This window comes from Bidens hawaiensis, unplaced genomic scaffold (genome assembly GCF_021521415.1).
Source record: "Bidens hawaiensis isolate Kalapana, Puna unplaced genomic scaffold, B.hawaiensis_p1.1 tig00030202_1, whole genome shotgun sequence".
NCBI classification, from domain to species: Eukaryota; Viridiplantae; Streptophyta; class Magnoliopsida; order Asterales; family Asteraceae; genus Bidens; species Bidens hawaiensis.
In genome coordinates, this window is record NW_027495021.1 from 56,169 (window position 1) to 200,347 (window position 144,179).

Here is a 144,179-nt window from a genome sequence, read left to right on the forward strand (position 1 = left end):
ATAATTGCCTACATAAAAATCCTAAGTGTCGCGATGTAGTTGCTTCCCACCCCCTCTCGGGCCACAAGATTGCTTCATTTTTGAATGGTGGCTTCTTATGCGTTTGACCCAAATTCGTGGGTATGGGTCTTACCAAACCCGGATAATCCTTAAACAGGTTATAACATCTCATTTACTTATAAAACCCTTTGTCATCAAACAATAATTTTCATGGGTCGTGGGTCTCACCAAACCCAGATAATTATTAAAAGGGTTATAACACCTCAATTATTTATGAAACCCCTTAATCATCAAACAATAATTTTCATAGGTCATGGGTCTCAGCAAACTCGGATGACCCTCAAACGGGTTATAAGATCTCATATATTTGTGAAACCCTTTTAACATCAAACCTTAATTTATAATTTCTCTCATCTGCATATTCCCTGTCGCTGGTCTATCCTCTACCGGTTTACTTATCATTACCGTCCACCATCATCAACCTCCCCTCTCATGCGTCAACCACCAGCGTAATCTACATTAACCGCCCCTTTTTCATACGACAAATATTTATGTTCATGTTTGTTCGTTTTTAAAAAAAATCAACATATCCGTGTTCGTTTATGTTTGTTCGTTAAAAATCTAAGAAATTTACACATCTCAATTGAAAAAGCCCGAACATTAAATAAATATAATTAACGTAACAAACTACTATATACGTATTAAATTAAATATTAAAGTGCCCAAATCGTCCCTGAGGTTTATTTAGTTATGCGACTTTCGTCCAAAATTTTGTTTTTGTGCAACTGTACCATTGAGGTTTGTTAATTGTTGCCAATATCATCCAAATTGCCAACTCCGTTAGAATTTCAATGTTAAGTGAAGGGCAAAACCGTCTTCAGTTATTTTCTTTATTTTGTTTATATTATTTTAATAGTTTCCATCATAATCAACATCATGTATACCATCATCATCATATAGCCATCATCAATTCATTATCCTCTCTTCCCTACACCCACCACCATCACCACCACAACCTGATCAACATTTGAGTCCTTAACATCCCTCAGTTACTCGCTACTACCAACTTACTTCCGGCAAGCGGCCACCACCCACCATTATTCATCTTCATCAACCTACAGTCTCCAACACCCACCGCAACCTTAGTCGGCCCACCCTTTTTCCCCAACTACTATTGCTTCCATTCTTCGTCTTACCCTAATTTCAGAACCCCTAAATTTAAAATATAACAATCGATTCAAGTTACCGGCAATGACAATCGATCGGAGATCTTGTCAATCGTTTATCCAAAGATGCTATAAATACAAATCAATCATGAAATCTTGCTAATCATTTTTTTGGCGATGGTGTATGAGTGTGTGGCGGGGATGGTGGTGGTGCACTAATCGTAAAATCGGAGATAAACACGGGTCGCCCAGATATGGTGATGGTGATGGGCCTGATGCATAGCAAAGGCGATGGTTGGATTAGACGGTGACCTCAGATCTGGTAGTGGTGGTAAGGTACAATGATGGTGGTGTCCGATATCTTTCGTGAATGGGGTATTCTTCGGTGATGGTTTTTGATGGTTCCGGAGAATGGTCGTGGCGGTGGTCTTCGATGGAGGCCTGAGAACGGTCGGGGAGAATGGCTGGGATGGTGGCAAGAGAGAGTGGGAACTGGAAAGGGCTTCGTTTGTTTTTTACTAATTTATTTGTTATTAGCTTTATTGGTTTTTTAAAGACTTAAATATTTTCATAACAATGATTTATTAAAAAAAATAAGGATATTTGGCCTTTTAAAAATAAGTAAACGGAAAGTTTGGATGGAGTTAGTGCTTTGGACGATATTGTCAACAACTGAAAAACCTCGATAGTCCAATTTCGAAAATAAAACTTTTTGGATGAAAGTCGCATTATTAATCAAACTTCAGGGACGATTTTGGCACTTTAGTCTAAATTAAAACAAAGCTACGTTATAAAATAAACAAATCATTACAAAATACAAAAATAGCAAAACGATTAGAAACCAAAATCTAAATAAAACCCCCATAACACTGGGGCTAAAACCTAGTACACACACACAAATAGAGTAATTATGTAATTACTCTACAATGTTGTGACATTTGAGCCAAAACAAGGTACACCTCAGTACATATTTACCGATTAAGCAAAAAAAACCCCTTTTGCGTAACAAACGAACGATTAACCGAACGGGTCGGGTTATGACCCAGATATCTCGGGGGGCTATCTATAACTGATAAACGATCTATACAAGCTAAAATATTAGTAATATGGCCTTATTTCTATAGCAAACAAGTTAAACGAAAACATGCTCGTTTAACTACCCGCTATAGATTTAAACGCGAAAGATAGTTACAAACCAAGCATTGTATCATCCGTTAAGCCGAAAAAGACTTAACAAACACTTATTTGAAATGTTTTAAGCGATCCGTGAAAATATTTTTGATTTTTACAAACATATAGTATGTTTTTATAATTTTACACAAAACTAGCCGAAAAACACTCGTTTTCGCGCTGTTTAACGCACCCGATAAGTTTTTTCACGCCAAAAACCGAACCCGAGCTAAATTTGGACCGGGCTTTTCATTTTTGGGCCTTTAGAATCAGAAAATTGGGCCAAAATGGGCCCATAAGCCTTCCGATCGGACCAGCCACACCCCACTCCTATTTTTTTATATAACTTATTCCACAAGGTTGTTTATTCATTCTAATTTATAAGAATTTGAGGTCCAAGCAGCTCTAAACCTGATTTTCCAGAATCCTTCAAACCCTAAGGTAAGGAGCTTAAATAAGTAACTTTTGTACTTGTTTAACCTTGATTAATACCATAAAAACATGTCTTGATTACTAAAAATCATTACTAACCATGTAAAAATCCCAAAAATGGTCCATAAACATGTTTTGATCATACACATGGTAAGGAACCTTTTTTATAGTTTTTTTTTGCCATAAACATGGATTAAAGGGTTGAAACGGCGTTTTTACGGTTCAAAAGTTCGTTTTTGTGCACTAGCCGAAACCCTAAGTTAAAGGGTTGTTCTATTGATGAAACCTGCTTGGTTTATGATATAGGACTTGTATCTAGCCTACATAGGAGCACAAGAGCCTGAAAAGTTGATTAGAAAGGCGGAAACGAACCAAAACCGCTAAGGTAATGCCGAAACACTTGCTTACGGGCTATTTAGGTTAAAGTTGTGATGTATATATTATTAGGCCTTGAAATTTTGCAGGAACATCAGGGACCAGGTTATTGAGTTAATTTTCAAATTTGATAATTGTTCGACCATCGGAGAATATTTGGCGAATTTATTACCGAATTGGGACGTTTATTTGGGAAAAATAGCTAAAATACTTCAAAAATTATGAAATTTTTCTTGGAACTCATATTTGATGTATTTTGATCACATATGAATTTTGGGATCATTTGAAGAAGTCTAAAGATGTTTTGTGTATATGCGTTCGTGTGAATTTTTTATAGCCAAATTTGGGTCGAAAAGAATATCGCACGAGCTTTTTACATTCTAGAATTGATACAGGTTGTTTTGGGACATTATTTGAGCATTCAGGAATTTTGGTGAAATTTTTGGAAATTTTTTGGAATAAACGGACGATTTTCAGGCGAAATATAGCCGATAAAATGAATTTTTATAAATTAATAAATGAGTAAAAAAATTCCAGAAATATTTTTATAAAAATCTACAGATTTTAATTGATAAGTGGCTAAATTTTCATAATTTAATGATTAACGTTTAATTAATTATGCTAATTTAAAGATTAAACAAATTTATTTTTATAAAAACCGGCAAGTTTGCGACTAACGAACCTGCGGGAATATCAAAACACCAAGAGGGATCAAAAATCATATTTTTGTACTAATTATGTAAAAACGAACTTTTCTATGAGAAACCTGGACAATCCAGTTGGATTGTGCGCGTTTCTTCTTAAACCAAACTGAATAAACGGAAAGGGGCCCCGTGGCTAATCTGGGACCCCAGCATGTGATCCTTCTTTATAACTTAATCATCTTATTAACCAATAAATTTACCCAAGCTTATTTTCCCATAACTGTTTTCTGAACGCGTAAATGAACAACTTGGCCCAGCCGGGAAAACTGGAATCTGAGCCAAGTTCAGTTTTAAGTATTAGACATTGAACAACATAACAACCTAAGCCTATTGCCACTTTCTAGGCGTTCCAGCTACACCCAGATTAGTTATACAGCCCAGTTTAGTATAATGATTATAATAATATTAAAATATTAATATTATTATAATATTGATTATGGGAACTACTGATAACGGACCGAACAAACCACGAGCTGATACAGTACTGATTATCTACTAAACCGTGAGTTTCATGACCCCACTCTTTAAACAGTTTTACGAACTTTTGGGGTGAAAAGCATGTTTGATTACATATACATACCTGAAACATGTATTGATGTGAATTATCTAAATGCTAACACACGAAAGTCCCCACAATCACAGTGATTAACTTCGAGCCGGTAGCTTATGAATAGTACTATTGGTTTGACAAACCCAAATGGAGCCGGCATGTATTGCTGAGACTTTACCCCGTTTGCACATGACCATAATTATACAACACGCTATGTAGTGTTAGACATAGCTACTTGGGGCATATTGTGGGCGGAAAGGAGCCACAGTGGTTGATTGAGCGTGGGAAATGGATGCACGCAGCACATACAGTCAAGGCTTCACTGCAGCTTAGCATAATTACATCATATGCATACATACATACTTATTTCATGATTACAAGTGTTAACTTGTGAATACTCATAACTGTTTTCTTGAAACTCGTGAAACTCACAAACTCTAGTAGTTGACCCGTTTTAAACTGCTTTTCAGGTGTACCTAAATCGGAATGATTTGGTGATCTGTTACTTGCCCAAGGTGTGTGGTTGATGCTTTGTGAATAGAGGCAAAAGAATTAGTAGTAAGATCGTATAGTTAACGAACTAGTTTTGTTTGTATCGCCTAGACTGTAAAACAATGATAGAACAATGAAATGTAATATATTGTAAATTAGTTTGTAATGTTTCTTTATAAACAATGTGTTGATACCAGAGGTGTCTGTTACATTCCCGTTTTACGCTTCCGCATTGTGCTAGTCGGGGTGTGACAAATGTAATTACATAATTACTCAACCATCATTTTCTATCTTCACATGTAAAGCCCAGATCCTGGCGCCCAACATTGGGTGTTGGATTTACTTATAAACATAGTTCTAAATATCATAGTAAAATACAAATTTCACAAAAATACAAAACATTAACCAGTTTTTACAAATCATTCTATTCTTGTCCTTAAACATCACAGATTGTCGTAACATAAAACATAACCATAAAAACATAATATCCTTCTTTCGTCAGATGCCAGCCACTTTAGTCCACTGTCATGTGTCCTTCCTTAAGCCAGCTGCCTCATTCTAGTAACCTGTGTGCATACTAAAAGTCAGCTACACATTAAGCATACACTTTCTTATCCGAAGACACCATTCTTACATGCAACCTATACTTACCTTTTTTACTTCTTTTATTCTCATACTTTTATCATTTCAGATTTATACTTATATTCTTACATTCTTGCACAGATATTGTAAGGGTCTGCCACCCTCATTCTTGCGCATATGTTATAAAGTCTGCCACCCTAATTCTTGCTAGATATTATAAGGGTCTGCCACCCTAATTCTTGCACAGATATAAGGGTTTGTCACCCTAATTTTGCACAGATATTATAAAGGTCTGCCACCCTCATTCTTGCACAAATATTGTGAGGGTTTGCCACCCCCCCTAATTCTTATATTCGTATATGTATAAGCATAAATAAAAACATACGACAATTTCTCACAATAGATAGTTATACTCAATCATCTTACACTTCTTTTCTTATAAGTATGCACACAGCCCCAAAAACGTTCAAAGAGAAAGGGGCTAGAAACTCACCTGGATCCTGTTTCTTTCAGAATTAACTGTAACACATCTCCTTAGTTGCGCATGGCTAACTGTGTCGTAATTTATAAGTATCACTTAACTACTTCTAACCAAATAATACTTCTAGATTAGTGAAGCCCTTAACTAACGGGGGTCTGGGGGCAGCACCCTAGCAGCGGGGTCGCAGGGGCGGCAGCCTACAGCAAGGTCTAAGGAACAGAGCCTTTGGATGGGGTAAGCTGCTAGGTCAGCTTGGGAAAATTTTATTTTCGTTAATAAGTCTTTATTAAATCACCAGAAAATTAACTTTTTAAACTAATCGAATCGAGTTCTAAATGAATCGAATCCCAAGCGAACGAATCGAATCCCAAACGAATTGAATCAAATTCCAAAACAAATCGAATCCTTAAAAGAATCGAATCAAATTCCGAAACGAATCGAATCCCTAAACGAATCGAATCAAATCCTAAACGAATTGAATCGAATTTCATTAAACAAATCGAACCGAGTTTCACTGAACCAATCGAATCGAGTTTCTAGAAAACCAATCGAATCGAGTTCTTATATGTACGATTTAAACTGATTTTCATGCCCTAGCGTTATAATCATTTTCTTTCATCCCTCCAAAGTCCGTTTTACCAGTATAACGTGTTGTGGGCTGTAACAATTTCATCCATCAGTTCTTACACAGTCAGAACCTCACCCGTTTGTCCCAAATTGCACCTAACAAGCCGTTTATGGTAAAGTTCATGTTTTTCTTACACTCTATGATCCAATTTACTAGCCTACTCAATTTCGTGACAAACCGACCTCAAACGCTTAGCCTTTTAAATAAAAAGAAATGTACCTTTTATGTTTCGGTTTTTGCTTCATATTTGATTCAGCATGTGAATCGAGACGTGTTTCTTGTTTGTCTACAGAAATCGGTTGCACATCACCTTCGTTTTTGCCTGGATCTGGATCCGGAAGATAGGAGAGTATTTGTGTGTGTTTTGAGTGTGTGGAGGAAAGATAGAAATAAGGTTTTAGGGATTTTAGGAAGGTTTAAGGGTGCTTATATACCCCCAAGCCCGTGGACCTTAAAGCCCATCACCATCTCTTAGTCCATTTTTTATTTTCCAAGACCACACTCAACTTATTATTAGTCAATATAATTAAATAATAACACACAATTAAATAAATAACAGGATTTTTTTATTTATTCATAAAAGTAGTATGTTACATCATATATCTTTTTAACAGCTAGAAAACTATATTCTTTTAATTTATTGTGTGATTTAATAAAAACTTTTATTTTCGTTCACCAACTGATTATATCTATGTCACGTAACATTTCGGATTTTTCATATTCATAATCGTATTCGTTTACCCGACTCGGGACTATAATTAGGATATTTTGTATTAATAAAAACTTGTATTTATTGGTATTTAACGTAGTTTATAATTTAATAACTTTCAATCTGCCAAATAGTCCTTAACAACTCTCAAAATCACTTAAAATGGCTAAAAATACATTTTTGGAACTTCATGGACTAAAACTGTCGTGACGTCCCACACCCTTCATGTAACGAGAAGGGAGAATCTCCCTCTGCTTAACATAGCGCGAAGAAGAGCTGGACAAATTTTGTTTGTTTTTTATTTTCATTTAATGCTAAATCTTTTTTTTCTTAGTTCCAATCTCGTGCTTTAAGCTCCAAGAAAACCTCTTTAAACATGGTGCATGTCCACATTCGTTTTCCACTTTTGCATAATTGAAGTTTTGTGTTTTATGAACCGATTTTGTCTTAATTATGTTATTCGGTTTCCTTAATCGAGTAATTACTAAAACAACTAACACAACCACTGTATTTTTCATCTAAAAGCATTATCTAACCCTAAAACCCTTGTATCAGCTGTTCATAACATCAAACCCATGAAATTTCTACCATCATTCATCATCTTCTTCAAGAATTAATTAAATTCGTATTGCCACGTTGACTTTCAAGTTCAAGAACTCTTTGACAGCGAATTTCTTGTAGTTCTATTCATCTCCGGGGTAATTTGTCTTCTTCAATATTGTAGATTTTTTTATCTGTAGAACAAAAGCCCTCAATTAATTTTTCCAATTGAGGGAGTCTCGGTAGTCAGTTTGATCCCGGCCTGTTTAAAGGCATAGTAGTCAAATTCTTTGACTATTTGATTACTCAACCTTCTGTTCAAAACTAACGTTCAGACCAGAAGACTTCCAGATTTATTTTGAGTTTTTGAGTGTACTGACCAAAACCCGAATCCTGACTTGCTGTTCGGATTCTGATCAGTACCAGCTCACTTATTTACTGAAAACCTCATAACCGGAGTTCTATACATCCGTTCGGATTGATTCCAGCGGCTATGTTCTCGGTTTCGACTTTATTTTATTTTGTATATATCTCAGGTCTGTTTGGTTCATATAACTCATCGCATTAACTTTACTCGTTTATTCTTTCTCTCGGTTTATTCGCTTATACGTCAAGGTGAGAAGTCAGTCCCCACATTTTCCTAATTTTAAACGTTTTGGGTACATATGTGTATCTACTAATATTTTCATATTATATTGTATATGCACTAGCAAACAGTGAATATTGTGTGTTTACCAATTGAATGACTAATTATTACTTGTTTAGCTATTTTATTTTATCAAATTCGGAGACGTCTATCATAATCACCTTAGAGTATGATCATACGACTGTCATAGTTGTCACACCCCAACCTAAGGTGGAAATGCCGGGGCGTGAGCAAGATTGTTCACAGCTCGAACATACAATCATGAATAAAATGTGACAATATCTATTAAGTTAATTATTTCCAGTACAGTGCACAAATATTCACAAATAAATAATTTAATACATGTAATCCAATAAAGATTTAAATAATAACTGTCTTCATTAAAACCCTAGGTCTTTCTAAGTTTCCATACTTCAAACTTCAATTCAATGGCAAAACCTGCATATACGTGCGTAGAAATTAGGGTTTGTCAACAACACATGTTGAGTATTATCACTAGTTTTTGCATGATATAATATTAATATAATAGATAAAAGAAATAAGCAAACATAATAAATGCGGTAAATAAATCAAACCATGAGAAAATAAGTTGTCAATAAACCATTGCCAAGCGAATCGGGCGCCGGAAAATCAACCATGAGCAAATAATAAGTCCGTTGCCAAGCGAATCGGGCGTGGATCAATAATATGAGCACCCTATACAAGGGAATACGTTGGACCTCTCCGAAATACGAATGCGCACATAAGCAAGTAAGCACGTAGCAAGTATATTTGATCAATCACACACAATTACACGTTTGCTATTTTTAATATATATATATATATATTACGAAATACGAATAATACGTATATGTCCCGAAAACATTTAGAAAACTAGTAAAATAGGGGAATGATAAAAGTCACCTTAGATTAAAGGCAAGTGAATACAAATATGAATATACGAGTTAATGATTAAGTGAGTCGTCCACTACGCATCGAACGAAACAAACCAACTGACCCTGAAACTTTGAGATATCAAATATGAGTAAAAATGAACTCTTTGCAGCTGGAATCGATCCAAATGGACGTCTAGAACTCCGATTATGTTAAACTAAAGATTTAAGCGAGCTGGTACTGACCACAATCCGAACAGCGAGTCGGAAGTCAGGTTTTGGTTAGTAGCCTTAAAATTTCATTACGAGAATAAAAGTCTTCAAGGCCGAACGTTGGTTCCGACCAGAATTATGAGAAAACGAATAGCCAAACTTGTTGACTGTTTTGCCCTTTAACGGGTTTTAAACAATTTAACCAGTCAACACCCTTCAACCACCGAAATTGATTGAAGGTTATTTACTAGGGAATATGTATGAACGATTTTATAGTTTACAGCTTACCTGGAAAGTGAAAGGATCGATCAAGAAAATGAGTCAAAGGTCGGTGCATAAGCAAAATCAAACTTCAAGACTTGTATCTTCAATCAAAACGACAAAACGAGTAAGACGATGAAGGTAAGAGATAGGTGACGGCTGGGGGACGATGAATTAGGGTTTAAAGAAAGTTTATGACAGATAATATAAGGTTTGTTTATATACTATATACAAAAACGAACCAATTTGGTTAGTTTGCTCGTTTAAGTAACATAATAAGTATTTAATGACGAGATCAATGAAAAGATCAGTAAAATTCGTTCTTGGACAAAAAGTAATGAACATGACATGTATCTAGGCTAGGGAGATTTCTTGAGGCTTAATTCACTCGATTTAGTCCTAAAATAAACGATTTAGATGCTACAAACGAACTAGGAAACAATATCGAGCAAAGGATCGGATCAGGTGTCTCACCGTGCTGCGCGGCACCACCAAGGTGGTCTCATCACGTGGCGCTCTGGGGATAGGAAGGAGGATTTTTGGATTTTGGCAAAATTGGTCCTTGTAGTTTGTAGTTTGGAAAGTGGTTAAATACTGAATCTTTTATAGTTAAAACAAGAAATGAACATTCTACGAAGTATAAAGGGTATGAAATGAACATGAGAAACTTCAATACTTACAAATATGTGATTTTGATTAGTAACAAAGATCTAAAAAAGTTCCCGGATTGAGTTAAACGTAAACGAATACGGGTTCGAAAAATCCTAGATGTTACAATAGTAGCCATAGCCCGTGTTCGTGAGGCATGGACAACTGACACCCTTTATTTGCTCATGGTTTGATTGATTTATACTCACAATATCAATTTTGCTCTTTTATTTATATATCATTATTATATCAAAACTAGTGACTTTTCTCACTCAATCCTGTGTTGACAAATTATATTATTTTGTACGCATTTGCTTGTTATCATTTGTTTGAAACTAAGGTGAAGAAACACTTAGAGAGACCTTGGTTAACTTAATAAAGACATTTGTGTTTAAATGGTTGTTTAATTTGGATTGTTTGGTAATTTGTTTAAACTTTGTGTACTTGATTGAAATTTTGGAATTAATAAATAATTAGATATTGTCATATTTAAAATGTATGATGGTACATTGTGAGCTGTGAACCAAATGTTCGCACCCCAGCATTTCCGCCATAAGTTGGGGTATGACACGTCAACTTTTAGAGTATAATATTTTGTTTGTAATTCTCCTACAACATCTGATTTGCTGATGAATTAATTTTCTGTCTTTTGTTTTTCAATCTATTAATTCATTTTTATATATAGTATATTAATATTTTATTTATTAATATTTATTTCTTTAGTTAACACTTACATCATTTTAGTATGTCATATTAAAATTTATACAAGTAATAAGAATTTAACCATTAAAATAAACTTATTTGAAAATTTGTACAAATAATAGTACTTTTAAAATATGTAAACAATTTTAAAGATCTATTTTTAACGATAAATATATTTTTATGAATTTAAAAATATGTAAACTTTACTAAAAATATGTAAACATATTAAAAAACATGTCAACTTGTTTAAAAATTTGTTACTTATTTACGTTACATATTTTTATTACATGTAACGTGTTTAAAAGTATGTAAACTTATTTAAAAATACGAAAAAAGAAACAATATGTAAAATCTGTAAATAATATGTGAAAAAACATATGTAAATATGTAATAACAATTGTAAATCTCTAAAAAAATATAATTTGTTAATATGTAAAAAATATATATATAAATACAGAAAAAAAATATGTAAAATCTTTCAACAATATGTTAATACGTAAATATGTAAAATCAATATAATATGTAAATCTTTAAAACAGTAGGTAAAAAAAATATGTAATTACATAAAACTAAAAAATATATATGAAAATATATATGTAAATTTTCATTTGCACTATAAAAGAAATATGGCTAATAAATATAATATTACAATTTAATTTAAATATAAGAACAGATAGAGTGAAAGTTTATTTGTACAACTCAAAATGTATTTGAAAATTTATTTTTAAAAGAGAAAATTACTGTTTGCGTCCCTATGGTTTTAGGGCGGAGGCACAATGAGTCTCCAAAAAAATTTTTGAACTGGTTGAGTCCCTGTGGTTTCAGAAACGAACAATTTGAGTCCCTGTCGCTGTGGAATTTACTAGTTTACCCTTTTTATAATCCGTATGAGTCCTTGTGGTTATGTGATTGTTCAGTTTTAGTCCCTCTTTAAAAATTTCCTTCAAATTAAAGAATTAACCACCAAACTATAACCGATCAAGCCATAATCAACCAACCAAACCATAATCAACCAAAAATAAATTAACCGAACTTTTTTTTAACATAAAAAGATCCGAACTTTTTTTTAACAAAAATAAACAAACCGAACTAATTTTTTTAACATAAATAAACGAACCAAACTTTTTTAACAAAAAAATACAAACCAAACTGTTTTTAACAAACATAAACGAATCGAACTACTATTTAACAAAAATAAACAAACCAGGCTACTTTTTTAACAAAAATAAACGAACAGTAACACCCCGACCTTCGATGTAATATGCCGGGGCGGAATATGTCGGGGCGGTATGTACAGATTGCTCACAAGCTCATGACACTATTAATGTGAAAAATATAATTTCTTCATTTCATTAAATCACAAGTACAAAATTAGGCACCAATCAAATAACAATACAATAACTTTGATCTTCATTATGATATGTTTCTAATAACCTTATGGTCCAACTATCTAGTCTTCAAATCTCAAATTAAATTTCAACCTGCAGCACGCTTAAAATAATATATTTTGTCAACAAAAATGTTGGTGAGAATTTATAAAGTTTTGCATAAGTATGGTATGTTTCTAATCAAATAACAATACAATAACTTTGATCTTCATTATGATATGTTTCTAATAACCTTATGGTCCAACTATCTAGTCTTCAAATCTCAAATTAAATTTCAACCTGCAGCACGCTTAAAATAATATATTTTGTCAACAAAAATGTTGGTGAGAATTTATAAAGTTTTGCATAAGTATATAGTATGAAAAGTGAAAATTCACAAGTCAAGATGTATCGTCTCAATCATAAAGTAAAAGAAAAGTAAATACATGATATTCCCATTCGCTTGACATAAGTCAAATCTACTAAGGAACGCCCGTTCGCCGAGCTGCTTGGAGTATAGAATATGATAATGATACCGTCATTTATTAACAAAAGTTGAAAAATGGACAGAGCAGGTACGTCCCGTCGGACCCTCCACTTTGCGTTTGCGTTTGTGTATTGAGTCTCTTCGACCAACAAAACAATAAACAAATAGCACATAATCACATAATTTACAAGCAATATGATACGAAGCAAATACATACAAGACACGCATGTGAATTTTAGTTTGCAACATGAAACATGAAATAACAAATAAAAGTTTGAAACGTGCTACACCCCCAAAACGTGTAAAAGTAAAAGGGGGTTATGAAAACTCACTTGGTGATGATGTCGAGATTGAGAAAAATAATAGAATGTTTAAGTGAGTCACACGAAGTGGAGAACCCGATGAATTATCCTATCGTGTAACAATGCTTAAATTAATAATGATATAATTGAAACAAGAAATAAACGATAAACGAAATTTAGAGTTCGCGTTTAAACTTGAGGTTTTATGCAATTAAAATAAACAATAAACTAGCTTAGGTTCAATAATAATAATAACTAGTAAGAGTGCCCGCGCATTGCGGCTGGGACACAACTGTAATTCGGTTAGCAGCGACTCGTTCTAGTACCGACATTTGATATAGCAAAATTTGTATTCGCTATAGTTTATGATTAAAAAAATAAGAATTTCATACAAGAAAATTAGCAAAAAAAAATGTAAACAACAATACGTATTTAATTATTTTTGTTTAAGCATTTTAGACCATGTATTCCAATTAGAAAATGTATCTTATATAAAAATAAACGTTTGTAAGCCTATAAATATTGTCATGTAGTTAGAGCACAAATGAGATGTATCATTTAATATTTGATGGTTGAAGGGAATATTTGTTTTTCATTCGAACATGGCATTTCATAGCACGTTTACAAGAACATTCACCATTGTTTTTATAATTATGGTTTTAAATGTTGTTAGTGATGTAACCATGTAATTTTGTTTTCAAAATATCATGTGAGAGGTTGTAGAGATTATCAGGTGATCACAACGTTGGTTTTTGTTTTGCTGTTCGGTGGGCTAATTGAACTACTCTCTTAGGAGTATTGCAAGACACAAGTTACATTGCAAACATGTTATTTTGCAGCCCGCTAGATAAGACTAATGAAAAAACAACTTTAGAGGCCAAGTATCGATTTGTTTCTTTCATACAATTCAATAAATAGGAAAAAAAAAGAAAAAGAAAAAGAAAGAGACTTGCCAAAAGTTGTAAAATGACATAAATGTCCATGGATCTATGAATACTCGTCTGAGAAAGCTTTAAAAATAGGGGCTTTTAGTCATTTTACAACTTTCCAAATTGATAATTAGAGAGAACTTTTGAAATATTTGCAGTACCATTTGCCACGCGGTTGACGTACACATTCTGTGTTGACCAACATAATTAAGTAAACATTATATAAAACTGACCTTGATGGAATGACCTCAGGCAAGCGATACAAAACAAGAGATCTCCCCTGTCCTTACAAACTCTGAACACATCATTTGGTGATGATATAATTGAAGTCAAACAAAGTAATTGAACTTAAAAGTAAAAAGTGAGCGGATAATATATATAGTCACATATTTTAAACTTGAAAAAACAGGACAGATTAGAATATTGATTGATTACATGATTCAAAAACAAATAAACGAATTGATTTAAACAAACCAAATATTGATTGATTAATTTATTTAAAAATATTGCAAATCAATTATATGTTTAAATTCATGGAAATCCCAATTATCTAAGTTAATATGATCCTCAGATTATGTTTGTTTATTGAGCTAAAAGCAGATCCTATGAAACTGGTTTGAAAATGAACAAAACCATCAGTTTGTAACCAGTTTGAGATCTCCTCCGTTGAAACTAACCAAACAGGATTCGATGTATCTAGTGTGTAATTTATTGTTAATCTCACATGGAATTCGAGATTGTTACCTAATTTGATGAATTGGAGATGATGAACCAAGTGCTACTGTTTAATCGGTGGCTTCATTGTTTCACGGGGAGGTATTTCACGTAGAGTTCCTGTTGGAAAGGTGTTTTAGAGCAGTAACAAATTGCCCTGAGCCTGCAAGAATGATAAAGAAAATCTACTTAAAAGCCTTCCTCCTTTTGTATAGGTAAAGAAAAATTGTTATGACGAAATATAATAAAGGAAGCAAATGATCTAGTTGAGCAGGTTATTAACGCTTCAAAATTATTGGGTGAATATACAACTTGAATTTAGTAAATAACAAAACCATGTAACTCATATCTAAAATAGTTCTTTATTTTAAATTTAAACTAAATACTAACTAATTTATTTTGAAATATTACAAAGCAACTATTTGTTTAAATTCACAAAGATCCTAATTAAGAAAATTAATTTTATACTCAATTTAAAATTGTCTATTGGGCTAAAAGCAATTAGGTTCTTTATAGTAAGGTGCACATCAAAACTGGTTTGGGATCCAAATAAACCAAAACCGAGCCCATCCAAAAACTGGTTTTCAAAAGCCCACAAAACCGTCAGTTTGTAACCGGCTGAAGAACTCGTTTGAAACAAAATCTAACTGGATTTAATGTATCAAGTGCATAAATTGTTGGTAATCTCACATGGAACAAAATCATACTAACAGAATGTTTAATTTTGTTACCTGATTGGTTGAATCAGAGAAGATGAGGTGAGTGGTTCTATTTGATAATTATGTCGCCTGGGGCGTTACGTGTAGAGCAGTAATGAATTGCGCTGAACCTGCAAGAATGGGAAAACTGAACAACATTGTAATCTCTCGAGAGGTTCTATTTTATTTGAGTCCAACCATACATAACATAAACAACAAATAAACATTCAATTGTTTCAAATATTCAATTTTCAAAAAAATTACCAAAATCCAAAACACAAACTTCATATTTCTTGGCCATCAATCACAAGCATGGAGTTCAAACAGAATATCACACAACGCAATCTATATGCAAAGTTGATCCGGGAAATTACGATTATTAAAGTTTGAATCTTTTTTATCCAAGAATTGATTTTCAATAAAAATCAAATCTTTGATCCGGGTTAACTTGTAACTGGATCACGGTTCTAGAACTTTGCAAAAGAGGCTTTGATACATTGTTGGGATTTTGATACGAGAACTTCGATACAATCAAAATCCCACCAATGATCCAATTGCAAAAATTCAAAAAACCCGAAACACAACCATAGGATGATTAGATGCTATACCTTTGGTTATGACGAATATCACAACTAACAAGTACACACGCCGTGGCAGCATCAATCGAACCAAACAACTTCTTCATATGCTTCTCGTATTGCAACCTGCAAGCATGTGAAAATAGTTGAGAACTCTGTTTAACTATTTAAGCACAATAGACAAACTGACAAAGCATGAATATTAATACAAACAAAAGTATTTCTCAACTGCTTTAATAAAGGTGGCAATCATTTTTTGCCAATAAGAAGTTTTGGCAAAGTAAAACTAATTGCTTTAATAAAGTTTTAACCGATAAGAGTTATTACCACAGAATAGTAACTGTAGTCAAGAATGCCCTTCAGTAGTCTCGATGTGCATACAGTAAAACTAAAAAATACACACCCATAGAAACCTGTACTAATATGAAACACAACAACGCAACAAATTGGTTGCAATATCCGTACACGAAAGCAAGGTAAATGTGGATCCCTGAAACCAAAATAGGAAAACAGTCAATAATAAATAAAGTAAAAGCACCTAAGTGGAGACAGAGGCTGCACCTCAACCTCAGGGTAAGTCTCTTTAAACCTCAACCTCAAACCATTATCCGCTAACCAAACTCCGTTAAACTGATTACCAAGTGACATCCATCTAATCACATCTGTTAATAATATATTTACCTATTAGTCCTTGCATGTAAATTAGTATTTAGCTACAGGTCCTTGCATGCATTTTAGGCACCTATCATGTAATTTGTATTTATTAAGAGCCCCATCTCCATCCTTATAAATAGAGTGGCTCTCTTCTTGTATTATCATCAAGTTATCAATCAAATACCAGTTCTTTTACATGGTATCAGAGCTACAGCTCTTGATCTAAACCCTAGCCGCCATCTGATCCGAACCCAAATCTGTCCAGCCGTCACCAGATCTGAAACGAGCTCCGGTCTTGTTGTACCTTCTGATTTGTTAATGAAATCTTTTTTTCAGGCATCACCTACCCTCACCACCACCACCATTGTAACCAGGGTGCCCCGATTTGCATTCCCTAAAAACCCACCGCCGCTGTCTCCCACGCGCCGCCGCGTGAGAGCGCGTGAAGCCATTCTCGGTCACCGAATTTTTTCCAAGTCACTCATTTTTTACTTCCGGGCCTCCCTGTGCTGTTAGTTTTCCGATTCGGCACTGTTATTTTTCTGTGTCAGCTCGTGTGCTTGTTCTCGCTCGGTATACTAACTTTCAGATTCAATGGGAGATAACAAACACACGTATACATTTACCAAAGAAGAGTATGATATGATTCAACGGTTTCTTGGCTCGCAATTTTTTCATGCTCAAACCAACTCGGCTCATTCGGGTAAATTTTCAAGCCTCAACTCTTCGTGGGTAATCGATTCTGGAGCCACACATCACATGACTAGGAATCGAGGTATTTTATCTAGCTTGCATCATGTTTCTCATGCACCGGTTTGACTTGCCGATGAATCTTCAAGCCCCGTTCATGGCATAGGATCCATCAGTAACTCGAAAAACCTAAACATGTCTTCTATCCTTTTCGTTCCTAAATTTCCTACAAGCCTTTGTTCCGTTAGTCAGATTACCAAACAAAACAATTGTTCTGTAACCTTTTACCCAACTCACTGTGTCTTTCGGGAACTAGGAACAAACCGGATAATTGGTATCGGTTTTGAATCAGGAGGCCTCTACCATATGTCACCACTATCACACCCTACATCAAACTTATGTGATTCCGCTGTTAGGGAGACTCACTATCGGTTAGGCCATCCCTCGGTAACAGTTCTAAGGCAAATGAGACCAGATATTTCTATTCCTAATGATTTTCATTATCAGTCATGTGAGCTTGGTAAACATAAACGGCGTTCTTATCCTCCAAAAGTGTCAAAACGCACCGATTTTATATTTGAACTCGTGCATTCTGACGTATGGGGTCCTTTTCGTGTTAAATCCTCATTGGGTTGTCAGTATTTCATCACTTTCATTTATGATTATTCTCATGCTACTTGGGTTTATCTTTTAAAAACTCGTAGTGAAATTAATTCAATTTTTCATGAGTTTCATTCTTACGTCAAAACTCAATTCAACTCATCCATTAAAACCCTACGCACTGATAATGCACCTAAATATTTCTCCAATGAACTTTCTACCTATTTGAAAACACATGGCATTGTTCACGAGTCTTCTTGCTCATATACATCTCAACAAAATGGCGTTGCCGAACGCAAAAATCGCCATTTGTTGGATATCACGCGCACACTCATGTTTCAGTCTCATGTTCCTGATAGATTTTGGGGTGACGCTGTTCTTACGGCTTGTTATCTCATAAATCGTATGCCCTCATCTGTCCTTGGTCAAACTCCGTTTTCCGTTTGGTTGTGTAGCATATGTGCATGATCATCGTCCAGGCATTAGTAAACTTGCTCCTCGAGCCATTCGTTGTGTCTTCCTTGGTTATTCACATGTACAGAAAAGGTATCGGTGTTATATCCCTTCTCTTCAATGATACTTTACTAGTGCTGACGTCACCTTTCATGAGTCATGTCCTTACTTTCTCGAGTCCTCCACTTCAGTTCATGATTTTTTCCTGATCCTGATATACCCGAGTCACACATTATCCCCACATTTCCTCTATCTGTAGTTCCCTCTACCCATCCGGTTTCCGGAACCACAGCTCCGGTCCCCACTCCCATGAGTCCACCGATAGAACCTTCACCCTTACTTTTCACATATAGTCGTCAACGTCACAATCACTCGTCGCAACCTCCTGATTCCCATCCAGATCCTGATATATCCTCGGTTCCACCACCCGCTTCTGAGTCCAACACCCCATCCCCTACTCCCGAACCCACTTCATCGCCTGATCTTTATGATCCTCCTGGTGCCCCCTTTCTCGATATACCTATCACCTTTCACAAAGAGCCACGTCGTTGCACCCCGTTACCCGATTCAGGATTACGTTGCATACTCTCACTTTTCCTCTGAGTCCCGTGCCTATACCACCACTCTTGATTCCTACCCGATTCCTAGGAATGTGACGGGAGCCCTAACTCACCCAGGATGGAGATAGGCTATGGAAGACGAGATCGGGGCTCTCAGAGCCAATCATACATGGGATCTTGCAACACTTCCTCATGGAAAACGTGCTGTTGGTTGCCGTTGGGTGTTCACGGTTAAATTACACCCGGATGGTTCGTTACATCGTCTAAAAGCCCGATTGGTTGCTAAGGGTTATTCTCAAGCCTATGGCAATGACTATGAAGAAACCTTCTCCCCAGTTGCCAAAATGTCGTCTGTGCGCATCTGTATTGCCCTCGCCGCCATTAATCATTGGCCGCTCCATCAGCTTGATGTCAAGAACGCCTTTCTCAATGGTCTTCTTGAGGAGGAGGTGTATATGGAGCAACCACCTGGGTTCATTGTCGAGGAGGAGGCCTCGAAAGTTTGCAGGTTACACCGTTCCTTATATGGTCTTAAACAGTCTCCTAGGGCATGGTTTGGCTGTTTTTCTAATGCTATGGGAGAGTTTGGGATGGCCCGTGGCGCATATGATCACTCTGTATTCTTTAGGCACCAGAACGGCCGAAGAATTATCGTTGTGGTTTATGTGGATGACGTTATCATTACAGGAGATGATGAGGTCGGGATTACCGAACTTAAACAATTCTTTCAGTCCCATTTTCAGATTGGCGACTTAGGTCGACTTCGATACTTCCTCGACATAGAAGTATCTCGTTCTCCGCAAGGAATACTTCTCTCACAACGGAAGTATGTTCTTGATATGTTGACTGAGTGTGGATTACTAGGTTGCAAGCCTGCTGAAACCCCAATGCTTCTAACTAGGAAGCTCCTTCCAAAGGACAATTGGTTGGGACACTTAATTACTTAACTGTCACTCGACCGGATATTTCCTTTACTGTCAGTGTTCTGAGCCAATTCATGGCTGAACCGTACACTAGTCGATGGGGTGCTGCTCTTCGTGTCTTAAGATATCTCAAGGCTACACCAGGCCTTGGCATCCTATATTCTGATCAGGGTCATTGTCGAGTAGGAGCTTTCACGGAAGAAGGACATGGTCGGATATCAGGTTTCTCAGACGCAGATTGGGCAGGTTGTCCGATTTCACGACGATCTACTACCGGGTATTGTGTATTTGTCGGAGGCAATCATGTGTCATGGAAAAGTAAGAAACAACACACCGTATCCAGATCCAGCGCCGAGTCAGAATACAGAGCCATGGCTGATGTCACATCTGAGATGACATGGGTTCGTCGTCTTCTCAAAGAACTCAGGGTCATCTCTAATGACTTGATGCGATTATACTGTGACAACCAATCGACTATACATATAGCAAAGAATCAAGTCTTTCATGAAAGAACAAAGCATATTGAGGTTGATTGTCATCTCATCAGAGATCGGATAACTGGCACAAAAAAGGATCCTCCATCCATTCAGCCTATTCATGTTAAGACAGAATTCCAGCTTGCAGATATCCTTACCAAACCGCTCCGGAAAGCCCTGATTGAGTTCATTTGTGTGACACCCGGTAAATTCCCAATCCCTTAAACCAAGTAATCAACCTAAATATTAGGTAATTTTGTTATGTGCGCCCTGCGCGAGCACGCCATGTTAAGAATCAGCGCGTGCATTTGTTATGTGCGCCCTGCGCGAGCGCGCCATGTTAGAATCAGCGCGTGCATTTGTTATGTGCGCCCTGCGCGAGCGCGCCATGTTAAGAATCAGCGCGTGCATTTGTTATGTGCGCCCTGCGCGAGCACGCCATGTTAAGAACCAGCGTGGGCATATGTTATATGCGCCATACGCGAATGTTTTAGCTTTATGTTTTCATGTACCTTAACGTTATGTTGTCTAATGGGTTGACCATCCCGCATGATGCTAAGGCGGGTGCATCCTAAATCGTTTATGCGCGTGCGGAAGGGAACTAACCTCCCCGCATGGCGGGAACATTGAGAGCTAGTTTGTCTGAAGCTCCAAGATGGAATTGACTTCAACATAACTGATCACTATGTTGAAATACCAAGGCCACCTGGAGAATCTACAAATGAAACTCAATGTCCCTAACTGCGAGAAGGTTACGCACCTACCCGCAGCAAAGAAATATCCTTCACGCAGAAAGCTATGCGCACAAAGTAATACGCGCAGAACACTTAGTCTATTCTCCAGACGTAAGGGGATTACTCCCGCCCAAAAGGAAACAGTAGCGTGTTTCAGAGATTTTCCACTTTTTACTGTACACTGACAAAAGTATCTGAAAAAGCACACTGTAACACGAAAAGTCAACTGTCAGCCACCCTATTCTCACCAACCCCAGACCTGCATGTCCTGACCAAATCAAAATCAAAATCTTTTATCCACTACTCCACTCTTAAATAAATAATAATAATTTCCATACTTTATCATCATTACACCTAGATATGAAAAGATTACAATCCCCTAAAGCAAGGGATTGTGTTCCCTTGAGTTTGCCTATAAATATGTAACCTAAATTATCACCCAAAACACACTTCAAACTTCTCTCTTAAGAACTGCAAACTTGCACTAAACATCTCCCAAGCATCCGTTATTTTCAATTCCGTTCCAGTTACTAGACCTTCAATTCAAAGGCCAACACCAAGAAAACCCGAATCTCGATTAATCCCTTAACAAGAACCTCAGGTGAGTCTCACAGCCCCTATTCTCGCTGTTTTCACTGTTTTTAAACTGTTTTCGGGGCGAGGGACACGTACTTAAATAATGTTTTATCATGGTATACTTACAAGCTATGCAAGCGATTATGTGTTTAAATTATATTTCATGATGAGCAATGCGAACGGTTATCTAAGGTTTTCGATGTATGTGCGCTAGAACTCGAGTAAGTGATCACTTTACCATTGGAACTCTAAGTGTAGGGACTGCTGGTTTGATCCGCCCACTCGTAGGGGTCGCACCACTTACACAGACGAGTGCCTAGTATGGTCATGGGGCAGTACTATGGGTTTGAGCCCGCTCGTAGAGGTCGCTCCTCTTACGCAGACGAGCGCCTTGTTTTCCGGCACAACGTCTGCGCGTAACCCGCGGGACGGTATTATTCGCTCGTAGTGGCAGCGCCACTTACACAGACGAGCACGATTTTTCAGAAGTGTCCGCGCGTAACCCGCGGGACAGTATTACTTGTTTCGCTCGTAGCGGCAGCGCCACTTACACAGACGAGCACAGTTCCTAGAAATGTTCGCGCGTAACTCGCGGAACGATTTTATCAAAATATGTTGATAGAACTATGTTTTACCAAGCATGTGTTTTAATGATGCTATCAGAATTATGTTTCAGAATGATTTTTATCAAGATTATGATGCAATACGATTTATCAAGTTACTAAAACTTGTGAACTCACTCAGTTTATACTGATTCAAATGTTTTACGTGTCTTTCAGGAGATAACTAAGTAGCGCATGGAGTCACACTTAGAGCACCTCACGCTGAACATCTAAAACTAGCTTTTTGGAAGATTTTAGTTCTATCCCTTCGATGCGCGTGGTTATTCCCGCCGCGCAAGGGGATATGGCGTGGAAATCTTCAACAGTTTTTTTACTTGGATGTTTTTATGTAATTTTTAAACAATGTAATGTATTTGTATTAAACATTTTCATGCGCAATGAAAATCTTACTTTGAATGTTTGCAATGGCCCGTGCTTAATTATCAATCCCCACTCGCGCGCGCCCGGCTGTTTCCGCCGCTCAGGGCCGGGTGTGACAGATTGGTATCAGAGCACTGGTTATAGCGAACTAGGAAAAGAAGTTTTAACCTAGACTATAACCGTTGGGGAATCGCATGAAATATTTTTCAAAGAAAATATTTTCAAAAGAAACTATACACACACTTAGGAACACGGGTCACACAGTGTCTAGTAAATAAAGATAAAGAACATTATGTGCTCAGAGTACATGCGCTAAGTTTAATATATTTTCACTCTTTTAAAGCGAGAATGCCTCCAACCAGAGCCAAGGGGATTACCATGACACCCGAGGAACTCGCGGAAATAATCGCGCAGGCGATTGCGACACATGAGGCCAGCAAGGCCGAATCAAGTCAGGGTCGTCAGAACGAGACCCCAGAACCCGATTCAGGAGCCTTGGACAAAGGGTGCTCCTATAAGACATTTATGGCCTGTAGGCCTTGGCCATTCAAGGGTACCGAAGGGGCCATTGGGCTCTACAACTGGATTGACAAGATGGAGACAGTTCTCTCCATTAGCAGATGTAGTGAGAACCAGAAGGTTCTTTACGCGACATGCATGTTCCAAGAAGCAGCTTCGTCTTGGTGGAAACTTCAAGTGAAGACTTTGGGGCGAGAAGTTGCTCTTCACAAGACCTGGGAAGAACTGAAGGAAATGATGATGAAAAAGTTCTGCTCTCGCGCAGAAATCCAGAGTCTGCAGCAGGAATTCTGGAACCACACAATGGTAGGAACGGATATCGACGCCTACAACAACCGGTTCAACGAGCTTTGCCAGTTGGTGCCAGACCTGGCAAACACGGAGGAAAAGAAGATCGAGAGGTATATCTTTGGGTTACCTCCTGTTGTTAGGGTTCCGCTCAACGCCGCAGCGCCTCCAACCTTTGATGAGGCGGTAGCGCGGGCCATCACCCTTACAAGGGATACGGTCCGTGCGGGTATGTTGACTACGCGCGGAAACGAGCAGCGAACCTCTGACTCCAAGAGGAAATGGAACTCTCACCACCGAGGGTCCGACTCCAAGCAGCCACCGTTCAAGAAGCAGGAAAGCGCAAGGGTTTACGCGATCCAAGCCGCGGAGCCATCAAGGAAAGGATACAGCGGGCCTTACCCATGGTGCAACAAATGCAAGTTTCACCACGAGGGTGAATGCGCGAGCGTCACGTGCGCCAAATGTAACAGGCCAGGGCACAAGACGGTGAATTGCCGTGCTAAAGAAGCTGGAGCCAGTGACAACTGCTACGCATGCGGGAAGCCAGGGCATTTTAGTCGGGATTGCCCGCAAAGGGGAAACCAAGCTCGCGGGAGAGCTTTTGTGATCGGCGCGGGTGAAGCTAAAGAAGAGCCGAATGTGGTAACCGGTACGTTTTTGCTTAACGGCCATTTTGCATCTGTCTTATTTGATACTGGCGCTGACCTAAGTTTTATATCTGCTGAGTTTAAAAACTCCCTAGGCCTAGCAACCAGTAGGCTAGACACGCCTTATACTATAGAACTAGCCAATGGTAGGCAGTTATGCGCGAACGAAAGAACTGAACAATGTGTAATAGTCATGGGAGGTCACGGGTTCCACATTAACTTGTTGCCAATAGACTTGGGAAGTTTTGACATTGTGATAGGTATGGATTGGTTAGTCGAGAACCACGCGGAAGTTATTTGCCATGAGAAGCAGGTTCGGGTCCCACTGTTGAACGGAGAAACCTTGGTGATTCAAGGGGAAAGAAGGGGGGTTGCGACGAAACTAATTTCGTGCCTAAAGGCGCGTAAGTGCCTAAGGAAAGGGTGCTACGCCTTCCTGGCGCATGTCGTAGAGAAGAAAGGAGATGAGCGAAGAATTGAAGACTTACCAGTAGTGCGCGAATTTCCAGAAGTTTTTCCTGAAGATTTGCCCGGATTGCCGCAGCCGCGACAAGTAGAATTTCGTATTGATTTAGTCCCAGGAGCTGCGCCAGTAGCTCGAGCGCCTTATCGATTAGCTCCATCTGAGATGCAAGAGCTATCCAATCAGTTACAGGAACTATTGGATAAGGGTTTCATACGCCCAAGCTTTTCACCTTGGGGAGCTCCAGTACTGTTTGTTAAGAAGAAGGATGGTTCGTTCAGAATGTGTATTGACTACAGGGAGCTGAATAAGCTGACAGTCAAAAATCGGTACCCCTTACCGAGGATTGACGACTTATTTGACCAGTTGCAAGGATCCAGTTATTATTCGAAGATAGATCTACGGTCCGGATACCACCAACTTAGGGTCCATGAGGAAGATGTGCCGAAAACAGCCTTCCGAACTAGATACGGCCATTATGAGTTTTTAGTGATGCCTTTCGGGCTAACTAATGCGCCGGCTGTATTCATGGATCTGATGAACCGCGTGTGCAAACCATACTTGGACAAGTTTGTGATTGTGTTTATAGATGATATTCTGATTTACTCTCGGACCAAGGCCGAGCATGAGCAACACCTGAGATTGATTTTGGAATTGTTGAGGAAAGAAAAGTTGTATGCGAAGTTTTCCAAATGTGAGTTTTGGCTTAGAGAAGTTCATTTTCTCGGTCACGTTGTAAACGAGAAAGGAATACACGTTGATCCTTCCAAAGTCAAGGCCATCGAAAACTGGGAAGCGCCAAAAACCCCAACTGAGGTGAGGCAATTCCTAGGACTAGCTGGCTACTATCGACGCTTCATTGAGAACTTCTCCAAGATAGCTCTACCACTGATCGCGCTAACTCAGAAAGACAAGAAGTTTGTTTGGGGCGAAAATCAGGAAACAGCATTTCAAATGTTGAAACAGAAGTTATGTAGTGCGCCAATTTTGTCTCTGCCCGAGGGGACGGATGACATCGTCGTTTACTGCGACGCTTCACATCAGGGACTTGGATGTGTCCTTATGCAGCGAGACAAAGTCATAGCGTATGCCTCGCGCCAACTCAAGACCAATGAATAGAACTACACAACGCATGATCTGGAACTTGGAGCGGTTGTCTTCGCGCTAAAGATTTGACGCCATTACCTCTATGGTACAAAGTGTATAATTTTTACGGATCACAAGAGCCTTCAACATATATTTGATCAAAAGGATTTAAACATGAGGCAACGAAGATGGGTGGAGTTGTTGAATGATTATGATTGTGAAATTAAGTACCACCCTGGAAAGGCGAATGTGGTGGCAGACGCGCTAAGTAGGAAGGAGCGAATAAAAACGCTGCGAGTCAAGGCTCTAAGGTTGACCATTCACGCAGATCTCTCTACCCGCATCCGAGATGCTCAGCAAGAAGCCTTGAAACCAGAGTTTGCTAAAAACGAATCCCTTGGGGGTATGATTAAGAATTTGGAACTTAAGAACGGCAATCTATATTTCGCTAACCGCATATGGGTCCATCTCAAGGGAGGATTGCGTGAGCGAGTATTAAACGAGGCTCACAAGACGCGGTATTCCGTACATCCTGGCGCAGACAAGATGTACCAAGATGTTAAAGCGCTGTATTGGTGGCCCAATCTTAAAGGCGCCATCGCGACGTATGTCAGTAAGTGCCTGACGTGTTCAAAAGTAAAGGCTGAATATCAGAAGCCGTCGGGGTTACTTCAGCAGCCAGAAATTCCCATGTGGAAGTGGGAACAAATCTCTATGGACTTCATCACCAAACTGCCAAGGACACCTGGGGGTTATGACACGATCTGGGTTATTGTAGATCGGCTAACTAAGTCAGCGCACTTCCTGCCGATCAAGGAAACCGATAAGATGGAAAAGTTAGCCAGATTGTATATTCGAGAAGTAGTTTCAAAACATGGAGTCCCAGTGTCCATCATTTCTGATAGAGATAGTCGGTTCACATCAAGGTTTTGGAGATCGTTACAAGGAGCTCTAGGTACTCGCCTTGATATGAGTACAGCTTATCATCCTCAAACGGATGGGCAAAGCGAGCGAACAATCCAGACATTGGAAGATATGCTGCGCGCTGTGCGCAATCGATTTCGGTGGTAGCTGGGATACTCATCTCCCATTGGTTGAATTTTCTTACAACAACAGTTATCACACAAGTATCAAGGCTGCGCCGTTCGAAGCTTTGTATGGGCGCAAATGTAGATCCCCACTGTGCTGGGCTGAAGTGGGTGACAAGCAAATGACTGGGCCAGAATTGATCCAAGAAACAACAGACAAGATTTTTCAGATACGGGATCGCCTTAAGACAGCGCGCGACAGACAGAAGAGCTACGCAGATGTGCGAAGGAAACCGTTGGAGTTTCAAGTAGGGGATAGAGTACTTTTGAAAGTCTCTCCATGGAAAGGAGTCCCCCGTTTCGGCAAGCGAGGAAAGTTGAATCCACGCTACATTGGACCATTTGAGATCCTGGAAAGGATCGGTCCGGTTGCTTATAAACTCCGTTTACCCGCCAAACTCAGTGGAGTTCATGATACGTTTCATGTGTCCAACCTCAAAAAGTGCTTATCTGACGAAACGTTGATTTTGCCGTTGGAAGAGATTCACATCGACAAACAGCTGCACTTCGTAGAAGAACCTATAGCAGTAACCGATTGGAAAGAACAAAAGTTGCGCAGAAGCAGAATCAAGTTAGTAAAGGTTCAATGGAACTCGAGGCGTGGGCCTGAATTCACTTGGGAAAGAGAAGACCAGATGCGCATGAAATACCCACACCTCTTTCAGAGCATGGCTTCTGCCAGCAACGTCTCCTAAATTTCGGGACGAAATTCGCTTAACAGGGGGAGAATGTGACACCCGGTAAATTCCCAATCCCTTAAACCAAGTAATCAACCTAAATATTAGGTAATTTTGTTATGTGCGCCCTGCGCGAGCACGCCATGTTAAGAATCAGCGCGTGCATTTGTTATGTGCGCCCTGCGCGAGCGCGCCATGTTAGAATCAGCGAGTTCATTTGTTATGTGCGCCCTGCGCGAGCGCGCCATGTTAAGAATCAGCGCGTGCATTTGTTATGTGCGCCCTGCGCGAGCACGCCATGTTAAGAACCAGCGTGGGCATATGTTATATGCGCCATACGCGAATGTTTTGGCTTTATGTTTTCATGTACCTTAACGTTATGTTGTCTAATGGGTTGACCATCCCGCATGATGCTAAGGCGGGTGCATCCTAAATCGTTTATGCGCGTGCGGAAGGGAACTAACCTCCCCGCATGGCGGGAACATTGAGAGCTAGTTTGTCTGAAGCTCCAAGATGGAATTGACTTCAACATAACTGATCACTATGTTGAAATACCAAGGCCACCTGGAGAATCTACAAATGAAACTCAATGTCCCTAACTGCGAGAAGGTTACGCACCTACCCGCAGCAAAGAAATATCCTTCACGCAGAAAGCTATGCGCACAAAGTAATACGCGCAGAACACTTAGTCTATTCTCCAGACGTAAGGGGATTACTCCCGCCCAAAAGGAAACAGTAGCGTGTTTCAGAGATTTTCCACTTTTTACTGTACACTGACAAAAGTATCTGAAAAAGCACACTGTAACACGAAAAGTCAACTGTCAGCCACCCTATTCTCACCAACCCCAGACCTGCATGTCCTGACCAAATCAAAATCAAAATCTTTTATCCACTACTCCACTCTTAAATAAATAATAATAATTTCCATACTTTATCATCATTACACCTAGATATGAAAAGATTACAATCCCCTAAAGCAAGGGATTGTGTTCCCTTGAGTTTGCCTATAAATATGTAACCTAAATTATCACCCAAAACACACTTCAAACTTCTCTCTTAAGAACTGCAAACTTGCACTAAACATCTCCCAAGCATCCGTTATTTTCAATTCCGTTCCAGTTACTAGACCTTCAATTCAAAGGCCAACACCAAGAAAACCCGAATCTCGATTAATCCCTTAACAAGAACCTCAGGTGAGTCTCACAGCCCCTATTCTCGCTGTTTTCACTGTTTTTAAACTGTTTTCGGGGCGAGGGACACGTACTTAAATAATGTTTTATCATGGTATACTTACAAGCTATGCAAGCGATTATGTGTTTAAATTATATTTCATGATGAGCAATGCGAACGGTTATCTAAGGTTTTCGATGTATGTGCGCTAGAACTCGAGTAAGTGATCACTTTACCATTGGAACTCTAAGTGTAGGGACTGCTGGTTTGATCCGCCCACTCGTAGGGGTCGCACCACTTACACAGACGAGTGCCTAGTATGGTCATGGGGCAGTACTATGGGTTTGAGCCCGCTCGTAGAGGTCGCTCCTCTTACGCAGACGAGCGCCTTGTTTTCCGGCACAACGTCTGCGCGTAACCCGCGGGACGGTATTATTCGCTCGTAGTGGCAGCGCCACTTACACAGACGAGCACGATTTTTCAGAAGTGTCCGCGCGTAACCCGCGGGACAGTATTACTTGTTTCGCTCGTAGCGGCAGCGCCACTTACACAGACGAGCACAGTTCCTAGAAATGTTCGCGCGTAACTCGCGGAACGATTTTATCAAAATATGTTGATAGAACTATGTTTTACCAAGCATGTGTTTTAATGATGCTATCAGAATTATGTTTCAGAATGATTTTTATCAAGATTATGATGCAATACGATTTATCAAGTTACTAAAACTTGTGAACTCACTCAGTTTATACTGATTCAAATGTTTTACGTGTCTTTCAGGAGATAACTAAGTAGCGCATGGAGTCACACTTAGAGCACCTCACGCTGAACATCTAAAACTAGCTTTTTGGAAGATTTTAGTTCTATCCCTTCGATGCGCGTGGTTATTCCCGCCGCGCAAGGGGATATGGCGTGGAAATCTTCAACAGTTTTTATACTTGGATGTTTTTATGTAATTTTTAAACAATGTAATGTATTTGTATTAAACATTTTCATGCGCAATGAAAATCTTACTTTGAATGTTTGCAATGGCCCGTGCTTAATTATCAATCCCCACTCGCGCGCGCCCGGCTGTTTCCGCCGCTCAGGGCCGGGTGTGACAGATTGGTATCAGAGCACTGGTTATAGCGAACTAGGAAAAGAAGTTTTAACCTAGACTATAACCGTTGGGGAATCGCATGAAATATTTTTCAAAGAAAATATTTTCAAAAGAAACTATACACACACTTAGGAACACGGGTCACACAGTGTCTAGTAAATAAAGATAAAGAACATTATGTGCTCAGAGTACATGCGCTAAGTTTAATATATTTTCACTCTTTTAAAGCGAGAATGCCTCCAACCAGAGCCAAGGGGATTACCATGACACCCGAGGAACTCGCGGAAATAATCGCGCAGGCGATTGCGACACATGAGGCCAGCAAGGCCGAATCAAGTCAGGGTCGTCAGAACGAGACCCCAGAACCCGATTCAGGAGCCTTGGACAAAGGGTGCTCCTATAAGACATTTATGGCCTGTAGGCCTTGGCCATTCAAGGGTACCGAAGGGGCCATTGGGCTCTACAACTGGATTGACAAGATGGAGACAGTTCTCTCCATTAGCAGATGTAGTGAGAACCAGAAGGTTCTTTACGCGACATGCATGTTCCAAGAAGCAGCTTCGTCTTGGTGGAAACTTCAAGTGAAGACTTTGGGGCGAGAAGTTGCTCTTCACAAGACCTGGGAAGAACTGAAGGAAATGATGATGAAAAAGTTCTGCTCTCGCGCAGAAATCCAGAGTCTGCAGCAGGAATTCTGGAACCACACAATGGTAGGAACGGATATCGACGCCTACAACAACCGGTTCAACGAGCTTTGCCAGTTGGTGCCAGACCTGGCAAACACGGAGGAAAAGAAGATCGAGAGGTATATCTTTGGGTTACCTCCTGTTGTTAGGGTTCCGCTCAACGCCGCAGCGCCTCCAACCTTTGATGAGGCGGTAGCGCGGGCCATCACCCTTACAAGGGATACGGTCCGTGCGGGTATGTTGACTACGCGCGGAAACGAGCAGCGAACCTCTGACTCCAAGAGGAAATGGAACTCTCACCACCGAGGGTCCGACTCCAAGCAGCCACCGTTCAAGAAGCAGGAAAGCGCAAGGGTTTACGCGATCCAAGCCGCGGAGCCATCAAGGAAAGGATACAGCGGGCCTTACCCATGGTGCAACAAATGCAAGTTTCACCACGAGGGTGAATGCGCGAGCGTCACGTGCGCCAAATGTAACAGGCCAGGGCACAAGACGGTGAATTGCCGTGCTAAAGAAGCTGGAGCCAGTGACAACTGCTACGCATGCGGGAAGCCAGGGCATTTTAGTCGGGATTGCCCGCAAAGGGGAAACCAAGCTCGCGGGAGAGCTTTTGTGATCGGCGCGGGTGAAGCTAAAGAAGAGCCGAATGTGGTAACCGGTACGTTTTTGCTTAACGGCCATTTTGCATCTGTCTTATTTGATACTGGCGCTGACCTAAGTTTTATATCTGCTGAGTTTAAAAACTCCCTAGGCCTAGCAACCAGTAGGCTAGACACGCCTTATACTATAGAACTAGCCAATGGTAGGCAGTTATGCGCGAACGAAAGAACTGAACAATGTGTAATAGTCATGGGAGGTCACGGGTTCCACATTAACTTGTTGCCAATAGACTTGGGAAGTTTTGACATTGTGATAGGTATGGATTGGTTAGTCGAGAACCACGCGGAAGTTATTTGCCATGAGAAGCAGGTTCGGGTCCCACTGTTGAACGGAGAAACCTTGGTGATTCAAGGGGAAAGAAGGGGGGTTGCGACGAAACTAATTTCGTGCCTAAAGGCGCGTAAGTGCCTAAGGAAAGGGTGCTACGCCTTCCTGGCGCATGTCGTAGAGAAGAAAGGAGATGAGCGAAGAATTGAAGACTTACCAGTAGTGCGCGAATTTCCAGAAGTTTTTCCTGAAGATTTGCCCGGATTGCCGCAGCCGCGACAAGTAGAATTTCGTATTGATTTAGTCCCAGGAGCTGCGCCAGTAGCTCGAGCGCCTTATCGATTAGCTCCATCTGAGATGCAAGAGCTATCCAATCAGTTACAGGAACTATTGGATAAGGGTTTCATACGCCCAAGCTTTTCACCTTGGGGAGCTCCAGTACTGTTTGTTAAGAAGAAGGATGGTTCGTTCAGAATGTGTATTGACTACAGGGAGCTGAATAAGCTGACAGTCAAAAATCGGTACCCCTTACCGAGGATTGACGACTTATTTGACCAGTTGCAAGGATCCAGTTATTATTCGAAGATAGATCTACGGTCCGGATACCACCAACTTAGGGTCCATGAGGAAGATGTGCCGAAAACAGCCTTCCGAACTAGATACGGCCATTATGAGTTTTTAGTGATGCCTTTCGGGCTAACTAATGCGCCGGCTGTATTCATGGATCTGATGAACCGCGTGTGCAAACCATACTTGGACAAGTTTGTGATTGTGTTTATAGATGATATTCTGATTTACTCTCGGACCAAGGCCGAGCATGAGCAACACCTGAGATTGATTTTGGAATTGTTGAGGAAAGAAAAGTTGTATGCGAAGTTTTCCAAATGTGAGTTTTGGCTTAGAGAAGTTCATTTTCTCGGTCACGTTGTAAACGAGAAAGGAATACACGTTGATCCTTCCAAAGTCAAGGCCATCGAAAACTGGGAAGCGCCAAAAACCCCAACTGAGGTGAGGCAATTCCTAGGACTAGCTGGCTACTATCGACGCTTCATTGAGAACTTCTCCAAGATAGCTCTACCACTGACCGCGCTAACTCAGAAAGACAAGAAGTTTGTTTGGGGCGAAAATCAGGAAACAGCATTTCAAATGTTGAAACAGAAGTTATGTAGTGCGCCAATTTTGTCTCTGCCCGAGGGGACGGATGACATCGTCGTTTACTGCGACGCTTCACATCAGGGACTTGGATGTGTCCTTATGCAGCGAGACAAAGTCATAGCGTATGCCTCGCGCCAACTCAAGACCAATGAATAGAACTACACAACGCATGATCTGGAACTTGGAGCGGTTGTCTTCGCGCTAAAGATTTGGCGCCATTACCTCTATGGTACAAAGTGTATAATTTTTACGGATCACAAGAGCCTTCAACATATATTTGATCAAAAGGATTTAAACATGAGGCAACGAAGATGGGTGGAGTTGTTGAATGATTATGATTGTGAAATTAAGTACCACCCTGGAAAGGCGAATGTGGTGGCAGACGCGCTAAGTAGGAAGGAGCGAATAAAAACGCTGCGAGTCAAGGCTCTAAGGTTGACCATTCACGCAGATCTCTCTACCCGCATCCGAGATGCTCAGCAAGAAGCCTTGAAACCAGAGTTTGCTAAAAACGAATCCCTTGGGGGTATGATTAAGAATTTGGAACTTAAGAACGGCAATCTATATTTCGCTAACCGCATATGGGTCCATCTCAAGGGAGGATTGCGTGAGCGAGTATTAAACGAGGCTCACAAGACGCGGTATTCCGTACATCCTGGCGCAGACAAGATGTACCAAGATGTTAAAGCGCTGTATTGGTGGCCCAATCTTAAAGGCGCCATCGCGACGTATGTCAGTAAGTGCCTGACGTGTTCAAAAGTAAAGGCTGAATATCAGAAGCCGTCGGGGTTACTTCAGCAGCCAGAAATTCCCATGTGGAAGTGGGAACAAATCTCTATGGACTTCATCACCAAACTGCCAAGGACACCTGGGGGTTATGACACGATCTGGGTTATTGTAGATCGGCTAACTAAGTCAGCGCACTTCCTGCCGATCAAGGAAACCGATAAGATGGAAAAGTTAGCCAGATTGTATATTCGAGAAGTAGTTTCAAAACATGGAGTCCCAGTGTCCATCATTTCTGATAGAGATAGTCGGTTCACATCAAGGTTTTGGAGATCGTTACAAGGAGCTCTAGGTACTCGCCTTGATATGAGTACAGCTTATCATCCTCAAACGGATGGGCAAAGCGAGCGAACAATCCAGACATTGGAAGATATGCTGCGCGCGTGCGCAATCGATTTCGGTGGTAGCTGGGATACTCATCTCCCATTGGTTGAATTTTCTTACAACAACAGTTATCACACAAGTATCAAGGCTGCGCCGTTCGAAGCTTTGTATGGGCGCAAATGTAGATCCCCACTGTGCTGGGCTGAAGTGGGTGACAAGCAAATGACTGGGCCAGAATTGATCCAAGAAACAACAGACAAGATTTTTCAGATACGGGATCGCCTTAAGACAGCGCGCGACAGACAGAAGAGCTACGCAGATGTGCGAAGGAAACCGTTGGAGTTTCAAGTAGGGGATAGAGTACTTTTGAAAGTCTCTCCATGGAAAGGAGTCCCCCGTTTCGGCAAGCGAGGAAAGTTGAATCCACGCTACATTGGACCATTTGAGATCCTGGAAAGGATCGGTCCGGTTGCTTATAAACTCCGTTTACCCGCCAAACTCAGTGGAGTTCATGATACGTTTCATGTGTCCAACCTCAAAAAGTGCTTATCTGACGAAACGTTGATTTTGCCGTTGGAAGAGATTCACATCGACAAACAGCTGCACTTCGTAGAAGAACCTATAGCAGTAACCGATTGGAAAGAACAAAAGTTGCGCAGAAGCAGAATCAAGTTAGTAAAGGTTCAATGGAACTCGAGGCGTGGGCCTGAATTCACTTGGGAAAGAGAAGACCAGATGCGCATGAAATACCCACACCTCTTTCAGAGCATGGCTTCTGCCAGCAACGTCTCCTAAATTTCGGGACGAAATTCGCTTAACAGGGGGAGAATGTGACACCCGGTAAATTCCCAATCCCTTAAACCAAGTAATCAACCTAAATATTAGGTAATTTTGTTATGTGCGCCCTGCGCGAGCACGCCATGTTAAGAATCAGCGCGTGCATTTGTTATGTGCGCCCTGCGCGAGCGCGCCATGTTAGAATCAGCGAGTTCATTTGTTATGTGCGCCCTGCGCGAGCGCGCCATGTTAAGAATCAGCGCGTGCATTTGTTATGTGCGCCCTGCGCGAGCACGCCATGTTAAGAACCAGCGTGGGCATATGTTATATGCGCCATACGCGAATGTTTTGGCTTTATGTTTTCATGTACCTTAACGTTATGTTGTCTAATGGGTTGACCATCCCGCATGATGCTAAGGCGGGTGCATCCTAAATCGTTTATGCGCGTGCGGAAGGGAACTAACCTCCCCGCATGGCGGGAACATTGAGAGCTAGTTTGTCTGAAGCTCCAAGATGGAATTGACTTCAACATAACTGATCACTATGTTGAAATACCAAGGCCACCTGGAGAATCTACAAATGAAACTCAATGTCCCTAACTGCGAGAAGGTTACGCACCTACCCGCAGCAAAGAAATATCCTTCACGCAGAAAGCTATGCGCACAAAGTAATACGCGCAGAACACTTAGTCTATTCTCCAGACGTAAGGGGATTACTCCCGCCCAAAAGGAAACAGTAGCGTGTTTCAGAGATTTTCCACTTTTTACTGTACACTGACAAAAGTATCTGAAAAAGCACACTGTAACACGAAAAGTCAACTGTCAGCCACCCTATTCTCACCAACCCCAGACCTGCATGTCCTGACCAAATCAAAATCAAAATCTTTTATCCACTACTCCACTCTTAAATAAATAATAATAATTTCCATACTTTATCATCATTACACCTAGATATGAAAAGATTACAATCCCCTAAAGCAAGGGATTGTGTTCCCTTGAGTTTGCCTATAAATATGTAACCTAAATTATCACCCAAAACACACTTCAAACTTCTCTCTTAAGAACTGCAAACTTGCACTAAACATCTCCCAAGCATCCGTTATTTTCAATTCCGTTCCAGTTACTAGACCTTCAATTCAAAGGCCAACACCAAGAAAACCCGAATCTCGATTAATCCCTTAACAAGAACCTCAGGTGAGTCTCACAGCCCCTATTCTCGCTGTTTTCACTGTTTTTAAACTGTTTTCGGGGCGAGGGACACGTACTTAAATAATGTTTTATCATGGTATACTTACAAGCTATGCAAGCGATTATGTGTTTAAATTATATTTCATGATGAGCAATGCGAACGGTTATCTAAGGTTTTCGATGTATGTGCGCTAGAACTCGAGTAAGTGATCACTTTACCATTGGAACTCTAAGGGTAGGGACTGCTGGTTTGATCCGCCCACTCGTAGGGGTCGCACCACTTACACAGACGAGTGCCTAGTATGGTCATGGGGCAAGTACTATGGGTTTGAGCCCGCTCGTAGAGGTCGCTCCTCTTACGCAGACGAGCGCCTTGTTTTCCGGCACAACGTCTGCGCGTAACCCGCGGGACGGTATTATTCGCTCGTAGTGGCAGCGCCACTTACACAGACGAGCACGATTTTTCAGAAGTGTCCGCGCGTAACCCGCGGGACAGTATTACTTGTTTCGCTCGTAGTGGCAGCGCCACTTACACAGACGAGCACAGTTCCCAGAAATGTTCGCGCGTAACCCGCGGAACGATTTTATCAAAATATGTTGATAGAACTATGTTTTACCAAGCATGTGTTTTAATGATGCTATCAGAATTATGTTTCAGAATGATTTTTATCACGATTATGATGCAATACGATTTATCAAGTTACTAAAACTTGTGAACTCACTCAGTTTATACTGATTCAAATGTTTTACGTGTCTTTCAGGAGATAACTAAGTAGCGCATGGAGTCACACTTAGAGCACCTCACGCTGAACATCTAAAACTAGCTTTTTGGAAGATTTTAGTTCTATCCCTTCGATGCGCGTGGTTATTCCCGCCGCGCAAGGGGATATGGCGTGGAAATCTTCAACAGTTTTTATACTTGGATGTTTTTATGTAATTTTTAAACAATGTAATGTATTTGTATTAAACATTTTCATGCGCAATGAAAATCTTACTTTGAATGTTTGCAATGGCCCGTGCTTAATTATCAATCCCCACTCGCGCGCGCCCGGCTGTTTCCGCCGCTCAGGGCCGGGTGTGACAATTTGTAACAAGTTGGGCATGATAAACTTCTATGCTCCAACTTGAGGAGGAGTGTTAATAATATATTTAACTATTAGTCCTTGCATGTAAATTAGTATTTAGCTGCAGGTCCTTGCATGTATTTTAGGCACCTATCATGTAATTTGTATTTATTAAGAGCCCCCTCTCCATCCTTATAAATAAAGTGGCTCTCTTCTTGTATTATCATCAAGTTATCAATCAAATACCAGTTCTTTTACAACAATCATTAACAATCAATCAAAAAACCAGTTGTACAAACAAAAACCATTTTTATAAACATTAAGCAATCAACATTATCAATCTTACCCTACATACGTGTTGTGCATTCAAGCGAATAATTCAAGTTTTCTTGTCTCGAATTTTTTCTCTCCAACAGAGAGTACATCTGAATCATACATAAAGATAAAACAATATCAAGCAAAATAATTTAAGAATAACAAATTAAATTATTGAACAATCATTATAGATGTTAAAAGGGTAGAAAATAATCATTATGATCAAAACACATACTCATTTATCTGTAGTGGTAAAAATCATCTGCTTAAAAGAATGTATGCATACCTATTTACTGGTTAGTAGTTTAAAGTAAATGAAATCCAATTTCATGAACTCAACAATAACAAATAAGCAATAACCCTAATATAATAATTTATTGAAATTCAATTTCATGAAATTAACAACAAATAAGAAATTAACCCAAATAAGGAGTAATCATACCTGGGAACAGAAGCCGATGCCAACGAATTAAATGCAAAGGCAACCGAATTGAAAGGAATAGGCCCGGAATTGAAGGTTCGCTTCGTGAATTCATACAGGACTTTAAGCAAACACGTGGCGTGCAAACATACTGATGATACGCAAGGAAAACATATAATACGAATTGAATAGGTGGATTCCATCCATGAAATCCACTAAATGCAGATAAACTAAAAACAATAAAAAACCAAAATCTTACCTAGTAAGCGGTTAGGTTGATACATGGTGTCTTGCAATTGTGGAGGTGGGATGAAGCAGATTCAATTTAAGGCCCCGTCCCCGGTAACCCTACTTTGGTGTTGGATTTACTCATAAACACAATTCTAAAATCAGAGTTAATTAAAAAATTTTCGAGAAATACTTAATATTAAACATTCTTACATAACGTAAGTACTTGTCTTAACAAAATACATTAAGTCTTAAACAATAACATAAACGACACGTGAATCTTCTGTCTTCGATGCCAGTCTTCATCCATTTGCCACGTATCCCATCTCAAGCAACCTGCCTCATCCTACTCACCTGTGTGCATACTAAAAGTCAGCTACGCTGAGTGAGTTCTAGTTTAACAAGTTACAGGATTATTCTTACACGTTTGTACCCATAGGTACCGTTCTTACCATTATCCTGTTCTTGTTTCCGTTCGTCTTACATTCACATTACGTTATTCTTTCATTTACAATTAATTATACTTACACATTCTTTTATTTACAAACAAACATTTTTTGCATTATCCTTACATTAGTTTTATACTTTCTTACAAACATACAGTTATTCTTACACTCTTGCACATATATTATAAGGGTCTGCCACCCGACCTCTTGCACAGATATTATAAGGGTCTGCCTCCCGACCTCTTGCACCGATATCATAGAGTCGGCCACTCTATTCTTGTCCAGGTATTATAGGGGCCTGTCACCCCGACTCTTACATTAGACTCTTACTATTCTTGCCCAGGTATTATAAGAGCCTGTCATCCCGACTCTTACACCACATTCTTACTTGACTCTTTCAATCACGTTAAGTTAACAACTAGGCACATACAAGTTCTTACAACTTTCTTTCATTCTAGCAACAATCATTCACATTAATCATACACGTATATATATTACTAGTCTTACAAGTATGCACACAGCCCCAAAAACATTTTAAAGAGAAATGGGGCTAGAACTCACCTGAAGTCGGTTTCTCTCGCTTTTAACGGTATGCCCTTCCTTAGCTGTGCACGACAACTGTACAACACATTACGCGTGTCAATTATCCATTACTACTACTTCTTACATCTAAGTTAATGAAACCCTCAACTAACAGGGATCCGGGGGCAGCGCCCCTGGTAGCGGGGTCTAGGGACGGCAGCCCCTAGCAAGGTCCAAGGGGTAGAGCCCCTGGCCGGGGTCAGCTCGGAAAAATTTTATTTTCATTAACAGTCCTTTAACAAAAATGCATCAGAAAATGAATTTCATGAAATTTCTCATGGCCATTTCGCATGGAATTTCACATGGAATTTCGCTTGAAATTTCCATGGAATTTCGCTTCGCATGGGAAGGTTTTTCTTCGCATGGGAAGTTTCGCTTCGCATGGGAAGGTTTCGCTTCGCATGGCCATTTCGCTTCGCATGCTTATTTCGCTTCACATGGCGTGCGATGCGAAATTCTTGGATTTCGCATGGCATGCGATGCGAAGCCCTTTTCATGCGAAAAAACCCATTTTTTACTTCGTTTTTACTATTTTAAGGCCATTTTTCTCTGAGACTCTTCCTTAGGACTCGATTTTACTCTTTTTATGGGTTTTGGGTCGTACCAACTTTGTATACCCATGTTTTTCATGGTCCGAATAACACCTTTTTGTTCTAAAGCACACCCGTGAGGTTAAAACTCATTAAGATTATGTTTTTCTTATATTTCACAACCCGATCTATCATTATATCGACTTGCATGTCGATTCTAACCATAAAACTTAACCCTTTGGCCGAAGCTTACCTTTTGCTCCGGGTTGGGTTCAGATCTGGACGTGTTTCTTGGCGTTTGATGACGTTTACACACGAGGTTCTTCCTTCTTTTGGCTCGGGATTGGATTCTGGTGATAGAGAGAAAGTGTGTGTGTGTTCTTGAGTGTGTGTGATAGTGGAAAGAAATGGAATGAAGAAGAGGTTGGGGTGTATATATAGGGGTCCAAGGGCCCCACCACCCACTCCCTTTTCCAACCAAACCTTATCCAAATATAAATACGCACACAATTAAACTAATGACACACAGCTAATAATAAACTTCTCTTTTATTTATTTATCTCAAAATACGGATGTTACATTCAATTAACTATGTACAGGAATTATACAACTGATGATGATTATAAAGACAGAGCATTGCAATTGAATTAAGGGTTACAAATATGTGTAATTGCAATTGAATGTGGAGGTTTCATTAGAGGATTGCAACGGATCTGGAGATTGAATTAGGTGTTTAAAGGATGTGTTATTGCAATTGAAAGTGGGTTTTAATTGGATTATTAGGGGTTAGAGTAGATGCAGTAGAACGGACGCAGGAGATACAAATGAAAGGGGTCGGAGAGACACTGGAAGGACGCCGGATAATAGGCGTATTCCATTTTAACGGCGTCTCACTATTAATGTTAACGGCATCTTAAAATTAACAAATGACAATTTTGTCCATCTTAAATCTTTTATAATAATAATTTTAATAATAATAATAATAAAAATGAGACTTTGGAAAATAAAGGAGTTTGGATAACAATAATAATAATAATAATAATAATAATAATAATAATAATAATAATAATAATAATAATAATAAAGGAGTTTGGAATAAAGAAGGTTTTATTTATTATAATTACAATATTTGTAAGCTATTTAAATATAATATTTGTTTTATTTAAACGAGTTGTAAGACAAGTTTGGGTGTTGGAGAAAAACATTAATTATAACTTTAATATACGTATAAACGCACTCAATTTTTAATTTGGCTCGAAAACGGTTGATAGAAAATCCATATGTGTTAAAAGAATGAATAATGAGTTTAACACGGGTGAGTACAGGACTTGAACCTGAGTGTTCGGTCCCCGCTCATACATGTTAATTGTAAGTTTTAGTTATGATATTAATTAATAAAGACATTGAGTTTTGTATTGAAAATCCCCAATTTTAAACTTATGATAAAAATACAATCAGAAAAATCCTAATCTTGATTTAACAAATAGGGAGCCTCTAACAAGATAGTAGAACACACACTGAAGGTGTGGTTAAGGCATGAGGCATGAGGCTTGAACAAAATGAATAGATGAAATTTATATATATATATTAGACATGCTTATAAAAACGTGTATCAACTTCTAAAATCTTATTAATACTCATAATTGCAATCAATGAGAATTAATGTGAAATTGCAAAACAATAAAAATTGTGCTATAAAGAATGAAACGTAAAATGAATTGGTCGTAGATTCCAATTGGAGGGTTGACCATATTAAAATTTGTACCAATTTCCATATCACTACAAAATTTATTTAAATCAACATTTTTCTTCAAACAATAAAGAGTTATTAAAATATTTAACAGATTTGTCATTCTCTATTAAATAACTTTTCTCACTATTAAACTTCCTATAAATTTGCAAACACTATTTTGATTACTGACAGTTACTAAAACAAATAAAAGAAGTTTAAACATTGGTGAACTCATTTTTAATTGAATTATATTATTATAGCTTCCTTTAAAAACTAATAATAAAGATTCATTATTTGTGTTAAATAACGAGGATTTGAAAATTTAAAATGAGTTGGATATTCGGGTTTGAAAATTAACGAATGTTACACGAACCGAACTAACTTTTTTAACAAAAATAAACGAACCAAACTACTTTTTTACTAAACTAAACGAACATAACTACTTCTAAAATAAGTAACAGAATCGAACTCTACCTTAGTGCAAGCTACGACGTTATTTTTGTTAAAAACAAGTTCGGTTAGCTTATTTTTGTTTAAAATAAATTTGGTTCATTTATTTTTGTTAAAAAAAATTAGTTTGGTTTGTTTTTTTTTTTGGTTGTTAAAAATAAGTCTGGTTCGCTTATTTATTTTTTTAAAAAAGTAGTTCGATACGCTTGTTTTTGTTAAAGCGAATTGTTCAGTTCATTTAGTTTAGTAAAAAAAAAGTTGTTCGGGTTTATTTATTATTAAAGAAAAAGTATTTTGGTATTTTATTTTTGTTAAAAAAATTAGTTCGGTTAGTTTATTTTTGTCAAAAAGTAGTTCGGTTAATTTTTTTTTTGTCAAAAAAGTAGTTCGGCTAGTTTATTTTTGTTAAAAAATAAGTTTGTTTTATTTCTTTTTTGGTTAAAATGTAGTTGGATTCGTTTAATTTTGTTAAACGAAATAAACTAAACTGCTTGTAAAAAAAGTGGTTCAGTTCGTTTAGTAAAAAAAAAATAGTTTGATTTTTCTATTTTTGTTAAAGATAAGTTTGGTTTGTTTATTTTTGTTAAAAAGTAAGTTCGGTTCGTTTATTTTTGTTGGAAATGTAGTTTGATTCGTTTATTTTTGTTAAAAAATACGTTCGGTTCGTTTATTTTTGTTTAAAAAAGTAGTTCAATTTTGTTAGGAAAGTAGTTTGATTCGTTTATTTTTGTTAAAAAATACGTTCGGTTTGTTTATTTTTGTTAAAAACGTAGTTCGATTCGTTCATTTTTGTTAAACGAAATGAACTACTTGTTAAAAAAAGTGATTCGGTTTGTTTAGTTTGATAAAAAAAATAGTTTTCATTTTTTTTGTTAGAAAGTAGTTCGGTTCGTTAATTTTGGTGAAAAAGTGGTTCAATTTATTTATTTTTGTTAAATAAAACTAGTCTGGTTCATTTATTTTTGTTAAAAGTGGACGGGGACTCGACGTAACCAATTATGAAAGTTCAAGGACTAAAAGTGACAATGTATATATATATAAGCAAAATGTCAAATCTACCCCTAAAACTAACACAATTAAGTAAAGACAGAGACTCAAATGGTTTATCTTTTAAACTACAGGGACTCAGCTAATTCAAAAAAATTTCAAAGACTCATAGTGCCTCCGTTCTAAAACCACAGGAATGTACCGTACGTAATTTTCTCTTTTTAAAATAAATGGTTTAATATGAAAAGGTAACTTTCATGTTTTAACATCAATTCGGCTGACATACTTTTCCTTGTTTAAATAAGTTTACTATATTATTTGTTTTAAACTTTATTTTTTTCACTTCTTCTTCATTAAAATTATATCCACCATTATAGCTTTAAACTTTCAGATTATTGAATACTCATCCAAGGCTCAAAGCTTCTCTCTTTGTCTCAGAATGGAGATGTCCTGGAGTCGAGGTTGCTTGTAACTGCCGCTAAATTACATTTTACGAAGAAGCCCTAACAAGAATATTATATTGAAAACAAAATAACAAATTATGGTGTAATGGAACAATGAAATGTTACTTAATGTTACCAAACATGTAAACCTCCTATCACCATTTTTTTTCTACTTCTTTAGCCTTCTTTGGACAAATCTGTCTAAAAACTTTGAAGAAGAAAGTGAAGTTTTATAAAAGATGAAATTATTTTGAACCAAACTCTCATGAAGAAATAAGTTTGAGTTGACACTTGTTTCTATTTTTATAGGGGAAAAAAAAGCATAAAACACTTTATCAAAATACTATTTTATGTACTTAAAGTAACTATAATTATATTTTATTCAACTGGACTCTGGTTGATAATCTGATATGTTAATCAAACCCAATCAACGATTAAGGTAGGGTTTTCAATGTTACCTTATAGAGTATTCACAACCTATCTCTTAAAATTATGTGAAGAGAGTTTGTAAATTATAGGGTGGGGTTGTGAGAGCATTCTCATCCCATTCCCTATCTCTAAACCAAAAATTACACTAAAACTCACTACATTTTCTCTCTCCATTTCAATTAAATAATATTTTTTATACATTTTATCATTACATTTTCTCTTTCCGTTACTCACAACCACTTTCAAAATATATTAAAAAATTATAGGGGATGAACAGTAGCTTTTCAAATATATAGAAAAATCACTACTTTTTCTAAAATATAAAAACTCTTCACTCACAACACCTTGAATCACTCTTTAAATTATAAAAACACGTCTCACATAAAATAAGGGGTTAGATGAGAATGCTCTGGTGAGTGTAAATTATAGGGTGGAGAGAAAAAATGTAGCGATTTTTTGTAAATTTTGGGAAAATGTAGTGATTTTTTGGTAAATTACAAGATGGAGAGAGAAAACTATAATAATAAATGTATAAAAAGTATTATTTAATTGATTAAGTGAGAGAAATATAGTATTTTTTAGTGTATTTATATAGATGGCAGGGGCGGATGCAAGTTAAGAGCAGGGGTAGCACCCGCTACCCCTCAACTTTTCCGATGAAGTGAAACCTCGTTTTGAGGTTTTATGTGTTATGTTACCCCTAAGATTATATTAGGCAACCGCTGAGCAGTGGCTCCCTATTTTTGGGCTTAGAATCATACCTTTAGAGATTATTCCGGCGAGATTTTAACCTTTCCGGTGTGTTCTAATATTAAAAATACAGAGGAGAAGAATGAAGAAAATAATGCTAGTTATTTGATATGTTATATATTGGGTTGTGGGCTTTTCAAAAAACAACCCTAGCCTAACTTTAAAAACTAAACCCTAATTTTTTGTTATATTTTATATTTTTATTTACTCAAGAACGTATTGTTTGACTCTCTGCCCTAACTCTAGTAATATAGTTCACAATACATACACATGCCCATCCAACATCTACATTCATTGTACCCACTCCATAGTTTCGTAAAGTTAATTACCATTTTCTATCCTAAAGTAATTTTCTTTTTATAGTTTTGTTTGTTCTTTTCTAATGTTATAATTTTATTGAACCATTACGAATTAGGTTGTGAAATACAAATGCTTCTACATTGTATTTTATATGTTTAGTTATTTGATCAGCATATATTATTCGATATATAAGTTTTGTCATTGTTTTATATTATATTTATAGACAGATTTATAGGAATATATTTTTCGCTCCCGTAGTTTAAATATTTAAGTTCCGTCATTGTCCATGATATTAAAAGAAACAGAGCACAACCCATATTTATAAGAAAATTCTGTAGCCCAAAATTACAAATGCGAAACCAGGCGCCCATACTCATGAAGCGGGTAAAAAAATTATTATTGAGCGGTTAAGAAAAACTATGCTACCCCTGGAAAAATATTCTAGATCCGCCACTGATAGATGGGGATAGGGGATCGGTTGAGAATGCTCTTAGCTTAAAAGGTTTTTAATTTATCCCTACCATATATATATATATATATATATATATATATATATATATAAGGTAAGGTCAAAATGAAAACCCACTTGAGTTATGAAAACCCGCGAAAACCCTATGTAACATCGTGTTTATTTTTTTTTTTTTTGTTACATGTAATATATGTTGTAACATTTAATACAAAACATCGAAACATCAAAAAAAAATGTTTTGCTATTTTTCAACATTTTTTTACTAATTTTTATATATGTTTTCAGGAGAGAGAAAAAGTTATATTTATATTTAAATTTTTTATTCATTTTAATTGTGGACCACAAGATTTAAACATTAATTAAAAACATGTGGTTGAGAATGAGTTTCTAGAGTTTTCACAACTCAAGTGAGGTTTTATTTTATACTTAGCCTATATATATATATATATATATATATAATATATATATATATATATATATATATATATATTTATAGGATCAGGATCATGTGAGAACCTTTTGAGAATTGAGAACTATGAGAACCATTTTCTACAACAAAAAAACCCAAAAATAAAAAAAATCATAAAACAAAAAAAACACAAAAATAAATAAAAGTAAAAAAACCAAAGTTCGTATTTATCATCCCGGATTCTAAAAAAAATGTAAAAAAAAAATTTCTCGGTTTAGCTAAATTATACATATATGTACACACATGTTTTTTCCTATACACATATGTATAATTTAAGGTAAATGATAATGTACATATGTGTACATTACGTAATTAGAGATTAAATGAAAGTATACATATATGTATAGGTATAATAAGAATTAAAAAGAAAAAAAATCGGTTTTTATTATACATATATGTATAATATGTACACACATGTTTTTTTTATATACATATGTATAATTTAAGGTAAATGATAATGTACATATATGTACATTATGTAACTAGAGATTAAATGAAAGTATACATATGTGTATAGGTATAATACGAATTAAAAAGAAAAAAAATTCGGTTTTTTTCTATGAAACCGGAATGAAATATAAGAATTTTGGTTTTTTTACTTTTTTAAAATTTTGTTTTATAATTTTTTAAATATTTTTAGAGGTTTTTTTAGTGGTCCAAAATAGTTCTCAAAGTTCTCAATTTGCCAATGGTTCTCTTAGTATATATATACACACACACACACTAGGCGGGTGTCCACGCCATGCAGCGGGAAACGTAGACCTTGGTAATCATGTAATAAGTTTATGGGTGTTCATTGTTCGGTTTGAAACCGTAAAATCGTGATTTCACAGTTAATTTTTTTCTTTAACTTTTGGCCAGTTGTTTTCAATTTCCAAAGGTTATGTTTAGGTTTACGACGACAAAAAGCGTTACTACCGGTTTGGCCCACGGTTTAATTTAAAACCATCCAAACAAGACCGCAAACACCCCTACGCACGTAAAATGTTATTTTTTTAACTGAAAAAAAAAATTATAACAATATCATACTCAAATTAAAGATAAAAATATGCTCGTTTTTATGGAGTAATTTTTTTAAAAAATATTAAAGTATGAAAAAGTTATTAACATTTAAAAATCATGAAGGTAATTGGGTTAAAAGTGAAAATTAAAATAAGATATAGGTAAAAGATTAAGGGTCATTATTGTAAATATTCTTTAAATTTATAAATGTTAATTATAGTTGAAGGGTCAATATTATAACTATATTAAACAAAATTGAATAACACGTGAGTTTTAATATGACAATGATTTTTTTGCCCTCGTTCATGTTTGTACCATATGCAATATTGCTTGTAAATCCGTTAAAGTGAAGCGCCTTAATTTGCCCTCCTCTCCTCTATTATATATATATATATAGAGAGAGAGAGAGAGAATCAGGGACAAACTAAAAGATGGCCACCATTGAGAAATGGAGAGGCTTCATTCTGGTCTTCTGTGTGGTTGTATTTCATCAGGTAAAAGGAATGCAAACTATTACATTAAGGAAAGTGAGAGTTTATATATTTTAACCGGATGTCTGAATTACTTCATGATTTTCTAACACGATCAGGAAGTTTTCCAATCATATATCAAACCGATTACATACAATCAGGTTTGCGCAAGTCGGGTCTTGTTTAATCGGGTTTCGGTAATCAGGTATGCATGGTAAAAACAGCACCCCTAATGTAGATTAACGTGTAAAATCAGTTATTTTGATACAATAACTTTGTTTACTTTATTGTTATCACAATTATCGTCAACCTTTGGATTTTTTTTCATATATATAAAGATTATATATTTAGTACATTTATGGTGTCTAAAATCTCGGAGACGAGTCTGATGATGAAAAGCGTATATGGTTTAACAAAATATTAGAAAAGAAGTATTGATGTAGCTGCCATGAAGCATTTGATTTTGTTAAATGTTTTCAAATTTAAAAAAAACGGATTTTTAAAAGTGAAGCTCGTATAAGGTCGTGTTTACATAATAACACTACTCATATACACTAATAAACACATATTCCAGAAAGTAAGAACTAATTTACTAAAATATATAGATATAAAAGTTTGAAACTATAAGCCAGGCCCCGGTCATAGTACTTGTGGGCCCAGTGGTAAAAAAAATACAAATATAAAGGAATAAACATTAGCCGGAACAATTTCAAGGCCCCAAAATCAATTAAAAAACCATATATGTATATCAATATTTGCAAGTGAAATTAATAATGTTGACATAGTAAAAAAGGATTTAAAGTATATCTCATCTATAATATTATTGTATCAAATAAACGAGCTGAGATTAAGCTTTAGAAAAAGAACTTGAAACCAGCCAAGCTCAAGCTCTTGTAAGTCTAAACAAGCCGAGTTCAAGCTCGGGCTGGACTTCACTTGTTTACAATCCTACTTGAAACTAAATTTTATCTTCCGAAAAACGTTGGCTGCTAACTGTTAGTTTGGTGATCAGGTGGACTGTCTTAGTTGGATCTCACTCAAAAAGTGATGTCTCTACCAGATAAATTTTATTTAAAAAAAATCAAAACCGAAGTACCGAACCCAAACCAAAAACAGGAAAAACTGAAATGGAACACAATTTTCAAAACTCAAAAACCGACATTTTGCAATAAAACAAAGTCATACCAGGTGGTGAAGACCTTAAAGGACTGGGGATAGCGAAGGCGAGAAGCGCCAAAGGGGAGAGTAACGAATTTGGTTTCTAAGTAGGCTGATGCATAGCATGTTAAAGATCCACAATTTAAATATATTTAGATATATAACATATAACCAAACACAGTATATTAATCAATCAGGTTATTTCGGTTTGGTTTCGTCAGGGTGTGCTTGGTTTAATAACTTATTTAAACCAAGCTACAGTATATCCCTTAACGTATTTGTCCTAGGATTCGTTTCGTTTCGGTTATTTGAGTTTAGTTATTTTGGTTTCTGATTCAATCCAATACTTATGATAATCTACAACAGAAACAGAAGTTACAAAGTTAAGCTACAGCTCCAGCTTCAGACTCACATTCACACTCCTAATTCTTACCTAAGTAACATCAATTCTCATTTCACAGTCAACTTTTACAGTATCTTGTAGAATCAATCTTCCTTTATATAATAAATAGATAAATAAATAAACGAACATAGCGATACTTAGCCGTTGATCAATATCTTCAAGTTTATTAGCTCAAAATTAGCATCTACTCTTTGTATTTTGGTTCAATATCAATCAAAGAACTTAACTTATGTTACTTGAGACCGCATTTTTAGATGCATACTCAACTCAAACTCTATGCGACAACGACTGATAATCATGATCATGTTGATGGAAGATGTTTTCATCAGATAATCCAAATAAATATACTTTCCAATATCATACGTATATCTTCGATTTTGAAATGCGAATCATCAGCAGAAGAAAACTGATGAACTTGATTATCAACTTCAATCCAACTGCAGCCCGGTATCTTATGAGCCTTCTTCTCCTTCAATGTTTTTGCCACACCCCAATTTAAGGCGGAAATGCCGAGACGTGATCCGATTGCTCACAGCTCGAAGATACTATCATAAATAAAATGTGACAATATCTAATTAATTATTTTAATTCAAATGTACACACAATAATCAAATACAACAAAACAATTCAAATAAATAAATACAATCAATTAAATTTAAGTTTGCCTTCAATATAACCTATGATCTTGACTAAATATCCATACTTCAATCTAAGCAACCTGCATATGCGTAGAAAATGAAGTTTTGTCAACAACACATGTTGAGTGAGATGATCACCAATTTTGAATTATTAAATAATAGCATATATATATATAGTTGATAAATGATAAATGATAAATGGGCAAACCAACTATGTGATAATAATCAATCGAATCATAACAATCTTGCATATAACCAAATTGTGTGTGCCAATGAAATCGTTGCCAAGCGAATCGGGCATTGATTACAATGACTAAGGTTGTCGTTTTACCTTTGCCAAGCGAATCGGGCTCCGGTTACTAAGACGAGCGTATGATCATACTAATGACGTATGATCATATATATATATATATATACATATATATATATATATTATGAAAAGTTTTATAAAGACGTTTTTAACAACGAGAAAACATTAATAGTGGTATCGGTTTTAATAAAATAATGATGGTTTAATAAATAAATATATACTTATAATACATACATATATATATATGTATATATACATATATATACACGAAAACCTGGATCGAAACTATTTGATACGAACGTTAACTTATGATGTCAATATAAATAAAATATTGTTCATTTAATAATTAATATTAATTATAATATATTATAATTCATTTAAAACCCATTAAAACAAGTGAAAAAACCAAAAATAACCAATAACCCGCGTCCTACTGCTGAAACTTGAACACACACACACCAGCCGTCTGCGCTGGTATGTCAGTTGGATATAACTCGTAACCACTTAAATATATACAGAACCAGAAATACCTAAACTTTTGATTAAGAACCCTAGATATGAAATTGATCAATACGTTAATCGATTATACAATTAAGGTTAGGGTTATTCTGCAGAACATCACGACGAACCCAACCATATGCTTTATTACCTCAATTGATGACGAAACCAAGGGTAATGGCGAATCCGTTGCCGACGGTATGCACAGAACCAGACAGAAAGGTAGCGGCCAGAATTAATGAAATTAAACTTAGGGGTTTTGATCTTCGAGTTATATAGATGGTGCATACGCGTTTAATTGAATTATTATTAGGTTTAGATAGCAAATCCCGTGAAAAGATTATGACAGATTCGTTTAATTTGGGATTAGATCAGTTTATGATATTTTCACCCAATTATATTAGGGATTAGGACGGTTTAGGTCATAGAAACGATATAAGATCAATTTGGGTTATAGAACGAAGATTAAGGTTCAAGCAACTAAACGGGTTCACGGTTTGGGTTAAACGGGTCTTTATCCATGGGTTACGGGTTTGGGTTAATTAGGTTATAACATATTATAGTGAATTTGCAATTTAGTCCTTATAGATTGAAAAATAGAAACATTATAAGATTAAAGTTTTAGTTTGGGCTAAAAGTGTATATTCTCTAAAGTTATATATATATATATATATATATATATATATATATATATATTAAATAAATATAATAGATAAACATAAATTGTATAATATTTTATCGATAAACGTGATACTTTTTAGTGATATCCCGAACCTAAGACGGGTCGGGTTATGGATATAAGTTGTACTTGAAAAACCCGAGTTGTTACAGTTTTCCTCACTGCTCTTGCCTTATCCCATTCACCTATTGCTCCATAAATATTAGCCAACATTGTCCCGTACCTACCGTTGTTTGGATCAATTTCAATCAGTATCTTGACTGCAATTTCAGCCAAATCCATTCGCCCATAATCTTGCAACCATTCAATAAAGAGCCCCATACAGCTTCATCGGGTGGGAATTTCATTGTTTTAATCACTTCAATTGCTTCTTCAAACTTACCAGCTCGACCAAGATCAATAAAACACCCGATATGATGAATATCAAGCTCGATTCCATAGTTGTTAGCCATAGATGTAAAAAAGAAACGACCCTTTTCAACTAATCCACCATGGGCACACGCGTTTAATAATCCTACAAATGTAACATTATCGGGTGTTACATCATGCTGAATCATTTCCTCGAATATTGCTATTGCGGTCTCGCTTTGACCATGGAGGGCGGAAGAGTTAATAATTGAGTTCCATGAAGTTAAGTTTCTCTTAGGCGTTTCATCAAACACCTTTCGGGCTTCTTTCAAGCTCCCACATTTTCCATAAATGTCAACTAAACCGTTAGCCATACGAAAATTCGGACCAAGCGCGCTTCTAAGAATGTGCCCGTGGGTCGATTTCCCCAGCTGCAACATCCCCGTGTGACCAAACGCCGAAAGCGAGCACAAAACCGTAACAATACGCCAGAAAAAATTAACAATAGGAAACTCGCGCGATGTTAGATGCTATTCTGGTTAAATTGTAAAATTCGCCATAAAATGGATGTCGCTGCAGCCACTTATGACAAAACTCAATCTAGCAGGGTCAGGTCCAAGAAATCAACTCAATAACTCGGATACCGAGTATGGTGACTGCATTTAGTGAATTCAAATATGTAAATAAGTAAATTAAGTTAGCAGATATTAATGAAATGTATTCAAATAAGCAGTCCATAGTGTCGACTTGAGCTGCTCTAAGGAAGATTTTGCAACTTAATATTAGTTTTAATTATAGAAACTTAACAACATTCAACCATAACCATTAATCACAACAGTCACTACAAACACACCCAAGAAAATTTTTTTGTTGGATTACTCGGTTCATGGTAAAAAAAAATTGAATAGGTTTTTGCTCCATTTTTTGGGGCTTAAGCTTAATGACTACCTGCAACAAATCTTTATTTTATCGGTTTACATTTGAAGCATTGTATTTTAAATTAGCCATTATATAAATGCATTTTACTTGTTTTTATGTTTAGCAAGTTTTGAGAAAAAGAGTTGGAACTAATTTTTGTTTCGATATGCTTTCATATTTTATTATAATTATTATAGTAGAAGTATGTTATAAAAGTAGTGAGTGACTCCCCGTCATGTGGCGGGCGCATTAACTAAATTCAAAATAATAAACGAAATGAACTATATCAAGAGTTTCTTACATAAATACAAAAGCACAGTTGAAGCACAGGTGAAGATTGTTCCGTGGCTTCAAGTGGGAGATTGTTGAGTGTGAAGCCACTCTTGTGGTTTGTCAAAAGTAGCAGCAGAAAATGTGTGTGAAGCCTGCAACCATGTTTTGCAGCCTGTCAAAATAAGTGGCAGAAGTCAGCTATGAGTTGAACCATTTCTTCTGCTGCATTAATTTCTTTGTTTGACAAAATCTTGTTTTATCTCTATATAAGAGATTCATCTGTATTGAAATCAATGTATCACAGAAGAAAGAAATAAAACATTTCTAGTTACCCACCGTGGAAGTGGGTCAGAGTTGGACCGAACCACGTTAAATCTTTGTGTTCTTGATTGTGAGCAGAGAGTGTGTGTGAGTTGTGTTCGTGTGACCCGTCTGATCCTAACAACTGGTATCAGAGCGCAGGCTCTTTGAATCACACGAACCAGGTAGGAGGAGAAGGTGAAGAAGAAGGACATGTACCTGAGGGATTCGGAACCAGGGTTCTGAACCAGCAATCGCTGCCGCCAGCACCGCCGTCGCCGTCGCGACTTGGGGTTTCGACGAACCCGTCGCCCGCACCCTCGCCGGAAATTGTGCACGCCACCATCGCCGCTCTTTTTCTTGGGAGATCGCCAGAAAAAGGAGTCTTTTTTTTTTGTTGTCTGCTTCTTCTTTGTTGTCTGCTCAAGAAGAAAGAAAAAGTTTTTTTTCTTGGAATATGTGAAGAAGAAAGGGTTTAAAAAGAAAAAAATATTAATTCCTATAATTACTACAAGGCCCCTCAAGTTTGAACAAGGTCTCATTATCCATCATAAATTGTTCCATGCCAATTAAAGCTTGAAACAAAAGTTATTGTTTTGTTTCTGATTATTGCTTTTGCTCGTATAAATTACCACTTAGCATTACGAACCCATTTGGTTAGTAGTAATTTGGTAATTTTTTTTAATGGAAGAGGACGGTAAAATTAAGATTGATAAGTTTGATGGAAGCGATTATGGATTTTGGAGAATACAAATTGAAGATTTTTTGTATCAGAAAAGTTTGCATTTGCCTATGTTGGGTGAACAATCAGATAAAATGTATGATAAAGAATGGAAGTTGTTGGATAGACAAGCTTTGGGTGTGGTTAGGCTTTCTTTGGCAAAGAGTGTTGCATATAACATTGTCAATGAAACAACCACATATGGTGTATTGAAAGCTTTGTCCAACACGTATGAAAAACCATCCGCTTCAAACAAAGTCTTCCTCATCCGACAATTGGTTAACACCAAGATGAAGGAAGGCATGTCGGTTACCGCTCACATAAATGAGTTCAATTCGATTATCTCTCGTTTAGCCTCTGTTGGAATAAAGTTTGAAGATGAAGTACAAGCGCTACTCCTTTTATCTTCATTGCACAGTTGGTCAGGCATAGTCACAACTGTTAGTAGTGCATCCGGCACTACCAAACTCACTTTCGAGAGTATTCGTGACTCGATAGTGAATGAAGATATTAGACGGAGAAGCAATGATGAGACTTCTAATTCTAGTTCTTTATTGCATACAGAAAGTAGAGGAAGAAGAAATGAAAGAGGACATAGGCGAGGCAGGTCTAAGTCCAGAAAAAGGGGACAGTCAAAGAATAGAAAAGACATTGAATGTTGGAACTGCAAAGAAAAATGTCACTTTAGAAGCCAATGTACAAACCCAGCTGCAAAGAAAGAAGTAAATAGTGTATCCTCGGAAGAATTAGGTGATGCTCTCATCTGTTTTGTTGAAGATTCAGTTGAATCTTGGATTATGGATTCGGGTGCTTCTTTCCATGCTATCTCATGCCCAGATATAGTCAAGAATCTACGAACGGGTAAATTTGGTAAAGTTCGTTTAGTAGATGATCAAATGCTTGATATTATAGGTATTGGAGATGTAGACTTGAAGACCTCAATAGGAACTATATGGACATTGAAAAATGTCAGGGTTATTCCTAACTTGAGGAGAAAGTTGAGTTCAGTTGGAAAATTGGATGATGAAGGGTGGTGGACAATGAAAAGTGATCAAAGGCAATTTAGTTATTGCCAAAGGAAAGAAGAAAGGCACTCTATACATGACAAAAGTTTCTATTGAAGGTGTTCATGCAATGACCACCGGTCCGAGTCCATCAAATTTATGGCATAACCGACTCGGACATATGAGCGAGAAGGGATTGAAGATGTTGGCTCAGAAAGGAAAGTTTCCAAACTTTAAGAAAGTGGAAACTGAATTTTGTGAATCTTGTGTTCTTGGAAAACAAAAGAGGGTTACTTTTGTGAAGACAGGGAGGACACCAAAAGTCCAGAAATTGGAGCTTGTTCATTCAGATGTATATGGACCAACATTAGTTTCATCTCTAGGAGGCTCAAGATACTATGTAACCTTCATCGACGATTCAACGCGCAAGGTATGGGTCTATTTTCTTAAACATAAATCTGATGTATTTGATGCTTTTAAGATATGGAAATCTGTTGTTGAAAATGAAACTAATTTGAAGGTAAGGTGCCTGAAGTCGGATAATGGTGGCGAATACACAAGCAGGATGTTTGTAGATTATTGTGCCAGGGAAAGGATAAAGATGATCAAGACAGTTCCAGGAACTCCTCAACAGAATGGTGTAGCTGAGAGAATGAATATAACTTTAAATGAGTGGGCTAGAAGCATGAGGTTGAATGCCGGGATGCCTAAAACATTTTGGGCGGATGCGGTTAACACTACAGCCTACTTGATTAACCGTTCCCCATCTGTTCCCTTAGATTTCAAACTGCCAGAAGAAATGTGGCAAGGAAAGAAAGTAAGTCTTAAACATCTTAAAGTCTTTGGTTGTAGTGCTTATGGCTTGTTGGAAAGAAGTGACAAAGATAAGCTGGACTCAAAGGCAAAGAAGTGTACATTCATTGGGTATGGCCAAAATAAATGGGTTACAGACTTTGGGATAATGAAGGCAAAAAATTAATCAGAAGCAAGAATGTCGTCTTTAATGAAAACGAATTGTACAAAGACAGAAACACCAAGATACAAGAAGTTCAGAAAGAAAGTGTTGAGTTTGAAAGTGGTGAAAAAAGAAAAGAAGCTTCAGTCGACATTCCAGAAAATGGGAATGAGTCAAGCGACAGTGTGAGCTTAGGGAATGATTCTAGTAATGATTCTGAGGAAGAAGAAGTTGCTCCTCAAACTCCAGAAACACCTCAAAATCAACCAAGGAGGTCGTCTAGAGTCACTAGACCACCAGAAAGGTACTCACCATCAGTCAACTACATACTCTTGACAGATAATGGTGAACCCCAGTGTTACTCTGAAGCTATGGGGTTGAAAGATTCATTGCCGTGGGAGCTAGCAATGAAAGATGAAATGAAGTCGCTTGAGAAGAACAAGACCTAGCACTTGACAAAACTTCCATTTGGGAAGAAGGCTCTTCACAACAAATGGGTTTTCAGGGTCAAAGAAGAACATGATGGTACTAAACGGTACAAAGCAAGATTAGTAGTCAAGGGTTTTCAACAGAAAGAGGGAATAGATTTCAATGAAATATTCTCTCCAGTAGTGAAGATGTCTACCATCCGGCTCATTCTCAGTATTGTAGCCGTAGAAGGTTTGCATCTAGAGCAGCTAGATGTCAAGACAGCTTTTCTACATGGTGACCTAGAAGAAGACATCTACATGACACAACCAGAGGGTTTTTAGGTTAAAGGTAAAGGAAACCTGGTGTGTAAACTGAAGAAGAGTTTGTATGGTCTGAAACAAGCGCCAAGACAATGGTACTTGAAGTTTGATAACTTCATGGGATGAGTTGGTTACAAGAGATGTGACAATGATCCTTGTTGTTACATTAAGAAGTTCAAGGGTTCTTATATCATTCTACTACTCTATGTAGATGATATGTTAATTGCAGGTTCAGACATGCCAGAAATCAAGAAATTAAAGAAGCAAATGTCTGAAGAATTTGAGATGAAAGATTTGGGAGCTGCAAACCAAATACTCGAGAAGAGTATTCTCAGAAACAAAGATGGTTCTTTGACACTCTCTCAGGAAAAGTACATTGAGAAAGTGTTAGAGAAATTCAGCCTTAAAGATGCCAAGATCAGAAGCGCACCTTTGGGAAGTCACTTTAAGATTTCTAAAGATCAATCACCCAAATCAGATGAAAACAAGAAAGAAATGGCTAAAGTTCCGTATGCATCTGCAGTTGGTAGCCTCATGTATGCAATGGTATGCACGAGACCAGATATTGCTCATGCAATGGGAGTTGTTAGTCGGTTTATGTCCAATTCGGGAAGAGAACATTGGGAAGCAGTTAAATGGTTGTTGAGATACTTGAAGGGAACTTCAAAGATGGTTGCAGATGTAGATCTTGGTGGGTGTAAAGAGTAATTCAAAAGCACCACAGGGTATGTCTTTACAGTGGGAGACACTGCAGTAAGTTGGATGTCCAAACTACAGAAAAGTGTTGCCCTTTCAACCACAGAAGCAAAGTATATGGCAGTTGCTGAAGCAAGCAAAGAACTTATATGGTTGAAGAATTTTCTCAACTAACTTGGCAAAGAACAAGATGATTGTGTGCTATTCTGTGACAATCAAAGTGCAATTCATCTTGAAAAGAATCCTGTCTTCCATTCGAAGACGAAACACATATAGCTGAGATATCACTTCATCAGAGAGAAAGTTAGTAAAGGCACTCTAAAGTTGAAGAAGATCAAAGGAAGTGAAAATCCATCTGATATGTAACTAAGGTTGTCACCTTAGAGAAGTTGAAGTTTTTCAAAGCTTCAACTGGCCTTCAGGATAATTGAAGAGAAGGACGGGTAACTAGGAATGCGCTAAGATCAAGAGTTTCTTACAAAAATACAGATGCACAGTTGAAGCACATGTGAAGATTGTTCTGTGGCTTCAAGTGGGAGATTGTTGAGTGTGAAGCCACTCTTGTGGTTTGTCAAAAGTAGCAGCAGAAAATGTGTGTGAAGCCTGCAACCATGTTTTGCAGCCTGGCAAGATAAGTGGCGGAAGTCAGCTATGAGTTGAACCATTTCTTCTGCTGCATTAATTTCTTTGTTTGACAAAATCTTGTTTAATCTCTATATAAGAGATTCATCTGTATTGAAATCAATGTATCACAGAAGAAAGAAATAAAACATTTCTAGTTACCCACCGTGGACGTAGGTCAGAGTTGGACCGAACCACGTTAAATCTTTGTGTTCTTGATTGTGAGAAGAGAGTGTGTGTGAGTTGTGTTCGTGTGACCCGTCTGATCCTAACACAAGGCCTGCCTCACGTTCCATCAGATTCATTTGGGAAAAAGGAGAATCTCATGTTACTATAATACTCTACTCTTGAGCTATATGAATGAAAATGTATTGAATTTAAATTATTTGCTAAACACAAGTGAAATAACAAGGATCCTAGTGTCATAAAAATTCAGAGTTCAACAAAGAAAGAACATTTCATGATCAAGAAAACTGAGCATATTTATGTATATTCTCCAAGTAAAATTCCTTGTTATTTGATGACCCGGGTCCACCTCTACAAACAGCAAAACGTATCACGATCCATCAAATGCATCTGATAAAACGAGAATTCTTGTTACTATGTACTCTAATTTCAACTAAATGCAGCACACAATCGGTACATCTTTGACAGTTTGCTTAGATTAGTTAGATAAATCACAAGTTGTATACAGTCACTTCACAGTTCACACTATAACTGACACATCAAATACATAAACAGCCACAAAACTATCATGAAATCCGAATGCATATATAGGATAAAGTTGCGTAACTAATAAGCCCAACACTATAAATTTTTAGTAAAATATAATTAGACGCTTAATTAATATTCATACTTGATATGAAGACAGGTCCTATAAATCCCAGTTCATTTCTTTCATGGATTGCGAGAAGAAAGGGATAATTTGATGCTTCAAACAGGTCCTGTAACCTGTATTAAAGAACTAAAAACCGAATTTTGTTCTTTAAACACGATAATAAATCGAACATTTTAACCCAAAAACTAATCATACTACTCTTGTCTAAAAATCAAATACTTCAATTGACAATGTTCAGAAACCAAAAAATGCAACTTCCATAAAAAATTTATGTTTTCATTTTGGTCCCTTTTATAAGGGACATCTATTCATTCACAAATCCGACCTGATTCTAACTTACCAAGAAAAACTCGACCCGACTTTCCGACTCTGTACATTTCCAAACAATCACTAAAACGAACCTTCATTCCAAAAAAGCTTCGAGTGGTGTCTAACCTCACCATGTTCATACTCATGCTCCCTTTCAATCTATTAAACTCATACTTAGCCTGACCAGTTTTAAGCGGGCCGGATCTATTCCCGACAATAGCCACGAAAGCCTCGCCGATGCCATGGAAGCTAAGTTATAATCCATTGTAAAAAATGGATAATCGTTACCATAACCGAATAATAAATTTGGGGACTTGCTTGCAGCGTTCCACCAACTGCCAGGGGAAGGCGGGCGGTCGCTTTTATAGTCGGATTCCACAGCAGAGGAGGCGCGCTGAGTAGTAATGCTGTCTTCGTCATCGTTGCATATTAGTTTTAGAGCTTGACATCTATATCTGTGTCACAACACAATAATGATCAATTTTATAATTAAAAAATAGCCAAAAAAAAAAAACAAATAATTTCGCACATAAGTTACGTAACTAATAATTGGCAAATTAATAAATTTTCGTCGTATACGATATTTGTAAAACCTTGACTAATTCCTCAGTGCCACATCTTAACAACCGAACCAATACGCTTACTCGTTTACAGCCAATCCGGATTCAAATATATCCGCTTGATCATTTGGTATACAAAGTTATCAAATCAGTAGCTACAAAATTCGTTCCAAACTACCCGTCTAAAATACGACCCGTTATCTTCAACTTTGAAACATTAAACCCGAAACATTAAATTTAAGTACTAGTTAAAGACAACACAACATATTAAAAGTTTCATTACTTATGACAGTTAAAAAACACATAAGAGTACATATATTTTTAAGTTGATTCAAATAACTTATATCAACAATCAATACTTGACTTTTTTCAAGAAAAGTCAAATGTTGATTGTTAAGTATGCAACGGGTCATTCAATAATTTAATAATTTATGCAGTCGACTATGAAGTGATGTATGAGCAGACCTATAATTGTCTTTCAAAGCACAACTTTTTCAGAAATAAGCTTCCAAAATGAAGATGGTTGACAACCCAGAAGTTAAAAGCTATTATGAACTTGAATTAATAACCTATTTCACCCATTTCATACTTAGTTAATCCCTAGTGATAATTATAAAACCAGAATATAGATAAAAGAAAACCTACCTCAGTTTGGAATTTGGATTAACTACCTTCCATGTGCTTTGGTTAACTGTTACAATTGGTTTCCATGTTCTTTATTCCATAAATTAAGCCAATTAATCAATATAACTTGTGCCATACCTACATTGAACAATGACTTCTTCAAAACAAAATACAAAGATATTAAAAATTGCACTTTTTTGGATGGTATAATAAGTATGACTGGAGCAGACATAAATAGTGGTTCAACGATCCACAACACTGCAACAAAAAGAATATTAAGCAACAAAATCATTGCAGGGAACAAAAATAATAAAATGAACAAATGTTGAAACCTTGGAAAAGCAATGATTGCATTCGGTCCGATAAAAGATTATTTGCATTAACTTCCCTATTTTTATTTCACCAACGGCAATTCCTACCATAAGCCAAGTCTAAATGAACAACCAATGAGCATCGTTACTTCCCGGTTTCCAACATTCACAGGCTGAAAAAACCTGTAAATCTAATGCCACTTAGAAATAATAGGAGCACAAACAAAAGATGAACAAAAAGTTTGTGTAAAGACATAACAATCAAATGTGAGTAACTTTTAGCTTCATGTATATCTATTGCTTGTTAGGCCTGTACCTGATCAATTCAATTAAAAATAACCGAATCATTATAATCCCTCAATACTCGAACAGTTCATACATAAACAGATTAATATAGGGTCATTAGGTCAGCTTACCAATAATTAACTGGATCCAACTCTTGTGTTAAAGCCCTCTGTAACTGAAACCGCTTGCTATTTAGTCTCATACTTCACAAAGGCACAAAACCTGCCACGTAAATGTTATAGTACTCACCTCATTCAGGAAACGTAACAAACTGTTACCTATTTCGCTCATTTTCCAAATACGAACTGCACAACGTCAATATCGTTACTCGTCCTGCTTCCATAAGGACAACTACATTGGATAAGCTTTATTCAAGTTCTAGTTTCAAAATATACCAATGAAGTGAATTGCGACAAAAGGGGATTTGGTGAAAAAACACTAACCTGTCGGCTACCAATCACACGTCATAATTAATCAGTAATTAACGAAACATAAATCTTAATCAAGTCATTTCGAACCTGAATCAAAATCCATAAAAGACGAATATATATGAATTACAAAGACGACGAAGGTGATTGTGAATGAAATTCCCAATTGAAACGGAAATAAGTTGTGTTGTTTCGCATAATTGATTTATCAAAACAGCAAAGCATAATTGAATCACATACCTGAATCTATAGATCGAGATGAACCCTACGCTTGAATCAGAATGATTGATATTTGGAGGATTTAAGAAACTCCGGGGAATGGTGGTAACGGACTTGTTAATGTTGGTAACATACAATGCCTTGAATGGAGTCGTTGGTAACTGACGATGTCTTGAATACGCCTGTTGGTAATTGACGATGTTTTGAATGCACGCCGGAGATCAACATTACGCCGGAGACTTGCCAAAGAATTAATGATGGCATTGAATATTCCGGCGTCTTAAGGAGAGAGGGTGTGGAAGATGAAAAGATTGCCTGTATGTATTATAATGTTAACATGTTTTGCCCATAAAAGTTGGTTAAACTGCTTTTCTACATTCGATTATAATTGAAACATGTGGCAGGGCAAAACAAGGTGATGATATGTTAGGTGTTTGTGCCCACCATAATGGTTGACCCCATTGTTACGGCTATCATCAGCACCTGATTTTCGTTTAATAAGTGCCCAGGTGATATCACCAAACCCGTATCCGATATAAACATGATAATACCCGAAAACCCGATTCTATGATTCGATGTCATACCCGTGCGGCATTTACGGTGAATATTTTATGGGAGAGTTTGGGCTTGTGTTTTGTCACCTCAAAACTAATGATAGTTTATCAGGGCATTACATGTTGGGTTTTGTGAAGTCCTTGGGTTTATTTCTAATGGGCTTGATTATTATGGATGTTTAGAAGGCCTATTTGGTTTTCTTGTTCACCAAGCCTTAAATCCTAGATTAGTCTCTATAAATACCTTGTCTATGTAATTGATATGTGCTAAAAATATATATATAAATATATAACTATTTCCTACACTTTGATTATTTTTGGGTTGCTATTTATGAAACTATATAACTAGTTAGCTTGTATTTGAAATTTAAAGTTTATGTTGATGTTTATGTGAATTACTAATTATAATATAGTATAAGTGTCATGATCTAATATTAAATATAAGATGGTTTTTAAATGAATTATAAACACTTATTAATTTAGTGTGTTTTATGGTTTTGCATAAGGTTTACGTACAAGGTGTGGAGTTAGAAAAGATTGGTGGGACCCATTGTTACAAATGAAAAGAAGAAAAACGCGAAGAGGGCAAGGAAAAGTCAATATATGGCTAGTAACTAATTTAATTGGATCATCTATTATTTGGAAAGATTTCATGTCCACAAGCCCATCAATAAAAGTTAATGTACATCTATTATTTGGAAAGATTTCATGTCCACAAGCCCATCAATAAAAGTTAATGTAACACCCCAACTCGGAACGGGCTGGCGTGTTACTATTACAGATATCAAATCAACGCCACAATCCAAAATACAAAAAAAAATCAATGCAACCTATGTCATATTATTAAACAAAAATGAATTAACTTTTAAAAAGCTTGAACTTCATTATTCTCTCTCATCACTGATCTCCCCGATTTCCCGAATTACCTGTTAGCAAATAAGACAGACACAAACAAGAAAATACGGCTGAGCCAAAAATTGCCCAGTAACGGAGAGAACAATAGTACAGGTAAAGGCATACATAAGACAAAACACATACTGAAATAAAACTGAAACTATTGCGGATATAAAACCACGTTTTAGACCGAACTAGAATTAGATGCGAAACATAATCCGATACACGATCGGGACGTAATCTGAATATACTCAAATTTAACCAAATGCGTATACACATATCAAAACGGACCAGAAATATAGCGAAACAAAATATAATTACTAAAATACACGACGATGATGTTAAAATAAATAGGTCGTGTAATACGGAAGCACCCAGAGCCTAAACAGAGGGGTACACAGCTAGCTAGTCCATGCACCAAGGAGACGGTGTGGGTGGCGTGCACACATTGTTCCATCTCAAACAGAAGTCAGGAGTCAGGAGTCGGAGCTAAGATCGATCTATACGCCTCTAAATGGCCAAGGTACTACATGAGTACTTTCAGAGACGCCGTGAACTTTGATTACGTACTGTCACGATAAGTGCCATGTCGTTGACGCCCCAACGACAAGTCAGAATTTGCTCGGGTAACAGAGTACAAAAACTAAAATCATATAACTAAGCATATTCAAACCGAAACATGCAATAAAGAGTACAAAATAAATAATCTATTGCATGCTACAAAAATATATTATATAATATAACTGAACTCAAAATATAACTGACGCGTAACGAAAATCCGTACTACAAAGTAACGGAATCACATTAATACTATGAGGAAACAAAAATGGAAACCGTACCTTATAAGCGGAATAGTATTAATCGTAAAAAGACTTAAGCTTGATTAAACGTCACGAGAACCTACAATATTATTTTATTGTAACTTAGATCATGTTATTTCATTCGGGTATGCTTACAATTCACATACTATTTATCTATTATATAATAAAAGATGTACATGCACACAAATATTAAACAATAATAATTCTTTTCACAATTCCTTATTCACTTTGAATTTTATATCACACACAGTTAACTTCCGAAAACAATGACAACAACATTTAGCTAATATAACAAACAAAATTCAGATCTATATATGGCTATTATGGTGAGCCATGGGTCTCTGATTAGTATCTTAAATATAAACATGTTTTAGCTTGAAAAAGGTTTACCTTCATATTGCAACCCGGTGAACTAATTAGTGAAGTTTGTTTTCAAAGTTTGTTGAACATATATGTTAATCTCGTCTCGTTAAACCCCAGATTTTAAACCCGTAATTCAAATCTGAAACGAGTGAGAAAGATAAAAAAATAGCGGAATCGATCATGTATTAGGCTGTTACCTTCAAGGTGGGGGATTCACGGTGGCGGTACATAGCGGCTTAATGCGGAAACACAGAGAGCGGAGGCGAGCGGTGGTGCGTGACTACCAGCGGTGTCGGCGACTTCTCTGGCGGGTTGCAAGGGCTGCGGTGACTAGTTTCGGCACCAGCGAATCGCGCGGCCTTCCTTCCAACGACCAACAGCGCTGGCTATTGTTTGCGGCGAGTTGCAGGTCGGCGGCGGCAAAGAATATATGTTTAATTTTGAGTCAGATTAATGGTGACAAGCAAAGAAGCAGCGAAGTTGCAGTTCTCCCAATCGTACACTAAAAGTTAACTTAAAATTTAAATTTATTTGATGATAACAATTGAGAATTCGAATATCGATCAAGAATTTAAAATATTTGTCACTCTAATAAATCCATTTGTTTTATTATCCTTTCCTGTTTTAATTTATTTAAATACATATATTTATATTTTGAAAACCCCTTCAAAAATATATATATCCACCAACAATCTACTTAATATTTATTCAATTAGATTATCATATCAATTTATTATTTATTATTTTATATTAAATATAATTTATATGTAAATCATGATTTTTCGTTTATTAACGATTCATCGGTTTATCAATTTTCTAACAATCGACATTTATTATTTTATTGTTTCGAATTTTAGTATATTACAATTAAACAGAAAAAAGGCTCACAAAAACTTTGTTTTAACCAACTTCAAAAAGATATATAATGTGGGGGGCATGAATCGTAGGAAGGCAGCAACACACGAACAGAAGGTAGAGGGTTCAACATCAGTTTACGAAAAGGAGCAGCCGAAAGAACAAGGAGAGAAAAAGCACTTTGGTTCGATTGGTTAGCATCCGGGTTCAACACCTACTCATCCAAGAATTCTTATTAGTCGGTTTGAATTTATTATTTTCATCATGAATTTATTGTTTAAACTTGTTTACTTTCTTTTGTTCTTGAGTATGGTGTTGGCTAAACCCTTAGACTGCCTAGGTTATGTTGAACCTACTTTGATGTTTTGTTTTAACTTGGGATTATTTATTGTTATGGTTTTTATGGTTTAGTAAAATATTTATTTATATTAAATTGATGTGTATGAATGCTTAGGATTGTTTGATGAGTTTTATTCCATAGTTTTCCTTGATTATTGTTTGTCATATGATATGTTGCTATTAGGTCAATTACTTTGTGTTCTTGATTATTTTATGGTTGATTTCATGATAAGATCATAGGAATAATATTGTCAAATAAGCCTAAGTGTGCTGCTAACCTAAAATTTGTAAAGTGCTAGGTTATTGATAGATCTTTATTATTTAATCTTGCTAGATTTAGTTATTCGTAAGGAGTCCTTCTAGGGTTGATTATTTATTATTGTCTATTGAATCAATTAAATATTTTAAATTGCCTTTGATTTCCGCGCTATAAGGTAGGATTTCGTATAAAGGAACTAGATCATAATTAATTAGGTGACCGTAAGGGAACTTGATTTTTAATACTGGTGTGCGTTAAAACTTGTTAGAAATCCATAAGTGTCTCTTGAGAAGGGTCAGGGGTCATGTTCGGGTTTTCTTTTAAGTGTCTATTTTACGATCCCAGTCCATAACTAAATATTTTCCCGGGTTAATTCATTACTGAAATTTAGGGGATTCTAGCCTAGGTAGTTTTCTCATCATCATCTTATTTTCACAACAAACTTTGTTTTCGTTTAAATTACTTGTCTTCTTAATTAGTTTTTAGTTATAGTATTAAATTAGTATTTTAAATAAAACCCCCCAAACAAATATAAATTAATAAGTCGTGTTTATAGTTGAGTCTAATTAGCTAATAAACGTAATTTAGAGAGTCTCGTGGGTTCGATATCCGGACTTACTTAGCTTTACTAGAGTCGATCGGTTCACTTGCCGGTTAGTAGTTTAGTCGAGTTTTAGAGAGTCTAAAGTATTACTTAGTGTTTATTTTTAGTTAATTTAGTTAATAATTATTAAACTACTTTTAGCACATCAGTAATTGTAAATTGTGCACTGAAATAATAATAATAATATCCCTAGTTGCAGAGAGTGGACGTAGGTCTCGTTGACCGAACCATTATAAATCCTCGTGTTCGCGTGTCTTTATATTTTCTCGTTTATTATTGCGTGTTCGTTGTGAATCGGTTATTCTGCTGCACCACTTTGTGCCTAACAAGTGGTATCAGAGCTTAGGCTCGTTGAACACACGTTTATTGCATTGATAAATGATTTGCAGTTTGGTTTATCCCGTCTGAAGATATGAAGGTCGGTTAGGTTTTAGTTGAATAAAACCTTGGAGCCGTCATGGTTTTTTTATATCTCTTGAAAATACGGGTTCGATTTTCTAAGCCACTGTCACCGTGTTCGTTGAATTATGATTTAAATAAGAAAAAAAAAGGTGGAAGTGATTTTGTCTTTGGGGTTCGTGCATCAAAGAAAGCAAAATTCTTTTTTCTTTGTTGCTTGCGTCATCAGAAAGCAAAGGAATTTGCATTTGGAGTTTCATACTTACATGCGTGAAGGTAACACAAATCATTATTTTTTGTGTTTTATTTGATCGAGGATTTTAGGGACAAGGTGTTTGATCAATGCCTTGCTGTTGGATCGGGGTTTGGGGTTTTGATTGATCGAAGGTAAGTACCGATTTATAAATCCTTGTGACGCCGTTAATATTCGATTGAGTAGCCATATGTTAGGGTTGGGTTTTTACTTTTTTAGCCGCCAAGTCCTATGTTTCTTGGCCGCCATTGATCGAGTTTGAGCTGCGGGCTAAGTAGGGTTTTGTTATCTAAGTTCGGATTTAAATTATTTTGTATCAGCCGTGATTATTTGACCCGATTATGTGACGAAATTCAGCATTCGGGTTAGATTTGTCTGTAGGAGAAGTCTGAGGTAATTGTTTACAGTTTATTTACAGTTATGTGATTTATCGGTACTATAGGAGCAAATCGGTTTATTTGATAGTGTTCAGTAGAACAACCATCAAGTTCATGCTCGTGCCATTGTTGTGTCTTTTCCTGTTTCCGATTTGTTCTTGTTTGCTATTGTTATAATTGAAGATGAGATAGTTATGATCGGAATGCTCGATGGTTTGGATTCCGGTTGATTGGGTTGTCATGGGAACTTGGATGTGGTACCGGTGATGTATAAACCTAGAGAAAATTGAACCAGTGGGTGCGCTGATGACGGCATAAGTGAAAAAAGAGGTTAGTGGCAAGTCATGCGATCTATTGCTCGTTAGGATGATCTTTCGCGTAGGGTTTGCGTTAACTGATCGTGTGTACGGTCATAGAACCCTTGGTACCGCTTGCTTTCTGTTGAAAGCTTGACCGCTGTTATAATCGTTTGCCTATTAGCTGGTATGGAACTGTGAAGTTATTCTTGTACAATGGTGATCAGTGGTTTGACATTTGAGGGGGATCTTTTGTACTGTTACTGGGTGAAGGTTTTCGCTAGGGAAGTACGAGTGGAGATTCGACCCATGAGTGTTGTTTTGGCATTGGTTGGGATGGCGGCGCAGCAGAACAATTTTACGCGGTTCGGTCCTAGCGAGGGACCTACATCCACGGGTTGCAACTAGGTGCAAAGATTACAATTACATAGCAGAGTTATTTATAAGATATGAACTAGGGTTAAAGGCTTAATTAACAAGAAACAATAACGGGCCAAGTCCTTCTTCTCCTTGTCACCAATTTGAGCCCAAGCCTAAAGCCTTCACAAACCCAACATTACACCCTTTTTTTTAAATAATATTTATGTTAGATTCTAAAAACCGGGTGCTAAGTGTTGCATCTGGTTCGTTTAATGGGGACTACTTGAGCTTTTTGGATGGAATGTAGTAAGTTTGATCTCTTTGTTTCTTCAACTATTTACTTACTTACATAAAACACATCAACATTTTAAAATTATGCAGTAGTAGTATCTGTGTTTATCATGAGAATTATGTTGAACTTTAAATCTCAAAGTTGTATCATAAATAACATTATAGTTATTAGGTGTAAGTTAGCAACCACAAATGATAATTATTATTTTTTCTGCTCTTGAAGATTCAGTTACTAGATATGAATATTGGGCTAACTTTGGTTGACTTTTTGATTTAGTTAGTTGTGAAAACTGTTGCTAAATTCATTGCAACAATTTTCAAGCTTTTATATTAATCAAATTCGAAACATATAATCAAATAAATAAAAAGCTATGGATTTATCAACATATGTTGGTGCATCAATAAATAATTAATATGAATATAAAGTGTGCACGAAATGTGCAATCAATGAAAACACCAGCAGTTGACTTGGACTTTCACAACATCTTTCATTTTCATTAATAAAGATTATTGAAGAAGGAAAGCTTTTACACTAGATGGATCCACAACTGACTTTGACTTGCCAATAACTGATAATCAACTACTAGTGCAAGTTGAGATACGGACTCTTCATCTGCTAAACTGACTATATATCATATCCTTGATTTATTATTTTTTTTCAAAGAAGGCTGAAACCATCTATAAATTAAACTCATCACCGAAACATGAGTGCTGCTTTTTTATTTTCTTATCTCTTCCTTCTACTTCACATTTTCCTTACTTGCAGTGGTAACCTTATCTACTAAAAGTTATAATGCTACCTTATGCCGGACTGATGAGAGACACGCACTTCTTCGGTTCAAGAACGGCCTCGTTGATGAAGCAGATCTACTTGCTTCTTGGGATGGTGAAACAAGTGATTGTTGCAAGTGGGCTGGGATTCTTTGTGATAACATTACAGGTCATGTTCACAAGATTCATCTACCTGGTAAATGCGGTTTTCTTAATTACAACACAATCAAAGAGTACAAAAAAGCCGTAAGGCAGAGGTTTAGAGAGGATATAAGTCCATCCATCTTGTATCTAAAGCAACTTGAGTATTTAGACTTGAGTTGCAATGATTTTCGAGGAATCCAATTCCTAGGTTTATCGGTTCTCTTGGAAACTTGAGATATCTTAACCTCTCACGTTCAAGATTTGGTGGAACAATCTCTCCTCAATTGGGGAATCTGACAGAATTACGCATCCTCTGTCTTGGTAGTTTTTATGATGATGATACTGATGAATACGAATTTACTGACATTGTGAATGTGAAATGGTTATCAAGTTTGCGTTCATTGCGTCACCTGGATATGAGTGGTGTAGACCATACAAAAGCAACAGATTGGTTTCAGGTGATTAACACTCTCCCTTTGTTAGTCCAACTACATTTTTCTCATAGTCGAGTTCCTGAACCTGACATACATTCTGATGTTGCTAGTGTTAATCTCACATTCCTTTCCTTTCTTGATCTTTCTAGAAACAACTTTAAGAAGAGTTATATGCCACAATGGATATACAGTATAACTAGTCTTGTTTCGTTAGATTTAAGTTGGTGTGGTTTAGATGGTCAGATTCCCAGTAGCATCGGTAGCTTTCATAACTTGACTTCTCTGAAGTTTCTTCACATATATGGGAATGACTTCATGAGTTCTTCATTAGTATTAAAAGGATTATCTAGCATAGGTGATAATTTGATTTCATTAGATATGAGTTCTTGTGGTGTTTCAAGTGTCGCTCTAGATTCCCTTCACAACTTGACCTCTCTTCTTAGTTTTGACCTTTATAGTAATCAACTCACAAGCACACTACCCAGGTCACTGGGTAACCTTTGTAATCTGAGACATACTGATATGGGTGAAAATTATTTTCAAAATATTAGTTTAACAAGCCTTTTTGAAAGATTTTTTGGATTGCAAATTATCTAGTCTTGAATCATTATCCCTCGAGTCCTCACAATTGTCTAGTTTTCTACCTGATCAACTTGGGCAACTGATAAACTTGGTAGACCTCCAACTCGGAAACAATCGTATTGTTGGACCAATTCCATATTCAATAGGAAGACTTTCACGTTTGAGATCATTGGATCTTGATGAGAATCTCATTTCTGGTACAATTCCATACTCGATTGGAGGACTATTATCTTTGGAATTGCTAGATCTTTCAAATAATCAACTGACTGGCACCCTTCCTGAAAGCCTAGGTCAACTTTCTAAGTTGAGCACTTTAGATCTCTCTCACAATCTATTGATGGGCGTTGTGACAGATTCCCATTTTTCCAAACTAGTAGAATTGAAATACCTAAATGGAATAGGCAACAACTTATCCCTAAGACCACAAGACAACTGGATTCCCTCTTTCATACTACAAAGCTTGTTCCTAAGTTCTTGGGATTTAGGGCCCGCATTTCCATTGTGGCTACTAATGCAAAAAGATTTAGAACTTTTGGAGATACAAAATACAAAGATATCATCAACCATGCCTAAATCATTTTGGAGGTCATTCCCAAATCTAGAATATCTAGATATCTCTAAAATGAAATTCAAGGAAGTTTGTTTGATATCGCAGCAAGATCACTTGTAGTTGACTTGAGTTCTAATTTGTTTAGTGGGAAATTACCTAAACTTTTCAACAGTTCGGCGTTAATTATCCTAAATCTATCAAATAATTCCTTCATAGGGTCATCACATCATTTGTTGTGTACTTATGGTGGCAAATGGCTAGAATCTCTTAATCTAGCAAATAATCATTTGTCCAGTGTCATTCCTGAATGTTGGGTGAAGTGGCCGAGTTTGTCATTCTTGAACTTGGAGAACAACAATCTGTCTGGTGCAATTCCTAAAACTTTGGGATCACTAACTTCTCTAGGATCATTGAATATGTGCAAGAACAAGTTGTCTGGAAGATTACCTGCTTCTCTAAAGAACTTGACAAAACTATAGATCCTTCAGTTTGCTACAAATGAACTTGTTGGAAGCATTCCAGCATGGATTGGGACTGAACTTTCGAATTTAAGGATTCTTAACCTCCGATCAAACAACTTTGATGGAAATATAGCTCAAGTGCTCTGTTATCTTACAGCTATTCAGATCTTGGACTTCGCTCATAATAATTTAACCGGAAATATTCCAAGATGCGTCAACAACTTCAGTGTCCTGTCCCAGAACGAAACTTCCTCAATTGGTCAATTTGTGTTCTTACAATTTGAAAATATTGACATCATAGGTAGTGTTTCATTAATGATGAAGGGACATGAGTATACGTATAGCACTATTCTTGGAATGGTGATGGTTTTGGACCTTTCGAGTAACAATTTTGCAGGGAGCATTCCAGGTGAGCTAATGGCCCTTCACGCGTTACAATCGTTAAATTTATCAAACAATCAGTTGACGGGAGTGATACCAAAAAATATCGGAGACTTGAAGTTACTTGAATCATTCGATGTGTCCCTGAACCATCTTTCTGGGGAACTTCCCACGAGCTTGTCAGGCTTGAGTTTCTTGAGTAGCTTCAATGTATCTTTCAACAATTTGTCTGGAAGAATCCCATCAAGCACTCAACTTCAGAGCTTCAATGAATCCAGCTTCTTCGGCAACAAACTCTGTGGAGTTCCATTGACTAAGCTTTGTGGAGTAGCGCATAACATAAGTCAACTAGAAGGTGATAAATCACATGGTGAGGATTTTGGATTGATAATTAGCATCTTGTTTGGATTTTTTGTTGGTTTTTGGGCTATTGTTGTTCCAGTGAATGTTGGCGCAATTCGGAATTTGTTGGGCTGTTAGTCAGTAGTTAAGTAGCAGGGTAACATGTTTCATAAGTGATGCATTTGTAATATGAACGTTTTACTATCAGATTATAGAAACTGCTTTCTTAATGAACTGCCAAGCTTGGACCTAGCTTCTTAACTATATACTAGGTAAACAGATTCTTGACGACTATCCCAAGCTTGCTATACACTATGGCTTCTGTGTTAGTATCTCAAAGTTTCAACCAGCAAGTAACTGTAGCTTCTAGCATTTTGAGCATAAAGCATCAGTAAATGGATCCATACCAAGATGTCCCCTGCTAAATTTTGCTACGCTGATCACTTACATTTTCCGAACTAATTTTTTTTGTATTAGACATAAACTTACTTGATGATTTGGGATTCTGAATCTAGGATCCAATCGCGTAATAAAAGGCATTTTTGAATCGAGGATACATCGAGCCATCGGTAGCATTGTCGGATCCATCAGTAGCGTAGTTTAGGTTGAACTGAATGAAGTTGTTGTAATCTCTAAAACATCTCCAAGGATCGAAACTAAACTAAACTACGGGCGAAAAAGAAGTTGCCCTCGCCATAAATAAGTAGTTTTTGTTTGCCGGTGTATGGCGTGGTTAAGGATATTGAATGTAGTTCTAGGGCCTTGACACCCTCTCTAGATTGTTTAATTAGGTGGATGGTGTCCTTAAGTTCATTTCGCCCGTGTTGTGGAACATGAACCATGGTCGTGGGTTTGACTCTCACAAATGGCGCCTATGAAAAACATGAACCGATATCAGAGTATCGAGCACATGTTCCAACGATTAGGAAGATGAAAACAACATCGAGTCATCTCCAAGTCGTCTTAAATATGACGAACTCACTAAAATTGGTTAGAGACCGAAGTCTCTAGACTACCCTTTGACGCTCAAGTTAGTATCAGATCATTCCTTGTTCAGTTGTTGTATGACAGCAATAGCACATAGAGAGAGAGTGTAGAGAGTACAACCAACCGGGAAAAATATCTATTTATAGGAGTGTGTTGGGTACTCCTAAACCCTAATAGGCCTTCCCTAGTCTTTGGGCTTGCCAGGATTGATTCACCTGAATTAGACTTATTATATTGTGTAGGCTATTTGGAACTTGGAAGTGTACCTTGATTAGCAATTTACATTGTTTGCAGTTTTGAATCTATTAGTAAAATTTAAGACTATGTTTTTACATTTAACTTTTATGTTTTGTCATCATTTACTCTGTCAAGTAAATAAACGAAACTTTTAAATATTTTTCCACAAAAGTTTTTGTCAAAATGGATGGATTTAAAGAGAAAACAATCTCTCCTAATTTTCTTCAAATCATATTATTATTATCATTATTATTATTATTATTATTATTATTATTATTATTTAACTTAAGAAGTTAAAGAACTGAAAACCAACTAGAAAAAAAGGTCAATGTTATAAGAAGTAATAACGGTACTGAGTTCAAAAATGAAGTCATGTTTGAATTTTACAATGAAAAGAGTATCTAACAGCAATTTAATACTCCTAGAACCCCTGAAAGTTTCTCAAGATTTGCATGGATCCCATTTTGTCGGAATGGGTTTCGGGCCAGGACGGGTATCACGTCGGAACGGGTCGGGGTTGGAACGGATTCGGGTCGAGACAGGTCTCAGGTTGGGAACGAGTTTAGCGTTGGAACGGGCAAGACGAGTAGGTTTTGGGTCGGGATGAGTTTTGGGTCGAAACGGATTTCAGGTCAGGACGGGTTTTTGGGTCGGAACGGGTTTCGGGTCAGAACGGGTTTTAGTTCGTAACAGATTCAAGTTCGGAACAGGTTTCGAGTCGGTCGGGTTTGGGCTCGGCATGGATATTGCGTCAGGTCGGGACGAGTTCAGGTCAAAACGTGTTTCGCGTTGGAAGGGGCTCGGGTTCAGAACATGTTTCGTTAATCCATTGCATTTGAATATCTTTTATTATTAGAATATCTTTTCTATATGTTGTTAGATAAAAAATTGAATTTCAATGGCATACAATCCAATCTATTGCATATAAACGCGCAAAAGATATAATAACTGTTTTTTCACAAGAAATTACAAGATATTTATCAAATCTTTTTAGACGAACAATGATAAAGGTGCACAAACTGGATTTTCGCAAAGCCGGAAGTTGATAGGTACGCATTTCGGGTTTTATCAACAAAGTAAAAAAACCGGGTCGGGTAGAAACCGGTTCAACCGAGTCGCAAAACCGGAACTCGATAGGTACTCGAACAATGATAATGAAGTTATTTTCAGCACCAACTACAATTATGTAGGGTAACTCATTTACTTAGAAGACATTGAGGGCGCGTTTGTTTCACAGAATTTATGGGAATTCAAAGGAATTTGAATTAAAATCCCATGACATAGCATGCTCGTTTCGTTAGAATTAGAATCTTAATTCCATTTTAGTGTGCTCGGTTGTCAAAGCATTGGAATTGGAATTCAATTCCTTCAAATTCCTTTAAATAAAGGGATTTCAAATCTCTTCCAAAATGTGGAAGATTTCAAATCCTCCAATTTCAAGAAAATTCATTGGAATCTTTTCTCGAGTTTTTTTTTTATTTTTTACCTTTTTTTGAACGAAGACAACGAGTAAAACATTTTAGTTTTTTTTTTCTTCTTTTGTTTTTGATTGATATTTTGAGTTATGAATTTTTTTTTAATTTATTTTGAATATTTTTTTGAGGGGTTTTTTTATCTTAATAGAAGACCCCTAAAAAATTCAAAAAAAAACTATCAAATCATAAAAAAATCATAACGCAAAATATAAATAAAAAAAATAAAGGGTCTCCGCCGTTATTCTCATTAAAAAAACGATTCCAATTTATTTATGGTGATAGATTACAATTCATTTGTCAAACGTACACATCAATAATGGAATTGGATTTCAATTCCTTCCGATTCCAATTCTATATAAATGTTTAGATTCCAAATCCAATTCCAAATTCTATGCAAATTTCAATTCCAATTTCATTTCATTCTGTAAAACGAACGCGTCCTGATTTTATAATTAAAAGTCCTACAAATTCTAGTGATGTACGGAATAATTCGTACCTTCGTTTGGACACGTTACCTAACGACTCGAAACAAGTATACACAACTTGTGTTATTATATTTTGATTTTTTCTAAATTTCTCTAGAATATTTTGCATCTTTATTATTCGCTGGAATTGGGTCCCCAACAACTTGAACACACTTTTGAAGTCTAGAAGCTTGGAATATATTTGGTGAAGATCTTTCGATTGCTCGGTTTAAATTTGATTTTTTCTTTTAAATTTAGCTAGTTCTAGAATAAGTTAAGTTGGATAATCATGTCGTTTTACTTTAAAATAAACTAGTGATAGAACCCCGTCTTACAGAAGGATGCTCGCAAGGATTTATGATATGGTGTATCGATAATTAATATAACCTAATCAACGGTACAAATAAGCAAACCATACTATTAACTAAATAAATATTTTTAGAAATAAACGATATTTTAGTTATAATAAGTTAAATAAAAAAGGATTTAAAAGGTTAATTAAACATATAAAAACTATAAAGAAAAATATTAAAAAAAAAAAGAAAACAAAAAATTTGTATGATAACTCTATTAATTTTCAGGGTTAAAGATGTAATCCGGAAAAAAATTGGTCCAATAATTAATCTTGACTTAGCACAATCAAGAATTAGGTCACACAATTGAAAATTTTATAGTATAGAATTAGACTTTATATTTCTCCTATATAATGTAAATGCGACATATAAAACCTTTTTTAAATAATATTTTACGGATGTGTTATAACAAAACTAATGATAGTTTATCAAGCACATGACCAAGAATTACATGTAGTCCCCAGATATTGGTTCCACAACTGTTATGAGGCACATGACCAATAATACCTGCTAATCTAAAGATAAAAAAAACCATAATTTCAGTCAACATTCACAGGTATACAAAGATGGCAGAGCAAATCAAACAAATAAACTTTACCAAAATTAATAGTATAGAGCAACTCCTTCCATTATGAAATACAGACGGCAGCCGACGACGACAGCAAAGGTTACATAATTTATACAAATTGGAAACCCTAATGGTGGACATTCATCAGGAATAAGAATTACAACAATCTAAACTAATTATTGTAACCAAAACCCTTGAAATCTGAGGAATACTTACGTACATCGGCCGACTCGTGAGGAGGGCTGAAACCTATGGATGGAAGCTGGTACTTAAAGACAGAGGGTGGTAACGCACTGAATTGAATGCCGTGATTATGACAATCATAGCCCTTACGTTGGCAATCTTAATCGTCAATTGATAAAATGTAATGGAGAATTTAAATATTTAAAACTATTTTAACACTTAGCACTCGGCTTCTGAGCAAGGGTGTGATGGCTCTTCAGCAACTATTTTCACTGATGTCTTTAGCATTATATTATTTGAACTGATGTTACAAACTAGGTTTTTATCTTTTGTAGCTTCTTGTGTATTGAGATCATTAAAAACTAATATACTTAAGAAAATTAATTAATATACTTAAGAAAATTAACTAATATACTTGAGATCATTAAAAACTAATATACTTAAGAAAATTAACTCAGTTTCCCATAACTAGTATATGTTGTTTCAAAAAATTCACAACATTCTGAATTAGAATAATAAAACTCAATTCTTTGTTAGGGGCATGTGTAGTTAGTTTCTTTTTATAGTGGGATTATTATTGACAACAAAATGAAAAGCAAAAAATAAAAATAAAAATAAAAATTTATAAACATGATTAAAAGATAAAAAACGAATTAAACTTTTAAGTGTCTGTAACATATTACTAACTGGGTTAGTAACTACACATGCCCCTAATGATAATGATCGAGCACGAGATGAGTTTTAATACTCCAGTCTCATACCTAACACAAACCTTTTAAGTGTCTGTTACATATTACTAACTGGGTTTGTGAGCATAAAATACACACATCATTTGTACTCATTTATATTGTCTTTTGCATTTGAAAATCGCCAATGTGAACTCTTAAATCCGTAATTTGATTTAAAACTCACCTAAAAACGAACCAACTTGAATACAAAATAGTTAACTACACTTACACTTTCAAGCTTCTAAGGAACTCAAAACACACTCATCAAATTGCTTAGATGACATTCGGTTTTAAACTTTTAATTAATACGTGTAAACAGTTCAGTTGTTATCAAACATGTATCACCTAACTCCATATCCGTCTAAAACTCGTAAAGTTTTATAAAACCTTAATGGGCTTTGCTAGTAGAAGAGCCCGCACGTTGCGGTGGGAACAAAGCGATGATTCGGTTGGTACGATAACGAAGCGAACCATTACCAAGCTGCACGGGTAATCTCAAATTAAGACACGTTCAATTACGTCTATCTTAAATTCGAGCTTCAATTAAACGCTTCCAACCCTTCCATTCCCGTCCGATTTGGGAGGAACTCCATAAATATTCAGGTACCAATGCAACATCTCTAAGGTTCAGGTTTCAATTTAACTGTCTATCATTTTCCAGGTTTAGTTTCATCTCTGAATGTAAACGCACGTGCTTCGCGGCAGGTCGGAGGAGGGTGTTTGAAAGAATGTATTTGTTTGCGAGAATGCATTTGTTACTTTGTATATAGATGGATTTATATACCATATGTCATTTTCATACTTGTTTTCCGCTGGTTTATCAATCCATCCCGCACGTTGCGACCATTCTAGCAAAGTTTAACAACATTCTATACACAAAAGGTTTCAAGTACAAAAGTTAGTAAAGTGCAATGCATATTATTGAACATAGGTTAACCACAATATGAACATATGAACAGTGGAGATTAATTAATTTTTTTACCAAATTGACAACATGATTAAATTAAATATCGTAACGTTTAATGCAATTACAGCCTCAAATCATTCAATCCATTGCTCTTAAAATATAAACTTGAAAATAATAACACAACTTTTCTTAAAAAAAAAACCTCACTGTTTTGATAACACAAAACCAAGTTTAACACAAATCTCTAAAAATGAGCAAAAGTATGTCCCTTAATGTAATAACCAAACACGCGTTGCAATCTGGCTTCCATTATGTGACATTTGTCAATTTCGGGTTATTTTATACTTGTATTCTTAATGTAAACTCGAGCTGTTTTGTATCCCGAACCTTTCGATATTATCAAAATGATGAATTTTATGTTACATATTTGTTTTATAGTTGTTGGATCTAAAAAAAACACCCTTTTCGGTTCTTAAAATGCCCCGAAAACGCTCAAAACGAACTCCAGGGACTAAAACTACCAAAATGGAGACTTAAATGACTCATTTGTAGTTTGTGCTTTCTTGGGTTTAAAACCAACGTATTTTCATGCAACACCCTTTATGAAAGACCCATTCAACTTACCCTATATATACACACCCATCTTCTTCATTTGTGCTTGCTCATTTTCTCATTTCTCTCTCAAATTCTTGAATTCTAAGTTTGTTCTTCATAAGTTAATCTTTCATTTTAACTAACTTCTCAATACTTAAAACTTGATGTTACAACATATATATATATAATATACACTCCTTGTTTACCTTCGGTCTTTCATTTCTCCGGTCTCGGCCGGTTGAAATGTCGGGCTAGTAAGGCAAGGTTACATGGAGGACTTTGTAGTCCTTGTTTATATATTTAACAAATCTAGCCATATAACTTGTTATACTTGCTTAACTTCTGCATATTTTAGTTTATTGTTCATATTTGTCAAGTTTCATGGTATTGGGTATGTGGTGACTGGCCTCGGTTTCATCCCGAGTTGAGAACCGAACCAAAAACCGAACTTTTGTTTAAAAGCTTTATTGTTAACTTTTTTAATGTAAAACTTAAGTATTATTATTTATAAGTTATTTTACAAGTTCCATGGTAATTGGGTATGTGGTAACCATCCTCGGTCTTATTCCGAGTCAAGGACCGAACCAAAAAAACCGAACTAAACCGAGTTCACTCGCTTAAGACACACGAGTGTGTTTTTAGCTACCAAAACTCATATTTTTCTTCAAGATTATATTTTAAATAGATTTTAGTTAATTTCTAAACATACTTGGTATGTCGGTAACCAACTTGATCTTATAACAAGTTCGGACCGATAAAGTCGTATATTCGCTTAACAAACGTTAAGGTTCTTCACAATAGAACTACAAACTTGGTTAAGTCTATTTTGATTTTTATGGAGTTATCTCATAACATTTATTGTTTTGGGAAATTAACTTTGAGCTTGGTCAATTATCAAGTCTCGAACCGACAAACCCGAACACTCGTTTAAACCTCGTTGTGGTATTCTTATAACCAAGGGTTTTGCAATATTGCATTTTAACCCACATTATTAGTTAACATAGATTGAGTTAAAAAAAAAAGAAAAAAACTAATGAATAGAATATCGATACCCGGTTTCGAGTAAACTTATTTTACAAAACTCGTTTCTTTAATTTCTCAAATATTTACATTTTAAATCCTAAACTTTATTTATTTACTTTATTTGTCATGTATTTTATTTTAAACCCTTCCAAGACTACCTATGTGACATTTGAGCCAAAACAAGGTACACCTCAGTACGTATTTACCGATTAAGCAAATAAACGCCTTTTGCGTATCAAACGAACGATTAACCGAACGGGTCGGGTTATGACCCAGATATCTCGGGGGGCCATCTATAAGTGATATACGATCGAACAAGCTAAAATATTAGAAATATGGTCTTAGTTTGATAGCAAACAAGTTAAACGAAAACATGCTCGTTTAACTACCCGCTATAGATTTAAACGCGAAAGATAGTTACAAACCAAGCATTGTATCTTCCGTTAAGCCGAAAAAGACTTACCAAACACTTACTTGAAATGTTTTAAGCGATCCGTGAAAATATTTTTGATTTTTACAAACATATAGTATGTTTTTATAATTTTACACAAAACTAGCCAAAAAAAACACTCGTTTTCGCGCTGTTTAACGCACCCGATAAGTTTTTCGCGCCAAAAACCGAACCTGAATTAAATTTGGTCCGGGCTTTTCGTATTTGGGCTTGAGAAATCAGAAACTTGGGCCAAAATGGGCCCAAAATGAGCCCATGAAGCTCCGGTCGCAGCCGCCACCCCACCCCCTTTTTATTCTTTCACATTTAAACTAGATCCAAGATATTTTCAACATTATTTCTTGAAAACTCTCGACATAAGCTCTGTTCCAGCCAGAAAACCTTCAAACCCTAAGGTAAGGGGCTTAAATAAGTAGCTTTTATACTTGTTTAAACTTGTTTAATACCATAAAAACATGTCTTGGTTACTAAAATCATTCCTAACCGTGTAAAAATACTAAAAATGGTCCATAAACATGTTTTGATCATACACATGGTAAGGAACCTGTTTTGATAGTTTTTTTGGCCATAAACACGGATTAAAGGGTTGAAACGGCGTTTTTACGGTTCAAAAGTTTGTTTTTGTGCGCTAGCCGAAACCCTAAGTTAAGGGCTGTTATGTTGATGAAAAATTGCTTGGTTTGTGATATAGGACTTGTACCTAGCTTGCTTAGAAGCACAAGAACCTGAAAACTTGATTAAAAAGTCGGAAACGAGCCAAACCCGCTAAGGTAATGCCGAAACACTCGCTTACGGGCTATTTAGGTTAAGGTTGTGATGTGCATATTTTTAGGACTTTAAATTTTGTAAGGAAATCAGGGACCATTTCAATGAGTCCCTGTTCAAATTTGGTAATTTTTCGACCATCCGAGAATATTTGGCAAATTTATTACCGAATTAGGACGTTTATTTGGGAAAAATAGCTACAATACTTCAAAAATTATGAAATTTTTCTACGAACTCAGATTTGATGTATTTTGATCACATATGAATTTTGGAATCATTTGGAAAAGTTTAAAGGTGTTTTGTTTATTTGCGTTCGTGTGAATTTTTACAGCCGAATTTGGGCCGAAAAGAATATTGCACGAGCATTTTACATTCTGGAATTGATACAGGTTGTTTTGGGACATGATTTGAGCATTCAAGAATTTTTGTGGAATTTTTGGAAATTGTTTGGGGTAAACGGACGATTTTCAGGCGAAATATAGCTGATAAAATGAATTTTTATAAATTAATAAATCAGTAAATAAATTCCAGAAATATTTTTATAAAAATCTACATATTTTAATTGATAAGTGGCTAAATTTTCATAAATTAATAATTAACGGTTAATTAATTATGCTAAATTGAAGATTAAACAAATTCAGTTTTTATAAAACCGGCAAGTTTGCGACTAGCGAATCTGCGGGAATATCAAAACACCAAGAGTGATCAAAAATCATATTTTTGAACTAATTAAGTAAAAACGAACTTTTCTATGAAAAACCTGGACAATCCGGATGGATTGTGCCCGTTTCTTCTTAAATCAAACTGAATAAACGGAAACGGGCCCCGTGGCTAATCCGGGACCCCAGTTTGTGATCTTTCTTTATAACTTAATCATTTTGTTAACCGATACATTTACCCAAGCTTATTTTCCCATAACTGTTTTCTGAACGCGTAAACGAGCAACTTGGCCCAGCTGGGAAAACGGGAATCTGAGCCAAGTTCGGTTTTGAGTATTAGACATTGAACAACATCACAACCTAAGCCTATTGCCACTTTCTGGGCGTTCCAGCTACACCCATATTAGTTATATAGCCCAGTTTAGTATTGAGATTATAATAATATTAAAATATTAATATTATTATAATATTGATTATAGGAACTACTGATAGCAGACCGATCAAACCACGAGCTGATACAGTACTGAATATCTACTAAACCGTGAGTTTCATGACCCCACTTCTAAACTGTTTTACGAACTTTTGGGGTGAAAAGCATGTTTGCTTATATCTATATAGTTATCTGAAACATGTGATGATGTGAATTATCTAAGTGCTAACATACGAAAGTCCCCACGATCACAGTGATTAACTTCGAGCCGGTGGCTTGTGAATAGTACTATTGGTTTGACAAACCCAGGCGGGGGCAGCACGGTTGCTGAGACATTATCCCGTTTGCACATGTCCATAATTTTTTTTACGAACCAGCTATGTAGTGTTAGGCATAGCTACCGGGACATGTGGGCGGAAAGGGGCCACAGTGGTTGATTGAGCGTGGGAAATGGAGGCACGCAGCACGAACAGTCCAGACTTCACTGTAGCTTAGCATAATTACATCACATACATCATTTACATACATACATACTTATCTCATGATTACAAGTGCTAACTTGTGAATACTCATTACTGATTTCTTGAAACTCGTGAAACTCACCAACTCTAGTAGTTGACCCGTTTTAAACTGCTTTTCAGGTGTACCTAAATCGGAATGATTGGGTGATCTGTCACTTGCCTGAAGTGTGTGGTTGATGCTATGTGAATAGAAGCAAAGGCGTTAGTAGTAAGAACGTTTAGTTAACGAACTGGTTTTGTTTGTACCACCTAGACTGTAAAACAATGATAGAACGAAGAAATGTAATATAATGTAAATTAGTTTGTAATGTTTCTTTATAAACAATGTGTTGATATCAGAGGTGTCTGTTACATTCCCGTTTTACGCTTCCGCATTGTGCTAGTCGGGGTGTGACAGAAGTTGGTATCAGAGCCATTGGATATAAAGGATTAGGTTATCCCTTAGGGTACCTAAAATATAACCGTAGGCTCGATTAACTCTGGGAAATATTTAAATAATAAATTAATATAATATACTGATGGATGTCGGGATGAACTTGTAGGGCAAGTGAATTATTGTGGTCCGGAACATAATAACAGACTTGTTTGTACGAGGGAATTCTGGAGAAGTCGCGGAACGTGTGGTTAGGTAAAAATGGCAACATATGTGTACAAAAGGTAATGTGTAAGTATATATATATGTAACGCTCATACGTGCTTACGTGGAACAAAATGTATGAATACGTGTACGTACGATACTGTTGATGACGGTAAATTTTACTATGAATATTATATTCATTTATATTCAATATTGATTTAAATAATAATAATAATAATAATTAAAATCTTAATAAAACTAATATTATATTCTGATATAATTAATATTAAAATTGGTTTAATTAATTAATCTTCTCGACAATAGTTAGCGATAACAATAGATATTATTCTTATAACTAACCTTTGTGCAGAGTCATGTTAAGGAATAACGACTACGTACCGGAAGAAGAACTGGTAATATCTGTAGAGAAGGATCCCGAAGAAGAATCAGAGGAGGATCCAGAAGAGGAGGATCCAGAAGAAGAGGACCCAGAAGAGGAGCCGGAGGAGGAAGAGGAAGAGGTGGAAGAAGAAGTTATTTGTAGAGAGCTACCCAGGAATGTGCCTGATCTATCTGGTTACAGATGCGATAGTTATCTACCCAGGTCACCACGCAGGGATCAAGACGAAGTTAACAGTCAGTATCGTTCACCTGCTAGAGTAGCCAAATTACCCACTCCACCTATACACCTGTCGCCGACGACTTCAGCTACTGCTCAAGTCCGGCAGACTGCTCGTATTCGGGTAACCCCGATTGACCCTACCTCGATTCCATTCAGATCTACCCACGAATGGGGAGGACCTTCACGCCCTAGGGTAGATCCTTCATCTTCCCGTTCATTGAGTATACCTACCCCTCGCCCTGACCTCCCAAACGCAAGAAACAACTCTTGGATGGCTGTCCTGACTGACCGTGTGATAGACCACTCGATAGTTATAGCTAACATTAACCAGGAGAGGAGGGACGTGACCCAGTACTTATCGACGTTACATCAGATAGTACTGAACTTGCAGCAGTCAGATGCCTACCACCACTGTTGTTTGGATAGGGTGACAGTTCGGCTGTGGAACTGTTACTGGGTGATTACGGTGCTGTTATTTTTATGTTTGTGGTTAGCCTATCGTCTGTATGGATAGATGCGGAATACTACAATTATGTATAAATGATCTTTTGATACTCCATGTATGTATATAGTAGTATGTTATGTTAATGGGGAGCACAACTTTATACATTATTACAAGCACTGACCCTTATAGGGTTAAGTCTAACAGTCACTTAGTGACAGATTTTGATGTATACATGCAAGCACTGGCCTTTATCAGGCTAAGTCTATGTACTTTTTGATATCAATGTACAGAACAATTTGTGAAATGTCAGTATGTTATCTGGTTTACCTGTACAACATTTATTGTGATTATTAATACACAGTGCCGTAGAGTGAAATTAGTATTAATGGGCTTATATTGTTTATCATTATAGAATGGCCCCAAAGAAAGCAAACCCTATGACTGAGGCAGAAATAGCCGAGATGATTGCTCGGCAAATGCAGGCAGTAATCCCGCTTATTGTAACACAAGTAACTGTCGGTGTAAACGCAAATATGCAAACAAACCAGCATCGAATCAATAATGCTCCCCCAACCAACAATGAAACAGTTACAAATAACAATCCCCCACCTAATACAAATGCCCCTACCAATGCAAATAATCCCCCACCTGATGCAAATAATGTCAACAATAGTAATCCCCCACCGAACCCAAACAATAACAATAACAACCCTAATCCCCCTCAAAGGGAATATTCGATCAAAAACTTTATGGCCTGTAAACCGATTGATTTCAAGGGCACTGAAGGGCCAAGCGGGTTAATCAAATGGATCGAAAAGACAGAATCTGTCCTCAATATCAGCAATTGTCCACCCGAAAACAATGTGAAGTATGTTGCCTCTACATTTGCTGATCACGCATTAATGTGGTGGAACACTACGGTACAGATAAAAGGTCAAGATACGGTGAATCGCATGACATGGGCTGAACTCAAAACACTGATGTTGGAACATTTCTGCCCAAGTGTGACAACTGCCCGATCCGACCCAACCCAGGTACCCTTTTTCGAATCCGATTCTTTTTATGATTTTTAATTTGATTGTTAATCTTTGTAAATTTAACATTTAATAAATTATATATATATATTTTTATATTACTTAATAATTTCCTTCCCGCCGTCCCGCCTCTTTGTCTCTCTTGTCGCCGTCCCGCCCCTTTGCTTAACCCTTGAGCCTTGAACCCCTTTTTCTCTTAACTCTTTGCTTGTCCTTTGGTTCTTCCCGCCTAAGGTTGTCTGCGCAGCTCCACGCGCCAGACTCCTTACAAGGAAGCCTGCGTGAAGACCAGCTGTTCCTGCGAGACGAATTCTTCTCGCAGCGCGCTAAGAATTGTAGTTCTTCTCGCAGCGCGCTAAGAATGGTAGTTCTTCCCGCGACGCGCTAAGGATTTGTAGTTCTTCCCGCGACGCGCTAAGGATTTAAGTTCTTCCCGCGGCGCGCTAAGGTTGCTCTGTCTGCCTTCGCCCTCGCGCGTGCGCTCGAATCTTCTCGCGCTAGACCTTAAGTCTTTTCTTCTGCTTAGGTCAGCCTGTATTCTTTTGAAATATCTTATCTTTTGTTTGAGCTCTTTAGGTCAGTTCTGACATCTGTCCGAAAAGCCACTTTCGGCGCAGCATGCGCACCAATCCTATTGGTTGACAGAAAAAGTGACTGACATAATCTTTTGAAATCTTCTTTTGCATGCCTTGAACAGTGTTTTATCTGACTCCTCCCATGCTTTATCCTGTAACCTGTCAGCCCTTTTTCCTGTTCCCCTGCAGCTGCCGGCATATCTTTCCATATCTTTTGCTTTTGGATTCTTATGCTTTTTGATATCTTTTGCTTGTTTTGTCTAGATCTTTTCCTCTTTTCTAGGGATTGTATTCCCTAGGGTTTGCCTATAAATATAGCTATTTTCTTAACACTTCACACACTACACTTAAACACTCCCCATATCTCTCTCCCTTTGCTCTCTGCCCTAATTCCTCAGCCGCCTCCTCTCTTTGCCTCCGTCTTCTCTTCGGTTCTGCCCAGATCTCGGTAAATATATATATTTTGTTTAAGTAACTTACATATATTCAAGACTTAAAACAAATCATTAAACCAATAATCTCTATTTATAGGTTAACTTGTGCTTATTTAAAAGTTGGTTCTTGCATTACCTTTCAACACACCGTTTACAAGTGAGTAATCTCGTACCTAATCCCTATTTATTTTTAATGTTTTGGGATGTTCATGTGTTCGTACAAACTTGAGTCTTAAACTTGTTTATAAACTTTTGTCGCGCAAAACCCCATGTGTTATGGACGTAGACTTGGCTGTTTATTTGTATGTGTGGATCATTAACCGTCTTGTCGGCCTATTCCGCAGTTTTCATGGATCCATTAGATGAACACGGGAGAACTATCGTTTATGATTTCTCTTTTGTTTACACTTGCACAGTTTTCTTGTTTTAGTGCTCAATTGGGAGCACGGATTGAACTATGAGCTATGATCTAAGGCTTGATCACAATCTGATTACACCCTTGTTGAACACCAGTTATACACATGATGCGCGCAGATATTGTTATCTATTTATATCTATTAAACTTGATTTCTCACCGACACGCAAGTGTTGACGTTTTATTTTAACACATGTTCAGGTTTGCTGTAGCTGTTTCTGGAAGCTTGAGGACACATAGGATGTTTTCTTTTCTTTTGGACCTAGTTTAAAATGTAACAAGACAAGTTTATGTTATTTGAATATTTTGAGTTATGATAAATTTTATGTTACTTTATGTCATGTTCTGCGCGTGCGCAAGGAAATGTATTTATTAAATATTGACACCCAAATAGTGTCGCGAGTAATGAAACAATACGTGGCGCCCCGATGTATAATCCGCCATCGGTCGGGGTGTTACAGATTGGTATCAGAGCTCCGTGACTTTAGGATAGGTGGTTAGACGTAACGACCTAGATTACCTAAGAGTCCCTTCTCGCGCATGAGAAATATCTCATGTTTGCGCGCTAATTGTTATTTACTCGATATTTATAAAATATGCTGGCGCATACGCAGCACTTGATTTCATGTTTTATTCGCGATATTTCGATTTTTATTAAATTTCAATTTATTTCTTTACTTACATATTCGTTTGTTGTGGGGATTGAAAATCCGAGAAGTCATGGTGGTACATGAATAGTTGATTTTCAATTACCATTAACTTTATGTTTTAAATTGAAGATTTGAAAAGTCATGGTGATACATGAATTGTCAATCTCCAATATTCATTTACTCGATATTTTTTTTAAATTGAGAATTCGGAAAGTCATGGTGATGCATGAATTGTCGATTTCCAATTCGAAATTCATTACCTGTATTAAGTTTGCATTTAAATTTTACTTCAAAATTTGATAGCATTTAACTTCGCGAAACAAGCTTTGCGACGATATACTTTGCGCTAAAACGATTTCCTATACCAAGATATTAACAAAAATTAAAACTTTTATAGAATGCCTCCGCTATCAGCCCGTTATCAGAGGAGAGAAGCCTCTCGCAGACGTAGGCAGCAACGTTCCCCGGAAATGGCCGCCGCAATAGCCCAAGCCTTAAACCGAAATAATCCCAACCCCTCCGGATACAATATTAAATCCTTTAATGCGGGTAACCCTCCGAAATTCACAGAACTTGAAGGAGCCACCGTTATGCTCCAGTGGCTCGAGAAAATTGAAAACACTTTCCTCCATACCCAATGCCCTCCAGACCGACGAACCTTATACGCCTCAAGTGTCCTAGAATCAAGGGCGCTTACATGGTGGAACGGAGTAGCTCATGCGCGTGGCGCAGAGGCTGCTTCTAGCATGCTCTGGGAGGAATTCAAGGAAATCTTGACGCGAGAGTTCTGCCCTCCCAACGAAGTAAAGCGCCTGGAGGAAGAGTTTTGGAACCTGAAACAGTACAGTGGCGAAGCGCGCGAGTACGCGACGCGCTTCCATGAATTAAGCTTGCTTGTCCCTCACCTAGTCACCCCTTCCCGCCGAGCCATCGAGAAGTTCCTTGGGGGTCTCCCCATGGAAATCCAAGATTCTGTATGGGCCAGGAACCCACTAGCCCTCTCTAACGCCATCGAGTTGGCCGCTGTGCTCAGCGACAACCATGTCAGGGCAGGAACCCTGTTCCTGCGGGGAGCTGAGAAGACCAAACCCACCAAGACTGTCCCAGAACCAATAGAAACCAAGCCAGAACCCTCAAACCGTAACAACCTCAAGCGCAGGCGCAAAGCCTATGCGCTTACCAACCCGCCCATTGTCCAGCAACCCACCTACCAACCTCCAGTTTACGCGCCTAACCCACTGTCGACCTACCCAACACCTCCTGTAGTCCACAACTATGCCTTAACCAATCCAGCACTCCCTGCCCCGCCAACTAAGAAACCCTACACAGGAAACCAACCCTTTTGCCCAACCTGTAGACTTCACCACCCACCTCAAGTCCCGTGGCGTCAATGTAACCGATGTGGCCGTACTGGTCACACTGCTGAGAACTGTAGAGTCCTTCCAGCCAACCCAATCGCGCAAACACCACCAACCTACCTGCTAAACCCACAACCAACATACCCTAATCCACGACCCAGGTCGTGCTATAACTGCGGTGACCCCAGTCATTTCCGGAACGCGTGCCCGAGACTACAAGTTCAGATTACGCAAGCGAACCCTGTTAACCAAATTTCGAACCAAGTGACGCGCGGCCGAGCTTTTAATATAACCGCGCACCAAGCGCAAGCGAACAATGACGTGGTTAATGGTACATTTTTACTTAACGGACAATATGCATCTATACTTTTTGATACTGGCGCCGATAGAAGTTTTATTTCTCGCGCATTTGAGCAGAAACTTGCGCGACCGCGCATAAATTTAAACGAAAACTTTTCAGTTGAATTGGCTAATGGTGAAACTATTTTAATAAACTCCGTGATCAAAGATTGCGCGCTTAACCTTAACGAAAATGATTTTCTAATTGACCTCATTCCCATGCCTCTTGGAAGTTTTGATGTGATTATTGGAATGGACTGGCTCTCGCAAAATCGCGCCGAAGTTATTTGCGCCAAAAAGATGATTCGCATTTCTCGAGAAAATGGTGATCTGCATATCTACGGCGAGAAACCATCTAACGGTCTTAAACTTATGTCATGCACTGAAGCCCGAAGACTTTTGCGGAAGAAATGTGTTGCATTCTTAGCCCATGTGGTCAAACCCGATGAAGGAAAGAAGAAACTTTCTGAAATCCCCATTGTGCGTGACTTCCCTGAAGTCTTTCCCGATGATCTTTCTGGCTTACCTCCCGCTCGAGAAGTCGAGTTTCGTGTCGATCTTGTCCCTGGTGCATTCCCCGTAGCCAAATCTCCTTATCGTCTTGCACCCGCTGAAATGCAAGAATTAGCAAGTCAACTTCAAGAGTTGACCGCTAAAGGATTCATTCGCCCTAGCTCTTCGCCCTGGGGTGCTCCGGTGTTGTTCGTTAAAAAGAAAGATGGTACGTTTCGCATGTGTATTGATTACCGCGAGCTGAACAAGCTCACCATTAAGAACCGGTATCCCTTACCGCGTATTGACGACCTCTTTGATCAACTCCAAGGTGCCTCTTGTTTCTCCAAGATCGATCTCCGTTCTGGCTATCACCAGTTGCGTATCCGTGATGAAGATATTCCCAAGACTGCTTTTCGAACCCGCTATGGCCATTTTGAATTCTTGGTCATGTCCTTCGGTTTAATCAACGCACCCGCTTTTTCATGGATCTAATGAATCGGGTGTGTAGGCCTTTCTTGGATAAATTCGTGATTGTGTTCATCGATGATGTTCTGGTGTATTCTAAAACCAAGGCCGAGCATGAGCAACATCTTCGGTTGGTGTTGCAAAAGCTTCGAACCGAGCAACTCTTTGCCAAACTCTCCAAGTGTGAGTTTTGGTCGGATGAAGTACAGTTTCTTGGTCATGTTGTAAACAAGATGGGTATTCATGTCGACCCATCCAAGATTGAAGCAATCAAGAACTGGATTACACCGTCCACTCCTACCGAAATCCGTTCCTTTTTGGGCTTAGCTGGTTACTACCGGCGATTTATTTCGAACTACTCAAAAATCGCCTTGCCCTTAACAGCATTAACGTGCAAAGGCAAACCGTATATTTGGGGCTTGAAGCAAGAAGAAGCCTTTCTGAAGCTCAAGCAATTGTTGTGCGAAGCTCCTGTTCTAGCGTTACCTGAGGGTAATGATGATTTTGTCGTGTATTGTGATGCCTCCAACCAAGGTCTCGGTTGTGTTCTTATGCAACGAGGCAAGGTTATCGCTTACGCATCTAGGCAACTCAAAATTCACGAAAAGAATTATACGACTCACGATCTCGAACTTGGTGCAGTTGTATTTGCCTTGAAAATCTGGAGACACTACCTCTATGGTACTAAGTGTATCATTTACACAGACCATAAAAGCCTCCAGCACATTTTTGATCAAAAGGAACTTAACATGAGACAACGCCGATGGAACGAACTCATCAGCGATTACGATTGTGAGATCCGGTATGACCCTGGTAAGGCTAATGTGGTAGCCGATGCGCTCAGCCGAAAGCCCAGCCAACTTAACTGTATCTTGCCGCGCACGCAGCTTCACTTCGCGCCGATTCAAAGCAATCTTGAATCACGCATTCGCGACGCGCAGCGCGCATCCATCAGCAATGGCAACCTTCGCGCCGAGTTAGCGTGTGGCGCGGAAGCGCATTTTGTCCCTAATCTGAGTGGAATTCTCTGTTATCTCAATCGCATCTGGATCCCCAATGATGAGAATCTTCGCTCTGTCATACTGAGTGAAGCGCACAAATCTCGGTATTCAGTTCATCCTGGTGCTGACAAAATGTACAAAGATTTGCGCCTTTCTTTTTGGTGGCCTGGTATGAAAAAGGATATTGCTGTGTTCGTATCTAAATGCCTAACTTGTTCTAAGGTAAAAGCTGAACATCAACGCCCATCTGGTTTGCTCGAACAACCTGAAATTCCTACGTGGAAATGGGAAGGTATAGCAATGGACTTTATCACCAAGTTACCCTTGACCGCAAGCAAACATGATAGCATTTGGGTAATAGTGGATCGACTGACCAAGTCTGCCCACTTTCTGCCCATTCGTGAAACCTACCGTGTTGAACAACTTGCGCATCTATATGTCAAGGAAATTGTCTGCCGTCATGGTACTCCTTTGAGCATCATATCCGATCGCGATGGCCGTTTTATATCTCGCTTTTGGAAATCTCTCCAATCTGCGTTAGGAACTCGTCTGGACATGAGTACTGCATATCATCCTCAGACTGACGGACAGTCTGAGCGAACCATTCAAACCCTTGAGGATATGCTTCGATCTTGTGTTCTTGATTTTGGAGGTAATTGGGATTCACACCTACCTCTGGTCGAGTTCTCTTATAATAACAGCTATCATTCCAGCATCGGTATGGCCCCATTTGAAGCACTTTACGGTCGAAAGTGCCGTTCACCGATTTGTTGGAACGAAGTGGGTGAAGTTCAAATCACAGGACCCGAACTAGTTCAAGAGACAACCGATAAAATCGCCAAGATCCGTGATCATCTGCTGACTGCCAGAAGCCGACAGAAGAGTTACGCAGATCGCAGGCGGAAGCCTCTCGAATTTCTAGTTGGTGATCTTGTTCTCCTCAAAGTGTCGCCCTGGAAGGGTGTTGTCCGCTTTGGGAAGAAAGGTAAGCTTGCACCTCGTTATGTTGGTCCGTTCAAGATTCTTGCGAGGGTGGGAAAAGTTGCCTACAAACTAGACCTGCCGCCCGCGCTCAGCAATGTGCATCCAACCTTCCATGTATCCAATCTAAAGAAATGTTTAGCTGACGAGAACCTCCACATACCACTTGACGAAGTTCAAGTTGATGAGTCTATGCACTTCGTTGAGAAGCCTGTTGAGATTATGGATCGCGAGGTAAAGCAAACCAAGCGCAGTCGCATCCCTATTGTTAAAGTTCGTTGGCAGTCCAAGCGCGGAGCCGAGTTCACTTGAGAAAGGGAAGATCAGATGAAGATCAAGTACCCGTACCTTTTCTCTGCGCAACCTACTTCGAGTTAAATTTCGGGACGAAATTTCTTAAAGTAGGGGAGACTGTGACAACTGCCCGATCCGACCCAACCCAGGTACCCGTTTTCGAATCCGATTCTTTTTATGATTTTTAATTTGATTGTTAATCTTTGTAAATTTAACATTTAATAAATTATATATATATATTTTTATATTACTTAATAATTTCCTTCCCGCCGTCCCGCCTCTTTGTCTCTCTTGTCGCCGTCCCGCCCCTTTGCTTAACCCTTGAGCCTTGAACCCCTTTTTCTCTTAACTCTTTGCTTGTCCTTTGGTTCTTCCCGCCTAAGGTTGTCTGCGCAGCTCCACGCGCCAGACTCCTTACAAGGAAGCCTGCGTGAAGACCGGCTGTTCCTGCGAGACGAATTCTTCTCGCAGCGCGCTAAGAATTGTAGTTCTTCTCGCAGCGCGCTAAGAATGGTAGTTCTTCCCGCGACGCGCTAAGGATTTGTAGTTCTTCCCGCGACGCGCTAAGGATTTAAGTTCTTCCCGCGGCGCGCTAAGGTTGCTCTGTCTGCCTTCGCCCTCGCGCGTGCGCTCGAATCTTCTCGCGCTAGACCTTAAGTCTTTTCTTCTGCTTAGGTCAGCCTGTATTCTTTTGAAATATCTTATCTTTTGTTTGAGCTCTTTAGGTCAGTTCTGACATCTGTCCGAAAAGCCACTTTCGGCGCAGCATGCGCACCAATCCTATTGGTTGACAGAAAAAGTGACTGACATAATCTTTTGAAATCTTCTTTTGCATGCCTTGAACAGTGTTTTATCTGACTCCTCCCATGCTTTATCCTGTAACCTGTCAGCCCTTTTTCCTGTTCCCCTGCAGCTGCCGGCATATCTTTCCATATCTTTTGCTTTTGGATTCTTATGCTTTTTGATATCTTTTGCTTGTTTTGTCTAGATCTTTTCCTCTTTTCTAGGGATTGTATTCCCTAGGGTTTGCCTATAAATATAGCTATTTTCTTAACACTTCACACACTACACTTAAACACTCCCCATATCTCTCTCCCTTTGCTCTCTGCCCTAATTCCTCAGCCGCCTCCTCTCTTTGCCTCCGTCTTCTCTTCGGTTCTGCCCAGATCTCGGTAAATATATATATTTTGTTTAAGTAACTTACATATATTCAAGACTTAAAACAAATCATTAAACCAATAATCTCTATTTATAGGTTAACTTGTGCTTATTTAAAAGTTGGTTCTTGCATTACCTTTCAACACACCGTTTACAAGTGAGTAATCTCGTACCTAATCCCTATTTATTTTTAATGTTTTGGGATGTTCATGTGTTCGTACAAACTTGAGTCTTAAACTTGTTTATAAACTTTTGTCGCGCAAAACCCCATGTGTTATGGACGTAGACTTGGCTGTTTATTTGTATGTGTGGATCATTAACCGTCTTGTCGGCCTATTCCGCAGTTTTCATGGATCCATTAGATGAACACGGGAGAACTATCGTTTATGATTTCTCTTTTGTTTACACTTGCACAGTTTTCTTGTTTTTGTGCTCAATTGGGAGCACGGATTGAACTATGAGCTATGATCTAAGGCTTGATCACAATCTGATTACACCCTTGTTGAACACCAGTTATACACATGATGCGCGCAGATATTGTTATCTATTTATATCTATTAAACTTGATTTCTCACCGACACGCAAGTGTTGACGTTTTATTTTAACACATGTTCAGGTTTGCTGTAACTGTTTCTGGAAGCTTGAGGACACATAGGATGTTTTCTTTTGGACCTAGTTTAAAATGTAACAAGACAAGTTTATGTTATTTGAATATTTTGAGTTATGATAAATTTTATGTTACTTTATGTCATGTTCTGCGCGTGCGCAAGGAAATGTATTTATTAAATATTGACACCCAAATAGTGTCGCGAGTAATGAAACAATACGTGGCGCCCCGATGTATAATCCGCCATCGGTCGGGGTGTTACACCAAGGAACGAAATTCAAAGATTAGAACACGAACTCTGGAGTTTGGAGATGAAAGGAACGGATCATTTGGGATACACGAACCGCTTCAATGAATTGGCCCGCTTAGTACCATGGTTAGTAACTCCTGAAAATAAACGAGTTGAATGTTATATTTGGGGTTTAGCCCCGGAAGTGAGGAGTTTGGTGAACTCTGTGGGTCACACTTCGTTCGAGAATGCCGTGACTCAGGCCGGCATCGTAACTTTCGACTTGGTAAGAAGCGGAGTGTTGAGAATGGCCGGGGAATCATCAGGTATAAAGCGAACCAATTATGGATCAGGATCACAAGGAAGGCCAGCAAATAAACGTGCACGTCCAACAATACAAAATTATGTCATGAGTAGTTCTGAGGTGAAACTAGACAGGTACAAGGGACCGTGGCCAAAATGTGATAAATGTAGTTTTCATCATGTGGGCGAGTGTAGACCGATAATATGTCAAAGGTGTGGAAGGACTGGACACAATGGTGGTCCTAATTGCCGAATCGGTATGGAGATTGTTAACCGACCAGCCCAGACAACCCAACCCCGTCATCCCCAACTACCGAGACCACAACCAATTCGTCAGCATCCAGCTCAGCAAAACTCAACTGTAGTGAATCGACGTGCTTGTTTTGAATGTGGAAGCACGGAGCACTTTAGAAGGGACTGCCCCAAGCTGAATCGAGGAGCAGTCACCGGTCGAAACCAAGCATCGACTTCAAGTGCGTCTCGGGGACGCGCGTTTGTTATCGGGTCTGGAGAAGCACGACAAGACCCGAATGTAGTAACAGGTACATTTGCTGTTTCTGATCAATATGCTTCTGTATTATTTGATACTGGTGCCGATAGAAGCTTTGTTTCCACTAGTTTTATGTCTCTGGGTAATATGCCAGTTAGTGAACTAACAAATCCCTATACTATAGAGCTCGCTAACGGTAACTCTACAACTATCAACCAAATAATCCAAAACTGTTCCATTATTTTTAATGACCATCCATTCCTTATTGACCTACTCCCGGTAGAGTTAGGAAGTTTTGATGTTATTTTCGGCATGGACTGGTTAACCAAATATAAGGCAGAGATTGTGTGTAACGACAAGACAGTTAAAATTCCCTTTTCGAATGGTGAGCTGATTGTAGTACAAGGAGAGAAGTCTGGTTCGATGTTACCTCTCGTGTCTCATCTCAAAGTGTTGAAATGTTTACGCCAAGGTTGTATGGCATTATTGGCAAACGTAACTATAAAGAACCCTGATGAGAAACGCATAGAAGAAATTCCCGTTGTACGTGAATACCCTGATGTCTTTCCTGACGATTTACCCGGATTACCACCGAGCCGACAGGTTGAATTCCGTATTGACTTAATCCCAGGATCAGCCCCTATTGCTAAGGCACCTTATCGACTGGCACCCTCTGAAATGCAAGAACTATCCAACCAGTTACAGAAGTTGTTAGATAAGGGTTTTATACATCCCAGTTATTCTCCTTGGGGAGCACCGGTATTGTTTGTGAAGAAGAAAGATGGAAGTTTTAGAATGTGCATCGATTACCGGGAATTAAACAAAGTTACCATCAAGAACCGATACCCTCTTCCACGAATAGATGACTTGTTTGACCAACTCCAAGGGGCAAATTATTTCTCGAAAATTGACCTTCGATCCGGTTACCATCAAGTTAAAATCCAAGAGGAAGATGTGTCTAAAACGGCGTTCCGAACTCGTTATGGCCACTACGAATTCCTAGTTATGCCGTTCAGACTGACTAATGCTCCCGCAGTTTTCATGGATCTTATGAATCGAGTTTGTAAACCGTACCTTGACATATTCGTTATCGTGTTTATTGATGACATTCTGATATATTCGAAAACCAAGGAGGAACACGAGCAGCATTTACGAACTATTTTGGAGCTATTGAGGCAGGAAAAGTTGTATGCCAAGCTGTCAAAGTGTGAATTTTGGCTACAAGAAGTACAATTTCTAGGACACGTTGTTAACCGACACGGTATCCATGTAGACCCGAGTAAGATTGAAGACATCAAAAATTGGCAAGCCCCAAAGTCACCAAAAGAAATTCGTCAATTTTTGGGTTTAGCTGGGTATTATCGTCGTTTTATTGCTAATTTTTCCAACATAGCCCAACCTTTAACTCTTTTGACTCAAAAAGATCGTGCTTACGTTTGAGGAGAAGAACAAGAAGCGGCTTTTCAATTGCTGAAACAGAAACTGTGCCAAGCCCCGACACTGAGTCTTCCAGAGGGAACTGATGATCTGGTTGTTTATTGTGATGCGTCCCGGAAAGGTTTAGGGTGTGTACTTATGCAAAGAAACAAAGTCATAGCATACGCTTCTCGACGATTAAAGGTGCACTAGAAGAATTATACCCCCCATGATTTGGAACTAGGCGCGGTTATTTTTGCACTCAAGATCTGGAGGCACTATAAGTGGCTAAATTTTCATAAATTAATGATTAACGATTAATTAATTATGCTAAATTGAAGATTAAACAAATTCAGTTTTTATAAAACCGGCAAGTTTGCGACTAGCGAATCTGCGGGAATATCAAAACACCAAGAGTGATCAAAAATCATGTTTTTGAACTAATTAAGTAAAAACGAACTTTTCTATGAAAAACCTGGACAATCCGGATGGATTGTGCCCGTTTCTTCTTAAATCAAACTGAATAAACGGAAACTGGCCCCGTGGCTAATCCGGGACCCCAGTATGTGATCTTTCTTTATAACTTAATCATTTTGTTAACCGATACATTTACCCAAGCTTATTTTCCCATAACTGTTTTCTGAACGCGTAAACGAGCAACTTGGCCCAGCTGGGAAAACGGGAATCTGAGCCAAGTTCGGTTTTTAGTATTAGACATTGAACAACATCACAACCTAGGCCTATTGCCACTTTCTGGGCGTTCCAGCTACACCCAGATTAGTTATATAGCCCAGTTTAGTATTGAGATTATAATAATATTAAAATATTAATATTATTATAATATTGATTATAGGAACTACTGATAGCAGACCGATCAAACCATGGGCTGATACAGTACTGAATATCTACTAAACCGTAAGTTTCATGACCCCACTTCTAAACTGTTTTACGAACTTTTGGGGTGAAAAGCATGTTTGCTTATATCTATATAGTTATCTGAAACATGTGATGATGTGAATTATCTAAGTGCTAACACACGAAAGTCCCCACAATCACAGTGATTAACTTCGAGCCGGTGGCTTGTGAATAGTACTATTGGTTTGAAAAACCCAGGCGGGGCCAGCACGGTTGCTGAGACATTATCCCGTTTGCACATGTCCATAATTTTTTTTACGAACCAGCTATGTAGTGTTAGGCATAGCTACCGGGGCATGTTGTGGGCGGAAAAGGGCCACAGTGGTTGATTGAGCGTGGGAAATGGAGGCACGCAGCACGAACAGTCCAGGCTTCACTGTAGCTTAGCATAATTACATCACATACATCATTTACATACATACATACTTATCTCATGATTACAAGTGCTGACTTGTGAATACTCATTACTGTTTTCTTGAAACTCGTGAAACTCACCAACTCTAGTAGTTGACCCGTTTTAAACTGCTTTTCAGGTGTACCTAAATCGGAATGATTGGGTGATCTGTCACTTGCCTGAAGTGTGTGGTTGATGCTATGTGAATAGAAGCAAAGGCGTTAGTAGTAAGAACATTTAGTTAACGAACTGGTTTTGTTTGTACCACCTAGACTGTAAAACAATGATAGAACGAAGAAATGTAATATAATGTAAATTAGTTTGTAGTGTTTCTTTTTAAACAATGTGCTGATACCAGAGGTGTCTGTTACATTCCCGTTTTACGCTTCCGCATTGTGCTAGTCGGGGTGTGACAACCTACTAACACAAGACCCGTTTAACATAGGTCTTGCTCGTTAAACCGATATCTCCAATTATTCACGACACTATCTTTCAAGTTATTTGTTAATGTGAGTTCTTTTTCATACCCCGTTTTCCATCTTTAGTTTTGGGGGTGGCATTGCATACTTATTCAAATTCAAATGATTTATACTTGAGCCTTAAATCACAACACTTATTGTATATGTTTACTTAAATAAATGCTCGATTTGGTGTTAAATGCTTTACATGATTATGTGCAAATTCTTGAATGCTAAGGCGGGTAGCCTCATCAAAGTATGATCATACGTTAATTCCGAGTATATATGGTATCCCCATATAGAAAGGTGTCGTCAATGTATTCTTATTGACGATTTCATTATTGTCGTCAATGTATTCTTATTGACGGTTCGTCAATGTGTTCTTATTGACGGTTTTATTATCTAAATTGTTGCTATTATTTATTTTTTTCATATACTAGTTGTGGATTTCATACTATATACTTATTGTCCAAAACTATGAAAATTGCTCACCAACCTTTGTGTTGACAAACTCTATTTTATGCAATGTTACAGGTTTGATCTTAGCTTGATTGGATTACTTGAAGAAACTTATCATCTTGGCTTTAGGATATTAGAAAATGAAAGAACAAGTTATTTGTTTATCTATCTATTTGGCATTTTGTATGAACAATTGCTGTGTTATTTATGATGATATGGATTTAAATGAGTTGTTTAAATATTGTAACTTTATAGTGTCGTTGTGCAATGAGCAATCATGTCGCGCCTCGACATTTCCGCCTTCATTGATCGGGGTGTGACACATTATCACTACATATCGCAACTCTGTCACAATAACACAACATTTAGAGCAAATACGGGTCAGAACCATGTATGAATACGGGCCACACACCAATGATATTAATACCCGCATAAAAAAAAGAGAGAAGACCCAATATAAACTATCAGATCATGTGCATTCCCTGAAGTTAGAATTAACTTTTTTGTCTACCAATTGCAATGCCTAAGTCACAAAATAAACAAACAAAATAAGTGTTTATTAAATATTAATAATTAATAAAGATAACTAAAAAGGTTACTTGAGGGCTATGGTTGCATTATGAAGCTGTAAACCTTCTAAAGAAAATGTTAATTAGGCTTCCTTTATAACTAAATATATGTACTGAGGTTATACGCTGCTGAATCATAAAAAAGAACCAACGGAAATTTTAAACTTTTAAAGGTTTTAACACGGAGTTAAAATTTCAGCCCGTTTACTTAAGAAATTGAAATGGGTTGACATTAAACATTACTGATATAATAGAACATTAGCATTTGATACTAACAATTGTTTTTCTTCCCTGATAGTATTACTAAAACAATAATTTAAGGTGGGTCAAATATCTTTAAAATAAGATAAATATTTAAGGTAAATAATTAATTTATTTTTCTAATGCAGCCAGTTTTATTTTATGATTTCTGAATTCCATACATTCATGAACAAAAGACAACCCTATTGTAAGAATGAACATGCAGAAAAATAAAATAACATGTAAACTGCCAATTTAACTGACCAAACATAAATCCATTAAATGGATCCAAAAAATAAAAAATAAAAAATCTGCACCATTACACTAATTATGAATTCTTCATCTGTACCTTTGGTTTCAAATTTTTATGAAAAAATTAAAGAAACAAAGTAGGCTTTGAAAAGGTAATCTTTTTAACAAAAGACATAATGCTAAATCTTTCCAATGGTCAATTTAATGTTATAAAAACATTTGAATTAGACCTTAACAACACACAAAGATTTGCATGTTAACATAATAAAGTCAAATACCTTTAAAATAGAATCCACACCATATTCTTTCCTCCAGTTAAGCATATCTACCCACATTTGGGCCGCCTTATCGATATCAAATTTTCTAGCCTTCAAAAATCTGCAACCGTGTGATTAATGTAGATGGCAATGCAGAAGTTTTGCTTGATCTTTCCATCTGAACAAAAGCAAGAAAAGTCATCAACTGGCCTAGATAATCAATTTTGCCATGCTCACAAACATTTAAAAGAGTGCATTATAAACTACACTTAGTTGTAAATCAAAGAAAACACAGATGTTTAGCTCCAAATAGTAAAAAATCCAAAATCTACGGAAATTTTAAACTTTTAAAGGTTTTAACTCGAGGTTAAAATTCCAGCCCGTTTACTTAAGAAATAGGAATGGGTTGACATTAAACATTACTTATATAACAGAACATTCGTATTTGATACTAACAATCGTTTTTCTTCTCTAATAGTATTATTAAAATAATAATTTAAGGTGGGTCAAATGTCTTTAAAATAAGATAATTATTTAAGGTAAGTAATTAGCCCTGCTTGCGGTGCGCACATATGATGTATATATGTGTGAACCCTCGGGTGGGCAAAAGTGAAATTGGACTAATTTTGACGTTATTTTACTAATCTCGTGAAAATAACGTTAAAAGTGACGGACGGTTAATCAGGCATCATGTAGTGGCGTTGATAGCCGAAAGACAAGGTTACATGCACCGATCAGCCGGTGTCCCGATGATTGAGTGTTATGTGCCTTATGTCCAAGGCTTGATGCAAAACTACTATCGAGCCGGGGGTCTCACCGGAAGCAGCCTCTCTATCCTTATGGGGTAGAGGTAAGGCTGTCTACATCTTACCCTCCTCAGATTCTACTATAGCTTTGCTATTGGTGGGATATACTGAGTACGACGATGATGATGATATTTAAGGTAAGTAATTAATTTATTTTTGTAATTCAGCCAGTTTTATTTTATAATTTCTGAATTCCATACATTCATGAACAAAAGACAACCCTGTTGTAAGAATGAACATGCAGAAAAACAAGATAACATGTAAACTGCCAATTTAACTGACCAAACATAATCCATTAAAAGGACCCAAAAAAAAATCTGCATCATTACACTAATTATGAACTCTTCATCTGTACCTTTAGTATCAAATCATCGACTCATATACGTACATGATCATCATAGCCGTTATCAACCAAGTAGACCTGTTCGTTGGTGGTAAAACACCGAATCAGACTCGGTAAACGCCAATACGACTCAGTCACCACCAAGGGTCACGAATCGGAACCCGAATGATAAACGATCATCATCATAAGCTCAGATACACGGTCATATAACCTTTATCAACCAAACCGACTCAAAGGAGGCTGTAGAGCCGCTGACAAAACACCGATTAACAATTACCGTCCGGCCAACAATAGAACACATTCACAGATGACAATAGGCAGGCGCCACCTCAGCAAATTCTACAATGCCACATCAACCGAAAAATAACCAATTAGAAAGCAAATAATATGAAACTAAAACTAAACGTATGACATCAAAAAGTGTGACTGTATTGGTTCAGTACTTTAATTCCATCTTAAAATGATACCAATCTTCAAAGTTGCAATTTATGTATGTTTTAGATAAGCATTTTTACATCGAAGCATGAATCATCAAGACATTAGCCACTTTTAATATGGGCATATGGTCTAAATTAAAGAAAGCGTATTCTTTCAGTAATCAAGTAACACCGCGGTTAACAAAGCGACAAATAGTAGGTTGAAAGAAGTGACACATGCCATCGTTTATTTTTCCTGCCACCAGAGTAATAAACCACCACATGTCAACCCCTCGCCTCCTAGGTTCCGAAATGGAATCCGTGAAAAATTTAAAGAAACAAGGTTGGCTTTGAAAAAGTAATATTTTTTACAAAAGACATAATGTTCACATCTTTCCAATGGCAAATTTAATGTTCTAGAAACATTTGAATTAGACCTTAACAACACAGATAGATTTGCTTATTAACATAAAAGCCAAATAGTCATACCTTTAAAATAGAATCCACACCATATTCTTTCCTCCAGTTAAGCATATCTACCACATTTGGGCCGGCTTATTGATATCAAATTTTCTAGCCTTCAAAAATCTTCAACCGCGTGATTAATGTATTTTGGCATTTTCACAAACACTTAAAAGAGTGCATTATAAACTAACACTTACTTGCAAATCAAAGAAAACACAGATGCTTAGCTCCAAATAGCAAAAAAAAAAATCCAAAATCCTAGATCACTAATACCTCTATTTAACTAACTGGAAACACCTACAAAACCAACCATAAACAATAGAATGTGAATAATGTCTCTGATTCTTCTAATCAAAGCAGCTCAAGTATCAGGAGGGGTAATGAAACTCAACAATATTTTTAGTATAGAACAATGAAAATCAATTAAACGGGGTTTCTGAAAACAATAACCAAAACCTGGAAGAAATTTTTATTTCAAGAACATCACATCTCTATCTGTCTAATTGAAAATACTAATCATTTGTACCGAATCAATTGAACCCTAGAACCAATAGCACCGAATACATAAAGAAAACCAGAGAAGATGAATGCATGCGTACCTGGTTCGTGATGAGATGATGGAGGCTGAAACCCATGACTGCAAACATTGAAGGGTAATTGATCCACAATTCAATTGATCAGTTTCCAATTATTGCAACATTTAATTGATGGGTTTCCAATAATTGATTAGCAATGAATAAGGGGTGATTCAAAAACCTATCACTTACGTGCAATTGAAAACCCTTCAATTTCCATCTTCAATTGCAATCCAATTTGCTTGAATGCGCCTGTTGGTAACCGACAATGTCTTGAATGCGATGGAGATCAACATTACGCTGGATACTTGCCGGAGAATTAATGAGGGCATTGAATATTCAGGCGCTAAAGGAAGGAGAGAGGTTGTGGAAGGGGAAAGGTCGCTTATTTATATATATATATATATATATATATAGATACACGGGGGGTGGGATCAAGAGGGAACTAGAAAACTTCTTTTAACACCGTATACTCTATTAGATCAAAGGCTAAAAAAAAGAGCAATGAAAAAATAAAAATGCTGGGTTTTTTTTTAAAGCGAAAGGGTAATATTGGAATTGAAAAAAAAATACATTCGTTCATTCTTTCATCTCCTTGTTCACTCAGTCTTTCATCACTCATCTAGGGTTTCACTTTTCGTCAATCGATCGTCTAGTTCATCCAAATCAAGTCAAAATCATGCGCGAATCTGAAGAACACTAAAAGGTAAGTGATTAAAATTGTTGATTTCGCATATTAACAGTGTCGATTAGTCGTATTATACACCAATCAAAGCACAATAGAGACTATCACCTTTGATAGGCTCTGTTACTGTTTTCTTTTCTCTAATCAAAAAATAATATAGCATTGTTGAACATTAATTTGTACACTGATTATAAATGAAAACTATTTATTAAGTAATATGACTATTAACATGTTGTCAAAACACAATGGGTTGGCTGGTTATGGACAACCTGGTTTAAGTAAGTTTTTCATGTTTTTAAGTTTGCACACCAAGTGTTCGATGAATTTCTCGTGAGAAAGCGGAAACGGATTCTGGAACTGATGCATGGCCTCAATGTGCATCGTTGGACAATATACACGAACCCGATCGTATCAAATTTTACGCATTATCAATATTGATTAATCATATTTAAATGATTTTTCAAGTATTACATATATGCATTGCATAATTGATTCGTCACTTATCTATCAAGTACATATATAGTCGGTTATATTACACATATGCAACACTTATATATTATATGCATATGTAGTCGATTGTAATGCATGTATATAGTATGTGTCTATTAAATTTATATGTGGTATGTTGTATTACATATATGCATCACTTCTCTGTTACGTGCATATGTAGTCTATTATATTACATACATGCAATAGCTATCTATACTTTTATTTGAATAGGCAATTGACAACTTCACAAATTGCGATGTGTTTGCTAAGAGGCATATGGAATGTTTCAAGGTAGTATATTACGTATATGCACTTATCAGCTATTAAATACATATAAATTATGTTCTATTACATAAATGCAACACTATTGTCTAATGTATTACATATATGCATTACTTTTGTTTAATAGGCAAATGATACCTTCACATAATGTTGTGTGATTGCTACGAGGTATATGGAATGTTCCGATGTATTTCTAATATATTTACTTGAGCCCTTATTATTTTTTACTTTTAATCACCACCATCCTCCACAGCGCCGTTTCCATCACTCTTTTCTTTTTTTACAAACTGTGGCTACGGTTTGTTAGGATGTTATTGCTTATGAATGTTAAGCATCGATTGATTAATAACTTCTCATTGCTAATTTGATCGTTAATCAGTCGATGAACTATCGAAGGATTAGATTCAGGAATTCATCTTTGGTGTTTCTATAAGCTATTATTGTGAGGTATTGCATTATTAGTTATCCTGACCTACCCTTTAAGATACGTAGTTACTGAATATTCTGGAATCTGCTGGTTTTTAGTTAACATTTTTGTAGAGAGATTATTTCCAATAAATAATTTGCTGTTGTTTCTCTGGCCAAGCCTGCATGCTGCATGCATTCTTCTATATGTTTGCATTTTGTTTTTATTCCATTGGGTAGATATGAAATTACACTTCAAAAATTAATCTTGAATTTATGGATGTGAATACTGTGATTATGATAAAGATGAAACGTTTTCCCCTATTTGGATCATGAATTAGGTAATGCTACATTGATAATATGTTTATTAATTAGAAATATTCACACGTTATAGCAGGCTAGTAAACACTTAGCACGTGGAATCAAGGAAAAGGTTCCATGTATGTTGCCGATCGAATTCGCGTCGACTTGTGGCAATAACGCCTGTGTTTTACCAAATACTGAACAGCCCCGGCGCTTTGCGCCGGGTAAAAAACTAGTTGTATTGCATATATGCAGTTATCAACTACTAAATACATATAGACTGTTGTATTACATATATGCAATGCTATTGTCCGATGTATTACATATATGCATTACCTTTATTTTTATTGGTAAATGGCGTTTTCACATAATGAGGTGTGTATGATATGAGGCTCATGGAATGTTTCGAGTGTAAGAATGAATTTTACGAGTGTTGTTTCATTGATGAAGATATTAGAAAGACTGAACAATTAAATCTTCTTAGAATATTGTATGTTGCGAGTATTTTGCTTTCAGATGTCACCGTATGCAAGCAACGAGGGATAGATATGCAAGAAACACTGTAGTCGAAAATCCAACAGTGGGACTAGTTAAAAGGGTGTACTTTTTATTGTTTTTATTTTTGTTATGTATGATAGATTTTTGAATCGGTTGTTAGAACATGTGATTGAATTTGTATATGAATGTTATAGTATACTTACTTTATGTTGTAATTGATGTATGAATTTTATAGCCGACTGTTATGGTTAAAACTTGTATCACATCTTCATAAATGCAAGTGATGCATATAAGCAATGCATTCATACATCACATATAAGCAAACATATAATACAATCATACAGTACAAACATATAATGTTAAACAAATGTCATATATAATATGGTCTATGGCGTGCCAATATAGATTTTTTTAAATGCATTTAATACAAATACAGAGTGCATATATGCAATATAGCCATACATTACATATATGGATTACAAGCAATAATGTTGAAGGAATTTCGTATATTATGGAGTGCACGTATACGATGTTTAAAAAGAAAGTAAAACAACTAATACACGTATGTGATACAAACGTACAAAACACATATGTGATACAGACATACATTACATATTTGTAATACAAATATATAATGTTGAACAAATGTTGTATATTTATGGAATGCACGTATATAGTATTTAAACTCCAAGTAAAACAACCAATACACTTAATACAAACATACAATACATATATGAAATACAAACATATTTACTTCTGTTCTATTTCGATGCAGGTGGCATGTTATCTCTGTTTCAGTTAAACGATGAGTGCTATTTTTTTTCTCAAATAGCATCTACAAACAAAAAACCACGCATACATTTTTATTTTACTAAAAACTAACCTAAATTTAAGAATATGCCAATACTAAATTACACTATATATTAACTATTACTAAAATGCCCAAAATTCAAATGTTTTTATCTTCTCTCTGATTAACAAGAATTATATAAATATTTACGACTACAAATTTTACTCAATACCAACGAATTATTAGACTTAGTTGGTGGTTTATCGTAAACTGGTACAATAGAAAAGGAAGCTAAAAGGAGCGGTTAGATAGTTGACAGTTGCACAAAAGTATATGTTAATACATACTACAAGCTAAACTAATCTATTAAAAGATTATTAAGATTATATACAACCACACACTTAAACCCAGATCTTTCCAGCGCATCAATGAACCAAAAGTAACACCTTTAAAATTCATTATCACTTAATAATAGTTAAAAACAACAAATAACAAAATGATGATATTAACGATTAGAATCAAAGCCATAAATCAAGAACAATTGACACGTTGTACCATAAATAAAAATGAAAGTGTGTGACGTTGGTTATGATATGGTTCTTGTAATTAGACAGAATTGTTTAATTGTATTAGTTTGGTTTTCTCGATTTCATACACCTGGCTTATTATGTCTTTCATATTTCTTTGAAAGCACAAGTAGTCTTGAAAAATTTGATTCTATGAATATTCGAAAGACTACTATCATTTTAACAAAATACTATAAAATGCAGAGTGATTTGAGGTAAAAGTTAAGAATGAAAAATTCGTTTGATGATTTAGTTAAAACGTTGAGTTTACTCTAACATTACTCACAAGTGGATTATATTTGACTTAACTTGAAAAAAAAGAAACAAACTACCCAAATCAACACTCTATATAAAAACCATTTTTCAATGGGTGGAAACTAGAAACGGGTCTGGTACATCACGGGTCACGTCGGTTATTTGTCAAACGCGAATCCAAAGTAGTTCACTTTATTAACTGGATGTTGTGAATGTAATTAAATGTTGTGTGCATACCGTGATCTAGTTGTTGAGCAGCTCCATTGCTTTAGCTATGGACACATCAGGTTCTTTTGTCACAGTGGTTGGATGATATAGAGACTTGGAGGGGTTATCTATCATGGCTCCTTATACCTGCAAGTGATTTAGGAAAATTACATTTATAGTATAATGGACAGTAATATATAAGATTTGTTCAATCGTCTAATTGAGTTAATGCTTTGGCACATGAAGGTTCTTTCAATTATGTAAGTTTTTATATGTATATTAATGCTAAAGAAGCCTTGAAACTTATCCATCTAACCAAGTATGCAATTGAAGCACCAAAACTTTACTTCAAAGTTTCAACAGCCATGTGTGGCTCCTATGGTCCATTGATAAATGCCTAAAACATAATTCAAGCATATTAAGCTTAAACACACAAATACCAAGTAACCGACAAACAAGCATTATAACATAACAAAACAGACTTGTTATGTAATACTAACAGTATTACACATACGCAATACTTTGTATGACACCTAATTACTCATTTCTACTACTCAAGTATCTCCTAATAATCTATTAATTCATGATTAATTAATTAAAACTTCAATTATGTTTTTTCCCTTGAGTAATAGCCGTTTTTGAACTATAATCTGCAATAACTATCCATTTTTGACCTAAAATCACCAAATTATAGAATTAGAGTATAATAAATGATTGCAAAACTTGCAAAGACAACAATATCTAATCAATTTAATAGGAAACCGATGAAAATTAGTAAAAAAACACACGATTAAGGAAGATACACGTCTGAAATCAAAGATACCTTGAATTGCAATGTTCAATGGTTGAAATCGAGGCCGGAGATACAATTAGCGACTGTATATGCGTAACAGCGCACGATCAAAGGATCGATTTACAATACATTCAACGATTTAAGGTTCATAATCATCAACTTGAGTTGATTCATGATGTGTAGGTCAGTAGGTGTTTGGGAAAAGTCCATCACAAAGAGAAAAGGTCATACAGGGGAAGCAACAGAGGGTGTTATCTATTTGGGCAATTTACAAAAATAACCATCTACTTAGGAGTTCTCTAGTTCTCTTCCTAACAAAGATTTCTTTCTTGATCCTTCCCCTAGATATATATCTATAATAATAACATATATAAAAGAAAACTCTAAAATTCTATGTGTCGCGACGTAGTCGTTCTCGTTTTTATAGGAGCCACCAGATTGTTACATTGGTAAATGACCCGTTTAAACTTTAAAATTCACGGGTCCTGGGTCGGGTTTGGATCGGGTCAAACTCAAACCCTAACTCTTTCATTCCTTCACCACCACCCTGGTTCGGATACAGAACCCTAAATCAATTCACCTCATCAATCGCATCACAGTCTATTTCTCTCTCTCCCATAGTTGGTGATTTAGTTTCTTCAATGACGCAATCTGGTATCGGCGGTTGGTTTTTGGTTCAATTTAATTGAAGCGAATTTCGATTGAACCGTCTCAGATCTCTGGTGATTTTGGTAAGTCTCTGTTAATCTTTTCAAATAATCAATTTAATTAAATTGGATTCTGATGTGAAGTTCATTCGGTTATGATACTCTTGAGCAACAATATCGCTTATAAGATAGATATATGTGAGTATTGACATTCTTTGGTAAATTCTGCACTTGGATCTCGGTAGTGTTTACTTTTTAATTCTATAACATTTGTGTGTGTACAAAGGAGTCACGCTTCAGATATAGAATAAGTTGTTTCCTTATTTTAATTTAAAATATTGAAATTACATCAGACATTCAAATACAGTCTGTGAGTTGGGGCTATTCTTTAAAACTAAAGGTAAGTCAAATCTATTTTAAGTTGTAATATGGTTTTAAGAATTCATCGTAGAATAGAAAAGAGGGTTACTTGCCATTTTGTTTGTTTTTCTTTCATTTGTGTGCGTGTACACACAGGACTCGAGTGGCATACTTCAGATATTTGCTTCATGTACTGATAAGCAACATAAAGTTTATTTTTTTTTATTTTCTTTTTTCTGATCTATAGGTTTTAATTTCTCATAGAAATTATAGCAATACGCTTTGTATGTTTATTCATATTCCAGCTACATTTATAGATGCAGATCTCAGTGAGATCCTTATTGTTGTGGATTTTAAGGGCCTGCATCATATTTCAACCTGTAAAAGATCTAGATGTTCAAAATTTGGGGTACAAACTAGGCACGAGTTTAGTTGAAATTACTATCAATTCCTATATTCATATATAGTTACGACGGATATGCTTTAATTTCGTGTGTGGGTTTATGTTGTAGTTCTGTTCAAAAACACCAGTCATTCTAGAAGTTTTATAATTGGCATTCAAGAAAAATAACATGTTATTTAAAATCTTCATCAGAGATAATATTATCATCCTCTTGGATGAAATTTCCACAAAAATTGTAGATTTTTATATTGTATCATGCTTTTAAATAATGTTACAATTTAAAAATTTTAGGTCGAGTCTGAAGTGCAAAGACAATTAAACTCAGGCATCACAAAGGGTATGCTCTTTTTTGTCATACCTTATATAAAAATTCTTCGTTCATTTCCAGATTTTTCTGTTGTAACATTTTTAAAATCATAATAGAAAACGGATTAGTTGGGTTGGCCGAAAACAGCTTTATCCAAAATTTAGTAATTTTTAACAGGGTTTATCTTGACAAATATGATTTGTGTGATTTTAAACATTTGATCTGTTTCGTTATACGCTACCTTTTAAATCATGTTTACCAGTTTGAGCCGTTAAACATGGCCCGAATCAAGACGTTCATAGTTCTCACGTCTAATGTTTAAGTTTATCTTCACCATTTGACTTCATTATAACTCTCACAGGGATGATGCTACCGAACCCAAATAACTTTCATTTCAGTGTACCCTTAATTTCAATATACCAATTATTTTTAAGCGTAAGTTATAATCAGTAATTCGGTACTACCGACAAATGCCGTGCTTCTGGTAGGGTTTGGGTCAAGTACTCAAGTGTTATCTTAAATATTAATTTTCATTATTATAAAAATTTTCATGCAATTTATCACCCTTTTACAGCCCCTGACCCTGAGGACATGAATGATCTTGCTTCTAAAATAACACGCTCATCCATTAAACATGTAGCAGAAGAGGTGGCTAAAAAGCTGATTCAAACAGAATTGTGGTTGAAAACACATATGAGGAGGTACGAAATGGACATTAAAGCAATATATAATCTGTTTTTTTTTTGTTTAAAAGCTGCACATATTTGTTATGGTTGGTTTCACAAATTAAAAGGACGGTAAAGTTTGTGAGGGACGATAGTTGCTGGTGTACGGACCGAATTGACCCGAAACCATGAAGTTATATTTTTCTAATTTTTTTTTATTTTCATCAAATAGTTAGTCAGTTGTATTATTTCAAAGAGATTAACTCCAATTATTATTTTTAACAAAATGATTTAGAAGGTTTATGACGCATTAGAAGCCTACTTTAGGCGACGTTTGACTCCTGGTCAAAATTGGCTCCTCTTGGATTATGATGATGCTGATATTGAGAGGCCTTAGATGAACTGCAACTTAACATAAAGGTAAATGGTTTTTGCTGCTTGAATTTTATTTTTGTTCATTAAGTTTTGTTAATTCATTCATTCTTTCTGTTTTTATACTCTTCATAGGTGGTGATTTAAACATTTGATAGCACAAGCCACGGAGTCAAGTTGGAAGGTTCAATGAACTATGTGCTTTACATGCTACTTGGATAGCACGCTTACTTTCTATCGATGGCTCGACTCGGGTGCCCGGTCATCACATAGATTTGCTGCTTTTTTGCCAAAGATATCCTGGGTGATAATCTTATCTGCCCTGTTGTTTTAGATGAGCAAGTTTTTTGCTTCTGAGATCAATTTGTGTTGATGAGGTAATTATTTTCAGAATTCACAGGTCTAAACGGGGTTCATTGATAATATATCATATATGCCTTATGATCCTTATGTATTGCAGGTTGTAGGAATGCTTGTTGCTGACACTAACGAAAACACAAAGATTGCCACAACAAAAGTGGTCATTAAGTATGAAACTCTGCTGCAATATTATCCATAAAGGATGTTGTCAAGCTCAAAAGTTATTATCCGAATTCTCACCGGTGTTACAGTGAAGGGGATGTGACTCATGTTTTCAGTCAAACAAATGTCAGAAGATCATTGAGGGTGAGGTTCATATTGGAGGTCAAGAACACTACTACATGGAGCCACATAGAACCTTTGTTTGGACCATGGATGGTGGTAATGAGGTGCACATGATTTCATCAACTCAGGTTAAAACGCGCACCCAAACACCAAATGAGTCATTTTTTGAATTTAATGATTAAATATGATGTTGTACTATTTGATTGTATTTAGGCACCACAAAAGCATGTGGCCCAAGTGCCTGGTCTCGCAATGTGAAATTGGTTTGCAAATTCGAACGACATAGTTTCTATGAAAATACAAGGTGGAAGTGTATAACTTCAAAGTTTAGATTTCTTATTTACTGGCCAAAATTATGGTTTGATATACTGTTGACTAAAAATGATCATATAATTATATCATTTAGGTTTGGTTTACAAATGAAGGAAAGTTGCTTTGCTTTAGATCTTGAAATCTTTAACAATGCTGGGGATTCACTTAGATTTATCTCAAGCAGTACTCGAACATGTGATGTATCAATTCATAGTGCTTTTCATTAGTTATAATAAATTTATAAATTACCTCTAAAACAGTAAAGTTTTATGTCGACGTATAATCTTAAAACTTTCATTTAAAAAATTCATATCTTATGACGTATAATCTCAAATCTCAAAACTTTCATTTAAAAAATTCATATCTTATGACGTACAATCTTAAAACTTTCATTTAAAAAATTCAAAAACTTAATACAACAAAACAACACGTTATTTAGTTGTACTAAAGATATTAAAGTTTATGTTGAAGTTCAAATCTAAACACAAAAAATTCTATGAAAATAAAAAATTATCAATGAATCAAAAGTCATCAAAAATGAAGAACATCGACTAAAGGTAACATGAAAAATGCATAAATAAAAGCATTAAAGAACCTCAACTATAGTTTGGGCTTTTGGGTGATTTTGGAAAACTTGACAGATAAAATACATTGGCCTTCCGGTCGACATTATTCACGTCTTACATTATATTCAAAAAATACATAATAATAATAATAATAATAATAATAACATAAAAACCCATGTAATACAGTAAAACAAAAAAAAATTATAATCCTGGACAAAATTTAATTAGTTGTCTAAAAATAATAACAAACATTAAACATGTTAAAAGTATAACTTATTACATAATTCTTAGATGATAACAACAATACTATAAGTCCAACGTACCAAAATATAAACTCATGCAAGCTTCAAAACAAGCCCACAACAACAAGCCATACAATGATACAAACATACTATAAATCCATATACTAAACTAAAACTTCAACTATAAACAAAATATAATTTACTCATTCGTGTAACCTTTGATTTAATAAAAATATCTACAACTCAAAGTTTATGTTTAAATTGAAACATAAACACATTATATATTCACAGTAATATAAAAAAAAATCTAAATAAACCCGCATAACACGCGGGCTAAAAGCTAGTATATATATAAACGAAACCGTTAAAGGCTCTCTGGTTGCTCCCTAATTTCTTTCAAGCCACCAAATTATTAAATTTGTAAATGGAGGCTTCTCATGCATTTAACCTGAATTCACGGGTATGGGTCTCACTAAACCCAGATAGCCGTTAAACGGGTTATAACAACTCACTAAAATAAAAATTAATCACGCTAAATATTTGATATGAAAATCCTATAAAATAGAGATATACTAAAAATTAATATATGATTTTTAAAAAAAATATTATTATAATTAAGAAACAATTTTATAGTAAAAAAATAACCAGGTCATGGGTCTCACCAAACCCAGATAGCTTTTAAACCGGGTTATAACATCTCATTTATTTGTGAAAGCCTTTCATTATTAAACCCTAAGTATATTATTAATTACCTTACAATAAATAAAATTAAAATCCAAAAAAGTATATGAATAAAATTAAATAAAATCCAAAAGTATATTGTGAAACGCATAACGTAAAACAACCAACCTAATACGGGGATAAAAGCTAGTATGTGTGTGGGTGGGGGGAGGGGAGGAATAATTTAAGAACCTTGTTGAGTTTTAAGAACTTTAAGAACCTTATTCTTAACCACACATTTAATTAAATAGGTTAAATTATGTGGTTGAGATTAAATCTGATTAAAAATTAAGTAGGAGAAATAATAAAGATGTACAGTGATCACAATAATTTAAACGTCCGTTACACCCATGTAAAAAGTCGATTCGGTACGTAAAAAATGTTGTAATTTTTCTACGTACATGTAGTCTACGTATAATACATATATGTAAAAAAGTCAAAAAAATAAATGTTACATAGTTCTTTCGAGTTCTTAAAACTCAAAGTTATCAAAAGAAAATCAGTCTTATATAGGGGGAGGGTTATCCTAAAAATAAATAGTTTCCTAGGAAGACTAAGAATAAATCATAGTTATTGGATCATGTTAATCAATGGTTGAGATTTAAAATTACCAAAATCCGACATAGTTTCCTAGAATTACTCTTTCACAATTATAACCGTTATAGTTTTCTAGAATTGTTCTTGTAACATTCGTTACTTTTCAAACCCGAAAACCTGACTCATTTTAAATTTTCGGTTTTATATATATATATATATATATATATATATATATATATATATATATATATAGGGGTGGGTTATAGTAAAAAGAGATAGTTTTCTAGGAATAGTAAGAAATCTAGGCTCTTAGATCTAGGATCTAGTGGTTAAGATTAATAGTTTCAAAAATACCAAATAATTTACTAGGATTTAGGATTTAGCCTGCATAGTTCTCTAAATAGACTTAAATAGTTTCCTAACTCTAAATTTTATGTCCTTCCTACTCTTCCTACAAAACTATACATTTTTATTTTAACCATTTTCTATATATATATATATATATATATATATATATATATAGGGAGAGGATCAAGAGAAAACTTAAAAACTCCTAAAGAATTATTTTTAATTAAAAATAAAAAATATTTTCAAATTTTTGTTTGCCATTATTCTTATATTTTGGTCCCCTTCACTCGAAAAAAATAAAAACTAAATAAAAAAATAAAAAAAACCCGCTGTAATGCACATACGTATTACTGTGCGAAAACGTTGTATTTCATATGTGTATTACTATTTATTTTTAAGTTCAATAGTGTTTAGTTGTATATATTCAATATTTGTGTATTGTATATGTGTAGTAGTGTTGTATTATATGAAAAAATAATAATAATAAACTAAAAGTCAATGTAGTGCACATATGCGTTAATGTTGTATTACACATACGTACTAATGTGTAATCGATGTGCGTATTAGTCTTATATTGCATATATACAATAGTGTGTATCAAATATGTGCAATAGTGTTGTATACTATACAATACAAACACTTTTGCATACATGCAATGCACACCATTACGCATGTGCACTACACCGACGAAGTTACTGACAAGTTGTGTTTTTTTTTTTTTAAACCAATAACAAAATATAAGAATAATGGAAAAAAGAGAAACTTCGAAAAAAATTTTAAAAAAAGTTAAAAATAGTTTTTAGGTATTTTTAGGAGTTTTTAAGTTTTCTCTTTAAGAGAAGTTTTTACTGGATCTCATCCCTATATATATATATATCTCAAGTTTCGTTTAATGTAGTTTATAGTTGTCGATTTTTATTGAATTCGTTAACCCAACCCGTTGGGTCGTTTCAATGTATTATTGTTTATTTGTTTATCGTTAATAAAGTATTCCAATGTTCTAAGTTCATTGTTAACACGCTTAATATATTTTTTTCAATCAATTTTTAATAATTGATCGATCATCAAGCTATCAGGTTAAATACAAAATTAACACGAATATACTTTCATATACTTTTAGCAAATTTTGTAGCTTAAAGGTTCAAAGTGTAAATATATACTTTAATATAGTTCTTAAAAGAACATGAAACTTGAGGGACTGAAAGTGTATATAGCCTAAAATAATATTAAATTTTCAAAATCTACCCAAACCCCCCCTCCCTTCCCGGTTGAACCCGCTTTTCCATTTCAAATTTCATCCGCCGGAGCAGCTCCGAAAACTTATAAAACCCATTTTTAAACCTCGTTTGACCCATTAATTCAGCCTAACGTGATTTGGCGTTTATAGTAAACATATTATAATTAATTAATTTCGTTATAAACGACCATAACCGTTCATAAAATCCGTTAAACTCGCCGGATTTTCGGCCAATATAATTAACGATAATTAACGCGGATACGTTGCAATTGATAGTATAAATAGAACCAGAACCTCAAGCTAAACTCGCTCGTCACTTCTAATTGCACTCTAATACTCTTTGTATCTTCGAATTTAGCCCCCAAAGTTACGGTTTTCCGGGTGTAGCCTTGAGGTATCGTCACACCCTATGGACGGCGTCCATGTGGCTCTGTCTCGGGTCGGAAACAAACTGACCTAGTATGTTAACCGAATAGGCTATGTCTGGTTGAGTGGCTTGAAGGTAGAGGAGTCTCCCTATGATTCGGCGATACCGACTAGCATCAACCTTTGGTTCATCTTCACTTCTGTCCAACTTGAGGTTTTGTTCCATAGGAAATGAACTTGGCCTACATCCTTGTAAGCCACAATCCTCAAGGATGTCTAAGGTATATTTTCTTTGACTCAATACTAATCCTTCAGAAGTGCGAGAAACTTCTAAGCCAAGGAAGTATTTGAGGTTGCCAAGATCCTTTATGCTAAATATTTTATCAAGTTCCTCTTTTGTGTCTTGTATTCTTTCGCATCATTCCCCACTATAACAACATCATTGACGTAAATGAGAGCTGCCACAAAACTCTTGCCATATCGGTGGAAGAAAAGAGAGTGATCCGCCTTGGATTGTTTAAATTTGAGCTCAAGAAGGGCATTAGTGAACTTATGGTACCAATTTTGTGAGGCTTGCTTCAAACCATAAAGTGATTTCCTTAGCCGACAAACTCTTGTTTCTTCCACCTTTGCGAACCCTTGAAGGATCTTCATATATATTTCTTCCATTAAATCTCCGTGAAAGAAGGCGTTGTTCACATCAAGTTGATGAATGAGCCAATTTTTCTTGATTGTTATAGCCAAAAGAGTTCTAACAGTGACCAATTTGGCCACCGGAGAAAATGTGTCGTGATAATCCACCCCCTCCAACTATGTAAAGCCCTTTGCCACAAGTCTTGCTTTGTACCTTTCAACGTCTCCGTTTGGCTTATACTTCACTTTGTAAACCCACTTGGAATCAATGACACGTTTTCCTTTGGGTAAGTTTTTGAGGGTCCATGTACCATTTTCTTCAAGGGCTTGAATTTCCCTTTTCATGGCTTCTTTCCATCTCTCATCTATTACGGCCTGATGGAAATATTTTGGCTCATCATTAGAATCGATAGCTGCTAAGAAAGCTTTGTGAGAATTAGAAAAATTTGCATATGAAACGAAATTAGATAGAGGATGTACCTTTGAGGATTCTTGAGTTGGCGGGGCTTGTGCATGGTCTACTGATGGGGGGAAGATGAACGATGAAATCATCGAAGCGCTTAGGTTGTGATCTGTTTCGTTGTACACGAATGGGCTCAGTGATTGTTTCTTGTAAAACCTAGTGGGCTGTAACATTTTCAGCTTCTGTTTCACTTAATGATGTTGGCCTTTCAGTTTGGTCTTGGCCCAGCACATTTGTTTCACTTTGGTTATGGATTTCAATTGGGCTTTCTTCAACATTTTCATTTGTTGGGATTTCTTTAAATTTTAATTTATGTTGGGATTTCTTCTTCCCAGTAGGTTGCTCTAGTAATGGGATCAAAGTCATTAAATACATCTTTTTGTTCTGATGATCTATTTTATTAAACAGAAAAATTTCTTAACTAGACGTCCCTTAATATCATAATTTTCTTGCCTTCAATATCATAAACTTTATACCCCTTGGTCCCTTGTGGGTATCCTAAAAGAATGTAACGTCTGCGTTTCATTAAATAAATGATAAATAAAATAAGTCGGTTTATTTTAATTTATAGAGTCGAGAAACGTTAATTTAAATTAATTAAATATTATGTAGAGGATGGATAACACTAATAGAAGGTTACTGGACTCAAGCATGTTTATGGGCCTAAAAGCCTTTGGGCTTTGCCTATTTAAACCCCCAAACCCTAGAATTCCCATCCTTATCATTCTATCATCATCATTCCAATCATTGTACACACCCATACACACAACATAAATCTCCTGTACAAACATTCCAAAATCCAATTCCATTGTCCAAGATCTAGCTATTCAGACTTAAGGTATGTTTATAATTAATATTCGTTTCCTCGTTTTCATATCTTTTCCATCATCAATCTAATAACGAATGAACACGCGAGCCGAAGCAAAATCGACATAAACTAACCCGTCTTAGACGGGGCTCAAATGAATCAAACAAACCACTAAAACATAAGATTTGGTCCAGAGACATAAAATAAACATTACAGATCATAAACTGTTACAAAAAAAAACAGGTCTTCGACGAGACCCGGGTTACATCAGTGCGGCCAAAGCCTAGAATCCGAGTTCAAATCTGAGCTATATTGATTCTTGTGTTCAAACCTCCATGAAACCCGTTTGACTAACGAACCCCGGCGGTCACAGTTGGAACTCGAACCAGATCTGGAGAAAGGTCGTGCGAATGAAGGATTTCGCATCCCGTGCGAATTAAGATTTTTGCATCCCGTGCGAATTAGGAATTTCGCATACCGAGCAAAGCGAAATTCCTGCCATTCGAGACAAACCCCGAGCGAAGCGAGATTCCAATGCGAAAGAGGATATGCGAAACCTATATGCGAATTTCCTGTGCGAACTTCCTTGTGCGACGCGAATTAGAGGGCCAAACAACTCGAGCCTTATGAGGGGTGGTTGAGCTCGATTAGGAATCAAGAAAAACTAGTAAAAAGCATAAGTTAACCCAGCTCAAGTAACGTTTCCATCACCCAACTTCTTTCTTCTTCCCATCGGCCGGTTGCCGGTTCGCCGGAATTAAGAGATAGAGAAAAAAAAGGGAGGCGGCTGGTGGAATGAATGAGGAAGGAAGGGTTGGGTGGGTGGGGTTGGGTTTTTATAGTTAGGGTTAATAATAATAATAATAATAATAATAATAATAATAATAATAATAATAATAATAATAATAATAATAATACTAAATCTTTATATGTATATATATAATTATAATAGGTTATTAATAATAATGGTAATGTGAGGCCTAAATCAAAGAGCCGAAACCCAACTCGTCTGTACCCGTAACCCGCCCTATGCTAGACCGAAAATTTATGGGACCCGCTTGGAAATACTTAAACGTAATAGTTCGATATAAATGGAGAAATTAAAGGGAGTGTACGACCGAAGGAATACTTACAAATATAAATAAATAATTATATACTAATATTAAAAACAAACAGTAAAGAACCAATATAATAATAAATATAAATACGATAATAATAAATGTTGTCGAGAACATAAATTAATAAAGACGGTTCAATAATAAGATAATGCCAAGTATATTAATTTAACAAGAACAACTTGAAAGATTCCATATTGGTTTGGTTAACTTAAAAAAAGTTAACCCCGTTAGCTAAAAAAGTGAATGACCAAGAGATTATGGAGGATTAATACGTGTATGTTATTAACAGTTAGTCGTGCTTAGTTGAAGAAAGGAATTACTATTAACGGAGAACGTAACAGAATCCAGGTGAGTTCTATCACCTTTTATGTGTTATGTTTTGGGGGTTGTGTGCATATTACGATGTGTTTAGATTTATATACTTAACTTAAATGGTAAGTGTATATTATATGTATGTTTGCGTATGAATGTTAATGATATGGATTGTTTAAATAGTATGCACGTAATGTTATATTAGTTATGATTGAAGGAACTAGAAAGGAAATGTAACGAAGTTAGAATGGTATGGTATGTTACAGGGCACCAGGCCCTAATAATAACCGAGGTATGTAGGGTACTGGACCCTTATAATATCCAAGGTAAGTAGGGACTGGACTCTGAGGACACCAGATCCTTATAATTCCGAGGTATGTAGGGTCTGGACCCTTATAATATCCAAGGTAAGTGAGGACCGGATCGTTATAGTATCCGAGGTATGTGGTTAATAAGAAGTATGAATGTATGTATGTATGTATGATTGATTAATAAAGGAACAGGTAAGTATTAATACGTATCTTCGGAAGCGTATTGGTAAGTAAGTGAATGTAATGTATGCTAATTAACTAGAACTCACTTAGCGTAGCTGACTTTTAGTATGCACACAGGCAAGTAGAATGAGACAAGTTGCTTGATGAGGACACGTGGCAATAAGAGGAAGACTGACATCGCTATGAAGAAGTCACCCGTGTCGTTTTATGTTTTATATATTATGGATTTATGTTATGATATCTTAAGACAAGATGGTTATGTTATGAATGAATGAATGACTTTCAATTCTGTGAAATGTTTTAATTTACTCTGATTTTACGAATTATGTGAATGAGTAAATCCAACCAGCGAGAAAGTAGGGTACCCGGGTCGGGGGCCTTACAGGTTGGTATCAGAGCATAAGTTCGAGAGAATAAGCATCCTTCATGCTTAGACTCGAACAGAGAATGGGACGAAAAGAAGAAAGAAAGATGATGCCAGTCAGAGAATGCCATGTGTCACTCAAGCAAGCATAATACGTGAGTTTCCTTACGTGTAACGTAGCGATAAGTAAGGAAAGTTATATGAATTGTTAGTGATAGAATTGCTTGTTTATGTTTGAATGTTTGATGTTTTAATTACTTTAAGTAGAATCAAGCACAAGTAGATTCACGGAAGGAAGTGTATAGGACACGGAAAGTAGCATGAGCAGCTAATCCCAGCTGGCCACTGTTATTACCTGCAACCTTACTATCCTTGTACTAAATAGTTCCTCACGTGACGATGTTTGTGCTTTTCCTTTAGAATTCAAATGGCTGGTACCGAGACTACTGGACAATGGGGACGCAAGAGACGCCGTGGTAGGCCACATGTTAACCAAGTACCCCCTGAGGAATCCGTTAATGAGCATAGTGAAGAATGAAGCATGATTGTGAGAGAAGAAGAGCAACAGCTTGACCCTGCTATTCAAGATACGATTACTCGGGCTGTTGCTGCTGCAGTGAAGAATCTTCAACCAAACAAGTCTACTGGAAGCCGTGCGGAGACTGTTGAAAAGACTGGGGAGAGTAGTAAGAGGGATACCGAGACTGAGGATGAGGTATCAAGTGAAGCACCTCCTGTGCAAGTTAATGGAGGTAAGCGAGGCCGAGGTGGTTGCAACTACAGAACCTTCAAGGGTTGTGACCCACCCAGGCTAACTGGTAATAGTGACGCAATCGCTACTATTCACTGGATAACCGCAATGGATAAGGTTATCCGTATTAGCGAGTGCCATCCTAACCAATCTGTGGGCTTCGATACCTAATCATTTGCTGATGAAGCCATGTTTTGGTGGGAAACTGTTGAACATAGAAAGTCTGCTGCTGATATTAAGGCTATGAGGTGGGATGATCTGAGAGAGATGGTGATGAGGATGTTCTGTACCAATACTGAGGTCGAGAAAGCGGAGATGAAGTTTCTGAACTTGAAGGCGGGAAAGATGACACACCGTGAGTACACTACTGAGTTTAACCGTATGTCGAGACTGGTGCCTGAGATGGTGAATACTGAGGCCAAAAGAATCAAGTGTTATATCAGAGGACGTCCACAGAATGTCCGCACACTGGTCAAGGCAAATAGACCAGCTACTTTTGATTCCACATTCGAACTGGCTGAAATGGTTTATGATGACTTGGTGGTGGACGACGTTGTGGTGGAAGTGAAGAAGGATAAGAAGTGGGATAATCATGGAAAGAGAAACGGTACTCAGTTATGGAACCCGAGAAACAAGAAACAAAAAGTGTGGGAAAGAAAACAGTGCAAGACTTGTGGAAATATTCATGGTGGTGAATGTAAATGGAGTGCAGGTACTGATGTCTGCCATAAGTGTGGGAAGCCTCATGGAGGAGAGTGCAGACTTGGGTCTAATGTCTGTTTTAAGTTTCGTAGATGTAACATTCTGTAAGTTAGCTGAAATGACATGTAGTCGTGTGCCTAAGACATTTATGGTAGAAACGGTAGTGATACCTCTGTTAGGATAATGAGAATGGTTAAGGACGGTAAGATAGAGTTAGAGGGACGTGAGTTCCCTGTTACTCTTATGTAATGACCTTAGGAGGATTCGATGTGGTTTTGGGGATGGATTGGCTGTCTGAGTTTGAGGCTTAGATAGTGTATAAGAGTATATTGATAAGGTTAAAGTCCTTGGATGGTGGTACAGTGACGGTTTATAGTGATAAGTAAAGTAAAGGGCTTAACGTCATTTCGATGATAAAAGCCGATAAGATGTTAAGGCGAGGGTCCGGTGCCTACCTGGCGTATGTTGTCGACGTTTTGGCGGAGGCAAAGGAAGTGAAAGATGTTCCTATAGTGTGCGACTATCTCGAGGTGTTCCCTGAGGACCTTCTGGGATTGCCACCGGAACGAGAGGTAGAATTTCAGATTGAGTTAGTACCAGGAGCACAGCCCATCGCGAAAGCACCTTACTGACTGGCGCCGTCCGAGATGAAAGAATTGATGTCCCAACTGCAAGAACTCCTCGACAAAGGTTTCATACGACCAAGTGTTTCCCCGTGGGGATCGCTGGTGTTGTTCGTGAAGAAGAAAGACGGAAGCATGAGAATGTGTATCGATTATCGTGAACTGAATATGCTTATCGTGAAGAATAGATACCCGTTGCCACGGATTGATGACTTGTTCAATCAATTACAAGGTGCTAACTGGTTCTCACGGATAGTCCTTCGATCGGGCTATCATCAGTTGAAAGTGAAAGATGCTGACATTCCTAAAACAGCGTTTCGAACGCGGTATGGACACTATGAGTTCCTTGTGATGTCGTTCGGTCTAACGAATGCTCCCACGGCATTCATGGACATGATGAATAGGGTATGTCGGCCAATTTTAGACAAGTTGGTTATCGTTTTCATCGACGCTATACTTAGTTATTCGAAAAGGGAGTCTGATCATGCTAAGCATCTAAGAGAGGTATTGGAAGTTTTGAAAGAAGAGAAACTGTATGCCAAGTTCTCGAAATGTGTGTTCTGGTTGCGTGAAATGTAGTTTCTAGGTCACATAATCAATCCTGAGGAGATTACTGTGGACCCAGCTAAGATTGAGGCGATAAGAACTGGAAGACGCCGCAAAACCCGACTGAGATATGCAGTTTCTTAGGGTTGGCCGGCTATTATCGGAGATTCATTCAAGGTTTCTCCAAGATAGCTGCACCGTTGACCGGGATGACCCGAAAGACTGTGGTGTTCAATTGGGGTAGGTTCCCGAAAGAGGCGTTTGAAGAGTTAAAGAAGAGGCTCACGCAAGCTCTGGTCCTTGTTTAACCCGATGGTAATGAGGATTTGGTAATTTGTGCTGACGCATCGTATCAAAGGTTAGGTTGTGTGTTAATACAACGAGAGAAGGTCATAGCTTATGTGTCCAGACAATTGAAGGTTCATGAACATACGTACCCAACACATGATCTAGAGTTGGCAGCTGTAGTGCATGCTCTTAAGATCTGGAGACATTACTTGTATGGTACCAAGTGTACTATCTATACGGATCACAAGAGTTTGAAATACTTCTTCGAGCAAAAGGAGTTGAATATGAGACAAAGAAGGTGGTTAGATTTGATTAAAGACTACGACTGTGAAATCAAGTATTACCCGGGAAAGGCTAATGTAGTTGTTGACTAATTAAGCCAGAAAAATGAGGAAGTGTTAGCGACTATGAAGTCTTACAAGCTAATTGTCAACACAGATCTCTTTACAGAGATCAGCAGGATTCAGACAAAAGTACTGGCAGACGAAGGGTTGATGAAGAAAGAAAGGATTTAGGGGCAACAGACTGAGTTGATTGATAATACACAGGGTGTGAAGATCAGATTTGATCGAATGTGGATTCCGCGCCATGGGAATCTTAGAAGTCGAATCCTAGACGAGGCTCATAAATCTCGATATTCGATTAATCTAGGATCTAACAAGATGTATCAAGACTTGAAGAAGGACTATTGGTGGCCTGGTATGAAGAATGAAGTAGTTGATTATGTCAGCAAGTGCTTGACTTGCTTACAAGTTAAAGCCGAACACCAGAAACCGTATGGGAAGCTGCAGCCTCTAGAAATACCTGAGTGGAAATGGAAACACATCACTATGGATTTCATAACTAAGCTACCGCGTACAGCAAAGAATCATGATACCATCTGGGTGATTGTGGACCATTTGACTAAGAGTGCTCACTTTCTACCTATACGAGAGGCCATCTCGTCATAATCGTTAGCAAATGTGTTTATTAAAGAGGTAGTGACGAAGCATGGAGTGCCGTTGTCGATCGTATCCGACAGAGATACCCGTTTCACTTCCCGATTTTGGAAGAGGTTTCATGAAGCAATGGGAACAAGATTGAACATCAGCACGGCGTATCATCCTCAAACAGATGGGCAATTTGAGCGGACTATCCAAACCCTTGAGGATAGGCTACGTGCTTGTGTGTTAGATTTTGGGGGAAGTTGGGATGATCATCTTCATTTAGCAGAATTCTCTTACAACAACAGCTATCATTCGAGCATTCGTATGCCTCCATTCGAGATGTTGTATGGTAGACGTTGTAGAACTCCCGTCTGTTGGGGAGAGATTGGTCAGAAAAAAGATTAGCAGTTTGGAAGTCGTGCAAGAAACCTCCTCGAGGTTTGATCAAATCAAAGCAAGTATGAAAACTGCTCAAGATCGTCAAAAGTCTTATGCCGAAAAGCGATGAAAACCGATCGATTTTAACGTTGGCGACAACGTGATGCTTAAGGTCTCGCCGTGGAAAGGTATCATTCGTTTCAGAAAGAGAGGAAAGTTGAGTCCAAGGTACGTTGGACCGTTTAAGATTATCGCTCGTGTAGGAGAAGTGGCGTATAAGCTCGATCTACCTGTAGAACTGGAAGGGATTCACTCTACCTTTCACGTTTCTCACTTAAGGAAATGTCTCGTCGACAACACGTCTCACGTGCCGTTAATGGACATAGAGGTGGATGAGCGATTGAATTATATCGAGTAGCCAGTTGAGATCGTTGACCGTAAGGATAAGCAACTTCGTCAAAAGGTTATTCCATTAGTTAAGGTGATTTGGAAACATCGTAAGTGGTCCGATGCGACATGGGAACCAGAGGAGGAGATGCGTAAGTTCTACCCGCAATTGTTTATGTAATAGGCAGGTTTCGGGGATGAAACCTTTTTAAGGGGGAGAGACTTGTAACGTCCGCGTTTCATTAAATAATTGATAAATAACATAAGTCGGTTTATTTTAATTTATAGAGTCGATAAATGTTAATTTAATTAATTAAATATTATGTAGAGGATGGATAACACTAATAGAAGGTTATTGGACTCAAACATGTTTAGCTAAAAGCCTTTGGGCTTTGCCTATTTAAACCCCTAAACCCTAGAGTTCCCATCCTTATCATTCTATCATCATCATTCCAATCACTGTACACACCCATACACAAAACATAAATCTCCTGTACAAACATTCCAAAATCCAATTCCATTGTCCAAGATCTAGCTATCCAGACTTAAGGTATGTTTATAATTAATATCTGTTTCCTCATTTTCATATCTTTTCCATCATCAATCTAATAACGAATGAACACGCGAGCCGAAGCAAAACTGACATAAACTAACCCGTCTTAGACGGGGCTTAAATGAATCAAACAAACCACTAAAACATAAGATTTGGTCCAGAGACATAAAATAAACATTACAGATCATAAACTGTTACAAAAAAAACGAGTCTTCGACGAGACCCGGGTTACATCAGTTCGGCTAAAGCCTAGAACGAGTTCAGATCTGAGCTATATTGATTCTTGTGTTCAAACCTCCATGAAACCCGTTTGACTAACGAACCCTGGCAGCCACAGTTGGAACTTGAACCAGATCTGGAGAAAGGTCGCGTGAATGAAGGATTTCGCATCCCGTGTGAATTAGGAATTTCGCATACCGAGCAAAGCGAAATTCCGGCAAAACGAGACAAACTCCGAGCGAAGCGAGATTCCGATGCGAAAGAGGGGTGGTTGAGCTCGGTTGAGAATCAAGAAAAACCAGAAAAAAGCATAAGCTTAACCCAGCTCAAGTAACGTTTCCATCACCCAACTTCTTTCTTCTTCCCATCGGCCGGTTCGCCGGAATTAAGAGAGAGAGAGAGAGGAAAAAGGGGGGCGGCTGGTGGAATGAATGAGGAAGGAAGAGTTGGGTGGGTGGGGTTGGGTTTTTATAGTTAGGGTTATTAATAATAATAATAATAATAAATCTTTATATGTATATATATAATTATAATAGGTTATTAATAATAATGGTAATGTGAGGCCTAAATCAAAGAGCCGAAACCCAACTCGTCTGTAACCCGTAACCCGCCCTATGCTAGACCGAAAATTTATGGGACCCGCTTGGAAATACTTAAACGTAATAGTCCGTGTGTAACAAGTGCCGTGTGTTAGCGATTGTGGATGCCTACGGTTTAGCTTGTTAAACAATCTTTTGTTGACTTGGGATAATTAATCTGTTAGGTTGCATGAGAATACTGTTAATTGCTTACTTGGATTCCCAGGTGTGATTAGTTTTATTTGATTGAATATTTGCTTAAGTTAGTCATTTCCTATTAAACCAATCCAATTGCTAGTGTGATCAGCACTTTTGACAAATCTTCATAATTGTTTCGTAAATATAGTTAAATAAACGAACAAACGTATGACATTGACCACATGCTCCTCTGGATTTGATACCTGACTTACCCTGTCTATAGGTAAAATTAGGTTTTTGCATGATCGGTACGACACGGTCATCACCAGCGAGAAAGTAGGGTACCCGGGTCGGGGGCCTTACAAAAAATCCCGGGCCTCCCCGTTGGTTCAAACTTATCTCCCTTTGTCTTGTTGCTTCTATAGTAGGCTAGTCAGTCGAATGTTTTCATGAAGTCATAATCCGGTTTTTGATTAAAAATAGTTTCATATGTAGTTTTGTTTCCTATCACCTTAGAAGGTAATCTATTGATTACGTATGCGGCCGTTAAGACACATTCACCCCAAAACTTCTTAGGTAAATTAGCCTCAAACCTTAGAGCCCGAGCGGTTTCAAGTAGGTGTCGATGCTTTCGCTCGACCACCCCATTTTTTTTGGGTCTGAGGACATGTCGTTTCAAGGAGAATTCCTTGTTCGTTATAAAATTTTGACATGTCGTTCGATGTGAATTCCCCATCATTATCACATCTAATTCTTTTTATGGTTTTCCCAATTTGGGGTTTTTATCATTTGGTGAAAAAAATATTAGAAGTTTACTAGCTTCAGTTTTGAATTTTAGTAAGAAAACCCAAGCGGCTCTACTAAAATCATCAACAATTGTTAAGAAATAATGTGTCCCTGAAAGAGAGGGGATGCAATATTTCTCCCAAATATCGCAATTTAATAATTCAAAGCAATCAACGGTTTTAATACTACTAGTCGTATAAAGACGTCTAGTATGTTTTGCTTTTGAACAAGAATCGCACACTTTATTAAAAGAAACATTATTAAGAAAATTAATTAGAGTGAGTTTTTCACCGGAAGTGTGACCCAATCTTTTGTGCCATGTGTCTACTATCGTCATCATGACTTTTCTTACTTTTCCAAGTATCCTCATTCGGTATAAACCATTCCTACACTCACCCGCACCAATCAAGCTCTTCGTGCGAAGTTTATGCATAACATAAAAATAAGGGGAAAACATTATGGTGGTTTGGAGGTCTTTACTCAACCGACTAACCGACGAAAGGTTACACGTAAATTTGGGAATATGTAAGACCCCTTTTATTTTTGTTCCTCCTGGTAAGAGACATTCTCCTATTCCTTCAACAGGTATCGCGTTCCCATTTGGAATGATAACCGAGATCTCATTCCTATTTTTAGTTTTGTTTTCAAGAATATCAACATTGAAGGTGATATGCTCGGTAGAGCCCGAGTCAATTACCCAATCATCACTATTGTTATTAACTTTTTCTACCATACACGCCAGAGATGTCATACTGTCTTTTCTTGCACTTTCATTTTTTGCAAAATACTTCAACATCATATCATATTGTTCATTCCTCAATCCTGGAATGAGACTCGAGATGCTCTCAATGCAGGCTGGTTTAGGTTTGTTTTCTTCTCGTCGGCCAGCCATGCAGGCTTTGAAGGCAGTCGCTTCAGTCGACATCGTGACGAAGAATAACGAGGGTTTATTAGGATGATGTTTAGGGTTAAGGCTGCTCTGATACCATCAATAGATCGATAGTTTAAGGAGTATTTGTTATTGAATATTTCTTAATAATTTCATAAACAAAAGTAATGTTTAAATAAAAATACAGATTGTGTAAAAATGGAAAATACTAAAAGCAAAGCTAATTATAAGGCAAGTCAAAAGGATGTGATTAAGGGAAAATATATGGAAAGGATTTGAATTCCAACAACACTACACACCCCTACTACAGATCATTTCCAGTTGGTTAAACAGATTCTTCGATATGTGAAGGGTACAATTTCCTTTGGCTTGAAATTTACACACTCAACCAAGTTTTCGTATGTAGTTTATTCGGACGCGGATTGGGTTCGGTGTCTAGAGACAAGGCGGTCGACGTATGGTACTCTACTTTTTAGTTTTTGTGTGTGTGTGGGGGGGGGGGGTGGGGGAAGAGGGGGGGATCTGATATCTTGGAGTGCTAAAAAGCAGCCAACTATTACTCGGTCTAGTTGTGAGTCGGAATATCGAACTATGACGAATATCGTCACTGAGATCATTTTGATCACTCAACTTCATCATGATCTAAATGCTTTGCCTCCAGATCGTCCTATGTTACCTTGTAATAATGCTAGCGTCATTTTCCTCAGTCAAAATCATGTTTCTCACAAACGAGCAAAACATATTGTCATCGACTATCATTTCGTTCGTGAACTCGTTGCCTCGGGAAAAAAAGCATACTAAATTTGTGCCAATGATGTGCTAAAAGTAGTTATATAAAAACACACTAATTTAGACACTAAGTAATAAATTCTGGACTCTTAAACTTACCTAAACTACTAACCGGCAAGTGAACCGATCGACTCTAGTACAGCTACGTAAGTCCGGATATCGAACCCACGAGACTCTTTTAATTACGTATACTAGCTAATTAGACTCAACTACAGACACGACTATTTATTATTTGTTTAAGGGGGGTTTTACTAATAAACTAATTTTAAACAAATTTAAACTAATTAAGGAAACTAAAGACGACTAAACTTAGAACTTGAACTTAATTCAGATGATGATGAGATAACTACCTGGGCTAGAATCCTCTAAATTTCAGTTGTTAATTAATCGGAAAAATATTTAGTTATGGACTGAGATCGTAAAATAAACACCTAAGAAAAAACCCGAACAGGACCCCTGACCCTACACCTATGGGTTTCTAATAAGTTTTAACACTCTCCAGTATTAAAAATCAAGTTTCCTTACGGTCACCTAATTAATTACAAACTAGTTCCTTTATACGAAACCCTACCTTACAGCGCGGAAATCAAAGACAGTCTAATATATTCAATTGACTCGATAGACAAAGTTAATCAATCAAACCTAGACAGACTCCTTATGAAGAACTAAATCTGGCAATCCTGATCACCAAAAACCTATCAATAACCTAGCACCTTACAGTTATTTAGGTTAGCAGCACACTTAGGTTTATTTAATTAAATAATATTATTCCTATGATATTATTCGAAATCAATCATAAAATAGTCAAAACACAAAGTAAATGACCTAATAGTAACCTATCTTAATGACAAACAATAATCAAGGCAACTATGGAATAATAAAACTTAATTAAACAACCTTAAGCACACATACGCATCAACTCAATATAATTAAATCTTTTACTAGTTCATAAAACCATTACGATAAATAAAACCCAAGTCAAAATCAAACATTAACAGAGGTTCATCATAAGCCTAGGCGGTCTAAGGTTTTAGCCAACAACCATACTCAAGAACAAACCAAAATAAATAAGTTCAAATAATGAATTCATACAGAAAACAATAAATTCAAACCGAAAAATAATATTGTTTGGATGAGAAGGTGTTAAACCCTAACGCTCTCTACTCAGACCAAAAGTGCTCTTCTCGCCTTTCAAAACCTACGGCTCCCTCTATGTGACCTTCTGTTCCTTTTTTAAGCTTCTGCCGCCCCCTGCTGTTCGTAAGTTGTAACATTCGTTACTTTTCAAACCCGAAAACCCGACCCGTTTTGAATTTTGGATTTTTTTTATATTTATATATATAAAAATATGTATTATTAAATTCCCATGATTCGTTTGACGTTTGTCAATGTTTCCGACTCGGTTTATCGTTCAATGTACTTTTGTTCATCGATTACTATTAATATAGTATTCCCATATTTTGTGTTCGACATCTGTTAGATTATTGCTTCATTGATTCGTTTACAAAATCCCGAGCCTTAAACGTTAATCGAGCCGTACGAGTCAAACGCGTAATCCTAAGTACAAAACGTAATGTTTAACTTTTCAAAGTTTAGGGTTAAAAATGAAATTGATAGATATTAAATCCATACTAAACTAAAACTTATAAATCAGTTTTTAAGAATACTTAATACTCCAGGGACTAAACTGCAAATTTCAATAAAATAATAAAGCAAGACCCAACCCTCCCCCGTCCCTACCCAGTTTTTCCGGCGGGACCTCCGGCCGCCGGAATCCGTCGCCGGAGATGGCCGCCACCACCTTAAAACGCGTTTTTGAATCATTTAAATTATATAAAATCCAATTATCGGCAATTTAACATCCTAACAAAACATTTGATTGCGTTATAACAACCTAACCAAACCCGTAAGACGCCGGAATTTTCGGAAATCAATTAACCAAGTTAACGCGTAAACGCTCCAAATTGTTAGTATAAATACGAATATAAGCCTCATTAAAACTCGCTCATATCCTTCTTTCCCTCTGATTCTCTCTATTATAGCCGTAATAATCCGGCAAGGCTTCGGCTCTGGCGAGTCCCTGTTATCCGGCAAACCAAGACCATTTCGGGTAATTGTTATATCTATATTACATTATAATACATATAGGCATCCTTTCAATTCCCTCCTTTCTCTCTCCATCTCCGTAAGACGCTTGTATATTTATTATCTTTTCATTGGCCGGCGACCTTATCCCTCCAGTCCTTCGGTTACTATTATCTTCAGGCAATGTTAATGGCTCCTTCAATTGTCCTTTAACATCCTTTATCTTTCAATCAATGTTCTAATCGGTTTCAATTTAACTCTCTAAAAACCATGGTTCCAATCATCTGTTCACAATTCAAACACCGTTTTCTCTCTCACTGGCTATCACCCATTGGATTCTTCAGTCGATTCAGGTTCGATTATAATCAAAACTACTTTCCAGCCAACATCCTCAACTCCATACGTCCAATCGGTCCATGGATGAGTGTTCAGTCCTATTTTGGTAATTAATTATCTTTTCTGGTTTGTGTTCTTGATTCCAAATTGATCTAAGCAGGGCCACTATCACGGAAATCATGCTTAAAGTACCACTTCCTGATATGGTGGTAAGTGTGAATTATTATCTAATTGGCTTTTTATCTCTGAATTTGGGATAACTTAAATTCTCAGAATTTGGATTCCAAGATTGATCCAAGAATTTTGAGGGTTTTGCTGTCTAACTTTACTTGATTAGTTCATTGTTGATCTTGCCCTGATTTTTAATAATTTTATTTGGTTGGACAGGTGATTCAATTACAAACCTTGTCTGTAGTTTTGGGTTTGGATTAATAATCATTTTAATTCTTCCAAGCATTTGTCTTATATATCACAATGTGAGTACTCCACTTCACATGCAGTTTTTATAAAAGTTGATGACAAGCATTGATTTTGCAATGTTCTTGTTGGTCTAATTTGAAGAATTTGCCAGAATCTGGTACATGTATCACCAACAACACACTGGACGGAAGAAGAAAAATCGGAAGTATAATCTGAGGTAAAGGGATTGAATTTAGGGGTTTGAATATTTTTTACTTTACGCTCTTTGATTCATGATTTAGGGTTTGGATTTTGTTTTTTCTCTTATGCGGGTTGGCTAAATCGAACAAGGTTGCCAAGAAGTTCATTTAGTATGTTTCTCAGTTACTTAGATAAGTATTTCTAATAAAAAAAATATATTATAAATAGAATGATATTGGTCTTAAATTGTTTATAAATCTGGTTTTAGGTTACCGATGCCACCAAGATATTGGTTTGTATGTCATAGAGAGGTGCTTGTGGATGTGAGAATAATTACGACTACGGTGCCGGAAGGGTGTTACTCGAAGGAATGCGTTTGAAACCACAAAGTATGTGATCAGTCTTAAACACAAAAATAAGGATGTTCCTGCGAGTGTGATTAGATTTGCAAGAACACTTCTTTGTTTAGTGAAGGTGAACCCATTTATGACTGCTCTAGATTTGTACGGCTTTGCCTCTGATTTGATTATTGCATGACTTGCGTTGAACCACGTCACAATCGTTTTATGCCAATCTACCAAATCTGAGACGCAGCTACCAAAACTAAATCCTATTTAAGTGTTGATAACGATTTTGTGTTTTTCATTTAGTGCATTAGCTTTAAGTGTTGTTAACGTTCGTTTATTAATTTAGAATTTGTTGCTTCTGCGTTATGTTTGAACTCAGAACCATAATCCTTGATTGTTGTTTGATATTCTTTTTTTTCTTTGAATTGCATACTTAAATCTGACATAATATATTTATTCAATATCACCTTAAAGTGAACAGGTTTGTTTGATATGAATTACTAATTGAAGTGTTGTAATTCAGCTTTTATAGGAATTAGGCACGGGTTACGTTGAGTGTTGCAGCCGGTTTATTAGGGGCTTGTATGACTGGCATTGGTGCTAGAATAGTGGCATTGGTTGGTGGTCCTTGCACTGAAGGCCATGGTTTGGTAAGATTCGTGAGAACCATGTTCTACTTTGTGTGATTAAATGACTAATAATTATGATCATGATATAAACATTGGTTGTTGTTTTCAAGTTGTATCAAAACATCTATTGGGATAAGTGTGTTCGCGTGAATATTCGGTTAAGGATGCAGCACCTTATGAAGGAAGGTAGTTCAGTTTTATGAAGAACTTTCGAATTAAATGGTCAACTAGGGTCATGTGTTGGACCTTTTTTCTTCTGCACTTGACCAGGTTCAAAACTCATCAGTAGATCTTTTTTACCACTTATGGGTTTATCGTTTGAAATAATGATATTGTTACAGTTTGATTGGGTTAAATTTGATGTGACATTTTAGTGTTCACATTTGCAATAGTTAGAGTTGATGTTATTTAAATAGAAAGATGAACATGAACTAAACAATAACTAATTTGTTCAATCAAACTTAAGCTGCCTATAAATCAAGCTAGTTAAAGTCACTCAACATGTATTTTACTTGTTATAGCCTCCAAAATGGTTCCGTTTTAAATAACGCTCTTACCATTTTGTCGTGGTTTGTTTATGTTACAGGAAGTTGCTTAAAAATATTGCGAATAGAAGTAACAAGCACAGCTCTTAGTAAGCATATTACATTATGGTGCTGTTTAAATTCATCAAAGAAAAGCAATGCATTTTAGAAGGATCATGGTAAATTAATATTTTCATATTTGATTAAATTTGTCAACTTTCATTACATCTTATTAGGCTTATGATTCAGACCCTTTAAAAAAACTGAGTTCACAGTGTAAATAGTTTGCAGGAAGAAATTACCAGATTGTCCCAATACAAAGAAGAGCTGCATTTAAACCTTTTATAATAATCCTTGGATAGTGAACATTAAAGGGGGAATAGAAGAAACCATCAACAAACATAAACAGTTTGAAAAAGTGAAGGAGTTGTTTTGAGTTGTTAATTGGGCTTGAACGAGTTATAATAAATTTTTTAGGTGACGAATAGAAGAAACCTGCTGAGGTTGCCGAACTGGTCTTTATAATAGAGAGGCTTGTTGACAGTATTGTTTTGGATAGTGAAAATAAAAAACAAAAGGCTCAACATCTAGGTGTCAAGTTACTGGACCAGGGGAAAAAAGTTAAGTTGATAATATAATCAAAATCGAGCCAGTTTACATGACACATCAGGGATATCAGAAGTTGAAGATCTGGTATGTTGTATTGTATTTATGATTTTCATTAGCAGTAAATTCATTTTTGTCCATTAAAAAAATACTTTAATGTGCTTGTTACTTTGTTATCTAAGTGAGATGCTACATTTTTCTATGAACATCTAAGTTGTTTTTAATATTTATCTGAAATACTAAAGAGTTGTATCATATAGTAATGTATGTTTGTGTGTATGCAAATACTATCATTCATTTCTAATGTTCTATGTATACTTAAGGAGTCCTAAACACAAACTAGCTTATAGGTTTTCATGAGTCAATGTCTAGCTTACAAGTAAATTTGTTAAATACATTTTCCATTATAAATGACTTCTTTTTTAATTTGATCTCAATTTATTTCTTTAATACAAAGTTAAAAATAATGGATATAATATGGAAGTGGGAGGTGGCTGGAGAGGTATCTGGTACCGGAAACGCAAGCAGTCCTGCCTCCTTTAGTACATAAGTTACTCCTCGTTTGGTAGGTCCAAAGCAATCTAATATATTTATTATTAGATTTGTTGGTGTCACATTCATATATTTACTATTAAGAGTTGTTCGACCAGATAATGAAGACCGATTCTCTTGATGTAGCATATGGTGTTGAAGGCTCTGCACATGAAATTTATATATCATTGTTTTTAAATGATAAGTTTTTTCCCTTGTTTAATGTTGATGAATATTATGTCTTAATGGAGTTCATGTGATTGTAATACCAAGTTTTAATACTTTCATGCTTATTAATTGGATTATAACCCTTCTGATCTTGCTAAACCTTATGAATAGAGAAAATATATCGCCGCTACATAGTGAGTAAAAATTTATAATTGTTAAACCTTAGTTTTTATTGTACCGTAGTAGATCACAACGACTACAAATTTGGCTATACCAAATTTCAGTACCATAATGAACCAACCTTTTACCAACCGAAAATAATACAAATGCTACAATAACGAGTCATTTACGCAGCGGTTCATCTTAAACAAAGTAAGCCTCCATTCCTATACATATCTATATCATATGTATTTCATGTCACTTCAACTACTTATAATTGTCAAACCTTAGTTATTATTGTACCATAGTAGATCACAACGACTACAAATTTGGCTATGCCAAATTTCGGTACCATAACGAACCAACCTTTTACCAACCGAAAATAATACAAATGCTACAATAGCGAGTCATTTACGCAGCGGTTCATCTTAAACAAAGTAAGCCTCCATTCCTATACTTATATATATCATACGTATTTTATGTCACTTCAACTGCAAATAATTTCTCACAAAAATTCTTAATTTTATACATTAATGTCTTATTATGTAGTGAACACTTTGAGGTCTACAAAGTTATCACAGTCACATTTGATCCGAGCATGTCTGAAGCGAAGAATTTTAGAACTAAAATGCGCATGTGCGGTACTTTTTGCTGTCAATATAGTTCAGATTCCTAGCTTTTCATGCTGTTGGTACGAGCCAACCATTACACCTCCACTCGGGTGAATTTCAAAACGCAAAAACACGTCTTTAAGATAACATGTTATTATTACTTGTCATATGCATATATTTGTTCAGTTATGCTACTGACTAAATCATATATAGTCGACGTAGGGGCCAATAATAAATGAAATTAACATATTACACACACTTATACAGCGCAATATTTAAACTACTATGTCTATTTTTTGATGGACGGAATAAATGTTTAAAAACCAACAACGACTTGCATGATGGTACACAACGAAATTTAATCTAACATCAGTTGCGACATCTGATCCAACTCACACGTTTTATAACGCTGTAGAGTTATGACTTGTTTATAGTTAACTTGTTAGATTCAATTTTAATCACAATAGTTTCGTTTCTTATTCAACTATATAAAATCATTTGGTCACTTACACGGCCCATGAGTCTAATTAGCCACGATCAAAAGCCCGTATGCCCCCGCCACAACTCCTGGACAGTTACTGACTGAACTGTCATTGCATCACCCCCACACCGCAAACTAAACTCATATCGACCGCATCCTCATTGCGCCCCCGCCGCAACGCGCAGGCACAAATACTAGTACTTTATAATAGTTTAAGACCAATGATTAAAACCCCTAACACTAAATAATCAAACAATGAACAAAATCTTCAATTGAAATTAGGGTTCTTGAATGAGATGAAGATGATGAAGTTAACAAGTTTTTATATATAACTTTTCTTATGTCTAAACTGAATTGTTCTCATGGTTCAACAGGTTAAGCTTGTTACATCATAACCATGAGACCCGGGTCATGTGCGTTTTGTTTTTATGAACCGTTTATTATTATTATTAATAAAATCCAAATGAACCTATTATAACATTTAAATATTAAGAACCAAGACATAAATGAATATGAAGTTTATCTCAGTTGGTTAACACACGAACTTATAACATCAAGACCCGGGTTCGAAACCCGGGTCAGTCACTTTCTTTTCACTTTTTTTTATAACAGTTTATTAATAAATTATTAATCATGTTAAATCAATTAAAAATCATAAAAAAATATAAAAACCTTTTTAAATTAAATAAAAATTATGTAAATTAACTATAAAATATATCTCACAATTTTAAACTTAAAAACCAAGTTTTCCGTTTTCGTAAGCCGTTATTAAAAATCGTTTACTAATCTAACGTAAACTTTATTTTTCTAAAAATCGTTTCGTTAGCTAAATAATTATATTTACGACTTATAAACAATAGTTCAAGTATTTCAGACATGTAAACTTCATATTCCCGCTGTTAGAATACTTAAATCATATTAATAATCGATTTTCTGTTAAAACATAAATAGTAATATCATAATCAAAGAATGTAAAATAATATAAAATATTCATTACTTGTTATACAATAAAACCATCAAGTAGATTATCGATTGAGTCTCGTATTTATTTATTTATAGTTCGTGTGGATCGTTCGTTCGGATTCTTTAACACATTCGGTTACTTTGGTTTCGTCATTGTGCTTTCGGCTTTACAAGTTTGTCATCGATTTCGAGGTGAGTTTCTCACAACCCCTTTTTAAACATTTTCATATTTTGGGGTAGCATATGTATCCTACAAAACTTCAAGTATTTACGATATTGCTTACAAACTACAATTCATATCATGGACTTGTGTGCTTACTTGCTTATTTGTTTTATACGTGGATTCAAGTGGTTGCCTCAATAAGTATGATCATACGCACCCCTTTGCACTCAGGTCCATTTGTATCGAGTGGAAAAGGGACTTCATATCTGAGTACGTTAGTAGCCCCAACTGGAAAGGACCTTCGCATGTTCTTTACACTCAGGTCCATTACATCGAGTGTAAAGAACCCTTATGTGCTCATTTCACAAGTTTCATGGAATTGTATGATTTTTTTTACGTATTATATCAAACTGTGAGAATCTCACCAGCTATGTTCGTAACTGACTTTATTTTATACATATGTTACAGGTATAAAGATAGGAGGATGAAAGTTAGAAGACACATAGCATGCCTATAGGATATTCAAAGAACAACTTATCATTTGTTTATTTATTACAACTTGTATTATTTGATAAACTTGTGTTACATGAAGAATTAAAATGAAATAATGTTATTATGGTCATCTAATAGTGTCACGTGTGTTTGAGCAATTTGTACGTCACACTCATGCGTTTCCGCTTTAGCCGGGGTGTTATATAAGGGCTCTCCCTTTCTTTCTGAATATATAAATATATATAGAGATATCTTGTAATTATGATTGCCGACCTTTCTCCCTTGCTTCAAAAGTAAAGTCCTCATTAACGTCGTCCAATCTTGGGTCTCCAAACTTCTCGTGGGCCTTGCAAATTCATGACATGCTTTTCTTTTCAATTATTGTGGGATGGGTCCCTCTTTCTTTTATTCTATGTAAGATAAGATGCATTCATACGGTAACTAAATATTTAAATAATATTAACTTGTATATGGCTATATATGGAGCAACAATTATTTTTTCTTAAGTTTATTAATTAGGTAAATAATTTTTCATGACTAATTCATAAAATCAATTTTAATGAATCTGACGTTCACAGTAAATAATACTCGTTTAGAATTTTATTTATCAGTCTCAAGTTTAGTAAAAATGCTTCAATTTAGCTTGTTGTCTCTTAGAACCATAAAAACCCACATATTAGCCAACAAAGAATATATTCATTAAGAATCTAGCTTAAAAGTACTTAAAAATGTAGGAAATATTTATACAATAATATGTATATTTTAGACCATATCAGCCAATCAAGATCCAAGTGGCAAACATTTCTGCCAAAATCTCCCTAAACCTCTTTTCCAGGCGTTGCTTGTCACAGGATTCCCTTGAGGAGGCTAATCAAAGATATAAATGAATTCAAAATTTAAATTGTTTTGAATTCAAACTCTGTGTTATATATTTTAGGAAGTCAAATATTATCATAAAGATGCAACTTGTTTTGTTTTTTCTTATGTTGTACTCTTCATGTATTGGGTTTCCTTTGGAATGTAAATCTTTGAGGCGAATATTGTTTTCTCATACAAAGATTCTAAAAATCGTTTAGTAAACTTAATCCTTAGACTATCAGGTGTGGAGCTCGATTTGCCGCTGAAGAGATGAGTTGGCTGGTGGTGCCGGCGGCGAACACCGCCCCGGCCATATTGGTGCCGCCTAGCGATGAGTTTGTTGTGGACATTCAGGGGCGGCCCGTGGGCCATTTAAAACAAGGTAGGGCTTTGGGCCCCCAACTTGCTAAAGCCCCCAACCAAAACATGTTTAGTATAATATGGGTTTTTATAATTGAAAGGTTGGGCTTGTGTTTGGTTTGTTGGAGCTTTTGGGCCACCAAAAAAGGAAGAAAGCCCACTAATTCATCCATTTTATATATATGGCATTTAACATAAAACAAAAAAAAGTCAGATAATGCTAATCAGTTACCAATGTTATTTCTAGGGCAAGGGTGATGGATTCATCATCGCAGATTCCAAGTCTGCAGGTTACAACGGCTCTTTTTGGTCTGTTTTGATATATTAAAGATGAGGATTTCAACTGATTTCATCCGCCCCAAATCGATTGTAAGATTTAATTTGAGAAACTTGATTGTCAAATCTGAAATTCATTAATTCAAAGGCTAGTCCGAAATCTGAAATTCATTAACGCTTGCTCTGTCTTGTATTTTTGTCATTCTGAGAAAGTGAGAAGCGACTCACACGAGCAGCCGGCTATTCGGAATTTCTGAGCACGACTGGGACTTGAATTCTTTTGAACCTATTTTGTAGTCTTCATTCTCCAAGGTACGCAATTTCTTTTTATTTTAAGTTTGTTTGCAATTTGTGAATTTTAACTGTTTTTTCTAATTTTTTATACATAGATTATTTTTTGGATTTGCTGAAACTGTGTTACTTTGTTAATACCTAGCATCTTAGATTATTTATACTTTTGTCACTTAGCTTTTTGATACCCAGGTTAGATTATTTGTGTACTTGTTTGCAAGTTTTGAATTTATAATGTCAGATAGAATTAGGAAGTATGAGTCGGGTCATTCTAAAAGGTTTAAGAAACAAAAACGAGAAGCTGAAATGCAGTCACTAAAGGGATCTTTCCTAAAATATGTAACAAACTTAAAAGATAACAATAATGAACATATGAATAGCGATGAACCTTTAAATGTAGAAGAACCTAATAGTGATGCACCTACAAATGTAGAAGATTATGAACTTAATAACAAAGAACCTATAAATGTTGATGAAAATAATAGTGATGAACCTTTAGATGTTGTTAAAAATAATAGCGATGAACATATAAATGTTGATGAAAATAATAGCAATGAACCTGTAAATGTTGATGAAAATAATAGCAATGAACCTGTAAATGTTGATAAAAATAATAGCAATAAACATATTAATGTTGATGAAAATAATAGCAATGAACCTATAAATGTAGACGAAACTATAAATTTAGATGATCCAAGTCAATGGACTAGTATTGATACTAAGTTAAGAGATTTACTTGTAGAAAAAGGACCGGTAAAGATTTATGATTATAATTTTCCAAAAGATGAACATTCTAGAAACTTTATTCCTTCTTTTTATATGCAAAGGGTGGCAAATGGGAAAAAATATGAAAAAAAAATGGTTACTTTACTCAAAAAGTTAGAAAGGTTGTTTTGTTTTTGTTGTAAGCTATTTGATGTGAATTCAAGTACAAGTAAGTTAGCTGATGAAGGTAGTAACGATTGGAGAAATATGCATGCTACACTAAAACTACATGAAGCAAGTAAAGAACATATTATTAATATGGGTAAATGGTTTAAGTTAGAAACAAGATTGGCAAAAAATAAAATAATTGATAAACAAACTCAAGATCTAATAAATAAAGATAAGGAACATTGGAGAAATGTGTTAATAAGAATTCTCTCCGTTTTAAAAACTTTTGGCAAGAAAAATATATCATTTCGTGGGAAACGTGAAAAACTTTATGAAGAAAACAACGGTAACTTCTTAAGTGTTATGGAGATGATTGCGGAATTTGATTCGATAATAAAAGAACATTTACGACGGATAACTAATAGTGAAATTCATAGTCATTACCTTGGACACAATATGCAAAACGAACTAATTGATTTATTAGCAAATGAAATCAAAACTAAAATTGTTAAAAAAGTTAAAGAAGCTAAATATTTTTCAATTATACTTGATCGTACTCCCAACATAAGTCATAGAGAACAAATGTCCGTTATTTTACGATGTTTAGATATTTCGTCTACTCCGATACAAGTTAAAGAATACTTTATAGGGTTTTTAATAGTAGTTGATACAACCGGTAAAGGTCTTTTTGATGCTATTATTGAAGAAATTAATAAAGTAGGACTTGGTGTGAATGACATTAGAGGACAAGGTTATGATAATGGATTAAATATGAAAGGAAAACATCAAGGAGTGCAAAAACGTTTCTTAGATATTAATCCTAGAGCATTTTATACACCATGTGGCTCTCATAGTTTGAATTTAGTAATTTATGATATGGCTTGCTCATGTACTAAAGCTGAAGATTTTTTTGGTTCAACACAACGTGTTTATTGTTTGTTTGCATCATCCCCTAAAAGATGGAAAATTTTATTAGTTACTATACCAAATTTAACTCTTAAACCATTATCACAAACACGTTGGGAAAGTCGACTAGAAAGTGTTAAAGCAATTAGGTTTCAAGCTCCAAAATTGAGAGAAGCCATATTGGAAGTATATGATGGTGGCGATCCTAAAACTAAAAGTGATGCTAAATCGTTAGCTGAAAATGAGTTTGAAAGTTTTAAGTTTTTTTTAGCGATGGTTATTTGGTATGACGTTTTGCATGCTACAAATATAGTTAGTAAAAACTTACAAGCAAAAGATATGTGTGTTGATGATGCTATAAAACAGCTAGAAACACTTATTTGTTATTTTGAAAAGTATAGAGATGAAGGGTTTGAAAATGCCAAGATTGAAGATGAGAAAATTGCTATAGAGATTGGCATTGAACCTATTTTTCGTGAGAAACGTATTATTCGTAGAAATAAAAAATTTCATGAAAATATTGATAATGAAACTTTGAAAACTCCTATTGAGTGTTTTAGAACGGATTACTTCTTGTGCATAGTGGATCAAGCTATTTCATCTCTTAAAAATAGATTTGATCAATTTAAAGAGTATGAAAATATTTTCGGGTTTATGTTTAGTATAAAAAAGTTAAAATCCTTAAATAAAGAAATTTTAAAAACTAAGTGTATGTTTCTTGAAAATTTATTAAAGCATGATGAAAAATCAGATATTGATGCTTTAGATTTATTTCAAGAACTAAAAATGTTAAGAGATAATATACATTTAGAATTAGACACACCTATTAATATACTAAGTTATATTAAAACATTTAATTCTTTTTAAAATGCATATATTGCCTATAGAGTTATGTTAGCTATTCCCGTAACTGTAGCTTCTGCAGAACGTAGCTTTTCAAAATTAAAACTAATTAAGAATTACTTAAGATCTACAATGTCGCAAGAAAGATTAAATGGTTTAGCTATGTTGTCGATTGAAAAAGATTTTTATGAAGAACTTGATTATGAATATTTAATTAAACAATTTGCATCAAAGAAAGCAAGAAGAGTAAATTTCATTTAAATATGTAACACAAAAAAAAAAGAATAAAAGAAAAATTAACTCCGCAGTAAACTTATTAGTTTATTATTGCCGGTCCCAAGCCCGAGTAAAGGAGGAGGGTTTATATTTGATCTTTTGGAAAGGCCTCAACATTTTTATTCGCTTTAGGCCTCCAAGAATGTAGAGACGGCCCTGTGGACATTTCACCGCTAATAACACCGCTAAAGCTTTAAAGCCTTGTTTTTTTTCTTTTTCTTTAATAAAACTGATTAAATAAATAAGATTGAGGGTGCTTGGTTTAATGAGTAACAGAGAGAAAAGGGGATGAGGGAGGATGGTTGTAAAAGATGAGTGTTTTGGTAAAGTGGTAAGTGGTTAATGCTTATATTAATTTTTAATTTTAGTTTTATTTATTTTTTAATTTTAGTTATATTAAATTAAACGAACGTAATATTATTTTTATTTAATTTAATTTTTACTTGTATTAATTTAAATTGTATAATTTTATTCTTCACTTATTTTTTAATTTTAGTTACATTAAATTAAATGAATGTAATCTTATTTATATTTAACTCTTAATTTTAGTTATATAAATATTATTATTTTATTGGAAAGTGACGGAAGTGGTAAATTGGTGACCATTTCCATGTTATTGTGAAAGATAATGGAGTAGAGTAAGGTATGATGTGTCGCTGACATGGCAGTGTAAAGTGAGAAGTAAAATGGTATCCACACCTTTTAGTCTTATATCGAATTTCAACCCCACAACGCATGACATATAATTTAAGTATATCCAACATTCACAAATAGTTTTACACCACACTAAAAAAAATTACGGTTGCGCCTCAAACTAACGCGAGTGCGGCCAGAATCAACGGTCTCGGTAATAAGTCGTAAAAGGAATCTTTAAAATAAAAATTGCTTAAAAATTCGAAAACTAAATCGACCAACTTGGTGCCACTGTGTAAACCAATAGCCACGTTTTGGCATCAAAGTTCATCTTTTATCTTATATAATAACTAGTTTTAGAGCCCGTGTCACACACGGATAATTCAAATATAAAATTATAAGTAAAACAAATAATTACATAGCCGTATATAAAAAAATGTATTGCATGTATGCTTGTATCTATAAACTATGTACATAAATTGATTTTATTTATATCACAAAATGATTTTTTTAAATAAACTTAATAAAAAAATACACGTGCAAAATCGTACCCGAGAATGCTTCTTTCTATTGAAAAATTCATTCTCGGTGTCATATATGTATAATTGAAAGAATTTTGGTTATAAACCAATTTCGAAAATAAGACTTCTCATACGATAGTAGTTCTAACCACTCAGCCTAAATACAAAAGAGGCGTTACCTTTATTGATATATTTATCAATTTACCATCCATCAAAGGAAAGTAGGATATTAAATTGTAGCAATGGATGTTCTTCAAGAACTATGTTTTTCTGTGCTACACCATAAAAAAGATTTTGATAAGTTTCAGAGGGCTTCACGACTTTGTCATAATGACAACATAAAAAATAACATGTTAACCCATTCAATTTTGTGAATATTTTGTTTCATTTGAGCATAGTTTTGCATGGCATGCTTCCCATACAACGTTCTGATCACCATTGAAGGAAAAAATAATGTTGACATAAATATTTCAAATTTGATAAAAGTTAGAAGCATTGATAGGCATGGGGTGGCACGTCGAAAGTGTTCGCAATCTTTTCTTAAATTTTAATAGTTGAGGGAAAAATAGTCAATTTGTCAAATCCCGAACCTTTTAATTATTTCAAAAAACGCCCTATTTACCAACTTTTGATCATAAAATCAAATTTAACTTCCACAAAAAACCCGAAACAATTTTCATTTGAGAAACATGATTTGTTGTTGATTTTTGAAATTCACCACGTATTTTGAAATATATAGTAAAATAATATGTTAATATTTATATTTATAAAAATATATAGATATTATATAAATATAGTGTAAAAGGAAAGTGAATAATTATTGATTTATTACTTATATTAGGGTATATTAATTTTGGAGGGAAAAAATTATGAAAATTAACCAAAACATAACAAGTGTCTCTATTTATTTTACTTTATTAGAATATATAGATAGATGATTTATAATATTATAATTTTAGGTGAAATTGTGCTTCAATCGTTGTACACTATGCAGCTAAAATTGTACAACACTACACGTGTAATTGCCGCATCTCCTTCCAATTGTTTTCTTCCATGTCTCCATATTCATTCGTATTATCAGTAACCCTATCTCTCTCTTAACAACCATCGTTTCTTCACTCTCATGTTTCTCTCAGATGATGGCCATGGTGATCTTGCTCCCTCTCCGATTTATCGAGTCACTGTTGCCGGGTTCGATTTCCAGACCCTTGGTGGTAGTGGTATGGTGTTTTCACCATTTACTGTTGCCGGTTCAATTTCGAAACCCTAGGTGGCGATGGCGGTGGCGGTGGCGGTATGTCGCTACACTCTTCTTCCTACCATCCCATTACAATCAGACGTGCTTGAGAAACGAGGAGTACGCCCAATTTCTTCGTGCACGCTGGCAACCTAAACCCTAACTCTGAAAATTGGGCACCAGTTCGATGCTCATTCGTATTTTTTCACGATTTTACACGCACACAATCATAAAGCACAACAATAGTTGTAGTTGTTTTGAATGTTAAATTGTTTACTCTTAGGTTGCAAGATTGATTTGATTTTTATTTCAATCTAATACTATTGCAGAATTGATTTGATTTGAGTTTGGTTTTAATTTAATACCAGTACTTTATGTGCAAACGTGTATTTGCTTTACATAATGAGGTTTGACTTTTACAACTACTGATGACCATGGATGTTGGATTAGTGGTTAAGGCGTATGGGTGGATAATTAGATAAAGATGGCTTATTATCATTCGATTCAGTTATAACTGATAACATAAGTTCTCAAGTGATGCTTGACAAACACATATTTTGTAGAGTTGTATTATGTTTTTGTCAACAACTTGATAGTTTGTTTTTGAGATAGGTAAAAGGCGGCCTCAGATTTTACATGCTCCACCCGAGACTAGAGGTGTACAAAACCAGTTTTTTTTTCCAAACCGAACCGGTTTGGTCAACGCCTGGTCTTTTCTGTTTAGAAACCGGTTTAGGAGAAAGAGAGGTTGACTTGGTATAGCTCGATCCGGTTTGGTTTAGAACCGGTTTTAACCTAAACCAGTTTGGTAGATCATATAGGGAACCGGTCCTGGAACCGACGGTTTGGGAACCGTGTTTTATTGTCAAACCGTTTCGGTTCGGTTTGCACAGAACCGGACCCAAACCGGTGTTTTTGTGCACCTCTACTCGGGACAAGGAAGTCATACTTAGCAAAGGTTGTTGCTACCAAATCAGACTCTACATTTTTCAGGTGTTAAATCATAGTAAACAAAGATTCTTATATTAATCCCGCATACAATGTAACTCTCTTTGTTAGGTCTTATTCTTTGTAGTTTGTACATATGAAATGCTGACAACTGTTAATGATATCATAGTTTAATCAAATTTACATAGATACATGTGTGTGGTATGTATGGATAAACACATATAGGCATGTATGCATATATATCTGTATGTATGTAATATGTATACATGGATGCTCCTAAAGAAATTTACTAAAATTGATGCATGTCTAATGGGATG

At 36.4% G+C, this 144,179-nt stretch overlaps 1 protein-coding gene and 1 pseudogene across 1 annotated transcript; one reads left to right on the plus strand and one right to left on the minus strand.

Annotated features, from left to right (window-relative positions):
* Positions 1-48,747: 48,747 nt before the first annotated feature.
* LOC143580013 (pentatricopeptide repeat-containing protein At1g33350-like) lies at positions 48,748-52,732 on the minus strand (annotated as a pseudogene).
* Positions 52,733-66,918: 14,186 nt separating this feature from the next.
* LOC143580015 (receptor-like protein EIX1) lies at positions 66,919-110,330 on the plus strand. Its single transcript, XM_077063160.1, has 10 exons — positions 66,919-67,099; positions 68,120-68,411; positions 68,462-69,187; positions 69,300-69,921; positions 70,314-71,151; positions 108,965-109,091; positions 109,145-109,187; positions 109,888-109,947; positions 110,066-110,200; positions 110,286-110,330. The coding sequence occupies exons 1-10, from the start codon at positions 66,919-66,921 to the stop codon at positions 110,328-110,330; spliced, it is 3,069 nt and encodes a 1,022-aa protein (XP_076919275.1).
* The last annotated feature ends 33,849 nt before the right edge of the window (positions 110,331-144,179 follow it).

Coding starts and splice junctions, on each gene's coding strand:
- LOC143580015 (XM_077063160.1), top strand. CDS start 66,919: ATGGTGATCAGTGGTTTGACATTTGAGGGGGATCTTTTGTACTGTTAC. Junction 68,412..68,461: donor GATATAAGTCCATCCATCTT/GTATCTAAAGCA, acceptor ATGATTTTCGAG/GAATCCAATTCCTAGGTTTA. Junction 109,092..109,144: donor TTGAAAACACATATGAGGAG/GTACGAAATGGA, acceptor TTTGTTTAAAAG/CTGCACATATTTGTTATGGT.